Source organism: Pomacea canaliculata, linkage group LG1 (genome assembly GCF_003073045.1).
Source record: "Pomacea canaliculata isolate SZHN2017 linkage group LG1, ASM307304v1, whole genome shotgun sequence".
Lineage (NCBI taxonomy): Eukaryota > Metazoa > Mollusca > Gastropoda > Architaenioglossa > Ampullariidae > Pomacea > Pomacea canaliculata.
In genome coordinates, this window is record NC_037590.1 from 43,237,145 (window position 1) to 43,368,895 (window position 131,751).

At 41.3% G+C, this 131,751-nt stretch overlaps 11 protein-coding genes and 1 long non-coding RNA gene across 23 annotated transcripts; 4 read left to right on the forward strand and 8 right to left on the reverse strand.

Moving 5' to 3' along the window:
• The first annotated feature begins 266 nt into the window (after window positions 1-266).
• On the forward strand, window positions 267-42,907 carry LOC112560272. Of its 10 annotated transcripts, none has more exons than XM_025232047.1 (5): window positions 296-613; window positions 8,390-8,489; window positions 10,024-10,191; window positions 16,945-17,925; window positions 18,274-18,772. In XM_025232047.1, the coding sequence occupies exons 3-5, from the start codon at window positions 10,093-10,095 to the stop codon at window positions 18,328-18,330; spliced, it is 1,137 nt and encodes a 378-aa protein (XP_025087832.1). In that variant the 5' UTR covers window positions 296-613; window positions 8,390-8,489; window positions 10,024-10,092; the 3' UTR covers window positions 18,331-18,772. The 10 variants fall into 10 exon arrangements, with proteins under 10 accessions (XP_025087858.1, XP_025087797.1, XP_025087849.1 ...); XM_025232056.1 differs by having other exon boundaries at window positions 8,394-8,489; XM_025232012.1 differs by lacking the exon at window positions 10,024-10,191 and having other exon boundaries at window positions 289-613; window positions 8,394-8,489.
• Window positions 42,908-44,358: 1,451 nt separating this feature from the next.
• Window positions 44,359-49,447, forward strand: LOC112576158. Its single transcript, XM_025258440.1, has 6 exons — window positions 44,359-44,485; window positions 45,862-45,942; window positions 46,328-46,417; window positions 46,707-46,769; window positions 47,117-47,188; window positions 47,723-49,447. The coding sequence occupies exons 2-6, from the start codon at window positions 45,870-45,872 to the stop codon at window positions 48,124-48,126; spliced, it is 702 nt and encodes a 233-aa protein (XP_025114225.1). The 5' UTR covers window positions 44,359-44,485; window positions 45,862-45,869; the 3' UTR covers window positions 48,127-49,447.
• A 1,392-nt stretch (window positions 49,448-50,839) lies between these two features.
• LOC112567028 lies at window positions 50,840-58,206 on the forward strand. Its single transcript, XM_025243476.1, has 3 exons — window positions 50,840-51,144; window positions 52,773-52,916; window positions 54,129-58,206. The coding sequence occupies exons 1-3, from the start codon at window positions 50,964-50,966 to the stop codon at window positions 54,899-54,901; spliced, it is 1,098 nt and encodes a 365-aa protein (XP_025099261.1). The 5' UTR covers window positions 50,840-50,963; the 3' UTR covers window positions 54,902-58,206.
• A 132-nt stretch (window positions 58,207-58,338) lies between these two features.
• On the reverse strand, window positions 58,339-61,246 carry LOC112567032. The gene is made up of 2 exons (XM_025243490.1): window positions 60,977-61,246; window positions 58,339-59,234 (listed from the first exon to the last, which is right to left on the reverse strand). The coding sequence occupies exons 1-2, from the start codon at window positions 61,149-61,151 to the stop codon at window positions 58,837-58,839; spliced, it is 573 nt and encodes a 190-aa protein (XP_025099275.1). The 5' UTR covers window positions 61,152-61,246; the 3' UTR covers window positions 58,339-58,836.
• A 1,339-nt stretch (window positions 61,247-62,585) lies between these two features.
• LOC112572450 lies at window positions 62,586-65,237 on the reverse strand. Its single transcript, XM_025252144.1, has 3 exons — window positions 64,630-65,237; window positions 63,658-63,964; window positions 62,586-62,985 (listed from the first exon to the last, which is right to left on the reverse strand). Exons 1-3 carry the CDS (start codon window positions 64,677-64,679, stop codon window positions 62,743-62,745), a joined length of 600 nt encoding a protein of 199 aa, XP_025107929.1. The 5' UTR covers window positions 64,680-65,237; the 3' UTR covers window positions 62,586-62,742.
• Window positions 65,238-68,241: 3,004 nt separating this feature from the next.
• LOC112576965 lies at window positions 68,242-74,093 on the reverse strand. The gene is made up of 3 exons (XM_025259867.1): window positions 73,004-74,093; window positions 69,422-69,556; window positions 68,242-69,106 (listed from the first exon to the last, which is right to left on the reverse strand). The coding sequence occupies exons 1-3, from the start codon at window positions 73,209-73,211 to the stop codon at window positions 69,009-69,011; spliced, it is 441 nt and encodes a 146-aa protein (XP_025115652.1). The 5' UTR covers window positions 73,212-74,093; the 3' UTR covers window positions 68,242-69,008.
• An 837-nt stretch (window positions 74,094-74,930) lies between these two features.
• LOC112562607 lies at window positions 74,931-79,216 on the reverse strand. Its single transcript, XM_025235952.1, has 3 exons — window positions 77,665-79,216; window positions 76,669-76,809; window positions 74,931-76,159 (listed from the first exon to the last, which is right to left on the reverse strand). The coding sequence occupies exons 1-3, from the start codon at window positions 77,855-77,857 to the stop codon at window positions 75,801-75,803; spliced, it is 693 nt and encodes a 230-aa protein (XP_025091737.1). The 5' UTR covers window positions 77,858-79,216; the 3' UTR covers window positions 74,931-75,800.
• A 1,050-nt stretch (window positions 79,217-80,266) lies between these two features.
• LOC112562593 lies at window positions 80,267-89,468 on the reverse strand. 3 transcript variants are annotated; one of them, XM_025235940.1, is made up of 6 exons: window positions 88,240-89,468; window positions 87,085-87,360; window positions 85,656-85,759; window positions 83,485-83,800; window positions 83,213-83,353; window positions 80,267-82,913 (listed from the first exon to the last, which is right to left on the reverse strand). In XM_025235940.1, the coding sequence occupies exons 4-6, from the start codon at window positions 83,684-83,686 to the stop codon at window positions 82,333-82,335; spliced, it is 924 nt and encodes a 307-aa protein (XP_025091725.1). In that variant the 5' UTR covers window positions 83,687-83,800; window positions 85,656-85,759; window positions 87,085-87,360; window positions 88,240-89,468; the 3' UTR covers window positions 80,267-82,332. The 3 variants fall into 3 exon arrangements, with proteins under 3 accessions (XP_025091725.1, XP_025091706.1, XP_025091716.1); XM_025235921.1 differs by lacking the exon at window positions 85,656-85,759; XM_025235931.1 differs by lacking the exons at window positions 85,656-85,759; window positions 88,240-89,468 and having other exon boundaries at window positions 87,085-87,538.
• Window positions 89,469-94,363: 4,895 nt separating this feature from the next.
• On the forward strand, window positions 94,364-95,939 carry LOC112562587 (histone H1-delta-like). The gene has a single exon (XM_025235908.1). It carries the CDS (start codon window positions 94,497-94,499, stop codon window positions 95,520-95,522), a length of 1,026 nt encoding a protein of 341 aa, XP_025091693.1. The 5' UTR covers window positions 94,364-94,496; the 3' UTR covers window positions 95,523-95,939.
• A 4,964-nt stretch (window positions 95,940-100,903) lies between these two features.
• Window positions 100,904-104,591, reverse strand: LOC112569276. Its single transcript, XR_003100359.1, has 4 exons — window positions 104,428-104,591; window positions 103,906-103,965; window positions 103,539-103,621; window positions 100,904-102,381 (listed from the first exon to the last, which is right to left on the reverse strand). It is a non-coding gene; the product is annotated as an uncharacterized LOC112569276 (long non-coding RNA).
• Window positions 104,592-105,056: 465 nt separating this feature from the next.
• On the reverse strand, window positions 105,057-107,216 carry LOC112572474 (transcriptional regulatory protein AlgP-like). Its single transcript, XM_025252177.1, has 2 exons — window positions 106,346-107,216; window positions 105,057-105,913 (listed from the first exon to the last, which is right to left on the reverse strand). The coding sequence occupies exon 1, from the start codon at window positions 107,116-107,118 to the stop codon at window positions 106,372-106,374; it is 747 nt and encodes a 248-aa protein (XP_025107962.1). The 5' UTR covers window positions 107,119-107,216; the 3' UTR covers window positions 105,057-105,913; window positions 106,346-106,371.
• A 7,383-nt stretch (window positions 107,217-114,599) lies between these two features.
• On the reverse strand, window positions 114,600-120,527 carry LOC112574996. Its single transcript, XM_025256476.1, has 3 exons — window positions 119,943-120,527; window positions 118,166-118,309; window positions 114,600-116,461 (listed from the first exon to the last, which is right to left on the reverse strand). Exons 1-3 carry the CDS (start codon window positions 120,163-120,165, stop codon window positions 115,878-115,880), a joined length of 951 nt encoding a protein of 316 aa, XP_025112261.1. The 5' UTR covers window positions 120,166-120,527; the 3' UTR covers window positions 114,600-115,877.
• Window positions 120,528-131,751: the final 11,224 nt, after the last annotated feature.

Below are 131,751 nucleotides of genomic sequence, written 5' to 3' on the forward strand. Positions count from 1 at the left end.
CACTCACCAGAAATATGAATTTAACAAATAAATCAAATATCAGAAAATATTCAACAAACAAAACACTTTTATCTTAATTCACAAACATACATTCAGACACATTAAAATTGTAAGTCCCCCTTTTAAGATAAAAGTCTTTTGGTTACAGTCATTCCCTCCACCAGAGGAGGGGGGGCACGTCATGTGATCTCAACAACAGCCAATTATTTTAGACACGTGCACGTGATGCACAGTCACCTGTCACGACGTTTTTCGTTCTCTGCACGAGATCTGTGCTTCGTTCTCACTCAGCAGATTCATCGACATTCCGAGCTTTGACGAAGCCTGCCCACCACGTGGAGAAGGAGGTGGGAACGAACCGCCACCAATAATATAAAAGGATGTGTCCTTCTGGCTTGTCTTGAAAATAAAGGTGGTGTAGGGTGAGAGCGTCCTCTCGTGACACTTACTGAAACACTTTGTGAAAAGCTGTTAGTAAATGGTGGGAGGAAGATGGCCTCCCCTTTGGACAGCTACTGAAAGACTATGTGGGCGCTTAGTGAATGGTGGGATGAAGATGGACTGTACCAGTAACACTTTCTTCTGTCTGCTGCATTTTGCCTGTGATAGATGGGTGAGTATGCATCCTTCATCATTCTGCTCGCATGTCTCGCACATTCCATTGCTTTACTAGAGATAGTCTGCTCACGATGGGGATGAGGAGAGAGAAAAAGAAAGGAGAACACTTGAATATCATTGACGCGGCTTACAACGTGCTTGAAATTCTGTAATATTGTTATACCTTAGAAAGTATATGTGTTGTCATTATTTTTATTAAAATTTCCATACGTTGAAGTAAAGATGCTCGCACTATTTTAAAATGCACACTGTAGTGCACACAAACTTTCATCTGCTGTTTAGCATCTCGTAGAATCTCGCACGCATGCGCAGTGATTGATGACAAAAGCATCAGAAAAAGCATCAGCTCAGACCAATCACATCCATAGTCACGGTCGTCTGTCTCTTGCATCCGCCTTGAGCCGTTTGAGAAAAAAAAATTGCAACGAGAATGTGAATTTTGCGAGTGTGGCGACTTTGATGTCAAAGGTTCTCTTTATCTCTTGCACAAGATCCCAAGAAGTCAGAAACAATATGCAGAAGGCACTGAATATGAACAGAATAATGAAAAAGAAAATTATTTCGATTTAATATGTAAAAATATTTCACAGAAGAGTGCTGCACACTAATACACTTTCTATTTGCAAGATACATAGCAGTAGTAGTCGTCTGTCTACACCTCACAACCTAGTTAACATCCTCTCACTTGAATATCAAGACACAAGCTGTGGGAGGAGCTCACTGCTCTAAATAAGGAGAGGGGAGTGGAATGAAATTGCAGAGGAGGAGATGCACAGACAGCTTTATAAGGCGCACTCTCATAAAGCAGTCAGACCTGATGAAGTCGAGCTTAAGACAGAAGTATTATCATGTTTCTTTTTAATAGTTCTATCCACTTTGACAAACATATTGCATGACACCAGCAAGCACCCTGTGCTACAATTAAACTATTTAACGGCTGTTGCGAGGACAGTTTTTGAAAGGTCGTTCTCAGATGCTCACCTGCCCTGACAAGGACTCTTAAGATGACCTATAGTCTTATACTCTGTACACAAACACCAGCGCTCCACAAGGGACAGTACACTCTCCTTTTCTGTTTTCCTTGTATACATCTGAATGCGGACACAGATGATGACTGCTCCATAGTTAAATTTGCAAATGACTTATGTTTTTATGTTTATTTATGATTTTCGACAACGATGACGATTCCTTTCACAGACAGGAGCTTCCATCCCTTCGTTGCATGCTTTCAGGATACTTATTTATAGTTTAATGTACAAAAAAATAAAATACCCAGAAAGAAATACATTTATTATTTTTAATTTTACAAAGCATACAAACACCAGATGAGACATTTAACACAAACTAAATAACTAGTGTCTATATGTCATGCATTAACACATTAGTTGTTCAGTGATCTATTAAGCATGCATCTATTTCAGAAAAAATAATTTATTTTAATTAGATATTTTAATATATTTTAATTAGACAAGACTTGGTGAAACAGACCTCAAATCAGCTTTCAATGCAAGAATGTTTTTTTCAAAGCATGCAAATGTTGTTTCTGAATTTGTCAATATTTCCATGATATTTTATTTTCTTTTTCTTTAAAGACATTAAGGAACTTAAAGGCTAGTTGATTTTTTAAAAAGTCCAGAAGATGATGACCAGTCTGTGACTGTGGGATGGAGTGGGTGGGTGAGTATGGGTGCATGTATCAGAGAGAGCACCACTCAAAACACCAGCTTATATTGTGGATTGTCTTGGTACTTGGATATACATCATATTCTTTATTCTGATGTCTTAGTTATGCATTCTATGTTCACAATGTTACTCGCATGCTTTGAAGGATTTATTTCATGTCAAGTCTTCACATACTGGGGTCACCCTGACAGTGCTGTGAACTTGAATTTGTATGTGACAGTGTTGTAAGCATAGTGAGATCACATTTCTTGAAATGAGAGATTATTTAATGACCAGGTACTTCCTCAAAATTCATGTACAGCAAGAAAATTAAGATAATTTAATGCATGGGATCTGTACTATATTTTAGGTAGATGCTAAACAGGGTTATTTGCCATCTAAACATTTATGTGCATAATTATAGTTTAATTTATTTTGGAGACTAGTACAGGAAAACAATAATATGTGTATTTGTTCTGTAATCAATGCCATTAAAATAAGATTGTTGCAAGAGACAGATGCTGCTGATGTAATGAAAGAGTTTTGCTTTCTAATCTTAGTATTTTACTTAATGACACTAGTAGCATGGCAAATTAGCTAACACACTTGTGATATGCTGTCAGTTTTTCATTAATTTGTCTCTTGTTAATGGGTTGTTAAATTGATCTCAGATGAAAGCATACATAGTACATGCTATTTTAAAGATTTCATTTTGTAAGTAGCATTTTTTTTTTCTCACGAACAGCAGGATTATTTAAATTTGAAATTTTTGTAGTTGAAGATTTTTTCGTGCATCGAAATTTGTCTGAAAACAATCTCTAATAAATGCAAACTAACCTTCCAGACTGACAAAAGGGAGGGAAATAAGTACTTTCACGCCGTCAGTAACTAAGGCTATATCAGGAAAAGCTCTGTAAACAGATGCCATATACAGAGAAAAAAACAGCGTGCCAGACACGAGAGCTGAACTCAGGACAGTCAACCCTCATTGCATTGGTGACAGGCGCTGACCCTTGTCACCGGGTCACCCCCGGGGTGGTAGGGCGCAATAACCTCAAGCATTTTGGGGAAATGCCATGAAGAACACGACAGCAAGGTATGAACATCTGGAATTCAATGCGAGTTCGACAGCAGCCAGTGCAGATCGTGCAGACGTGTCACGTGATCAGCCCTACACATGGCGAAATACAATGCCATCGTCATTGTCCGCAGCTTCTTGAGCGTATCGTCGGGGAGATCAACTATCAAACCTGCTACGACAAACATGATTAATATGAGGCGATCACAAAACAAAGTTCCCCTGGAATCGTGTTACCACTAATACAAAGCTGTGCAAGCAATGGAAATATCCAGTAACCGTCTAGATGTTGTTTTTTTGGTTGTTTTGTGGAGTCGTTGAATTTCATTAATTACTGCGGGAACGCGGAGCGACTTTCAAATCCGGTATTTGCTATCAATAACAGAGCTCAAGTCTGATAAACAGTGCACGGAGAAACTGAAAAATAATCCTCACATCTATGAGAATTCTCTGCTTCATTTGTTTGGCACTTTAGAAAAAGCATGATTAATTTGAGCACATTATGAGGAAAAAAAAGAAGCCTAGCTTCTTACATGCCAAGTTCTAGACCTTGTGAACCACTTACGTTCACTCCCCATCCACCAAATACGAAGCTCTTTACCTTTAAAGTAGCATTGCAATTTGGACCTGGACCTAAACAAAAGGCTAAAAGCATAAGAGTTACGAAATCTTGTATTATGGAAGTAGGTGATCACAGGCGTTTGGTGTGTGTCACGGCTCTACAGCCATGCACGCCATATTAAAACAAACAAAAAACCTGAAATTAAGATTTGAATATAATAATTAGAGCAGGATAATAGCACAAAAAAATTATGAACTTAATGATCTGTATACCAAAACATAAAATACTAAATCGTCTCTTTACTCCGTAAAAGTCTTTGATAAAAAGTTCACATAACAAGTCAGCTTCTGTAGTCTCCGCCATCAACAGAGAAAGTTCCTCGTATGTGTTCATGTTTCTGTCAGAATTTCATGATCTGCTTGACCACTGCAACATGCTCAGTGGCATACCTGTGGTTGTAGAAGACTTCGATGTCCATATTGACAAAAACCCCATATGTGTACAAAAATGATCCGGGGTCTGCTCCATGTCTTCCAGTTCACCAGTCAGTCAAGGAGCCCACTCGCGTAAAATTCATTTCTGGACTGGGTGGTGCACAGACATGTTGATCATGTCATACCCATGGTTACTCTCAGACGTGTTCTCTTCATATTGTGTGTGGTTTGATGTGTCAGCCAGTCAGTAGTCAACACAATAAGATAACACATTTAGTAGAAGTATTACTTTACAAACCGTTTGTGGAGGGGACGGTGAAAACATACACACGCTGTCCATACACTGCCCCCCAAGCACATAAAGGTCACCATCACAAACATAGCTCTCCTCACTTGACCCCTCACCCCGGGCCTTCACTGAATGAACTTTTCTTGTCGAGAGAACAACTGATACAACTATGACCCTCCGTCCTCACCTGACACTCAGCCTCCATTGACAACAAATCGTTGTCCTCCTCACTTCCTCTCTTTCATCGGACAGCACACTCCCAATCTTATTGTTTTGTTATTGTCAGAGGAAAGTCGACCGAACCCCCACTCATCATGTCCCCCCCCATACCCCGCTCTTTGACGTCAAACATGTGCTGACGTCATTCATACGTATTCAGCCTTAATTTGACGTCACTCACACACCTTTGTTACAGTACAGTTGCTGCTATAAATAGTAGTTAATATTATCACCTGTACCACCAGGTGTCACTTCCGGGCTGTTCACTCAGCCGACAGCACGGTCGTCTGGTGCAACCCCCCGCTGTAGCAAAGCTTGACGTGGTGTACTCAGAATGTGGTAAGTCACGTGCATCACCTCCTCTGCTCTCTGCTTCCATCTGTGTATCTGTGTCACGGCAACCCACAAAATGTAGGGCGCAGTGACAAGAGTGAGGCTGGGTGTGAAGGTGATCCTCGGATCTTCATCCGACATTCACACAGTCCAGGACTTATTTACGGAGACAGAGGTCTCGAACACATTCTCATACATTACAGGGAAATGATGGTCATGCCGTGGGAACCTAACACACCCCTCTTCCTATGTTAACCACTCCCAGGCCTCTCTAGTATCTTCAGTTTTAGAGGTACTGCTGAGAGACAGATGAGTTAGTGGGTAGGGGTGAGAGAGGTGGGCGGACAATGAGGTTTGGGGCGCGCTAGTTGATCCAAAGGCCAAGTGACACCACTGCGCAATCTTTACTGTCTGACAGGGTTCGTATCTAATCCATAATTCCCATATTTTTTTTATTGTGGTGTCCCTATCCTCTGCTTGGTCTTGCATCGCTCCACCAGCCTGGAAGGTCACCTCTCTGCCTCGACTGGTGTTCTTATCGTCTCGGGTATCCGACTGTTGGAGGGGTTTCGCTCGTCACTCGTGCTCTTTCTCTGACCCCAGTATTTGCAATACATTGTCTCCGTACAATGGGGACACAACATGTTGTTGATTTTTGGGAGGTAAAGTGCTTGAACCTACAGGCGGTTTGGCGCTGGAGGGAGATGGGGTTCTTGGGGAACATGGGGAGTATGGAGCGCGGAGGGGAGAGGGGTTTTGGGTGGCCTGGGAGGAGGGTGGCTACTCCGTCACTCAGTAGGTGTTGTTTACTGTTGTTGGTGTCCTCTTTTCCTGTTGTAGTCTCTTGCTCTTGGTGTCCAGGAGGCCTGCAGAGGTTGTCAGATCCCTTTTGTTTCCCTATTCTAGACTTCTATTTATTGTTAGGAACTCTATTAGTTTGTAGAGTTAAAGGACCTTCAGTTTGTTTTAGTTTTCTGCAATATTGTATGGACAGAATCTCTGATATTCACTTTTAAACATGCGTAGCAATAATGGTCATCCACATCATCCACAATACAAGTTCAGCTTTGAATAGCGCTTTGGCTGACACACATACACATTACAGAGCCTTACATTATTCATGATTCACTGGCTTCCTCTAAGCGAAATTAACTAGCCTTCATCATACAAACATCAGCTGTTCTGATAAGTATAATGTAAGCATGACTGGTAAAGAAACATTCATAAACACTTGTACATTTGACCCCATCTTGGAAACACTAAACTACACAACAGGCTCTGTACTTTGATTGACAACCTATTCACCTCATGAAAATCAGAATTAATGGAAGTACATCAGGAATCGAAAAAATGATGACTATAATGATGGTAAATCTACAGTAAAATTACAATGTGGAGGCCATTTAGGCTCAACTGTAACCCTATCTATGGCCACGATTCCGATGTGAATATTCGCAGAACTGCGGCCAGATGCTCGTCTGTCATCCACAATCGCGGGTGGGACTCGCTCTGCCTCATGGTCGGAAAAGTTTGTTGGCAGAAATACGGCCATGCAAACATCACCATCATTCGTCTGGAAAATTCTTTTAAGTTCGGAAACGTGTCCTTAGTGATTTGAAGAACTGGACAACGTTTTTGGGACTAAAAGAATCGGTCAACACCATGTTGTACTGGAGCTCGACCACCTCATGTTGCAGACTATCGGACACACATTCCAACTCCACGGTCAACAGATTTGACAATATTTTGAGCTTACTTTCCAGGTTTCTGTTGTAGTGTCTTTTATAGACTTCATCGAAAGTAGTTTCTTGGTTATATCGAAGGATGAAAATAAGCAGATGGGCAGTATCAGTATCCGTTACATCTGCACCATCATCCAGCGCCAGAGAATACCAAACTGCTGATATCAAATCGCGCTCTATGTCTTCTATTCGCGTGGGTAAACTGATATTCTCTAACCTCTTTTTGTTCTCTGGATTTACGATTTCGACCATATCAAGCATTCATTTGTCGAGGAACTAGGTGTCCATGAACGGCCTGTTCTCTTTTGCAATTTTCTTTGCCACGACAAAACTCGATTTGGTTGCCACCCTCTACTTGGTTAAAATGTTTTGTTGCTCCTTCAACTTTTCACCAATTGGCCTGAAATTTTTGTCATTGCTTCTTCGGAAAGTTTACAGCAATATTCTGAACGAATTACCCTAAGATACTGCTTCATATTGTGCTATTGAAAGCTGCAATGCTGTCACGAAAGCACTTAGGTTCACCCAACATCAGTGAAAAAAATACGGTGTTGTCCACTCGCTGATTGTTTGATTCTCCCCATTTTTTTTCTTTTTCCATTCATCCATCATCTTGAACTGCTACGGTACTAACTTACTGCACCAAAACTGTAACCTGTTTGATAAGAAGAAACTGAACGACTGAACTTGTGAATAAAAATAAAATAAAAAAGACGTCCGTGGGCCGTACTTTGCTCACCTGTGGTATGGAGTGTATCACTCACCAGACTTGCAGGGCGCTTGCCCTCTGTTGTGGAACTCATCAAACATATTTTGCACTCAATTAAATCTTTTCAGTCGTATCCTGATTATAATCCTGTATTTATGCATGAGGTCAGAAAGGTCATACTCTCTGGTGATGTCTTGGCATGCCACCATATACTATATCGTTTGGCTATTTGGAGTCATCTTTGAATAATTCTTTTTTCCGTTATAAGGTGTGCAACATTTCTACCCGGTGATTACTTTTTTTAATCCCCATATTTCTGAACCGCATAGGCAAACTGGTGTTATCTATCAAAAACATGAAACAAAAGGTGTATTGTACAGTCTTCAACTTTCCAAAGAATTTGAACATTTTGGACAATTCTTAGTTTATCTTTCTGTGATCAGGATTCTAAAAGCAGATGAAAATGATAACCTTGCTGTAAAAAACAATTCTTGATATTTATATACATGTTAGTACTATTGTATACCCCTTCACTCTGCTTTGTCGGTGTCTTCTATTTGTAAACACATTTATATTTGACATTTCAAGATTTACCACTGTGAAACATAATACTTTTGTACTTATGGAAAAATATTGTTGGGGGATGTGTGTGGGTGATATATATATCTACACGCACACCAGAGTTATTTTGCTTTGTAAGTTTGTATTGGTACAACCGTTAAGAAAGGAATTTAATTGGCCAGGCAGAGTCTTCTACCCATTGGAGCTGAACCACTACTGAGGCAAAGCGGGTGGATGCACACAAGACATGGCGACAAGCAGTTACCTCGGCCATTCCTCCTGGTCAGTTGGACATTTTTAAAGGCACAATGTTCTGTTACAATGTTGTTACAACAAAGCTGTCAGCAGTCAGACTATCACACTGTAAAACTAGCGCTGTCATCTGTCACAAGAATACATTGTAATGCTTTAATTAATGCTAATGAAGTTTCTAATCTGGACTTTACTTGCAACCCTACCACCAGGGCCGTGCTTAGGGGCAGGCGGACGAGGCATCTGCTTAGGGCCCCGCGCTTCAAGGGGCCCCGCGCTTTTGATTGATATGTGACTTTAGATCCCAACTAAAACCGTGTGATCGTGGCGTGAGGGCCCCGCACATGCCCTTTGCCTCGGGCCCCGCGGGGGCTAAGAACTGGCCTGCCTACCACAGTCCACCCCAACTGTCAGTGAGCTTGCTAGAAGAGGCCAAGGTCTGGAGTAGTTAGTTATCTAATCACCGCGCCAAGCTCTGTTCATTCAAACAAAAATGACAGCAGGAACATCCTGTGACATGACTTTCGTATTTTATCTCATTTCCATAAACTCATTTTCTTCCGCCCTCACTTGCAGCCACCAGGTCACATCTTGACCAGTTTCGGTCAGCCTTGTATTAACTAGCCCGTGACTTGAGTACAGGAGGTAATACATGCTTCACACATGTCCGGGGTCTTGAAACCGAAACGTTGTGTGCTGTTAGTTGTTTTGGGAAATTGTGTTATATCATTGTCAACTATTTATTATATAATTAACTAATTTTGAGTAGAATCCAAACTGATAATGAAAGAAAAAATGCTGTTACACGGTAACATGAAACGGTCCTCCCCACCCCACCGCAGAAAAAAATCCTCTGTCCTAGTTATTCATCCCCTGAAGCTTAAAGCAGAAGTGACTGTCTTACCTGCCATGTAAACTGTGGTGTGTATAAGTACAGTTTAGCGCGCATGCAAATGAAGGGCTATTCCTAACTGGATTATAGTGTGTTACTAAATGAAGGAACGGATTACAAATCGGACTAATCCCATTGTTCTGCTCCGCTATATCACAGCCCATACTGCCATAGACTGTCTTATCTAATGCTAATGGTAACAACAAACAAAAGCCACAGTAATATGACTCACTAAACCCTCCCCCCGAAACATTTTTTTAAAAAAACCAGTCGCCCTTCCATGCCAAGTGGTCTTAGTAATTGGGCGAGGAGCCATGGCTGGCCGTTGGTGTATTTGCCAGGCGTCGACCGTCTGCTGGCATATTACCCGCTGCAATTTGCCGGAGAGCGCTCGACCCTACATCGGGGTCACACTAGGAAACTAAATCCTCACTAGCATCATCTATTTTTGGCACAAGTGCACGTGATGCACGGCCAGCCGTCGGGCTGCCCTCCTCCTGTGTGCGAGGTTTGTGGCAGGCTGTGCGGCCGGCCTCGCTGTGATGTCAGACAACAACATTGCCAGTCTCCGCCAGCAGCACGCACGATGGACCAAAGGCAACGAACCCTGCGATGCTGGCAACAAACCGTCGCTAGTAACACTCACTGTGTCCTTCTGTCTTGTCTCTGAAGTAACATGGCGTTGATGTGAGCCTCCCTGGTGCTGCCAGCGTCTGCAGACGACTGTCTCCAGGCCGAGGGATGGCGAAGGGAGCGTTTATTAGCAAACGGCGCATTTTCTTGTGTGTCTGCTGCATCTTGCCCGTCGTACTGTACTCACTGGCACAGCACACAGGATGGGTGAGTAGTATTATTATTACATCTTGCATCTGTCTGCTTGCATGTCTGTCACTGATTCTAACTTTACCAAAATGGTGTCGCTACTGATGGCAATGTTTCAATGAGAGAAAGTGCCCGTGAGGCAAGAGAAGGAAGAGGGAACCCTTAGTCTCCATGGATACAGAAAAGGAAGACTAAGTTTACAGCTTCGGCACATCGCTAAGTTGAATGTTGTGTTGCTGTCGTAACAACTTCCTGTCGTTGCTTTGAACTTTCTTGCTGAGTGTAGTACAGAGGCTAAGGAGCTGCAGCATGTAGGATGTGGTGATCCGGCACAACAGACACAAACTGGAGCACACCCACTTGCTCCTGCTTCCGGAGTCTCAACAGGATTTTGTACAATACACACCAATTCTCGTTAGTGGACGGAGTCACCACATTTCTTGGCAAACGCTTCACCAACACTTTCTTTTAAACAACAAACAGAAAGGAAATTATTAAAAGGCAAGAGTTGTTCCATTCGTAACTTATTTGACAAGTTTTGTGTTTTCGGAAAGGGTGGATTTTTTTATCAGTCTTTTGAAAAATATTGTTATAATTCTAGAATGAATTGTTTAGCTATAAAATGAAATATATAATTCTGAGGGGAATAGAACAGCTAGAGAGGGAAAATATAAATAAAATTCCTTGTGTAATCGCTGGCTGCCAGGCTGCTCCGCCTCAACCACCTTCCCACCTGTCCCGAGTCTCATCTCCACCCCGTGTACAGGTAGTCCTCGACTTACGACGGGGATCCGTTCTTAACGCGGCGTCGTAAACCGAATTTTGACGTAAGTCGGATCATACCTTCATACAGTACTGAACCATAATAACAGTACAGTACTGCAAACACTTAGCCTATCCAAACACCTATCCTAACACAGTACCCTACATAATTATCAATAAACATAAGTACAGTAAAATATTTTGCAGTACAGTACACTTTGTTATCACTGTCGCTTTCATAGGAGCAGATCCTGTCACGTGTTCAAGGATGCGATGTTTATCGTTGATAATCGTAGCGACAGTCGAACGACTAAGTCCTAATGACCTGCTAATTTCTGTTGCTGTTTCCCCCTTCTCAGATTGCCTCAGATATCCACTTTCACATCCATGGTGATGGCCTTCCTTTTCTTTGATGCACTGTTATCAGATGAGTCTACTTTCGCTAAACCTCGTAAGTCGGAATGAGCGTCGTAACCACGAAACGACGTAGCTCGAGACCGTCGTAACCCGAGGACTACCTGTACTGCTATACCTTTTAGCCAGACCATGTAAATACATGCATGGATGTACGAATTTGTGTGTGAGAGAGAAAGGGAGTATCTATGTTTGTATATTAGATGTACCTATTGTACGTAAATGCATCCATACACACATCTATACATAGAAGAAAGGAGGTAAGTTTACAGGTGTCTCTATTTGATTGTGTTTACCTCGATCACCTGTATATCAGCTTTTGTTAATGAGTCATTTGTCAAAGCATAGCAGCTAAGCTAGAGAATAGTTGTAGTCATTGGGCAATGGCAGGTGCGATATTCTCAATACGCTAGACTTACACAACAACAACCATGTCAGGGTCAGAGGTCAGCATTTCTCCTCCTGAGGTGTGTGGCAGGACTGTAGAGAAGTAGGGCAAAGACAGTCTTTAGGTAGTGTTACCTTTAATTGCTCATAGACAATCTCAGTAATTTACACGAACACCTTTTTGGATGAAGGAAAAATGAGACTGAGAAAATGTATGAGAAGAAACATAACTACAGATAAATAGCATTGGAGGTTTTACTTTTATTTTCGTTTTGTACGTTTAAATTAAAAAAAAATCCTTTCGCTTAAGTTTTTTTACAATTAATTTATTTAAGATGTAACTGTCAAATCATCAGTTGGTGTTCCAAACTAATTTAAGTTCTCGTGTTCATAGAAAATGTCCTTTACTAAATAAAAGAAAGTCACACGTCATAAGAATAAAGAGGGAGGTTGAAATGCCCTCAAACCCTCCAAAAAAATAAAAAGAAAATATCTGCCGGTCCAGTGTTTGAGGTGTGAAGACGAGAGAAGGAGAGAGAGAATGAGAGCAATAAATGGAATCAGTTGTGTTGTAGAGAATCTGGGGTGGTGGGTGAGGGCGGGCACAAGTCTTGCAGGCTTTGGGTGAGTTACCTGCCAGGGAGATGCTCATGATTCGTGGTCTGTCCCCGCTCGTTGCTGTCATCTCTGCCGCTCCGGTCATCCTGGAGACACGTGTACTATAAACATTAATTAAAACATTGCAGTAATCTCACTCGGTTCACAAGAAACAGGATGGCTACTACCACGCCAATAAATATCTCAGCCTAGTGTGCTACCCCTGCTACTAAATACCTCCATCTAGTATACTACTACCCTACTAAATACCTGAGTCTAGTCTACTAGTGCATATTAAATCGTGATTAACGGTCTTGAAATTAATAATAAGTTATTAGTATTTAAGAATATTTAGCAAAACCTCCAATACATTTAAAACATTTTATTTCACTTCTTTTCATGCATGTTAATCACGGACATTGGAAATGCCAAAATGACAGTTGTCGACACCTGTGTATGAGATGTCATGTCCAGGTCCGTGCGATCCATGATGTCAAAAATTGGGATCCAAGGATTGGATATTGTCTGTGTACTCAAGTGTTTTAAATACTCTACAAATAAACAAATCTCTTCATCATATCATTTACACTTTGGAGGGAAGGAGGAGGGACACGCAGCTCTAACAGAGAGTGTTGGTTAATAGTGGGAACAATGTAATATGTGCACATACTTTCTACGGGAACAACACCGACACAATTAAAATGAAAGATACAATTTTTCATGGCGGATGTTAAGTGTGATTATTTTGTATGTTTTAAATAGATAAAAAAAATTGTCAACAGCCGTGAATAGAAAACAGTGCTAAATGTTGATTAGAGTGTAATCGCTTGTTGCGTTTGGCATTTAACTAATTTTTATTTGAGCCGGCGAAAATATGATTGCTGTAAATCCAGCATTAGAATACAGTTTTAATTCAGAAACAGCTTCTTCGGATAAATAGGGAAGGTGTTGCTACATACACCCAGAATCATCTTTGTTTATGGTAATCGTCCACATCTTCTTGTCCTCTTAGTGACTCGGGGCCACCTATAGGATTACCCCACTTGGTGTCCCACCAAACATTGTTCATGGCGAATGAACCCAAGCCAAACATCTTCTTGATGGACTTGAATAGTGTATAGGACTCTGTGGTCTCAGTGCAGGAAGATTAGGCCTTGCCTTCAGATGAGAAAGGACGAGCAGGTGTGTTACATAGGATCTGTATTCAGGGTGGAAAAGGAATTCAACAATGGACATCTTGTGTGCCCACTAAAGTGCGCAAATGTTTGCACACCAAGAGAGACGAGGACAAATGTATCGTTCCTTTGGTTGACAAATGAAAAACTCTTTAGTGAAAGTGTGGCAGAATAAGTAGAAGTTTTACTTTTTCAATATCTCGCCCTCGATCTAAGTAAAACAAACTGAAATACTACAACATGACAAAACAAAGGCATTAAAATCGCAAAAGATAGAAAAAAATTAGGATATGTACACAGATGGGGGTGTAGGTGTAAATTAAGAGAGATTAAATGTTTTGACTAGTAGATAAATACATGCTATTTCTTTATTTTGTAAGAGGTGGTAGTTATAGGTTTCTGAGTTTGGTGGAAAGATTTTGAAATGGCTACTATGGTACTTCTGTTGTAAACTTGTACAGACTGGATTCTGTTTGTTTGGAGATGTCAGTCAAGGATATTCCAAAGAAGACTACCTGAAGATTTCAGGCTTGTTTCTGATGAGTCGATTCTCGATATGGGAGCATTGAGTTTGAGGAACCGTCTTATTATTTTGATAGTAAAAATGTAGAAAGTCTAGGTAACATTTTATCTGTCAGTATTTTTTATAGAACCAACTTAAGCTGAATTTTATTCTGCTTATTAGTGGCAGAACTCTTAGAGACAGAAAATCCTGTGTATGTATTTTTTGAGCAGCTCCGATTTAATAGTTATACATTGAACATTTACAGGAGAGAGAGAGAGAAGGGGCGAGTGTTTACGTTTACAAACAAGAGAGTTCACACCAACGACAAGCTTACACTTTCATAACTTTGTGGAGTCTATGTCTCTGGAAGCCCTACAATTTTTGTACAATAAATGTAGACTGATTCACACACACAAAAAAAGGTGGGAAGAGACATTTACAGAAACATATCCCACCAAACATGGTGGCTACTTAGGGGGTTAAAATTTTACTTTTCCTGGTAATGATGATCAGCTCTTCTTGCACGATTAGGCGACCTCACCATTACATATTATACATGAAGTTTTCCGTTAAGTATTAAACATAGTTTTACAATTACATACATGCATAGTTTTACCATTACATAGACATGAAGTTTTACCATTACCTAGTATACACTAAGTTTTTACAAGCTTGCCTTTATTTTGTACACAAAAATAATTATTTATAAGGACAGATGCAAAGAAGGAGGCTAGAATTTGATACACTTTTCTAATGGAGAGCTGCGTACGGATATTATAGATGTACTGGAAAGGTATTGCAGTTATCATCAGTGTGGGGGCATATAATGGTTGTCTCACTATTGCCCCCAGAAAACAAAAGTGTTTCACTCACTTTATGTCGCTGCTTTGACATGTTTTAGGCTTATTCACAGAACCTTAGTTTAATTACATACTTGAAAATTACCAGGAAAACATTTTACGTTAAAAGATTTTAGCAAACCGTGTATTATTCCTTTACAATCGATGTTAATAGCCCCTTACCTCGTCCGTAAAAACATCAACATGAATATCACCAATCACTCCTCCAAAATCAACGAAAAAATAATAACAAACCTGTTACTAATCCAAAGCCAATATCAACCGATCACTCATCATTCACCAGACTATAATTAATAATATAAAGCAAATAAAAGACATAACACAGGGCAACATAGAAACTTGTAGTTGTTTATTGTTTTAGTTTTGCCGGTGATGCCTTTGTGTTATGCCAGCTGCAGCAATAAAACGCTCAATTGTTTTTATTATTAAAATGGAAGAGGATAAATTTGTAACAAAGGAGCTTTGATTTTGTAGAAAGTAGTGCTTAATGAATGTTTAGGGCTAAGTGTAATGCACATAACTTTCATGGTAAGTCTCTGCTCACACGTCTGTTTATAGAACATCCCAATATCACCTGCTCGCGCATTCAGTTTCCTTTACAAACCATGCACATATCAGCACACCACCAAGTCACCCTGATAAAACATACATTAATTGATTTAGGTTTCCAAAGCTTACATCACCTTGTGGAGAAGTGGATACCGAGTGGTTGAGGTTCTAGTCAGTTCGACATCCCAGTGGCGAGCGTCCCCCAGTCGACACACCTGTCACAAGTGGGTACCTGACCCCCAGTGGGTTGAAAAGGGGTAAAGCAGCGAAGAAAAAATAGAAAAACTGGTCCCGAGAAAAGTGTGGTCTTCAAAACGACCTAACAATTAAAAAATAAAAACGTTCCGCGACGAAGCTTTGCATCTTGTGCACGGCATCAACTTCCAATCCTGCTACAAATAGTCGAGAAGTCGACACATTTCCAAACCCTTCATATTCCCCGAAAAATTCAAAAAAATAAAAAATAAAAATACCAAAGCAAAAACGAAAGCACCTTTGCAGGCAACAGTTAACCCAATTTAATTTTCAGTTATTGTGCATATCAAATGTTTTCAAAGCTTTCAAAGAAGAAATGCTTTTGCGATATATTACTGAGATTAAATAATAATACAGTGTACGCTGTGTGGTCAATATCTTATTAACAGAGTGTGACAATGTTTTTATCATTGCCGTTTTTTCGATTCTCACTCAGTTTTGACAGGAATATTCCTGTTGTGTTCTGAGGCGCTAACTAACATATGTTTGGCTTCGACACGTTTCTCTGAAGTATGTTTTTTCTTCAGTTCTTCATCTTTATTTTCTCCGTTCTTAGATCTTTTATTGGGTCCGAATAAAAGAAAAAAAATATCTCTATATCATGCAGAAATTGTGACATCCTTTTACTAGAAAACTAAAACAACATTATAATCTGAGACGGTACCGATGAGAGAAAGAGAAAAAGAGAGGAAGAGAGGGAACAACTCGCCTTGTGACTTGCAGTTACCAAACATTAGTTATCAACCTCTTAAGTTAGACAGGACAGAAACAATAAAAGTGTTACAATCACGATGACTTAGCTTGTCTGATAGACTGCAAGTTAACAACGAGAAAGCGAATGCTGAAATATTTTGAGAAATCAACTTGAAAAGGCCGAGTAGTCCGACTAATATTAAATCATCCCATGGAGAGGGCAAGATAAAAGATTAGGAGAGTAATGGGAAACATTTTGTGTCTGAATGTCATATGGTAAAAAAACATAAAACATAATGGCCAAGAGGGTTTTTGTCTCGAGGGCACAAATGAACGTTTAGTAGATAACCAATCATAGAGATCATAGAGAGCACTGGGCAGTAGATGGTCATCATTTTAATAACTTATCATAGTCTGCTTAGTGCTATTTAAATGATGCAATGTGTATGAATTGCTCGAATGAACCAACCTGTTAGTCTTTGGACATGTTAATATTATTTATGAGTTCAATACTTGTTGGATTCCACCAAATCACGCAAACATATTCGAGTCGTGAATTTTCTTCTTTGATCAGTTGCAGTTGCACAACAGGGTTACTGAGGTCGTCAATCAACCTTTGACCCTGTCACTCAACCCTAGCAGTACAGACAAATTGTCAACTACCCCGACTACCTCATCCACCCTGAAAATCATGAACTGGGAGGCTTCTGCTAACGACACAGTGTTTGCCAGAGGAGCAGACGACCATACAACTTACAACGTTACCATGGTTTCCGCATACTTCGACCTCGGCAGCTTTGCAAAGGGGACCAAGAAAAACTTACGAGGAAAATCTCACTACGAAGACTGGTTCACAAAATTTGGAGCTCTTCACAATCCTTTGGTCTTCTACACCGACTCGGACACCTTCGCTCAAATCGCCCTCCGTGTGCGGGGAGGAGAGTTAGCAGCATTGACGAGAGTGATCAAAGTGTCACGTGACCAGCTGTGGAGCTTCCAGCTGCGAGAGAAAGTGGCCAGGATATACGCACAAAGCTCTTACCCGAAACACCTCCCCAACACAGTGATACCCGAGTATTCCTGCGCCATGCACGCGAAGTTTGAAGTGATGAACGACACCATCCGTAATCGCTATTTTCCTAGCTCGCACTATGCCTGGATAGACATTGGATGTTTCCGAGACCTTTCTGTCACCATTAACGAAGTCTTGTCTCTTGTTCCACCTAAAGATCTTGATCCGAGTCGTATTATGTATTCCGAAGTGTTTTCACCTGCCCTAACTATGCTTCCCTCAAAAATCTTTCGTGAAAATATTGTGTGGGTGGGAGGTGCGTCATTTGTTGGAAGAGCGGAAGTAGTGTTGGAGTTCACCGAGCAGTACAGACGCGCCACGGTTCGATTCCTGGAAGAAAAGGGACTGAGCAATAGCGACCAGCAAGTGATCTACTCCATGTTTACCAGGGAAGGCAGAAATCTGGTGAAACCCACAGTCGAGCTGCAAATCATTCACAGAGGCTGGTTCGGGGTCGGCTACCACTGCCTGAACAGAAAGAGAGTGAGATGACATTGTGTCAGTGTTGTCGTAGTTGCCTGTATGTGTAAATGTGTACTAGTGTGTATATATGGAGAAAAACTTAAAGTCCCTTGTGGACGAGTAAAAGCTCAGGGGAACTCCCCTCCCAGCAAGTGTAATAATAAGATTATTTATGAGTAGACATCCGGGGATAGAGGCCGGTCCTTAAAGCAGTGCCTAAGAAGCAGCTGTAGTGAGGTTTGTTTTGTTGCCTAGCCAAGGTAATATGTAGATTGTAGAATGTTTATATTTTTTATTTATGAGGGATAAAGCTGTATTTTGTGCATTTTGAATTTCAAACGAAAATTTATATTATAATTCCCGTTGCAGGTTCATTATTTTATCGAAAACGATCCAGCCATGACGTGGTTTTGGACTTTTCGGTAATTAAGATTTCGGCTTTTAAATTAGTAGCTGACGATTTTAAAAAGACTGCTCCTGCTCCTAAATGGCAAGTTGCTGAATTTACCGACACTTGTCAGTATGTGAATGCTTGCAGACACATTGATGCGAGTCTCACAAAATAAGAAAAGTGTCAGCTAGGACCACTCTCCTTCGTTCAACACAAGTAATGTTTTCTTCTCTTTCAACAAAAGACCACCTGGCATTTTTTTTCTGGTCTCTCTTGACAACCACATTCCACATTGTAGGATCCACCCAACCCCGGTTATGATCACGATCGTACTAGAGTTTAAAACGCCCATTATTTTGTGTTAATTGACTAGTCCTGAGAACATTTTTAATTTTTAAAAGTTTTTTCGGTAAATGTAGATGAACATCACCATTCTCTTCTCACACCTACAGACTTGACTTTGCGCTAAAAAAAAAAGTAAACCACGTGACGAGACATTTGTACACAGAAACGTTTAACTAACATGAAGTCCCATCTCCCCCGCTGGCTGAGGAGCGAAACTAGGATCGACATTGATCGCTGAACCTTCTGAACTCAGCTGGCCCGGGAATTATGAAGATGCGGATAAAGGGCTGTAACCACGGTTTGCTGTTTATCCTCTCAGTCTCGCTTACGCCCCTTTGCCAGTGTTCACAGGTCACATGGATCCGAGGCCGCAGGCGACTTCTCGCTTTGTGATGCACAGTAACGATCATGTATCGAGTTTTAGCATTAAATCAAAAGTTTTCTTCCAGCATAAGTGTACAGAAACTTATTCAGGCAGAATGAAAGTATTGTATTTTTAGCTAGATTTTTATCAAAGTTTGGAAGATAAGTGCGTGCGTTAATGAAAACGGAAATAGTTATTTTGGTTATATTGGTCGTACTGATGTGAGTCACGTGATATGTGTAACTAGCCAATTAGAAAAGTCGATTACATTATCAACCTTACCAGATGCTGCTAGTCAGAATTCAGTGTTGTTTGTGTACACCTGTTCAACCTGTCACGTCCAAACTATGTCGCCTGTCACTTGTTGTCTCTTTTCACATGTCATCAAGTCGTCTAGAGTGCAGCTCGAGATATCATATATTTCAAGCTAGAAATGGTTACCATGATAGTGAGATCTCTCTGTCTCCCCCTGGATGTGATACCCGTGTACAAAGCTGAGCAACGGTACTATTCTCCGGGTACTCCGGAGTCTTCACCCTGTTCGAGTGAGAGAGAAAGAGACAGAAAGTTATGATTGAAATAATTGCCAGAGGAGTCAGGGTTAGAGAATGCATCATTCTAACACATGAAGGGGGACAGAGGAGTGAATTATACTCACGCCCTGGTCGTCTTGAATGCCGTGCAAATGATGATGGTACTCTCATTTTCATTGGTCTTTGTTTTGCTGACTTCCAAGTTTCTCATTATCTAAACTTCTTTAGCTCACAGCGCAGAAACTTCTTCTTCCGCGATTTCTTTCTGATAGTGAAATTATTATGAGTGGCCAAGGAGCATTTGTAGCACGTTGTTTAGAAACGCTCCTGTACTCCCGGAGAGTCATTTGGCCAGTGTTGTTTACTATCCATAATTTGTCACTTTAAGAGTTAACATATAGTCAGGGCAAATCTGTCGTATAAGTTTTCTCTTGTATTAGACGACGATGTTACAGATAAACATTACATAGTTTTATGTTCAGCGCTAGTGTGAGACACGTGGACAGGCTGCTATACTGCGAGGTCTAGTCACCTAGAGACACGTGGACAGGCTGCTATACTGCGAGGTCTAGTTACCTAGAGACACGTGACAGGCTGCTATACTGCGAGGTCTAGTCACCTAGAGACACGTGACAGGCTGCTATACTCAGTGGCGTAGGAAGATGTTCGGCGTTGGGGGGGCAAACTCCCTGCTGACAGTGAATGGCGTTCGCACTCGCACATTACGTAAAAAAGGATGGGGGGGGGGGTACTGCACGCACGCACGTACACAGTGGTAGCATCACAACACGCTGCTTTATTGTTAAAAGGCAAAGCAGCATTAAATAAGAAAAAACAAATTAAAGAATGACTCCCCGGCTAACGCATTCACAAGAAATGTGAAAAACGTTATAATCATATATGATATAAATCATATTAATCAAGGTTGGCAAGTCAGTGTGCCAAAAAAACTGCGTCTTCGGTGATTTCTATTAATTAACTCCATTGCAATCTCGTCCAGATTAAGCAGATCAACCCTCTCTTTAAATACATGCATAATGAGACAGTTATTCAAGCGCGTTTGTGTCATGGAACTTCTCAGGTATGTTTTTGTTTGTTTTAAGGCAGAAAAACTGCGTGGAAAAACAAAAGTAAAGATTAATTAAGCCTACTCACCCAACGGCTCGTGACATGCTTTGTTCTATCTCACAACAAACGCGGGGAAAATACGCTGGTTGCTGGAACCCTCTTCTAGACACCACGTACGCCAGTTCCAGCGACAGTCCACACAGCACGTGGCAAACCCCCGACTACTCCCAGAGACGGGCACAGGTCTCTCCACCACCGCAAAAACTCCTCTTCCGCCCCGCCGTCCTCCCAGTCCTGTGTGGCAGGTTTCTATAGGCTTCGAGAAACCTCCAGAACCTTTCCCTACCCACAGGGACCAGCGTCCGCGAGATAATCCACGTTACAAAGAGGCACAGCCCTATACCTGAACTCGGTGTCCACACACCCTGGGAAAATAGCCCCATCCACCCCAAAGAGAATCAAAGAGACCAGAGAGGAAGGGACGCAAGGCTACCCTATAATTAAGGGCCATAAACTGGCCAGGGGACGAAACTAGGGTGGGAATGGCCGCAGGGCCATCCCCTTCCTTGCTCCGCTACTCGACGGTGCTGAGCCAGCGATGCGACACGTTCTATGGCCATCTACCAAAACACGGACACATATATACAAACCAAACAGTATAACACAGATAACTTATGTTGAGTACCAGCCACAGTCGTTGATGATAAAAGAGTGCCCTTGTGTAGTTTTAGAAATGTTACTTATGCAGTTCCCCCTGAGTCGTAGATAGCAATGATACCAGTCTCTCTGTCTCTACAGAAAACTACCAATATAGGGACTCGGAGTCTTTGCCTTACTTAGGTGAAGTCAAAGCCGACAATTCGCACTAAACCGTTGGTGTCTAGTAAGATGGAAGTCCTCGTGCTTCGCTAGCTTTTCACAAAGTGTAAGGGTTCCTGTCTGATTGGCAATACTGAGGTATTGGTATGCAACTAATTCGTTACTGGCTTTCTGTGTTCCCGATGGCCAGTGCGGCCCCTTTGGTTGTAAGCGATAGCAGATAATTTTAGGGTGACAGCGAGTGGTGGGGGATGTTTTTATGTTGGTCAAACGAAAACCGACAAAGAAAAGGCGTCGCATTATGGGGGAGGGGGAGGGAGACCACACTCGATGTACCGATGTACTGTCCGGCTGCTTTCTTCGCTCAGGCTTCAACACAGCCTGCAATTAGCATGGCAAACAATAACGGAGTGTCCCAGATCTGATCGTCAGAGGTGCTAGAGCCTCCACTTGCCTCAGGGCCCGCTTTTGTGACGGTGATGACCGTCTCCTCTCTACGTTCCCCTACCTTTCTTCAGTTCCTTGCTCTTTGTGAGAATTACGTCTCAAATATTGGGGGGGCAAAAGGATATTCCTGCCCCCCCTGTATTTTCCTTGGGGGGTCGGCTGCCCCCGCTGCCCCCCTGGTTCCTACGCCACTGGCTATACTGCGAGGTCTAGTCACCTAGAGACACGTGGACAGGCTGCTATACTGCGAGGTCTAGTCACCTAGAGACACGTGGACAGGCTGCTATACTGCGAGGTCTAGTCACGAAAGACTTTGATTTTTCTGACTGAGATTCACATTAGCCTTCGTTGTCATAATAAAGCATTGGATATTTTTGGTTAAATACCAACACAAAAAAAAAATATTAATCATTTACAAAATTTAAATAAAATTATAAAAATGATATTAACCAACCTAAAATTTAGAGATATGTATCTGCCTATTCTTTGTTTATTTAGTTTACTTATTTTATACTTCATTTAAAATTTTAATTTTAATTTAACCATTTTATTTCTAACTTTATTTTTTAAATGAGTGTTAATGTTTAATCTTTTGAAGTTTTCAACTAAAATAAGGTCTTTATATTGTATTTATATTTTTTATGTCTTGTTTCTTTGGTTGCATATTTTGTTACACTTATTGAATTTTTTTATTAGATGTATTTACTATTTTCATTATATTTTCACTTTTTTAAGTTTATACAGTGTTTGGGTTTGGTAGACGTGCCTGTGCATTAAACAGTAAAAAGTAAATACAGAATGTCATGTTGATATTATTTAGGATAAAATAGTCACTACCTAAAACAACGCTTTAGCATGATTGTAGTCACATAATTTTTTTTAAGTTCAGTGCCTTTTATAGTCTGCAATATGGATGTTACACTTTTATGAGCGTGGTTGCTAGCTTCATCGGTAATATCATCATCATGATCATCATCATTATTATTAAACGAGCGTTTTCGTCATTTGTCATAACATTCCCTCCGACTGGTGCAGTCACTCCCTGTGTTTACTCGTTGCCGCTGATGTTGATCACTCGGTCACACGCAGCCACACACGTCCTTCACCTAAACCTTGTTATTGGTGGGAGGACAACTCATTGTGTGCTTGACTGTCTTGATAATTGCGATGTTCAGTGGTGTCGTGCGTAATTTTTGATATCATGACTATTTTAGTTTGTTTGTAATACGTATTTTACCCTTGACACCAGGAAGAGCAATATTAAATAAAGTACTTTATATGTACCTTCGTTCAGACGTGATATGTGTGAGACTCCGGTCTGGACGGGTTGCATGAAGGTATATGCCTCAATTCCATACAAATACGTGCCGACCTCAGCGTTTCCGAATTCAGTGTGGACACCCTACCTAACCGCAAGCCCTTGAACCAGAAGACTTTGAAGAGCTTCAGACTGTTGCCCGCCAGAGCTGCCCAGGCCCAGGACAGCAAACAACCATCTGAACCTGGCACTGAGGCGCAGTTCGAATCTTTCCCTGGGACGTCCTCTCAGTCGTCCTGACAAACCTTGAGCCAGTCGTCCGCCATCCCCAAGACTGGTTTGTTCTTAATGAGGCAGACTTTAACGCGCTACTTTCAGAAAAAAAGATTCGTGCAAATTACAGAAAATACACATGGTGAGATAACAAACAACCTATGTCAAATATAACGCAGGTATGTCTTTATGTTCAGTTTCTTTCTTCTTCCGTCTAATGTCTGCTCTTTGTGGTGTATCCTGGACGACTGAGGATTTACAGCTTCCTTTTATTTACAACCTTCAAAGACGCCGACTTTTTTTCAATCCGTTAAACGGATATAAATATTTTCTAGCAAGTGGGGTTGGGTGGTTTTTTAACACCTAGTAGATGCAGAGAACAAACAGCGTGTCAGAAATAATATGTGGGAAACGAGGAAGTTTAAATTTAAGCCAACCTGGTTATCAGCTACCATGAAAAAAAAAAAAAAAAAAGAAAGAAAGAAAAGTAAACAGCGGGACAAACCCAGCATGGAACAGGAATCAGTCATGGCTTCGTGCCTTATCTGCACCTTGTTGACTTGATCTGCAGTCCACCTGTTTGAGGATTATGGTTTTCTGCTCCACCTACCCACCCCACTCCAACCCACTAGCCGCAGTTACAAGGGAAAGAATAAGACATGAAGAGAGAAAATGACTGTAGTGTTGCTGAATGCAGATGGACAAAGTTTTAATTATTTTCATAATTCGAATATTTCGTTCGCTGCTTAGAAAGCAGTAGTTGTAGCTCATGTACCCGAACTCTGCCATTTACGACTGGCGTCTTCCAGCGGAGTGTTGTGTTTATGCATAAAATATGTACTTACAAGGAGATAATTGCAGGAAAATATATACTTAGAGAGAGAGAGATAATTTAATGGTTTATACTTAGAGACATTTAAATGAAAATATACTTAGAGATACTTTAATGAAAATATATGCGGCTTGGTGAACAATTCCTGAAGTCTCTTTGATGAAGAACTATATGGATTGAAATATGAGTTAAACACTTGCAAATAATAAACTCAAGCTACATCTGAATATTTCAATACATTGTAGTTGTAAGAAAATTAAAAAAGCAAAGAGTAAAACATGAACGGAAATAAATAAAAGAACGAAGACTTGATACTGGTTTACAGACATACATTACTGGTATGTAAAATTCTTGTACAGAAGATTGTTTAAAATAAATCACTGGAAACGGCAATTTTTAAATACAAAAACTGGTTATTTACATAAATACAAAAACTGAATATTAACGTACACACAGAAACTGAATATTGACGTAAATAAAGAAACTCATTGTTGCAATGTTCCTGCGGGTCCCAGGATCTTGTGCCCAAGGGGCAAGTGGGTGAGAATGAACGTTACCACCCGCGTGAACAATCGCTCGACTTTTAGAAGGCGAGTAATGGGCGGGTGCAGCATTTACCTTTCACCCAGGGTGGAAGAGTTTAGCAACGGCAGAGGACGTATGACGCAACAAGTAAGAATTTAGGTCAATCCCAGAGAACAAAAAACAAGGTGTACTTAGTAATGATAATAAAATTACTAATTATAAAGCGAAAATGTGGAAGAGGTCTGAGGTGAAGTGTTTTACCTTAAAATCACTCTGGGAGAATAATATACCCTGAATATTTAACTAAGCCCTCACTTCCTCAATCGCATCTGTTTCTTCTCCTCTCTCTGCTTCTTCGGGTAAAATGACTAAGGTAGCCGCAGCAGTTACCAAGGTATGTTTTTGACAGTCTTGTCTGCTATATTGCTGTATTACTTCCCATACTCCTCTTACAGATATGGTCGCTTTGCAAGCCATTTGGGAAAGCCTTGAGAGGAGAAGGGTGTTGCAAAGCTTCATTGCAAACAAATCTTGCACGTAAACCTTGAAAACATTGCAACTCGAGAACAGCCCTTAAAAACCTTCGTAAATGGCATATTACCTGAACTAACTTCTGCATCATATCGATAAAACTTCTTTTTTCCAATCCTACAAAGTATGTATAGGCTGTGCCTCTAAGAAACGACTTGAAAAATGAATAAGAGATACATGTATTCCGGAAGTACATGGCTGCTCAACAGTTCCTTTGTGAAAGGACGAAGAAAGCAGTGAAAACACGCGAAGAATAAATTGAAAGGTAACTAGAAAAGATTTTCATCAAGAGTAACTAACTCATGAAAGTGAGTCAAACAAAACAATCAGAGCCATACTGAGGTTTTCTATTCTAGAGGAAGGGCGAATCACCTAGCACTAACAAATATGAACCAATGACACACTACCTGTTTTCTAGTAACAAAAGTCGTGTAACAGCAAAACTGGGTGGTGGTCTATTTACTTACATGACAGTAACAATAGACTGGGTGGTGGTCTATTTACTTACATGACAGTAACGACAGACTGGGTGGTGCTCTAAACTTGACATCACACCATTATTCCACGGCACCACCCACCACTGGGCGCTGTGTATTCCTGCGCGCGGTCTGTGCACTGCGTCAAACTGCAGGCGCCCCCAGTCTGTCCCCGTGCGCACTACAGGCGGCAGCAACCTTCCAGTTCCCTGTTTATTATGCTAAAAAGGAACTTCAATTCTCCGATATTGAGAACGACGAAAAGGGGACTTACAATACGTGTCTTGGATTTAAATAAAAGGGTTACAGGGTCGAAACCCCTCTTGCTGCTCCAGAACAGTTGAAAGAAAAACTTGTCACCAAAGCGTGGAAAGGATCCCTTGTCATGATGCGGCGGCTTTTCGTGTGCGTCTGCTGCACTGTACCTGTTGTGCTGTGTGCACTGGCTTGGCACAGACAATGGGTGAGTAGCAACTAAATGCTTTGTGCTTTCTTCTCCTCACTTGTCTGCTTCGGCGATGATGATCGTGACGAAAATGGGCTGTCAATGTGTGTGAGTGTGTTTGAGAGAAAAGAAAGGAAAAAGAAAATTAATAATAATAATTTTCTTTAGCGCTATTCCCATGTAGGCTCAACTCGCTTTACAATAGTGATACCAGTCCTAAACGCAAGTAGTCCACACAAACATAACCAAATGAAAAAAAAAGTGTTGGTAGGTGGGACTGTGTCGCCACATGAGGCAACTGGCTACATCGGTTGTCTGACCACTTGAGTCTGTGTCATGGACTGGACTACCATGGAAACACCAATGTCCGGCGTGCGCGCGCACACATACACATTGCTCGCCATGACAACAGTTCACAAGACATCAGAAGGTTTCAGTCCTCGCTGCTGATACACGCTTGTTTCCTTTTAAGAGCACCAAATCAACAATACACAATAGTCGCAAAAGGTAAATGGAGTCCAGTTCACAAAGCCGCAGACAAACAGATTAATTAAACAGAAAAATGAAGGAGCATGTAACAAATAACAGGGACGAAGCTCATCCAGTCATCGCGGAGAACAGCTGATGTTTTATGGCCTTAGAAAAACTGTAAGATCACTGACTAGGGTTTTTTTTTAATTTGACAAGCGTACGTGTGTCTAAGTTAATAGTTGACATATTGCCCTCAATTTCCTTTTGAAAGAAATAAAGATTTCATGTTACAAAGTACCACTAGCAGTATACTTGAACAATATAAATAAAATTTGTGAAAGCTTTATGAAATTTATCTTCAGAAAGAGCCTATAGGTTGGAGCAAGACTTTTAACAATTATAAGGAAATCGATTCCATCCTTGTCACAAATTGTATTTTTTCTGCTAAATACATGTTTATTTAACTGCAGTGTATCACACACTATCTTTCTCTCTCACACACACAAGCACACACACACACCGATCTCCGGTAATGCATGCACACCACGCACAGGCGGACACAGAGATGAAGATAACATTTCAAGAGCCATTCTACACTAGAGAACGGATACAAAAATACATAAATAAGATAATATGGAATTTTTAATACTCAATGATTATCAGATGGTATTTTTTAAAAGGAGAATTGAAAGGGTTGTGCTGACCTAAAAATAACAGACATTCGCAAGCAAGAAATAAAATAGCAAATGTTAACATAGTAGTACTGAAAGTTCTATTTTTTGTGAAAACATTTAATTTTGAAAAAAAGAGCTGTAGATAACAAGACACACAAAGAGTGCTCGGATTTTGACAAAATGTACTTTTGGTCTCAAACCTTCAAAGAACAGGAACAAATCGCCAAGTAGACAAATTAATATGATTTTCTAGCAAAATATCATCTCTCTCGGTCTCTCGCCTTCACTCTCAACTCGCTCGTGATCTCAAGGTGCAAGCTGAGGAGTACTAACTCTTGTATGCTGTTTAATCAACGCCATCTACAAGATATTGTCATCCTCATCTTCATCATCATAAAGGCTAATGAAAGCTATGCTTCACACAGACAACATCAAACAGGAACGGACAACAAGGATCAGTGTTAGCATGACTTCTCAACAAAAAAAAACCCCAAAAAACCAAAACAAAATATTTTCTTATGATTTCAGCAAACTGCTGTCTTGTGATATGTGATAATAAAATCTTTTTAGGCCAGAAATTGTAAACGGCCAGCGAGACTTGCTTATCTTCACTTTCCTAAACAGCTTCGCCATGTTCTTGACATATTTCAATCCTCTGGACATGATTGAGACACGTGAGCACTTCTTCAGTCACAGCAAAGTTCCTCGAACAAAAGTATACAATGCATTGCATGATCGTCTACACTTGGAAGAGAGATGTTTGCCTTTGAGCCCCTAAGCCGATCTTCACCCATTTTATTCATTTTATTGAGGCTTGTAAGCTGCTCAAGTGTTTGAGAACAAAACTGGGGCTGCACTTTATTGTGTTTATTGTGGTTTTTTATTACATCTTGGCACGGAGCTCTGTCAGACGACTGATGTTGTAAACTATTGCTTATCTCACCATCGTGTTCAGAATGATGGAGTTGACAGGACTGTACAAAGACAGTGAAACAGATTGACTGAGGAAAGGGCAATGACTTGTTTTATTTACCTTCAGTAGCGGAAATTAACTCTCAAAATTTGACTTACTATTAATATTATCATAGTAACTAAGTCAATTTGTTTCTTTAGCGTGTTCAAATCATTTATTATTTAGCATTTTAGAAATTTGTCAATGATCTGCATTGTATATAGGCATAAATATTGAATATAATCACTGCATAACAAATTGTGAGTTCTACCAATGCCAAGAATGTTTTCTTTTTCGGTAATTTTTTTAGAACATAACCCCCTTATCTTATAAGCACCACAACACAAGGAAAGGGTACAATGACAATGACAATGACAATGACAATGACAATGACAATGACCAAGTTTTTTTGTCCCGGTGGGCAATATGAACATGCAAAGGTGCTCTAGTCACAAAAGTACAACTAAGAAATCAAACTAAGAAATAAAGTTCGTTGCAAGGTGCAGCGTCTAAAGATTTCAACATAAAAATATCAGCAAATGAAAAATAGCAAGTGACAATATATATAGAAAACAAACTTACATCAAGAATATTCATGTGCGCACCTACAACATCACATACACACCACTGACACCTGATCTGAGGTGGAGCAGCTGGACCACAGATGGCACAAATGATTTCAGGTGTCTATTAGTTTTACATATTGACATGAAATAGCGTTGACATCAGCTTAGTAATACAAAGTCTGTCGGTAGTACATGTTCAGGTATTGACAACATGCCTGAAACTTTCCTTCCTGTTTGTTGGTCACAGAAAGAAGCCAAATCTCTCTGTTTGATACTAATTATTTATTAGAAATAGTATTAAAGAAGCCAATTTAGTAAATTACTAAGCAGAAACATCAAGTATTTATTCTTTATAGTCAGGAGCGAACTACCAACTACCAAAGAAAGCGAGAACTGGCTTTGTATGTTGTGCTGACTGATGTTATTTTCAGATTTTGTTGGTTGGTAACTCAGGGAAGGATTTTGTGAAATTAAAAACTTGCTATTCCTCTGCTATATTTAATACTTCATCTAATTGAATTAATGTATGTTGTGATTTAGAAGACATAGCTTTAGTGAGATTGTTTTATGCTGTTTGTAATCTGATGATTAAATCAGTTCAAATTCTGAACAAGTTCTACCTGAATTTTCACAGCAGTAGTAGACTGGTGATTATTTATCTTTTGAATCAGTCCACCGTGAATGTTAAGCCGGAACAGTATCAAAATATTAAAAGTGCACTAAAGATAATGTTTTAATGAAGCTGTAATGCTGGAGCTGGTTAAAGACACAGCCAGGGACAATACAGAGCCAATACACACCCTCCACCTGTCTCCTGCTCTGCACTCGGGACTAAGAAAACTGCAAATTCTGATTGAATATTGCCACAGGACACCCACTTAAACCAAAGCACTTTTCGGTCCCCTCCACTCTGCCTCCCACAAACTCGCTGACACCCCCACCACCACACCTTTGTGTCTGAGCTCCGGATGTGGTATGGCGAGGGCATGTGCCTGGGTCACGTGAGTTTGAAAAATCCTATTGACACCAAGCTGAACAGAACTCCTCTGTGATGAATGCTGGACTTCAGTCCTTTACTGTTTTGTACTTCAAAGAGCCAGCGACATTAATATAATGTTGTATCCAGCGTCTAGGCAACCCTATTGTCCACATTAGCAAGATTTGTTATTAAGGGTACCTCGCTCCCTCCACCTGCACCTTCCCCTTGGCGGTGGCTGAGTCAAGACCTTTCTCTATTCGCGGCAGAACCACCCGGTCTCGGTCTGTCAATAAGGGTGTGGTGTTAATATTCAGCACATGCGCAGTACACGTTAGTCGGAAGCGATAATCAGTTTGTTAGCCAGTCAGTGTACCGAGACACAAACGTAAAGATAAACAGATCCTGAAGAGGACTTTGTCTGTATGTCATTTAAGTAGTAAAATATGTCGTACCAACAGATGGAAATAACTAATTTTTCTTGCTTTAAAATAGTTAATTTTTAACAACCGTTACAGTTACTAAGTTGTGCTTATGGTTGTGCTGATGAGTAAAATGTTTACACGTTAGTTACTGTGCATCTACTCTTCAAATGAGTAAAAATCGAGTTTATTTTTTAAAAACCGCTACACCCCTCCGTCCAATGCCCCTCACCGGGAAGAAAGGTGATGACAGGAATGACAGTGTGTTGTGTAATGTTCTCTCCTCCATTGCTGTACACAGTGGAAGAGCCAGACACAGGCAGACCGTGCCGCACTCTTCCATGCAGTCAGCAGGCTGTCACGCTTGGCTTCCACTGTTTTGCTGTATTTCAGTTGCCCGCCACCTGAAATTATTACTTCAGCAAGATCAGGTCATTGTGACCGGGACTTTGCTACACTTGAAACTTCTCTATCATTCATATTACTCTTAATATTAACGCAGAAGTCGTGAAGCTGGTAACAAACGCGGACAATGACAGAATGGCAGCCAGCCAACGCACAGACATCAACCTCCGCCTCCTCCTCCTGTTTCCACACAGCACTAAGAAAACTGCTAAATGCTGATTGGACGCTGCCATAGGACACTGATTTCAACAGAAGACTTGTGGATAGGAAGGGTCATAGACTATGGAAGGGTGTAGGATGTCCAACCGCCAGTGTTTACTGTTGCTGGCGCCTCTGTTCCTGTTGTTGTCTCTTGCTCTTGGTGTCCAGTCGGCTGTGGTGGTGAACTGGACTGGTTGCCATGTCCCTCATGTTGCCATAGAAGTGTAGAATATAGGAATATGACAACAATTTGATTTTAGATACTGTATTTCTCTCTATTGTGCTGTACCTTCATATTTTTTATTTTGTCTGTTTTAATATATTTCGGTTTTTGTCTTTATAAATCGGACAAAGTATGGTTTGCCACCATCTTTACAGTGTGTGTACAGCTTTTATTTTTATAAAGGTGTTTAGATTTTTACTTTATTAGCTTTATTAAGCTACTCTATCTTATATAGTTCTTATACATTTATACATTATGTGGTTATAGTTCTGGTTATGGAGGAGGAAGGTACCCCTATTTCATATGCTTTAATTTAGTTTACAAATATTTTAAATATAATCACAAGGCAAGAAGTCTTATTAATTTATTTATTGTAAAGTTTATGTTTTGGGTTTGGTTTTTTTATTAGTATTCAGGACAATGTTATCCAGTTTGTACTCGTTGCTGTTTATCTGACTCCAGAATTTGGATGCCTTGCCACCATTGCTACCACTAAAGGCAGTATAGTATATCATAGTTCTGTGGGTGGTTCAATGCCACTCTATATTTACCTAAGCTTGATTCTTTTTGCACTCGCTGAAACAACAGAAGCATTTTTTATCCGTCCACGTCAACCAAACCTACACACTTTTATAACAAACCAATAACAGTATTATGTTTAACTTACCTGACAGAAAATTTTACCTTACTTTCACCTTTGAGATTTAATTTAAGGTTTAGAAGCGACCGATCTGTGTTTCTTTCTGCTTCTACGTGTATTTGAATGACAATGGGGCGAAAAGAAATTGAGAGTTGATTCAGGTGCGCTAGTCGGTGAATTGTGCGAGTCTTCAATATCACAGTCAGCATTTCACTTTGACTCGGTGAAAGGAAAGAAAGGCACCCAGCTTTGTCCCTCTAACCCTGGAATTTAATAAGCGAGTTTTCAATGGCAACCAGCAATATCTGCGGGTGTTACCGCCAACTGCCCTCATGAGGGTAGGTCCACCCGACATTCGAAGTGGTGTGGACCTCGTGTATGGCATTTGTGCATGTGCCACCCTCTACCCGTCTTGCCGAGACAAAGTTAGAAAAGATGTCGAACCGCTCAACACACCTTTACAAGACCAACCACCTTTTCGCGTTTAGAAATTGAACGGTTAACCAGTAATAATTTAAATTAAATGTAACCTTACAGTTAATTAATTAACAAAACAGAGCACTATCACTAGTCAGTTAGAAAAATGTGTAAAAAATTTTTCCTTATCATTATTTTTATTATTAGTAGTACTATATGGTGATATGCCTGCATTCTGACTGTTTTGAGAATTGTGAACAGTTACTACTGAATGGTGTCCAGTGACACTCAGCAGAGCGACTGGAAACTTGAGGAAGCTTTATTTTGTTAGTTTGCACCTGGACTTGTTTACTTGCACCTCGTCAGTCTGTCTGCTGCTGGCCACACCTTGGTACTTCTACTGTCTCTCATGTTGATGGACTCAAACTGTATTCATTTCTTGTAAGCTGACAGGGACACCCTGACTTGCGTGTCATGGAAAAAGGGTTGTTTGTTTAAATTAATACCTGCTACAGTTAATGACATTTAGAAGTGATACTTCACTTACCCTTTAGGATTTTTGTTGAGTAGTAATATAGGAGCAGGGACAATCTTTGTTAACCAAGTCTTATTTTTCAGAACTAACAGTCGGTAAGGGAGGGTGGGTAAAGGCTTGCACCTGCCATTCAGATGGTCTCATGTATTCCTGGTAAAATAAGGGCATTGGGCAACATCTGGAACTGTGGTACTTGTAACAACATGATGAAAATACTGTCTTTAGTAGAGGGCACTAAGGCAACCTTGTATAACATCTATAGTGGCTTTTGATCTTCATGCTCAGACATTAAGATGTTGATACTAATTTTTGTCCAGACTCGGACGGACGCCATAATTCTGGCAAAAATGCTTTTAGCTGAACATTACATGTAACAAAACTGTGTTTTAGTTTTCCAGAACAATTATCTTGCACCACAAACAAACGATCTCACTGTAAAGTTGATCGCTGACTTATTTACTTGTTGATGATGAACGCAGAAGGCATGGCCATTTGTTGACATCTGCCTGAATGCTAACAGCATCTGCTTTCTATAGGAGTGTATACTATCAGTCATTATGAGCCGAAACTTACCTGTTTATCAAGGATTCTTCTGAATTTGATTTCTTGAGATTTGTTTTCTCAGTATGCAGCGAATGCTGACTGAAATGATGATAAGCTCAAGGATGATTAGAATTTTGTCTGATTTAAAAAAAAAACATTTACACTTTTGACAGTAAAATGTCTTCAGTTTGTGAATGAGAAATGAGTCTGTACTAGTCGTTGACATTTTGCCCCATTACCATATCGGTCCTTTGTTAACACATTGTCTACATGTCTACTCACTCGTTTTATATTACCACGGGATGATACTAGGTTGTATGGCAAACAGAACTGTGTACAGACAAATGACAGTCACTCTTCACAGACAACATTCAACAGGACAGGAGGTAGGAGACAATAGAGAAGTGTGGCTGCTGACTGGTGGCTGAGGACATGTGATATCTCAAGGGCTTGATATGAGTGAGAAGAACAAAACAGTTTTGCGTCTACTGCGTCTGTTGGTTTGTTATTTGAGATGCTGTCAGTCGACACATTTTACTGGCATTTTAAAGTCAACAAACTACTCCAGGATTTTCATGACCGATATTCTAAGGTTGGGAAATGTTACAATGACAAATGATCTCCACGATAGAGGAGCTAAGCATTAATTAAGAGCACTCTGGAAACAGGCATTGAAAAATGTATTCAGAGTAACCTGTACAAACCATGATATTCTGTCAGAGATAGCAAACGGTCATCGACATTTGTTTTTATAGCATGTCCACCTTCTGGACATGATTTAGAGACCTGAGTATTCCTTCAGTCACCACAATAAATTCACGTTTCTCGAAACCAGCAAACAATGCATTGAAGGTACTTGTTAAAGTCATAAGGTCTACACTTGGAAGGGAGATTTTTGCCTTTGAGCCCCTGTGTCGACCTCAACACCATTTTATGGGGGCTAAGAAGCTGCTCAAGTGTTTGGTTGCACACAATGGAAACTACATTTTATTGCAGAAAGGTGGAAATTTTATAGTTGTTTTTTTATTTCTTTATTGCTCTTGGCCCGACGATGAATATCACGAGCTGTGTCAGACGACTGATGGGTTGTAAAGTATCGCTTATCTCACCATCGTGTTTAAATGACGGAATTACCTGGACTGTACAAAGGATGAGTTCCAGAAGACGTATGGCTAAGGCATGGATTACGTGAGTTAAAAAATGTTATTGGCACAAATCTGAGCAGCACTCATGTGTGATGAAGGCTTAGGTCGTTTATTTTTGTGATTCAAAGAGCCAGTGACAGTGACATAATGTTGTAGCCATTAAAGGACAACACGAGCGCTCAGCAAAAATCGCTGAAAATACAGCATGAAGTGTCCCATACACATATTCCGGTGGTGTTTTAAGACGAAGAGGTACCAAAATTATTGAATTAACTTTTGTTTTCTTTAGCACAACTAATTTGTCGAGATGACAGTAAGTGACGAAAGGGAAATGTTTCTAAAAATAGCGTCGCGTTCATGAGCTGAATTCGAAGAGATAAGATGCCATCCTCTGCAAAAGAAAACAGATCAGGGCACAAGGTGCTATTGCTGAAGGTTCTCTTCGACACTCAGATGGACTTAGTTTGCCCTCATTAGGAAATCCTAATGTGCGAGCTCGAAAAAAATAAATTAGAATTAATGAGGACAAACGTATGAGAAGCTTAAACAGGAACTCGTGCAAGTATCAGTAAGTAAATAGTAATTTTTGCATGCAGTTAAATGAGGAATAATAAATGTTTAAATCGATAAATATGCATCAAATTACTGCTATATTTTTAGTGGTAAAAAGTCAATATCAGCAATCGGTTGTAAATATAAAATAAAAATGCAATGGCAGAGGTCTGTATTCCAAAATCAGCGGCTTCATTTTCTGGGGAAAAAATCGCTTTTCGAACACGACAACCTGAGCGATGTTTCTTTATCTGACTCAAGACAAACAGATTTTTGCACTGTTACATGTTCTACTGGCGAGTATGAGAACTCTCCAGTATACGAGAGTAATTTTCTCCTGCTTTCCTAGAGGCAGGGGGAAATGCCTATATTTGAAGTCTTATATCTTGATGAATTGAGCATAACTATGTACTCAAAGTTTGAGAATTATTCTTTTCAAATGAAATTAACCCCATCATAAAGAAAGCATGTTGCGCTCGGCTTGTCCTTTAAGGGGTCCTGTCGCTCCTCACACTTTCTCTTTCCCTTGGCGGCCGCTGACCTCCATCTTTTCGCTCGTGGACCAACCAGCTTCAGTTCATATACTCCTGTGATGTCTAGACTGAACATTTCCCACAGCTCGGGGGCAAAAGGTCGGGGACCTTACACTCCAGGCAAAATGAGCTTGGAGCGTGCTGTGTGTTTTATAACTAATACCTCGTGGGACATCCTTGTCGTCTGTGGATCACTTGAACACACCTGCAAGTTACATTTGAACGGTTTTTTAAAATATATTATAAAAAAATAAACCTTTAGAAATGGAGTTATTCTGATAATTAATCGAAAGCGTGAACTAATTTGCTCAGATCATTTCAAACTTGAAAATTCCTATCCTCCCTTAATGGCACACCTAAGCTGCTAAAGTCGTCTGCAGTGCCATCAACTTTGTTCGTGGAGGATGCCGCTAAAGCAGATGCCACTGACTGACTGTATTTAAAGATGAAAGTACGGTGGGTTTATTTTTAGGTTGCAGCAATATTGTGAAGACTTTTGCATGGCCAACTTTATGCAGTTATGTGGTTTTATTTCCCGACAAGTTAGTGGTTAAAATACTCATTTTTAACCCCTGCAGTGAGAAACTCAGGGTTCGCTTCTCGGGACACGCTGTGTGACAACTGTTTGCAGGGCTGGGTAGTGAGGGTTTACTCCGGGTACTCCGGTTTTTTCCTCACTTTGTTTTTTTCTACCGTAGTGCGAGATCATCTCAAGGTAGAAACATTTTTTCGACTAAATAAACCAAGCAAACATTTTATCACAGCCCAGAAACATTCATAAACCTATACTTGGCAACATTTGGTATACAGGATCATGACCTGGTACAGTTCATAGCTGTGGCCAACTCAGTTTGTTGTCCTTCACTCGAACCGCTGTTTCTGTTAGGCTCAGGTATTTGTGTGAACACTGACATGCACACTGACACACTAGAACAAAGGCAAAGTTAGTTTAAAAAAAAATGTGCTCAATTCCTTAAATATAAATTTCCCACCTCTAGGGGACATACCTGTTTCGTTCACCCGATACAAGACATTGCACACCGCAGCTTCACGTGAACAGAGTTCATGACCTCCTTCGGTGACGGCTTTGATGTCTGCTGTGTCGCTTCAGGTGCATTATTCGTGTTCAGTGAATGGTGCAGATCGTAATAACACCCTGAAATGTATCAAGAAAGTATTCAACAGCAACTTGAATATCTGCTGACACGACGGCTGATATTGCAGTAAACAGCTGTCATGGGTTAGACCACCCAGTGTATGAAGTGGTGTGCACCCTGTACCCCTGTGAATAAATATTGTCAGACCGTTAGAAATGATGTCGCACCACTTAACGCACCTCAAAGTACAAACCAAAGTCTGTTTTGCAATTAGAAATGTAAATGACCACGACCACGACCACGGCCACGATAGGCAACGACCATGACCACGACCACGACCACGACCACAACCTGCTCACGGAGCACCTAAAACTGAACCTAAAGACGAAACGCAACAATTAAGCATCCCACTAATTGGCTTTGCTCTGAAGAAGCTCAGAGAAGTAGCCTGCGATATCCACATTATTTGAGAGTTTTGTGTTTACTAGTCCACATATTGGTGGCGCTGCGGTTAGTGGGTCTTGACTGTTTTAAGGTTCAGATGTCGACTCGGACACATTCTCTGTTTTCAGGGTTGGATGCACTGCTGCTATCGAGCCTTACTTGCTGGCTCGGCTTTCTACATGTGTATTTAATGTACTTTTGTACTTGAAGGTTTTAGTTTTGGTTTGACAAGTCGGTAATCATCAGCTGGTACACATGCCAAAGTTAATAATCAACATATCAAAGTAAAGTTTTGGAAAAAATTAAAAGCAGCAAATTCATACGTAAGAGTAGAGGAGGACATTTTGATAAAAGAGTTTTAGAGTATTTGCAGTTTCATTTATTCCAGAAAAGCTTTTGAAAGTTACTTGTACGAACTCGTGTGCCCCCCACACACATCCTGCACGCACACAACTACCAAGAAAAGAGTGAGATATAAAACATGACGATGCCATTATGTCCCTACAGACATTTAGCGAACATACCAGTGTCCTCCCCTCTCGACTGCACCTTGTAATTTGTTGAGTAACCACAAGCAGTTAGTGGGCGAGAGATGTCCTCCCCTTACATTCACAGCGAGTACACAAGTGAGTCGCTTGCAAAAGCTGCCAGGACACGTTACATAAGACAGAGAGACAGACAGACAGACAGACAGACCAACGGACGGACAAACGGACCGACAGACATAGTAAATCAGAAAGTAACCGAGCATCACCAGGACCAAGGGCCATCCCACCCGAGTGTATTTTGACAGAGGCTCCTGGTAGTCGAGAACAACTATGGCGATGGCGAGCGTGGCGAAGAAGATGCGCGTTTATTTTTCTTTAGCATCCTACAACTAACCTTAGTTAGCTCCTTAGCATCCTACAGCTAACCTTAGTTAGCTCCCTAGCAAGAGAGAATAGCACACTCCTGTCATCTGGGGTTTTCTTTTCATGTATGTTCCCACCAACACACTCCATCTTTCACATTTATTTGCATGTTCTATATCACTCATACAGTTATAAACATAAAAATTCATCCTCTAAGTATGATTGGTTAAATTGCATATTAAAAATAATTGTGTATTTCAAATTAAATAATGGTAATATTAATTGATATCTTTCAACATTGCTTCAGTAGTAATATATGAATACTAGATGCTCCTGATCTACACTTGCATATGGTAAATTTTGTCATAACTATTAGTAGTAGTCAAAGGAAATGATGTTTTAACTAAATCAATATCTCTGTTTTAGCTTTTGATATTAGTTTTCCAAATCTCTTACAATGGGTGGAGTTTCTGGAATGACACATGTATCCCAGCGATTTTTCTTTTACTAGTGTGTTCTATTTAAATGTCTGAAGAAAGCACAGTCACAACTACTTACATATAATACAAATGTTCCAATTTAAGGTTTGAGGAAAAATTATATTTAAGAGCATTTAAACCTATGAGCATAAGAAACATGAATGTACTATAAATATGAATGTAATATATTCACACGAGGAGCAGAAAATTATACAGGTTGGTGATATAAATGCCGGAGTTATGTACACGTAATAGTTACATACTACACAAAGCTAATTATACAGGTTACAGATAAATGTAAAAGATATGTACACCACATGAATATGGGACAAATTATACAGGCTGGGGACACAGAGATGTATGACTTATATACAGGCGTGAAGCAAATTATCAACAAACAAATTTAAGAGATGTGCACACAATGTGATAACAAGTAACATGAGATACAACAAACATAATAGAAGTAATTTTAATATGAATGTACCTACTGAATAATAAATACACAAGTGTTCAGAGCGAGGTACATGATTTATGTCAGTGACAGAATATCAGTTCCATGTCCTACAAGTGAATGACAAACATGACAACTACACTAACACATGTTCTCATTGCTAAGAAAAGCTTGATTAGTATTACATTACAAACACTGCGCCATCGCCATCATGCTACCAATTACCTGTCTAGTAATTTCTTTTCAAGTATTCACTGTTTGCCAATTGTAAATGTGAGAGTAGGGAGTGGATTCCCAATCTACCACCAAGGACCACGTGACCACGTGGATTACTTACGGTAGCCACTACACCAGCCCATGAAGCCTCATTCTGGTTGGGATCACCTTCAATTGCCAGAAACCATTGTTTGGTGGATTATTTTTCCAGCAGTGCTGATTTATTTTTAACTTGCAGTCTTCATATTTCATGTTTCAAGATGTTATCACCACCTACACCATCTGTAATTGTATCGCTGTAGTTGAGATTCATTCAACATGAGTTTGTGCCATTTTATTTGGACATTTTCTCTAGTGGTAATCGTGATATTCATTACTCGAACTTTTTTCATGTAGGAGAAAAGTACAACGAAAGATTCGTGTTGCAGCTTTAGACATTCATTTCAAAATAATAGTTGGAGAAGATTCAGAAGAGAGTCTTATGTGTAAAAAGAGCTATACACTAATGAATATTTACAAATAAATGTTATTACAGAACCGAATATGTATAGAAACATAACAACATAAATGTTGATGTTTTGCTTACAACTCTGAAATTTCATTGTGACATTCTTGCAAAATGATCAACATATAGATGTAAAGCAATAGAGAAATAGTACTTTAATTACAGTATTCATGACCACTAAAACACACATTTAGCATCTTTTACTCAGTCCACAACTAGCCAGTGCCGACAAGACGAAGACCACACCCTTGACCCCTTGACCCCATACCCCATGTACAGGAGGCAAGTGTAGACAACAAGTCTCTGCCTGTGTCCTGATGGGGTGGCCGTCTACCCCACATTGTACTTGTCTAAAAGCCAGTACTAAGACATCATTGTGGACGTGTTGACGATTCCAGTCTCCACCTTGTGGGAGATGGTATGTCCCACTCAAAGTTACCATGGTATAATTAATGGGGGTTTCAAACCCTGAGTACCCTCAACGTTTAGGATTACAATTCACAGTTCTCTGTTCTTTCTTCAATACTTCGCTTTATTCGATGTTTTAATTTAAATTCAAAGTTCCACAGAACTGCACCTGGCTCTCCATGATTTTTGGACGAAATGACACTAAGCCTTCTTTTTACCAGTTCGGATTAGGCGTATATAAAACAAAACACATTCAGTCGCCGTATTGGTTGTATATTTTAAAACTTGCACCAAATCCAACTACAGAGATTTTAATATTTCTATAATATTTCATGGTGTGATGTCAGTCTAGTCAGACTAGCAGTTCATGATGTTGCGTGTGTTTGACTATTTGCAGATCCACAATACCTTGTATGAGACTTCAACCCAAAAAGTGATAATAAACTGGGAGCCTTCTACTGAAAACACACTGGTTACCAAAAGAGCAGACGACCAAGCCATTTACAACCTTACCATGGTGTCCGCATACTTCGACCTCGGCAGCTTTGCAAAGGGGTCTCACAGCAACGTGCGAGGAAAATCTCACTACGAAGACTGGTTCACAAAATTTGGAGCTCTTCACAATCCTTTGGTCTTCTACACCGACTCGGACACCTTCGCTCAACTCGCCCTCCGTGTGCGGGGAGGAGAGTTAGCATCATTGACGAGAGTGATCAAAGTGTCACGTGACCAGCTGTGGAGCTTCCAGCTGCGAGAGAAAGTGGCCAGGATATACGCACAAAGCTCTTACCCGAAACACCTCCCCAACACAGTGATACCCGAGTATTCCTGCGCCATGCACGCGAAGTTTGAAGTGATGAACGACACCATCTGTAATCGCTATTTTCCTAGCTCGCACTATGCCTGGATAGACATCGGATGCTTCCGAGACCTTGACATCAAAGGCAACCAAACATATTCTCTTGTTCCACCTCAAGATCTTAATCCGCGGCTTGTGATGTATTCCGAAGTGTTTTCACCTGCCCTAACTATGCTTCCCTCAAAAATCTTTCGTGAAAATATTGTGTGGGTGGGAGGTGCGTCATTTGTTGGAAGAGCGGAAGCAGTGTTGGAGTTCACCGAGCAGTACAGACGCGCCACGGTTCGATTCCTGGAGGAGTGTGAACTGAGCAACAGCGACCAGCAAGTGATCTACTCCATGTTTACCAACGAAGGCAGAAATCTGGTGAAACCCACAGTCGAGCTGCAGGTCATTCACAGAGGCTGGTTCGGGGTCGGCTATCAATGCCTCAAAAAGAAAAACGATAACTTTTTGTAAAATCATGTATTTTGTTGATCATTTCTGTCCAAACATCTTGATGTTATACGATAAATGATTATTAACCACAAAATGATTTTGTTTTCATCGGTGATTGCAGTTTTGGTTTTAAATTCTGCACAAACTATTTTTTGTCTCAAAAATTATACGTGGGCGATGAAGCTAACCTCACAAGTAGTGCAATAACCCAACTTACTGTTGCAACTACTAACTGTACTACTAGCTCTTTCTCGGCACTGACTTTCTTCTGTTTCTTGTTCCTATTCGTCCCCAGTAGAGAAGGGCCTCAATATACCTGCGGTTTCTGTAGCATTTTAGTTTTTACAGGGTGGAGTTGCTAGCCTCACACCCAACCCTCCTCATTCATCCGGGCTTGGGACGACAGGTTACCCGAGTGGTTTCCAGGCGGAGTTCTGACTTTCTTAGCTGTTTAGAATACTACTTCCCTTCATTGTCTATTTGTCAACCTTGTATAATATGCGGACATTGCACATACCGATGGAAGTTCTTTATCTAGCTTGACTGCAGCACGATTATTGTTGATTCTGTCCTTGACTGATACAACATGATGTTGTAAATTGTTCAGCCAGTGTTGTTTATCTACTTGTACACTTGGTAGTGCCCATCTTTTCTCCAAGCAAGACCACGAGCAATACCCTTCGACCGATCGTAAGTCTGGGTAGGTGGACACTGTGCCTAGTCTGTACTAAGGGGTTGACTCCCTTTACCTTTATCTTTCCCGATATTGCACATGACAGTTGGACCACTTACCCTTGGTTGTGTGTGTGTAGGGGGGAGAAGGGGGTAAGGGGCTTTCGCCCCGGATGAATAACACGGGGCACTAGTGCTTCTCTGTTGGGGTGGTAGTAGGAATGGAATGGACCTGGTCGCCGTAGTCTCCTACCTCTCTAAAAAGGTACAACATACATCTATACTTGCATACAAAAACATACATACAAACAAACAAACTACGTATGTTCTCCAGTATTTTAAGACAGTGAAAATATCTTCCATACCACATTCTCTAATCAGATTCAAAAGCGGTATTTAAACACTCACATATCTATTTCAAAATGTGATTAAAATATTTTTTATCACAATTTACTTTTTTATTTCTTTGTTTTTATTTGTATTTAACTTTTACTGACTTAATGACAGTCATGTTACCAGTGTATTTTGTCAGCTGTGGCTCAGTGACTGGCAGCATGGTATTGTTTTCAGTGTCATTTCATTATCTCGTGTGAGCACAGAGAGGCGACCTGCTTTGGTTGTAATAGTGCAAGATATTATTATTATTATATTAAAGTGGTCACTGTTAGCAGGGTTAGCCTATTTTTAAGTGGTAAAGGAGCATGATAACATTGTTAGAATGTTCATAAGTTTGTCGTAAAGAAGTTTATATCCAGCAGTACATACTGTTACTATTCTCCTAATAATTTATCCATCAAAAATTAACATATACTTAATAACTGTGTAACAAGAAATGCTGAATTAAAGAATGAGTCAGTCCATGCTTTACTGTATAAATATTCGGGATACATTAGATCAAGGGCTTTCACGCTAGATAAAATATACTTTTGTAAATTTTTTTATCAGTTTATTTTCCCAGCTTTTAACATGCACAAATTATGAATGTTCACGTGGGACGCAATAAAGTATTTATATTCGTATTCATGCTCTGGTTTGTGTGGATGTTTGTGTGGATGAGAGACGACTTCTTCATGCAACCACATGTAAGCTCAGATGCCAGCACAACATGGACAACAATCCCTGATTCGACCTGGTTGTCGCCGACTGACAGACATTCTATGGTTTGCTGGTGCAGAGTTAATTATTCATTTAGGATGTTTATGGAGAAAGCAGGTGGCTGATGTCTGTCTGTGCAGCGATGGGATACCTGGGAGCCAACATGCGTTTCGCTTGTAAAGTTGTGTGAGTTGCTAAAGGACATTTTTTTTCACTAAGGTTCCCACAATAGAGATGTTATATATTTCACACATTAATTTTATTCATTTACCCTTGAATGGGACAATTTCCTCTCAAAGAGCTTAAATAAATGTACATAGAGCTTGACTAAAAGTAAATGTTAAGTGCTTTCTGATAAAATAAATCAGATTCAGAACATATCACAGTGTTATCAACACAGAAGTAGAAACATCTGAAACAGGCTTTGTACATCATCATTAACTGTTTAGATAGAAGTAGCTTTGCACAATACAGCTTCATACCATGGATGTTTTAAATAAGACATTGGATCATTTAAAAACAAAGAAAAGAGAAACGGTAAAGATTTTCCCTTGTTATCTATTGTAAAGTACCCTGAACTACATTTGCTTACTCTGGCACAAGACTTTGCATATTTTTCACTGGTTAAAAAAATATCCATTAACATCTACTTGAAACATTATTTCCCAAATAAAAGATCTTTCAATTTTATCAAAGGCTGTTTCGTATTCACTAAATTGACATTTTTGTGCTCCTGACAAAGTTTATTGTAGCTGTCTAGACACAATGATAACTCTATATTTAGACAAGATGTAAGCAGTTTACCAAAGCAACTAAGAATAGTTTTTTGTTATTTAGTTAGCTGAGTCACTGGTAGAGCTTAAGTTTAGGAAGTGTTTCACTACTGCACCATTCTGGAACCTCTCTAGTTCGTCTACTCGTCCTTTCAGCGCTATAAACTCTGTGTTTTGATTGAAAGGATTAAATCTTCTCTGTGTGTGTGTTATTATTTAGTTGAATTCCTGTGTGTGTATCACTCAGTGGTGTCGAGACAGTGCCAAGCATGCAGTATGTGAGGAATGTCTTGTCACTCTGCCCAGTGCGTGATGTTCTCGGTCTGTTCGTCTGTTGACACCTCAAAGACCTGTTGACACATGCACGGCAAGCACTAGGTCCTCTTGTGCTTGGTGTGTTTGTGTATGTGTGTGTTTGTGTGTGTGTGTGCTTGTGTATGTGTGTGTGTGTGTGTGTGTGTGTGTTTGTGTGTGTGTGTGTGTGCTTGTGTATGTGTGTGTGTGTGTGCTTGTGTATGTGTGTTTGTGTATGTGTGTGTGTGCGTGGAAAGTGTGTGTCTACAATACATTGAAGCCGTTATTTCATCACTCTTCCCATTGCCAGATGTGAAGTCTACTAAGTAGTTTCAAATATCTTCTTTCCACGGCTGCTTTGGGCTGAATATCTTGTAACAGAGTTGTTTCAAAGACCAAGGTTTGGCTATTGTTCTCTCTGTGTGTTTGATGCAAAGGTGAGTTCTTGCATGGGACATTCGTATGCTCTATACTGGATGAAGGGGGTATTCAATGTTGTTTGTGAATGTGATGGCCGCTTACAGTGCTTTATACTTAATTTCTATTCAGAATGTTTTAGTATTACAGGACTTCTCCTGTTTACATTGATTTAGTACATGGTAAAGCGACTTGGCAGGTCGTCTGTTATCTAAAAGAATAGAAATAGCAATTAAGAGAATTCGGCAAGATGAGTTATCTACACCTAAGACAACGCAGCACACCTTACCTGAACCCTTTCCATCCTAGATCCTTTTATCTCCCTCTGTAAATTCCCAAGTCCCCATCCCCTCACTAGGTAAAATCATAATTAAGTGAAAGAATTTTTTTCTTTTTAAACACAACAACAAAAACGACAACAATAACAACAACAAAAAAGATGCAAGTGCATTGCTTGTAACACAGAAAAGTATGTGGATGTGCATAAAATACCAATCACTTCAGAAAGTTCATTGTGATTTGTTAATAGTGAAGACTGTTTCTTTGTCGACTAGTTTATTGAGAGTGAAGCTGGTACTATAGCCCAATTCTGTGTGATACAACCTTAACTGACTCAGACACGAGGGGGAGACAACATGTCGCCATGTTTGATGAAGAGTGAGACGACTAATGTCCTTGTCCTGAAATCGCTCACATACATTACTAGCTTATATTAAGAAGGGCTACCAAACCAAAATTATACCATCATGATTTCCTGTTTCTAGGCGTCCTACCACTACCAACCAGATTAAAATTTAACAAAAGTATATTTATCTTTAAAATACTAACAAGTAAAATGCTTTTTACTATATTTTCTATCAACAAAAGAAGAGGGTCTCTTAAGCTCAATATTCCCTTACCGAGAATTGAGATGTTCAAGACAAGCCTGAAATATTCTGGCAGTGTTCTTTGGAACAACCTTCCCACAGATCTCCAAAAAAATGGCATCCAGTCTCTACAGTTTCACAGGGGGACTCCTACAATACCTACAATACCTACAACACTTATAATACCTACAAACGCCTACAACACTTACAATACCTACAATACTAACATCACTTACAATACCTACAACACCTACAACACCTTTTTAAAACCCTTTGATTCCCTACAGAGGCTTTCTACCCAGCTGAATGTCTGTTACTCTCACAGACAAAGCTGACATTTACCCCATGTGGCAAGTTCTCTAGCCAAAAAAAAAAAAGTAACCCTATCAACCACCATGTTTGTACACACAATAATTTCTGTTTTTATTGCTTGTCTACGGGAGGTCAATAGGTCATTGATACAGCTCACTCAGTTCAATATCAGAATAAAAATGTGGTAATTTCTGATGCCTGTCAATGTTATGTTCCAGGCTCCACAATGGATATCACAGAGCTGATCGTGTTGGTGACATTGACTTTAGCTTCACCAGCTGATAGTAAACACCATTCAGGTCGGCAAACAAACAACAACAACGAAAACAAAATCAAATTTAATGAGACCAGAATGAAGATAATGTTATTAGCCGCTCAACAGAACCTTTTTCACATGAATGTCGATACAAAATGTGTAATTTAGGAACTAGACATTCTAGAAAATCAAAAGACAGCTACATATTTGATTTGATTGAAAGACCTTTGCCATGGCCTGACCATGGTATTGTCTACGTGTCTTGCTTCTAAGTGTTTGACATGTGCATTTGTCCAAATTAAGGAACATTTTATTTTCTTGCATAGCCTTTCTTAGCAAAGCCATCTGTGTGTGTGTTTGAGAAAGAGAAACCTATGTATGTAAGTAGTAAGTATTCTAAACAAGATTATGTAGCATTTATCTTACAGGCTCAAGAGAACCGCTTCCTACCCTGTCGACTTTACAAGATGCTTTACATGCCCTCAAGATGAAGACTGAGGCCTTGGAAGAAAAGCTTGGTAAGAGGAGTGAAACAAGATGTGTTTACACTTCACTTCATGTCCGCTCTTGCTTGATATTCTTCACTTAATGCACCACAAAGATGAGAGACTTTTGTAAGGCTGGTCAAAGTGCACCTTGTATTGAAGAGCATAGAAAAAAGCGTCCGCACAGCTCGTGAACACACTTCATCCCCTCCTTCCCTTGACAACATTAGAAACATTCTGTAAGGTAGCAAAACTCATTCAGTCAAAGAGAAATACAAATAGATAAATTTTGTAAATTAGAAGAATTATATGTATATTTCAGGTGACATAGAATCGGTTGTTCGTACACTTCAGGCATTCATCAAGACCATGGAATCAAATACTGGTAAGAAAAGGGAAACATGCTTATTTTACGACTGATTGGTTGTATGCAAGTAAATAAAGTCTTTAAATATACATGTATCTACTCAAGTATGGCTGCTACTTTTATTTACCTTCAATGTAAGCAATATTAAAAATATTGCTTTCTTATTAGTGTTTGTTTTTAGCGACAACAAAATAAGATGACAAGTATAGACCTTTGAGGTAAACGTGCTTGGGAGAAATATTCTTTATGGACACGTTTGTATATTTGAAATATTGTGTGTGTGTGTGTCCATGAAAGTCTCTCACACATAGTAAGACACTTTTGTGTAAACATAGACGACTACTAATGACCTTCATCTATTTCAGGTGACATGGTTCCCCACGAGACTTTTGATGCTCTAGAGATGATTATTCAGTATTACAAGGAAAATTTGAAGGGTAAGTCAAATAAAACTGTTTGTTGGAAGGTTCTGTGTCTGTATGTATTTTAATATTTTTACGTGTTCATCTTCAGATATATGTGCATGTGTGCTATATAAATATAAGTGTGTGTGTGTGTGCGTGTTGATGTGTTTCACTTGCTGTACAGTGTCTGTATAAAAGTTTGATAAGTAATAACTATGAGACGAATAAGTATTCACAACACGTAGAGGAAATCTTGCATAGAATGTTCTTTCTGACTAGTAAACTGTAAAGAAATGCTAATGCATGCGAGCGCGCGCGCACACACACACACACAGTCGCTTGTTTAAAATTCCCGAAACCTTGAAAATTTCCATGGTTTGATTTTGTGAAGTGCATATTGCAAATGCATGTGTATAATTGTTATCGTATATACATGGTGTACAACTGTTTTCGTTTAGACATAATGTACAATAAAGATTGGTGTCGAGTGTTGTCATGTATACAGTAATGATTAACGCGATTATGGAAAAAATATTCAGTTTTTAACCAGCTTTTTTCCTTTTGCAGGTAAAGACGTTTCTTTTCGTGCTACATTTAAAAAAGAAGTAACTTTGATCGAAGAAGGGATAATAAAGTTTGACCATGTAGTAACAAACGAAGGCGATGCCTACAATGCTTCCTCCGGTATCTTCACGGCGCCTGTCGCGGCCGACTACATCTTCGGGGCTCAGATCATCACGCCCTTTCCGTCATCCCCACTACACTTAGAATTGAATGTTCTGGGTAAAAATTGGCATAGAATATTTAAACCAGGAACAGACCATGAAGTTAAATTTTTATTTTTCCAAAACATACCTCTAGCGGCCGGAGACACGTCGTTTGTTATGAACAAAGGCCCACAGAACATTTCTGCAACGCCAGAAAGCTTTTTCATCGGCGGGATTGCAACACAAATTCAACATTCCAAATGAAAAAAAAGATGCTAGATATTTCTATGTTCTCGCCCTAAACATTTGACTTTTTTCTTCTTTCTTTCTTTCTAAAACTAAGGGGCCTGAGATTGTATAGCTCTAGTGAAACTCAAGGGGGTTGTCTCTTCTTGTTGGCTCGAAGGGAGCGCACTCTGTCTTCTTCTCGCCCAGTGATGTTCGTCCTCCTTCGTGTGTCCCATGGCTGTGTGTTTGTTGTTGGGCCGCAGCCAACCTTCTGACCTGGTCTTTGCTTACCTGCGCCATGTCGTGTCCACTGACACACCATCTTGCCCTCTAACGGTCTCTGGAAGCTTGGTCACCGTGCCTCCACCTCTCCAGACTATTTCTCCGGAACATGCACTTCCTTCATATCGAGCTGTTTCACACTGATATGCAAATGAAGGTCGTATCTCTCCTGGCGAACAAACAAAACTCGTCTTATGATGGTCACTGTTTACAGCAAAGGTACATAACCGACAATTTAAAAACATTAATTAACTTGAAGGAGTTGTCGTTTTGCAAAGGCAGTGCAAAATTTAACTTAAAGTTTACAGATTACACTTTCCCTTACTTTTACATGTAAAAACTAATAAGACATGTAGGAATGAAAAGACGATGTTGAGATATAGTAAGATGGCATAGCAATCAACTAAAAATTAGTCCTGAGTAGATTTATAAATATTTTAAGACCTATCATCAATGTGAAGGTGACGAATACTCGTTTTTTTAAAAAAAAATACTTATTGAGTGCCAGAACATTCATTGATCTTAGCCCTTGTAGTACGATTTTAACCTTTGCTGCAACTGATTGAATGGCTGGTTGGTTGTATTTCCCTCTGGAGCAGTGGAGTAAGCTTCGGTTTTCCACCACAAGAATCCAACAAGAGTAATTATTATAATGATGCCGGTAGCACCCAAGTGCTCTTTCAGTAACAGGGACTAAGCATCGGAGGCGAGCTGTCCCATATGATTTTGTGTTGTCACATGACACAGCTCAATAGTGTTTGTCGAGTGTATTTCGGATCTTTAGCGAGTGCACAAGTGATTTGTTGTCCTAGTCTGCCATGTTTTAAGATGGCTAAGACCAGAATGTGTTTCAAATAATGTCCAAGCACCGTATCCTGTGTTCAGCTATAATGTGTAAACAAATACTACGACAGTTCTTCTTTCCTCCCTTTTTGAAATTTAAAAAGTATATTTTGACAGCTCTTATTTTTTTATTGAGATGTAAACAATCTTTGTCCTGTTTGTCAATTCCTTCTCTGTAATGAATGTATACTTATTTTATTTTCTTTAAAAATAAAGGCGAACAGGTAATATCTTTTGGACTTGTTTTACCTATATTATTGTGAAGATGATATTCTATCAACTGTTATTTATTACTGCACCGTAAAATTGAAACTATTTAAATATTTTTAAAATACAAAACGTTATAAAGTTGCCCTACTTCTTAAATTGTCAACAGTTTTAATGTCTTTGGCCAGCAAACTAGAATCTTTAATTTCGTATTCAATAGACTACATACAGGCTCACAATACACATACTGCTGGTCTCAATTTTAACATTTCTGTCAGACATCATTGCTCGCGAGGATATCACTTTCCAATCCTCCTTCTCCATGTTGACACAGCCTTCCGACACTGGCGACACCAACCGTTACTATGGTGACTACAGACACCGACAGCAGCCTCCAACACTGACAGCAACACAGTCTACTTGCACCGACTGACCTCATATCTCACAATAACACACAGGCATCTGTACATGTCGGTCCTTAATTCAAATACCTGGCCGCATTCATAGCAACATTCTAACAGGGCGTCACTGCTTGGCCGATTAGGTAGTCACTCGTTCAGGCGCCATTTGGAGGCCGTGGGTTCAAACAAGTACAGTATGCCTGGCAACTTTCCGCAGGATGTTGAATGAAAGACACGTGTGTGTGTGTGGACCCGGTCAATATAAATCGCAGTTCCTTGACCGATAAGTCCAGTTATATTTTACATGGCCGGCCTGCTGACACACCGATACATGTCAAGCTCGGCGATATTTCGGAGGGACATTCTGTCAGCTATAGTTTCCACTCATTGGTTGCTTTTGTGAAGACGATAGTTTATGAAGACTAAGGTGACCAGACGTTTCGGGGGCGAAAGCGGGACACGTGCCGATGATGGTGTCGTCACCGTCAAAGATCGCCGAAAAAAGTGATTTTTAAAGACAACCGGGCCATTTGATGGACTTGCCAGAAAGCCAGAAAGCGGGACATTGGGCTTCCCGCCCGATGAGCAGGCGGGACACGAGGTCAAAAGCGGGACTGTCCCGCCTAAAGCGGAAGTCTGGTCACCTTAGTGAAGACAATAGTTTGTCGAACGGCTGGACTGCGCCCTGGAAGTAAAAACAAATGACTACCACGGTGTTAAACAAAATGAAATGGTGCTGTAGACTAAAGAATATAAATATAACATATATATAAAACCCTGTGGTCACCATTTTCCCACCGAACCAAAGAGAAATGTGTCCTTGGGCACAAAACGTTAATCAAATTAAAAGAAGGCCAAGAGAAATACACAACCACGGGACTGCAAAGCTGCTTAATTAAACTGCACGCATTTTTAAATATTTGAGTCTATTCTCCAGGAACCCCTTGTATTGAAATTATTCATGTAAATAAATAAAGGACGATAAGCAGGACTCCGCTGACAAGGGAGACCACTCAAGGGAGATCACTCGCGCCCTTGTCTCGAAGCTGAGAAGAAATGGAAATGCGGAAGCAGTGACAGGAACTTTTCGGAACATCTGTTGTTTCAAGTGACAAAAGAAGAGAGTATCACGGCATCATCATGGTCCACCGATGGGATCTGCGACATCGAATTTTTAAGTTAGGATGCAAAGGAATATTGGTGTCTGCTGTGGTTTTTATCGCTGGCTTCGCAGCCCCAGCGTGGCGAAATGACAGGGGCTTATGGATGATATGCGAAAGCAAGTGCATATCTTTGTCTGAAGCAGGGATAGGATACATAGGTGAGTTTGCAGAGATTGTCATTGCAGCATCTTGGTCATACCTGTGCGTTACCTATTTATTTTCTTCACTACACCATTTTATTTTCACTTTTGCGATATTGGCAGTAATGGCCAGATTTCAATAAAGAGTTAGAGTTTATTTTCACTTTAACATTGTTTGGTTTTGATTTTATATGTAGTATTCACGCCATCTCTTCATAAAACGTGTGTACAATATTTGGGTCATCTTCAGATTGTTGGTACACAAATTATACAGTTAGTGATGTCTGTGAAAAGACACAGAATGCATTGATAAAACAATAACATGTCAAATGCTTGAGTAAATCACCATGAAAAACATAGGATAGCCAAATAAAATAAAGATAAAGCAAACTCATTTCATTATTGCATTTCCTGGCATTTGATCAGCGTTAATGGCTTACATAACTTCTAGTTGGACATTTGTTTTGTAATGTTTCCTTTGGCTAGTTTTAATTACACAAGTTTGAATTATAAATATTTCATGTGTTGTCTTGTAAATAACTTAAAGATAAAGGAATTCCAGCAGATTTTCTATGCTTTTCAAAATTTTGTTTGTTTACTACAGCAAAATCTTAAATGTAACACCATTTGAGTAACAGATTCCTCAAATCTTGAGATACATTTTATTACTGTTTACAGATAATTTTCAGAATAAAATGATCATTTACTGGTGAACATCTGCTAAAGTTGAACATGAACTGACATTTTTGAGATAAAATTTTGTGTTCTTTGGATTACTTTTGCAATGATTTCATGCATTTGTACTCTTTTTGTTCAATATATGAATATACATAGTCGAAAAACAATATGTAATTGGTGTTTGAGCAAGAATCTCTGAACTGCAAATAATTAAATATTGAAATATTAGATTATGTCATTTTGTTTCACAAAGTCACAAACATTTGTTTGTAGCAATTTTCTTCTTCCACAAGTTAAAAAAAAGTGTTTATGATGACATTTCAGGAAGGGGGAAAATATTAACTCTTGGAAAGTTTAAGTTATTAAATCTAAATAATGATATAGGGTGGTCATTGCACTATGTAGCAATGAATTGTTTAAAATAGGCATATTTTCTGTAGATCAGAGGCCTTAGGTTTGTGTTTTCTTTTTTCTCTTTCTCCCCCTTTTTCATATGTTGAAACTATACCTTTTGTTATTTAAGTAATGTGGGAAATTGGACATTTGTGATGTAGGGGCAGTTAAACACACAAAAGGTGCCCTGTATTACATGCCTCATTTTACTAATAAGGAATGTTGCCTATAAGAGCATTAATTAGGATAATGTCTCTGTTTTAGGTGCGCACTATCATTCCAGTACTATTAAAAGTTGTGATTAAAATTAAGATATGTGAATGAATATAGTGTGAAAATGCTTAAATGTGTAAAAACACTTTCCACTTCAACCTACTCTTAAAGCAGACTTTATGTGTAAGATATATTGTGTACACAAAAATGTAGGATCTGGTTATAACAAAATTGTTATAATAACTCAAAGAGTGAACAAGGAAGTGGAAGGTGTGAGGGAAGTGTGTATGCATATGCAGACAAAAGAGAGATAGTGAGAGATGAGTATGACTCATTGAAAACTTGTCCTTTTGTTGTTCCAGCTTGGTTCGATGCTATGCGGGCCTTGGAATGTTTAGCACTGTGTGCCTACATTTTCTGCATAGCTTTTGAGGTGTATGAAGACTTCATCTCAAAGAATGCTCGTATTGAAAGTAGGAAAGTTGAGCTTCTTGCTGCCAGTGCTGGTAATGTTAAAGATTTCCTTTTGTTTGAACAATCATTATATCACTTTTGCATTGACAGTTTTCTTCTTGTCTGAGCTACCTTTGTGCTTTTGAATTTCTGTATGTAAACTAATTGACACTTATTAGTTAATTTAGTTTAGTCCTTGTTACTCCTCAAGGACCATCGGGCCGCAACAGCACCTTGCCAGCGGACCCGGTTTTGGGCAGCCCCCTTTATTTGTTGCCATGACGTCCTTTGCGTTGCTTTTTACTATTCTTTTCCAAGTCGCTTTGGTCACCAACTCTCCTCTTCCCCTGAAGATTCCAGTCAAGTGCCTGCTTAGAGATGGGGTTAGCTGGTTTGTGCAGGGTGTGTCCTATCCAGCCCCATTTGCGCTTTTTGGTGTCTTGGCTACTGGGCTAGTGGCATTCTGGTTGGTTCCACAGCCTTCTGTTGGAGATCTTTTCAGGCCATCATACTACCAGAATAGGTGTAGGCATGGGTTGGTATAGGTCTGCAGCCTGTTGTTGATGGTATTTGTCACTCTCCAGGTTTCAGAACCATTCAGTAGAACAGCTTTCACATTGGTGTTGAAGATGCGGATCTTACTGCAGAAGGATAATGCTTGGGAGTTCCAGATGGTGCCTTGAATTTGTTAATTAGTTGCTGGGAATGTTAGGTGTGTGAGAGGGAAATTGTTTCAACATGTAAATGTATATTCATTATCTAGTACAAGCACTATCTTGAATTGCCCTTGTGGACAAATAAAGCTGCATTGTGTAATTAACATTAATTATACCATGAAAATGCTTTTTTATCCTGCATTATGATATTTAGCTTATATTTCTTTAATAGGAAACCTGAAGGATAACTTAGTGCATTGTATCTGTTTTTGTAATGCAGAGATTTCCAGTCATGATCATTTATTTTGTCAAGCATAAATGACTGTTTTGGTGGCTCTGTAGCTTGGTGGTTAGTAAACTTGACTGAAAAAGAAGGCTGGTGGTTCAAGATCCATTTGGATCAGTGACTTCAGAATACCCCCTCGTGTCCCCCAATCCAGTTCTGCCCACACATCAGTAGCCTGGCTTAAACGGATATCTTATTATCAGGGGAAGTAAATTAGCACTTTTTCCTTTAAATTAACCATCGACCAGTTAAAGATGTGGGTTAATATTTTGTCTTGTGCGCCTTGTTTACAGTTACAGCATGCAATGATATATTTTTGACAGGTATTCTTGGACTCGTGGGAATCATTGTCTATTCAGCATTTACTCCTGTAACTTCTGGATCAAGTAGCAACTTGCTATTTCCCCCAGTGTACCTCAACTGGGGCTTTGGATTGGTCACTGCTGCCTCAGTGCTGGCCATCTTGTTTTCGATGGCGATTGCATATGGACGTACCAAAGCACTCCAGGATTTGGCCTCTGCAGCCGCTGCTGTCAATGTTTCTGCAGCTGCTCTCGATCCGGATATTATTGCTGTGATGTGCAGTGGAATGGCTGGGAGACCTACAGGTGAAGGCCTTCCTCCAACAATGCACTTCACAACCATGCTGCAGCCTCCACCATACAGTCTGTGCACTCAAGGACCTGGCAGCATTGAACAGCCACCTGCTTACTCTGAGCTGGAGCAGGCATTCAAAGGTCAAAGTTCAACTCCTGTAGATGTCAAGCCTCCCCCCTACGTACCCCCACAGCCTGCCCTTTCCTTACCACCATTACAGGAGGGTACTGTAGTGCCAGTAACAGAAGCCCCAGGACTGGCACCCAGACCCAGTCCACCTCCATATCACAGTTCAGAAAATCGGCCAGCCGAGACCAGCTGTTCCATGCAGATGCGTCCTGCAGGATTTGCCTCGGACTCCACCAGGTCAGCCTCCTCTGAAGGTCAGAGGTCAACAACACAACGTGGGCCAGTGTATTACATCATGAAACAGGGTCAGTTGATCCCAGTATTCATGGACAGTGAGTCAGCTGATCCTGGGAACCAGGCACCCCATTAGGACATTTGACTTGCTGAAATCAAAAGGCAAACATAATTTTTGAAAAATCAAGAAATATATTCAGACCTTTAATCTTGACCTTTGTAATTTTCTATAAAATGTGTGCTAATTATCTTTGAAGAGTAGAATTTTATTTTAGGTGGCTAATTTTATAACACTGTGTGTGTGAGAGAGAGAGAGAAAGAGCATGATGACTTGGCAGCCATGAGGGGGCGTGGGCAATCGGTGGCACGGTGGCTAATTTTACTAATTCAGGGGTCATGGTTTCTATCTCAGTTCAACACACATCTCTCTCGATGTGAGTTTTATTTACAGGCTTACTGTTGGAGCTTTTCTTCTTCTCTGTGTGTGTGTGTGCATACATGCATGTGAGAGACTGGAGTGAAAGAGTTATTTGAATGAATTTGTACAATTTGTACGTACTGATGCGTTACTTATGCAACATCATGTGTGTGAGCACCTAGAGCCTGCCTTTGCAGGTGAGGAAGACACTTTATAAATCAACATCATCATTTTGATTTGTAAATCTCAATGTTGTAAAGAGTCTATAGCAGTGATGATACAAAACAAAACTTAGTTCTGATTTGACTGTGCATTCTTAGTGATACGTTCTTTGATTTCTTAATCATTGATTATTAATCTAAATTTGTTCTCTGTGTCCTTTTGATCATAATGCATATCTTAAATTTCAAGTGAATATTTTCAGTTTACTTGTGACTCTGACATTTCAGTTATGGCCATTTAAAACACTGCTTGTTATTTTTTTTGAAAATTATGGCCACTGCTTGCCATGGCAAGGAACATTAATGACAGCTCATTGTAATTCAATGGCACGATGGAAGAAGTTGTGTCTTAGCTTAATTGCACCTGCTTATATAGCATCATTGATTTGTTTTTAGCAACTTTTGTGGGCTTTTTCCTTTACATTCCTTACTAGATAATTATACATTTTGAGAGTATGTGTGGCCCGCCTCCACAAAATGAGTCTAAAGTCGCACAAAATAATCTTGTAGTAGAGGCCCAGAAAGGTGATTAGGGTCTACTTTGTGCGATCAGATTTACACGCTTCAAACCTTTATAACTCGCTCAATTTTATGACTAGAAGAACAACTTTAGTAATAAAAGATAGATTAAAACCTATACTATATGTATATATACATTTTTAAAATATACAATTTGCAAAATCTCATATTATTGACTTAGGAATAATTGTGTGGTGGCGGGTCACATTGTTACCTATAAAATTAATAATCTTTCTAGCCTAATGGATATTCTAATAATGTGTAATACCGGTATCGTATGTACATTAAATAGGATATCCTGTACAGTAGATGATGAAGCCAATTTTAGTCCTGTAATGAAACCTAAAAAACAGGAAAATTTCATGGTCATAAAATATGTAGTGATAGGTGATAGCATACTGACTCTCGCTGGTCATTGCGGATGAGTGAGGTCCAAATTATGCAGTAAATAGCCTGGATGCTGTGCGAGTAACCTTCAATTAGTTAAAATGTAATTAATGAATCCTGTTGATTATAGTGTAGCGTATACTACATGCAGTCCCATATGGTTTAGGTAAGCAAGCTATATTTCAGTGTATGTTCTTGGAGCTAAAGTGTGCTATGACAAATAAAAAAATATGCATTCACTTCTTATTTATTGTCGTCTGTAATCTATAAACAGAACAACAGTTCTCATAGTAGTTACGGCAATGTATTTGAGTTGGTGCTTACTTACATAGATGTGAGGAAATGTGAGTGGGGTTCACATAATGCAGTCATGTAAACAGCAATGCAGGCTTGTAATGCATCTTTAGTGTTCTGTTCTGTGTCTCTCACAGTGCTATGATCAATTGATTCAGCCTCATGACTGCCATGTGAACTGTATGTCCTGTGGAAATCATATTTAATTTTACATCCTTTGTTATTGTTTTTATAATTTTTGAAGTTTTTAAATATTTCATGTCTGGTAATTGGGAAACTATTTTTTTCTTTCTTATACCATTTGAGGCTGAAGTTACACTTCCAGTTGCATGAGTACATATCACTATATCATATTAAGTGATCTTGTTTACATGATGTGCTACCACATATCACATAGCATACGAACAAATGGCATAGGGTACCAGACTGTTTTGCTCTCGATTGTTGAACTGTGATTATATATTAGTTGTGACTTGGGAAAACAATAAAGAAGAATTTGTAGGAGTTTTTTTTTTTTTGACAGCTGTATAAAAAAAGCCATGTTTTTAGAGACACAGCTTTTTCACAATTCTTATAACTTCACACTCTCCCAGTTTTATGGGACAGGAAGTTTTTAAATGCAGTTGTCTTCTATGCTTTGAAAAGTATAGTTATTTTTTTTTTGATGATATTCAGTGGTTGTGATCTTTCATGTGAACGCATGTATGCGTGTTTGTGTGTGTATAAGAGAAAGGAAATTCTGTGGAAAATGTTACTGTGCATATTTTTAACTGTTATCTTCTTGAGCAACTTGGTGTTATTGTTATATGGCTGAGTGTGAGGGTTCTTAATTTTAACGTGGCAGTTTGATTTCTTAATTAAAGAGAAAACCACTTAAAAAAAAGTAGTTAATTGCCAATCTGTTACAGGGTTTTCTGGAAAATAATAGCTTTTATTTTCAATGTTCTTTTAAGAATGAATGTATTCCTAGACATCCCAGAATGAAGGAAATCGTAGTGCTTGAAATATATATTTTGATGTCTCCAGATATTATTTTCTCTCTTTTGTTTTTGTACCGCAATGTTTGTTAGCAGCTCAAAACAGTGGTCTTTTGCAGTGCACACAGGTTAAACATCTCAGTTTTTCTTATAAATGACCTGTCCTCACAAAAATGATTGTAACAGGCGATTAGTCTCTCTTCACAAGTGACTTAGGTATGGACCCTTTCAACTGATTATACCCTCAATTGTTTCTAAGATAAGCCATTCGGCAGGAATCTTTTGTCTGAAGAAAGAATTCAGACCTAGGGCCTAAGGCATGCATTAAGAGAGTCTATATCGATTTAATTCGAGAGATAAGAGATGATATTGTGACAGTTGGGAAAGAGGAATATGTCTTGTATATAGTTTCTTTGCGTTGCTGCTTGTATAACTCAACATTGTTATGCTGATGTTGATACTGTGGAGAAGCTGTGCATGAAGGTGCAGCCAGACTCAGCACAAAAACATTTAGGACCTGGTGAACTACAGCCAGTGATCGGGTAAGATTTGTGCATTTTTGTTTTTTAGTTTCATTTTGAACTGTATTCATGCTTGCAACTAAATAAAAAATACATATCATTAATAATTCGTTTTTGTATTTTTTTTTTCTCTGTCTCTTTTTCCTGTCTTCTCCCCATGCACACCTTAATTTTTCAAATGCTTAGTATTTTATCATCCACCTTTCATGCATACACAGAATGAAGGAGAAAGGAATATCCAGACCAAGTATACTTTTCATCTGATTTATTTAGGAATGTACTTTATACACACAAGCAACAGCGAAACAGGCTGCGGACTGTGGTTCATAAATGGCAAAAACTAGGAAATATACCTCGCTATATTTTAATTCTGTGCTGTTCTATATATGACGGTATGTGTGCATAAGATGCAATGCTCAGTGTTTTATCCTAGTTACATATGGTGCATACAAATCTTTTTTCCTCCTCCTCTTTAATACTTAATGAATAATGGAAAATACTGAGAGAAAAGAAGTTAAGATGTTTGGAAAAAATTCCAAGATTGATGAAACATTCAAAATACAATCTTTTTATCTCGAAGCAAAAATGTAATCATATTTTGGATCACAAGCTAAATATGGTGTACATGAAATAAACACACGCTGATACTATTTTTAAGAAAATAAGGATGTCCCTTGTCCTGCCAGAAGATGCTCCGATCGGTCGCTGTCCTTCCAGTCTGCCGTAGTTAGGTGTCAGCATTGATGAGAAAGCCCGAGAACACCGCCCACACGGTACCCCGCATCTGAGTGTCTGCAGTGCCTTGGCGCACCCATACTCTCTTCCCCGTTAACAGGTGCACTGTAACCGTTGTGCTGCCCAGCTCCGAAGTTGTGGAGCTTGTGGACCAGCAGGTGGCTACGGCATTGTTGTCGACGATGATGTCGAGGGAGACTGGTGCCGACGACCGCCATGCAGGTGATGGTGAAGCTGTAAGTGCCAGCGACGGGGGCCGTAAACATGCCGGTGCGGTCATCGTACGCGTTGCCGATGTTGGTGAGGACGGTGTTGTAGATGATCGTGGCAGTGGGAAGGATGCTGATGGTGTCGTCCCTTAGATGAGTGTGGAAGGCCACATTCCAAACAGCAGTTCCTAGTTTAAAGGAGATAACAACTTGCGATTCAGCAGTGAACGTTTCAGGTCAAAAGAACATAAACTCGTGTTTAATAAGTAATAAGAACAGCGAATCTTTGTACCCTCGCTCACCTATATCCTCCCGACCTCCCCGCAGGGGGCTATAGGCTGGTGGCGGCCCTGGGCAGAGAAAAGATCGGCGGCCCTTTCGCCCGCCATTGTCAATAAAACCAAGTGGCGGCCCGTGATATTCTCGTTACGGCAGACTGTTATAATACTACACAGAGCTCATTGCTTACTCTAGCAATATTAGTAAACACAGTGAACTAATTAACAACAAACACAATGCCAGCCAGGTTGTTATCAGCTGTGTCGTTAGTTTCTTTCTGTTTTATAATCAGTATATATATATATTCGAGTGGCGGCCCCTGGGGTTTGGCGGCCCTGTGCAGGTGCACGGTTTGCACATGCCTAAGGCCGCCCCTGCTCCCTGAGAGTTTGAATGTCACGCCTGAATTCCTATTTGAGAAAATAGAATCTCACTTGTTGCGTAAAGGGAGAGAATATCACTTTTTCACTTTGGTAGCATTACGCGGTATAGTCCCTTGTCCTTTGTTCACAGCCCGGCAATGAGGCAAAAAAAAAAAAAATGCTAGTTTCGGATGAAAGCCGGCCATGTTGGAATTAATCAACACCTTTTGTTTAGTATACAATAACCACAGTTTATGTGTCACATAATAACTAGCTTTTGCTTGGTGTGCAAAACGTTCGTGTTTCAGTGAGTGGCTAAAATGGTTGATATGTCTGGAGATATGTTATGTCTGACACGTTCTCACATATTCACTAACGCACACGGGTATAATAGCACACACTTTTGCATAGGAAATGTTCGGCCTCTGGGGACAAACTCCACTGTGACAGCAAAAGTCGTTGGCTCTCGCACGTTACGAAAAGATAGGAGAGGGAGGTGCAGGAGTGGAGACACACACACACGTGATACAGGGGGGCACCATCACTACACGTGTTGGTGTCGGTGTTAAACGACAAAGCAACACTTAACGAGAAATAAAAACTCACTGAAAAAGGAATCATCCGGTTATGTCAATCTCAAGAATTATATGATATTCAGAATAAGATAAAAGTTATAGTCATAATAATAACATTCAAGGTTTGCAAGTCAGTGTGCTTCCCAAAAACAAACAAACAAGCAAACAAACAAGCAAACGAACGAACAAACCTGTCTTCTTTGAATAATGCCTTTATTTTGTAATAAAGTAGTGTTTCTTTTTCCTTTCGAAGAGTTAGATGTAAAAAAAAAAAAACCCATAACTTTTGCTTATTGTGTTACCATCGTAAATAAAGATTTGTCAATAGTCTCAAACTCTCTCTCTCTCTCTGTTTCTTCACCTTTTCTGTACTTTGTGAAGAATCACATCACTGGCTCAGGCTGGATGAGGAGGGCAATGTTCTTGCCCCCTCAGAAGTTTTTTATTAAGTAGGCGGATGAACCCCCCTCCCCTCTGGTTTCTACGAGAGAGTTATTTCAATGTAAGTCTGTCACACATTTTCACAAACCTGTGGGTTACAACAACCTAGTTCAAAGATTGCTCAGGCTTTTGGCTGGAAAGGGTACTAATGAAAACATAAACATGCACACGCACGCATACATACGCACCCACACTTACACTCACACACACACACACACGCATTTATACACGCAGCTAAGAGAGGAATGAAGGTCAAAGGTAAAGACGACTTACTGCATGTTCTCTCTACAGCCGTCAGACGCGCCTGATGGTCGGACACCTGGCGGGACAGATCCTCCACCACAGACTGCAGTGGCGAAGGGTCGTCTGATCGCCGAGCCCGAACCTCATCGCGGGTGTCAACTACCACCACAAGAACTGCGGCCGCCAGCAACCACAACCACGACATTCTTTTAAGGTTTACCTCCTTGTGAGAGAATTCAAACCTGCCTGTATTCGCCGCCCTAACCGCCTTTTATATCCCTGTGAACTCCTCTGACATTAATATTATAAATGTATGACAATATTACACTCTGACATTAATATTACAAACGTATGACAATATTACACTCTGACATTAATATTACCAATGTCTGATACACCAGCAGGGGGCAGGGGGCAGGGGCCAGGGGACGTGGCACAACTCGTGAGCACAGATCAATTTTGTCAGCCCGAGCTTCTTTGTCGAAATTATTTGCTGGACTTTTGTCCAGATGTCTCAGACATGTCCCTATAGTTTCTTCCATGATAAAAATTCCCCTTTATTAAATCCTCGTCAGACTCTCGGAAAGTTTAATTCCACTTTATGTCACTAAGGTCATCGCAAAAGGTGACACGGGGGAAGATATTGCTATCAGGCTATATTTGACATTCCTCTCTCTCTCTCTTGTCTGGCTGCCTCTCAGTGGCTACTGTTTCTATACTGGACTTGTCAAGAAATTAATGTTTGAGCGATGTTCAGTAATCCTGTGGCGATTTGTCACTGCAGACGCTTGTCTCCTAATCTTCCCAGTGAAGGTGTCGAAATTGGGTGAGAATATTAAAATAACGGGAAAAAAATCTTTAATACAAAGGGAAATCTCACAAATTAAGAGTAAAAAAAAAAAAGTAAGAACCTTGCACTTAAACTGATCCGTGCTCGAAACTTTGGTCCTCGACTAACATTTTTGAAAGAATTCATTTCGAGCTCGTTCTGTGCGTGGTAATATTTGTGGGCGAGTATCCCAAGAACAACAGGCATAATCACCTTGATTTCGGAAAACACCTCCCAGATTTACGCAGTGATTAGAAAAAATCCATCCCTCATCCCATCCATCACAAAACGTTTGAGAAACAAAACTACAAGAACTGAATTATATATATACATATGATATCGGGCCATGGTCAGTCACCGTCATTGACAGGCTGAAATAAAAGATTCATGCACTGTCGAGACACTTTCACTCTGTATCTCAGTTTGTTTTTAGCCTTACTATTCACTATTACAGTCTGAGAGAATGTATCTCAGGCGTTTAGTTTAGTTTTGTTTATTTAAAAAATAGAAGTCACAAGTTTACTCCAATCTTCTTGTCAAGTGCCTTTAGAGGACTTTTTGACCACGCGCGTACACACAGGACTAATAATTAAGATTTCAAAACCCTCGATGGCATCATCGTAGGATGAAATTACATCTGAACATCTATGTGTGACTACAAACAAAGCAAAAGTCTGTCTAATCAAAGCATTGTCAAAATATTTTATAGCCGGAGCAGTGTATTTGCTTGATACTAAGACACGTGATTGAATCCACACTTCTTCAATCAAATGACATTTTTTACACAACAATCACGTTTCTCGTCACTAATCACTTCATCAAATATTAGCATATGACCTTTGACATGTGTATGTTTATTTGATACAAATCGTTGGTGGTGACAGGAGTTACACACCAGGTATTGACCTTTGAACTACATGGTCGGTATGTTTGTGATGAAGGAAGGTGACCACCAAGTTTTGACTGTTCACGTTTGTTGAAGATGACTTCTGCCACTTGTCTCCAGGACGTAGCGGCCAATCTCAGCAAAGACATCTTGTCCTGTGAAGACGGCCCGGGGCGTGGCCCAGGATGTCGGGGGCTTGGGTTGAGTCACGTGGATGGCGTGGACGTCTCGCCATTGGAAAGGCAGAGTGGGTCGTTTGTCTTGAATGGCTCGGCGGAAATCCTGCTGCCACGTAGGATGACAGATGTCTCGGAAACAAATCACCTGAAAATCCCATCATGTTTGTTAGAAAAAGGGCCTAATAGCAACAAGTGCATGGTATTTTCTTATTAAGCATCGTTATACTCTTCTTCTTCTAAACACGATCATGGCTGCCAATGGCTGCTGCTAACCATCAGGTATCTTATATCTGGATCGTGACTACGGCTACTGGTGGTTAATACATTTGGCATCGGACGAGCTGCCAGCTGGAGGCTTGCTGATGCCTGTGACTGAGAGTTTCCCAGCACAGGGAAATGTGTTCTATTAGGAGAGAAAATGTCAGCAAATGAAGAGGGTTAGGCTTGACATTCTACCTAGACCCGTAACCCTATGACCTTATAACCCCATGCCTTTGATAGTCTTTATATTTGTAGCCTACTCTCCTGCTCCTTCTCTTGAAGGCTTGTAATCAACATCATCATCGCCACTTACAACTTTCAGCTCCACGTCTACAACACAGTTTGACTTGAACTGGTCCTGACTGGTCAGGTCTGGTTATTTCTGGTCATGTCTAGCACCATCAGCTCCACAGCTCTACAAATGGCAGGCAGAGCTAGTCTAAATTAACCGAAATCCGAAAGGTTACTAAACCTGTAGCTATCTTTGTTTACCCACTTTCCCTCTCACTCTAACTTCTCCAAATGTAAAAGGTGTGAAATGAATTCCCTCGATCACCTGCAGGCGGTCGTAGACAAGGAGTTCGCGGGGATGGTGCTCGAGGATTTTGTACGGCATGTACGTGGCCGTGAAGGAGGACCACTCTCTCTTGTAGAAGCGAAGGGCGTCCTGCCAGTGACGTAGCCACGGCGCCTGCGCACGGGCCATGAGGACGCCAAGGTTGAAGCAGTCGGGCCACGTGCCCCACGTTGGCCAATCAAAACTCGCCACGGCAGGGTAGTGAAATAACCAGTCAGGAATCCTGCTAGTCCACACTACGTCACGGTCCATGTAGACTCCACCGAACTGAGTCAGAATGTTGGCCCTGAAAGCATTGATTGATTGATTGATTGATTGATTGGCGGTCTACGCCTCTGGTAGACGATTGACTACTCCTAAACCATCACCTTTAATTTTTACAAACAACGAACGTATATTTCTGGACTGCTTGCAAACAAATTTTCTGCTTTAACTTCTAGAAAGATGCTAAAGGACTAATTCGCTTCCGGTTGAACTTATCACGAAAAAGAGCAGACGATGCAAGCTCTCGTGTTGACGGAAGTTCAACAGCTCGAGCTTTACGGTTTGCTGTGTTTTAATTTATTGGCTCTAAGTAGAGAGCAGTGGAGGCCGAGGACTTTTGACCGAACAAGAAAGAAATAATAAGTAACAAAGTAACAAATTACAAGTCTGTCTTTGAATTTAAGAATTTTATCACGGTCCAGACACGAAACTGTTAAATGGTTCGTCGAGACCTGACAGCTGCATCTTCGCGAGAAACTGTTAGTCCCGGCACACAGCAAGCAACCCAGAGACTATACTCCCGTGGTACAAGCATTAGATAATCGAAAACATTTGCTGTTATTTCGCTGCCCTCCGAATGTTTGACATTGCGGTTAAGTCAGAATCGCTTTTAGAGGCCGCATTGTCCTGAAAGTCCGGTTCCTGCATTAAATCATCGGCAAACAATGTCTCTAGCTCCTGGTTTACCTGAGAAAGTCGCTGCTAGCTTGGAGGTTAGACATGTCTTGTTGGAACATCGTCTGCGGTCTGTCGATCTTGACAAAAGTGACATTCTCACCCCCCAGCGCGCGCCACCACTCGCCCTCGGGCTGCACGTTCCCGTGCACGTAGACTTGTTTCAGGCCCCCACGTGCAGGGCGCTGAGGATGCTCAGAAAGTGCTGGAAGCTGAGCTGCGGGACGTCAGACAGGTTGAGGGTCAGCCAGATGACATGAGCCACACGCGGGATGGGGCTTCCCATGTGAGGGATGGGAGTCAGCGACTCTCTCTGCCCGTAGTAGACCCAGCGAGCGAGCTCCACAAAAGACGAGTTGTCGCGCCATAGGTCACGTGGGTAGATGTCCCCACTGAGGACTATGCAGTGATGGAAACCGTGTACGGATTCGTTGTATCTGTTTACCGTCACGCAACCTGCCTGGTTGGCTGGCTGTCCGGCTTCCAGGTCCTGGAGCAACCGCTCGGCTTCAGACGATCCTAAAGCTCGTGGTGCGGCTATCATGCCGCGTGAAAGGTCAGAGGTAATCTCGGAGAATGCAAACCAGAAAGGCTCACTTTTGAGTTCTTTTGGATATCCCGCTAAAACAACGTCTTGTCCCATGACAAACCCGCCATTACCCACCAACAGCTTCAACGCCGACGTCAGCAGCTGTCCGGTGCCGCAAGAATCCGTCACGTGTGAGCGAAGCAGCTGTAGATGCGGCAAAGAGTTTTTCATCTCTTGAAACCAGATGTTGTACAAAGTCAGGTCGACTTCCGGCAGGTGCGAGTAGTGGAAGAAGATCGTGGTGGGACTGAGCATGCGCACTGCACTAAGCAGCGCCAGGTAGTGCCGGAAGAGGAACTGTTTCCGCCCGCACCACAAGTAGTGCACACTACGCGGCAGCGTTCGCAGGATCGTGCTGTCGCCGACCTCGAGGTCAGGCCACTCCTCGTGGGTGTACACATCATGGTACAGCGGCATCCGCACTTCCTGGGCCGCGGGCAGCTCGCGATCTACTTTGAGCAGGTCCACGACTCCTTCCTCATCTTCCGGTTGAAAATTTTCATTGAGTTCTGGAGGAGACTGTCCTCCCGTTGTACTGAGGAGGACGGAGTGGTGCTCTCAGCCTCCTCCCGCCTCATTGGCGGAACTCTTGCCCTGTTGAATTCTCTCTCTTCCTCCGAGCGTGCTTTGCTAATCTTAAAAACTGGGATTCAGTTTTCCACAGCAGGAAGATGACAACACCAGCTATCACCAGTGTTGCAGGTGTTCTTTTCTTAATTGTCATCGCGAGAAAACGTTTAAGGTTCCTCGTCGATCTTCTTGAACTTGGCATCGACGACTTCCTGCAACGAGAGGCGCTTGATTTTGATGATCATAAAAAAGGATAAAATCGTCTATTAGAGAAAAAAAAACTTACGAATATTACTTTTTCATGATGTAGACTTCCTTAGGAAGCCATTATATGAAAAGATATAGGATTTACTACATTTACTACTTTTATTGTAAAAGTTTACTCTTAAAGGTTACATTTAAAAATAGTTTTGATCATTACCTGAACAATTGTATGGTTACCTTTCACGATTAATAGTAAAAGATAGTCATCATAAACTATGTAATGTGAATTATAAAGAAATATTCAATATGAGCCTGTCCAGCTAACATTTGTCTGACATGAATATAAGGCTATAGTATTGCTCGGTTAATGCGCCTTTTCACACTCACATCTGCCGATTCCTTTCGTTGTTCTGTCTGTACAATGGTGACGCAGGCAGTTGACTGTCTTCAATATATATCTTACACGTTGAGATGAATGTTTACCACTCACATCTCAGAATGAAGTGAAAATTGTGAAACATCATACAATCTACATGTTTACCATTAGTAAAAGTTGATTACTTGCCTGGTACGAAGCAGCTCGGACGTGAAAAGACAGATCCTGACAGACGTGTTGACCGCAAGATATGGGGTAGATGGAGGTTTGGTCTTATGAAGATTTCCTATTTCACCGATACACCCAGCAATAGAAAATCAGTTCACAGACCTCGCTACACTCGCCTCAACTTTGTTCACTTTCCTGACGGCCCCACAACACCCCAGTGATCCTCACCGCTCCCCACCTTTACTCATCTAATATCACGCAACCGCCCCATGATCCTCCACCTTGCCCTTTGACTCCAGTGTACCCAGATATACACACTTCCCCTAACCATCGGAGAAGGAGGACTAAAGCACAAAGTAAATCGGGATTAGAAATGGAAATTTATTTGACAGGTTCAGTGGAATACCTCACTACACGATGCTGTAGAAACTAGTTTTCTGGCGTGTCCGGCAGTTAGTTCGACACCCTAGGCCTTGTGTACACGTGCACAACTCAAGAGACTGAAACACATAGGTATCGGCTAAACCAAGTACGAGCTTTGCTTCCACACACGTCATAATCTTATGAAGTTCTCAAACAAAGTGTATAGTTTATACTATATCCCATATATCTTCAATGCTTTGTGCTCTGCTTTTCGCCGGTTTTTCTATATGTTGCGTGTTTTATGACCAATCGTTGCAAGGCAGGTATCGCAGGGGATGGGGGTATGCGGAGGGTGGGGAAGTGGACAGGTAATGTAGGTCACCGGATCGATCTCGTCAACCTCCCCTCCCCGCACCCCTCCCCACCCTCTCGACACCGAGGTCAGGAACGGATACTTGACTGCCCTGAGGGTTTGGTAAACTAGGGAGGGGCGAGGACATAGCCATCGTCCTCAGAAAAAAGCTGGACTGTGTGTGTATCGATGTATTCTCAAAACACACACAACACACACATTTTTCTCTCACAGACATAAAACAATGGCTAGGACTAACCTCTACTTCGTGAAGAGAATTAAAATGTCTCATACATGAACTGCCAGTGATTAGGGAGGTCATCAAGAAATATTACGAGGTCTTAAAGACGCGCCTACACCCGAGGTCAGCTGTTCCGAGGGTAGGCACTCATCCCTTCTCCATCACTGCGTTGCCTCCCCAAGTCTGATGCCATTACACAGGGTCAACTAGGGTTGAATACGCTACCTCACGGGTATGCAACAGCCCAGTGTGTGTGCCTCCGAGGTTGGACAATTCTACTATCCACTGTTTTCTGTATTGCATCTTATGTTGTATTGTCTTGGTTGCCGAGTATTTTATAGAGAAGATAAGTTTATGATGGTTGACAGCGTTTTGGGGGTAAGTAATCCTTTTCCTTCTGTACTCCAGTGAGTTTGAACTATGAATGGGTCTCCGAATAATGTGTGTGGCAAAGTGACTAGACTATAAATGGGTGTGAAATGGTGGAGCCCCCATGAAAAGCCGTGCCAGTGTAACCGCCATCAAACTTCTGATTCTTCCTCATCCATACAAAAGTTTCGATCTTAGTTTAGCTCAAACTGTCTCGCAAACCATTCAGTGGGACCAAATCAGGTATGTCTCAAGTTGTCTTTTGTTAAAAAACAGTTGGGTGTGACAAAGTTAGCATCGAAAAACATTTTATTAGTCTTGCTAAGTGCACAAGTCTACAGGGTTTTTTCCTTACAAGCTGACACTGAGTAAACATGAAGGTAAATAAAAGTAAAAAAGAAACAACCTGGAGTGCGAAATCATCTGTTGTGAGTTTGTTTACACTTGTTGGAGGTTTGAACGAAAACAGACTTTGTAGGGGAGAGAAGTAGGATTGTGGGCGATAGGTGGTGCTGTGAGTTTCTCCAGCCAGTGACGTCCCCTGATTTCTTTGCATCGCCGTGTGACGTAGTTGATGACCATGGCGAAGCTTTGGTGACAACGTTGACTCTTGGGCCTTTGGTTGCCAGGCGTCGTGGTGTAGGTGACGTGTGTGGGAGAAGGACAGCTGAAGTTCGGTTGAGTCTGGCTGAGATCTGTGGAGGAGGCCATCACTGAATGCGTCACAGCAGTGGCGTCATCAACACGCGCAAAACGTCACACGCTCGTCTGCTGAGCATTTTGGAGGGTTGAGGTCCTGTACGTTCCGATCTGAGGAGTGACGTCACATCTTTGCCAGGATTGTAACGCCGCACCTGAGTATCATTTGCCCTAGCTAATAGGGCCTGTCGCCGAGGGGTCTGGTCCCGATGCGACAGGGAGGAAGCTGGCCTGTAGACTGTCTTCGGGAAAAGCCTGGACACCTGGATCCTCCATCAATGCTGGTGACGCACTTGACGGTGAGGATGTACCAGGAGGGAAAGAGAGGGAACATGCACTTGAGTGTCTTTGATGGCGACCAGGGAAACGCTGCGGCCTACTGTGACTTTGTGGGTGGCCAAGCTTGCCGTGAGTTTTGAACTCCGCAGGCTCCACAGGACAACGACAGCAGCCAACAGTGTCAGGAGACTACCCCGATGTCCAAGGCCAGACCCCAGGAGTAGGAGCGCATGCCGTGCACGACGACAAACAGGATCACACAACTCAGGCCGAAGGCTCCTGGGACAGAAAACACAGGTAAAGCGCTGCGGCAACCTTCCGTCGTTCTGTTCATAAATGAATATAAAAGGGAGACAACTACTAGATCCTTTAGGAGCTGTTCCACTATAGATTGCTTCCCCTTCCCCGCTGATATACTATATATTTATTTAAAACTAATCGGATAGTTCGTTATGTTTGAAACTAGGCGAAGGTTTAGTTGATCACGCGCCATGTTAAAGTCAGTTACTGATAACTCAATTCATCTTTTATACTAACATTGAGTCCAATAGACGGATCGTTGAGACTACGGTAGAGTGATGAATACCAGCTCACCACCAGAGATGGCGCCCACGACAGTGACGATTTCGCGGCTGCGTCTGGGTCTCCTCAAGCAGGTCAGCAGCGTCCACACGCACACCGACACCTGCAGCACGGAACCCACACAGCCCAGCATCACCACCACGCTGTCTGCAACCACACGATGTCGACACATCAGCTCTCTCTCGGCTGTTCCCTCGCATTGTGAAGTGGTGTGTGTAGATAGTGGTGTGTGTGTGTAGATCGAAAGCATTATCGAAAAATGAGCATTTTCATCAGGTGTCATTTCACCCATGCCAGTGTCATGTAACATTAACAGAAATATGTCCCTATCGACGGCTACAAATTTTCTCTCGGAAACCCAAAATTTTGTACATTTTTTCCTTTAAGATAGGAACACTCAGCCACAACTCACCGATATTCCTTTTGAAAATACTACATGACCTTTGCCCTGTGTGGACCGTGCACTCTTCCCAGACGCCAGTGTGGACAAAGTCCGGAATGGTCATCATGTTGCTGCTTGCGTTATCATGAGACTGACGACCATCCTCCTCAATCCAGTAAGGACTGACAAAACCGACGATGTAGGCGGTGGAGGAAATGACGAACATCCCGACAGCAGCCTTGAGACCCCAACTCGCCCGGCTGACGTTTTGCTTGGCCAGCCATCCGACCCGCCGCACTGTCTCTAAGAACTCAGAACATCTATTGCCTTCGTCTTCACCCATGCCGACGACTGACAAGCTGTAGCTGGGTTGACGGGTCAGTGGATGGTGCAGACAACATTCTAACAGTTTTCATACCTTTTCTATGTACTCTTTTCACGTTCACACAACTCCATTCCGTGCGCATGCGCTATACGAGCGCCACCTACCGTCTACTGGTGGGCATGTGAGCACGGCTCAGTGACTGTTAACCGTAAAACACACGTGAGTCGTGCGACAGTCACAATTGCATCAAGTGTGTGAAATGTCAATGATGAGGTGTAAGTGTGTACTTAGTTGTCATCTTTAATGTCGACAGTTAGCTTCTGCTTACATTTTTTTTTAATCACGCATCACAGATACTTGTGAAGTAAAATAAATCAAGTAAAGTACAAGCAAACACACACACACGAGCACTCTATGACCTAACCTGTTGCTATGTACTCGTTTGTATTTTTTCATGTAGGTTGCTTCTTGAACTCAGCAGAAATCACATAAAGAAATCGTTGTGTGATGCGAATGTCATTTCATCAGAATGTTGTATTCTCATAATGGATATGAAATATTTAGCAGGACACATCACAGGCCTGTCAGTAAAGTATTTGTCACTGTGCAACTGTCAGTTTATAGCCTCCATAGGAAGACAATGTCACACAGTACCTAAACTTTGTAAACGTAGAAGGTTTTTCTGATTAAGTGTTTCTGTGGAGAATAGCCGAGAGAAAAAAAGGTAGTATGGTTAGTTGCTTGTGTCGGCCCCCTACAGAGAGAAACTAGAACACACACACAAACCATGAACCACAAGCGACCTGGAGAATGTTTTATATATTTAGCACGCATTTACATAATCAACAGCACATTGTGTAAGTATACACTGTCGACTTATTCCTTTACAAGAGCAAAGTAACAGATAGTTGTAACATGTAGCACGTGTTGGCTATCACTAGGTGAGGCAGGAGGAATGGAGATTCCAACTGAGAAGCTCAAAACGTTTGTTTTGGGCGACAGTGAGGCTGCAGACAAAACAAGAGGAAGAGGACTTGTGGACAAAGAAATAAAATGTTCTTTAACAGACATGCATTGACAGTAAAAGATTGTAGAGATCGTTGTCCATGATTGACAAGGTAAGTTTGATCGTCCCATCCCATCCTTACAACACCAAGTGGCGGTTGGCTGTCCTCGTGGCCGTCCTGTCCAGCCTGCGGTTCTCACGCGGTGTGACACTGCGGGACAGCCTCCTACCTGAGCTCAGTCGGCTCTGTAGCAACCGGCTTTGATCATTCTCCATCGCACAGGGTCCAGCGACTCTCTCGTCCATGGTGTCTTCACGGAAACGGACGTAAGGGCCAGAAACGGAAGTTTGCAGAGCAGCATGCTGGTTACTGTCGTTAGGTGACAGCCCCTGACTGTTGTTCTCCCTTTGCCCAGGGACCCTGACCCCTCGTTTTGCTGATTTCCGTTGGCTGCGAAAATCGTTGGCATCGTTCTGGTTTGTTGGCGAGGCAACGGCTGCTGGACATCCTTCGCCAGGCGCTGCTGACGATCTTGAGCTTCCTGAGCAAGGAAAGACAATTGTCTTGGGTCGTGAACTCTAGGATACTGAAGGTTGCAGCCCAAGTAATGTATCGGCTCGCAAGCTATGTGCTGGGGCGGAGGATGAGGTGAGTGAACCGAGGGAAGCACGACAGTCGCCGGTGAAGTCTCGGCCTTCTTCGTGATGCAGCCATGTTGTTGGTGACACGACCTCGGGTTGGTCTTGACTGGCAGGTGGGACATCACAGGACTGAGGTAAGGTCGAGGGGGCGTGTTTCTGGCCAGGTGATGCAGGTAGGTTCGCAGTACTTAGACGCGAGAAGGAGAAGTGCGGCGAAGACAGAGAGGATGTATCCTAGCCAGGTAAGTGCGAAGGACCAGCCATAGGGAAAACTGTTGTCGACGTGTCTGATGTACAGCTCCGCGAAACCCACGTAAGCACTGTTACCTGCCATCCCCACAACACCTGCACAGGGAACACATCATACATTGCCACAAGCTGTGACAAAAGCTGTTTGCATGTCGTACATAGTACATGTATACAAATATTAAACCTTCAGTTATCATTTATGTCAAGTAATATATAGCAAATATATATAATGTATAGCAAATACATAATATCACGATTGCTACTTTATTAGTAAAAGGTTGGGGTGTGAGTGACTCACCTCCAGTGATGCTGGCGACGGCTGTTGAGGTGCGCGCCCCATCGTGACGAGTTCGCATCCACACGCAGACCGCCAGCACCGCGCTGACACCGGCAGAAAACAACAAGACGACAGCCGCAACCTGCAAACACTGGATCACCCTCCACACACCTGCAACTTGATGATCTTATTAGTGATGCGTGTCCCGAAGTGGACCACCTGCTAACTGGTTGAGTGCTTTCCTCGTAAAGGAAGATGATTTCACAACGCGGAGGAAAAGAGTTTGTGGGTGGGAGTGAGTTCACGGTGATAAACATTCGGAGAAAACATCGTAGAGGGAGGTCCGATCTAAAGACTTTTGATAAGGTCCTCATTACAACTAACCTTAAAAGCATTTTTCTAAGAGCAAATACTAGTTTTTTTTAAGTAATTTATTTCATTTTAAATTATCGTCGTAATCATCCTCATACACCTTAGTTGATATGAACCGGTGTGAGAATCCATTAGTCGACGATAGAATTGATTCAATACCCCGAAAAAGTCCAAGAAGTACCAGTCAGGACTCAATAAGATGTTCTACATTTTAATGTTTTCGATCGATCAGTTCGTCTACAGTCCAGCATTTCTCGATCCTTCCATTCATCCATGTGTTGGAGTGTACATTACCTGTCCCTACCTATCGTCCTGTGCCACCCAGAAGTAAGTCCACTTACCGCCGTTGCCTCCAGTGAAGGAGTCACACTTAGTCTTGGCGTCGGACGGCGCGCACTGCCACAGCCCCCACCGCAGTCTCACCCGGGGTGTCGGCCACGACTCCCACCACAGGGGACTCGCCACCCCCGCCAGCGCCAGAGCGAAGCTGGCCATCAGCATCACCATGGCAACGACGTAGGCTGTCGGCACGGAGCTGCAGCGGCCCATCGTCTCCCTGTTCTGTAGCCGAGGGTTTGGTTCTGCTCGCGAAGCTTGGAGCGGAATGTTGTGGTGTCGCCTGCTGTCCCAATAAACTCTCTCACGATGGCTGATGGCATCAACTTCACAAGTAGCGGGACCACAGGGTACTTCTCACTGACTTTGTCCCCGAGCTGTCAACCTTCCGAGACCTCGAGAAGCGCAAAGTCTGCACGTGCCTGTGAGGTGAGTTGTACTTAGGGTCACGTGCAGGCAGTTTTCTCACCTGTTGAGGTTAGCAAGCCACGTGTCTTAAATTCATGAAACGAAATTGGACAAAATTGAAAGGAACCACACAAACTGTTATGTAATTACATGAAGAGTAACTAATTCACGATCCAGATTAAAGTTTTATACTATTTGTTATGTGTGAGCGAAGTAGACGAGATTAAAACAAAGCCATCGTTACCTGCACACAATCATCAACTTTGTCCTCATGTGTTTTCTCTGCTCGCGAGCACACACACACACTTGTATACAGAGATTGATTGAGGAAGACGGTTACGGACCATATTAACCCACCTGTTCCTGTCTTTCTTTCAAGTCTTCTTCGTGTGTCCTATCATTAACTTGCAGACATTTTCTCCCATTCAGACATTATGATCTTCTAATGTTTATTGTACTTGTCTTAGGAGACGGACATTGTAGTAATGTTTCCTGGTAAAATAATCTGTGAACTGTACTTTCAAAGACGACCCGCCCTTGTTTGTCCCGATAACTTTCCATTAACCTTGTGACCCCAAACACAAGGAGGCAGTGAGGTCCCCGGGGCTGACTGTTTACTAACCGCGACTTTCACGGCCCTTGAGTGTGTAGAATGGAAAAAAAAGTGTTTGTGTGCGCCTCTGTGTCAAAGATGTGAACATGGTCGTGGATTCTGAGAAATTCGCCGATTGCAATGATCTTAACAGAGGCAGACAAACGGATGGATTGGCGAGCATAATAATATTGTATTATACAGCACGAGAAATGAATAAAAACAAGGAAAAGTGCTATGACTTGTTGTTTAATAAACTCAAATTTAGAAAGAGATGCGTTTATCGATTCGTGTGTATGTGTGTGTGCGCGTGCCTATGTGTTTATAAATATAGATATGTGCGTGAATTGTGCTGAGGGTAGATGTGTGTATTTATATTTGAATATTTATGTGTGTGTGTGCGCACACACACTGTATGTATGAAGGTGTAAATCAGGTGCTAGGGAGTGCACGTGTCGTTGACTTGTGAGTATGGAGGACACGAACACCAAGTAGTGTAACCCTGGGAATGCGGAGAACAAAGACAAAGCCCCAAACAGTTCAAGCTTTTCGCACCTGCAGCGTGAGGTCAGGTAAGCACTTCAATTACCGGTATCGCTGTTCTCGATCTCACAAAGAGATTTCTTCCAGACAAACAACCAATCTTATAAATTCGTCCCATTAATGGAATGCTGGCTTGGTGAAGACATTTACATACAAGCAAACCCACTCTCTCTTCCCCCTCCCTTCCCTTAGCCAGTGCACACAAAGAAAACCATTCAGCTAGCTAATTATAGTAGCAGAGTCGGTGTTCACATGCCAGTAGTCCTCACTTTCTGAAGTAGGTTATTCACAAAGATTTCAGTATCATTGCAGGGAGGGCTTCTACATCCATTAGGTGCACTCAGTCTGTCCCCCCACCATTGTCACATCATTCCATTCAAGCACAAAAATCAACATCTCCATGTTTATTCTCATTAACATTACACACGTTTCATCTATGAAATGTTCAGGGGGGGGGAAAATTTGGATTTTGTTAAGTTCTTAAGTTGAAGAAAAAACAAAATTAAATGGTAATCTAATCTTTAAGGGCAAAACAATGGTAAACTGAAACATACTTGACGATTGAAAATACCACAAAAAAAGAAAAAACAAATGAATGAAAGGAAGGCAGGAAAGAAGAAGCGAAAGAAAATGTATCTGAGTAAATGTTTCTAAGATCCACGTGTGTGAAATCCGTTACTTTTGTAGTTTGCAGTATGCCACTCACTGCTGATGTTGAAATGTTCTGCTAGTGTCTAGAATGCATCGAGTTTCGGATTTAGTTTTTCCAGTGGACAATATTTTCATGATATTGTGTCGTCAACAAGTTGTAAAGCTGATATCATAGTCAGGACTACATAGAGCTCAATATTACTTAGTATGTGGTATAACGCTTTATACTACTCCACATTATACAGCATCATTACACAACCCTCGTTCACAACCCATCGTCCTCTAGATTAGAGTTGCGGTATCCATGGTAACCAGAGCGGAGCACAGCCCTGGGGATGGTGTACGCTGGAGCGTAGGCGCTGTACGGGGATCCCATGACGTCACCATAGTCCCTAGCAGGTGAGTAAGGCATCGTGTGTCCCAGGTATCCTCTGGACATCGACGGACTGTCCCACGTGGCGAAGTCGTCGCGGCCAAGGTGGTATCCGTCCTGCAGGAGATGGCTGGGGCTGAGGCGAGCGTAGTTCACATCCTCCCACGTGTCGGGTATCGTGAGGTGCTGGCTGGAGTCTGCACGCACGTCGTGCAGGGGGTAGCCACCGAAGTGATTACCTCTGGCACCTGGCGAGGGAGAAAACACACCGGAGTTTTGATAATCTGCTATCGATGGTCTCATCCCCGGCGGCTGGTGACCCGAAAAGTAGGGAAGTCCGCCCACGGGTATACTCTCCGGGTAGGGCTTTGGGACGAGGGCAGCATCGTTCCAGGGCAGGTAGCTCTCGTTCGCATGAGCAACGAGGGCTGTTGGTGAGGGCGTTGGTGATGAACATTACGACGGCGGTGACAATGGCCAGGCAAGCGGCGGCCACGTTGAGGCTGAGGGCCCATCCGTACCTGAAGTCGGAGGACTCCACCCCATGGCGAGTATGTCCGATGTACACCATGGGTCCGCTGAGACTAACCAGACCTGCACAGAACAGTCATCGCGTCAACGATGTAAATGTGGATGATAATTAAACCTGTGACTTCGACGACGATGATGATCGTGATTATAAACCTGCATCTGAGGATGAATTTTACGATTAATTTAATGATGATGAGGACAAGAAGGAGAAAGAGATAGAAAAAGAAGGAAAAATCAGGAATGGTAATTAAAAAGTTATAGAAAAGTGTTTTGCGATATGCGAATTGAAGAAATTGAATGCTTTATAGAAAATGAAAGGCTACTACACAAAACAAAGATGAATAGGAAAATGAAAATATAGAGAACAAAGAGAGTTACTGCAAAAACACAAAAATAGACCAAAGAAATAAATATCAAAGCCAAAACCAAAAACAAAACAGAGATCGAGAGGAACTACACAAGCACTAACTCCCCAAGTGGGTCTCACACCTGCAAGACATGATTGTTAGTTTTTGTGCCAATCTTCGCTCTTCCATCCACGAATTATTTTTCCCTCCCTCTCTCCCACTTACCTCCAATGAGAACCACGGATTCCAGGAAATAACTCGGAGGTCTGGGCTTGAACCTGCACTCGGTGAAGACGGCGGTGCAGCAAGAGAACACGAGGAACAGCATGCCGATGACTTGCAGGATTTTCACCGTCTTCACCCACTCTGCGAATGGAGGTCAGTGAGGTCAGAGAGGTCAGAGACGTCAGTGAGGTCAGTGAGGTCAGAGAGGGACAGGAGCAGGTCAGGCGACGTGGAGAAAACAGTCGAGTCAGTGATGTGTGTCGTACTATAGTTAAGAAATAATCGCCAAGGATAGATGATGCGATGTTGTATACCCAGTTGTATGCCCAGACTTGATTTGTGAAGTCCTCATCACATTGTGTTGACGTAGTTGTGACCAGACTTAATTAGTAAGGTGACATAAATGCTTGAGGCAAAGTAAATTGACCAATGAAAGAAAGTTTCTTTTGTTTTACTTAAACTGGAGAAATGCCAGACATGTGGACGATATTGCTCTAAGTAAGAAAATACAATGCATCTTAATGATCATGCGCTGTTCATACCGTCCATTACTTTGATATATATTTTACAATTGTTATCTCACTCATGTACCTAAGACTAAGGAGTATATTATAAATGTTGTTTGTTTAGATTACAATGTCATTCATTTCTATCGTACCAAATGTATTTATGTACACTTATTATGTTTTTTTCCAGTTTCTCAACATAAGCATCTATAAAATGATAATAAGTGAGAGTTTTTCTTCATGCACAGAAAATATAGTTTCCCCACGTATAGTTGAAGTGAAAGAGTATCTACGAAACCTTGACAGCATTTGTAATTTGAATGGTTACATGGTTTGATCAACATTGATTACCACCGGGAAGGACTGATCGCCGGTGCAAAAGAGAGAATTCTGGGTAAAAAAACCAAACAAACAACAACAGCAACACACCATAAAAGCAGGGTGCTACAGAGAAACACTCCCAACAGGTCTAAAGGTTGGCAGTACTAACCTTCATCGTTCTTGATGTTGTAGGACCAGATGTGTCCGCTGTCGTTGCGGGCAAACCACAGTCCCACACCAACATCGCCGCTCACGATCCACGCAGGCACAATGGAACCGATGAAAAAAAGAATAGTGGCGATGAAGACAGAAAAGACGCCTGCGATGTACACGGGGTGTCTTGTCATGAGGACGACGCCCATGGCTGCATGCAAGATTTCACAATAAAACCACAACACAACACACTTTTGTTGACGAGCCTATTGTTTTTCTCACCGGTCACCTCTCCTGATGTCGATAAGACAACGTGGAAAGATGATGTGTTGGGGAGGCAGAGAAACTATGCGACACTGTAGCCTGGTAGCACCGTGGTGATGGCTTCAATCGGTTGATCCATCATCTAAGTATCCTCGGCAGAATGTCGGCCTGACTAGTGGCGGGCAGACAAACAAGCGATCAAGTCTGACGAGAACAGTTTGTCAAAGTCGAGTTGGTCTGTGGACAGTCGTTTGCACACTGAACACGCGAGCACTAAACATCGACAATGGAGTGAGCTCTGCCAATGTCGAGGGCGTTACCACGTCAATTAAATCAGAAACTCCAATTCTGGGTCGAGGAATTCGTGAAAGCATCAAACAGTTGGGAGGTGGGCGCGCATCCCTTCCACTGCAAAGCATCTGCAGTCAGCACACGTGCTCGTGCAGCGTGACACGATCGCAGCAACCATCGCAGCATCAGTCACTTTCCCTCCCAGCTCAGTCGAGCGTAGAGCGATTATGGATGCGAGAGACGAGCGACCTGACTCACCCGCCGGCGACACGCTTGACCGAGTGTTCGCAGCGCCACCTATTGTCTTACGAGCGGTGACCACGCCCAGCATCCCATCGTCCACTGAGTCGCCCCTTGTCTCTCTATCCTTTCCCTACTGCAGCACCATGGGGTGTGACGATAGGTCACGATATTCACTCGGACATACCTTTGAATGTCACAGTGTGTAGATATATCTCTGTTCCTTTTGTGCCATGCTTTTACTCACCAATTAAGTATGTGGATTAAATTTAAAGATAAGTGTCATCTAGTTTTTGTCATGAAATGTGTACATGTTTCCCTCAGTCTCTTCTGCCAGGTCCTACAGGCTATCCACTCTACTCTATATGCAGCAATGATCCAGTAGGTTTCATGCAAATCGTGTAGGACAGACATACTGTCAATCACTTCTCTGACCTTTGAGCTATGCCAACCATTTCCCTGCCATGCGTGCGCAAACAGGAAGTGACCGGAGAACAGAGATCTTGCAAGGTGTGTAATTTATTGATGCACCGATAAAGCATTGTGAACTAGTGCGCTAGTCGTCAGTGCAGATGAATGTTTAAATGTTCAATGAACATAAGTATGCTGTGACGCACACACAGCCCCCGCCGGCTGCTGGAGTTCATTTTATAGCTGTGGGGGAGAGGGGGGGGGAGTCTGGGTGTGCCACGTCGACATGACCTACAGGGGTTATAGGGGCCCACGACACTGTTGATTCCATAGAACCGTAGTGAAAATAAAAATCGCTGCCCCGGGCTCATCCGATTTCCAGGTCACTTTGCGGTTTTGTACGCGATGGACAAAAGGGAGGACTGCTGCTCGAATGTACAGAAGCGATAAATAAACAAACGAGGGTATAGGTCAAGGAGGAACAATGATCTGGTGGCGTTCTGTTGCCACTCGTCGTGTGAACCATTCATTTAGCAATAATTCTTCAATAAGTATGAATAGATAATGAATAGCTTAACGCCGGATAGAACAAGAAGTTAATTCTAAGAGAAAGCGACGACTGAAGAGACACAAATCTGAAAGTTTATAACTGACATTCATCATCATCACAGTGCACAGAAAAAGAAAGGAAAACTAATAAAACAATCAAAGGATGGCATCTCCATCGGCCATTCAGCGAAGCCGCCATCTTGATAAGAAAATCCTTTGGCTGCTCACCAACGGCGCTGTGGTTACGGTTCAGTGATAACGGATCTGTCAGCCGGACAGAAGGGTGTGTACACTCCTACTGTCTTTTCAAAAGGGAGCTGTGTCAATGACAATGCAGGGTAATGGAAGAGATGTTGGGGTAATGATATGTGTCATGTTAGTGACATTATAGGGTAATGCAAGGGATGTAGGGATGTTGGGGGCTGTGTCATGTCAATAGGGTTGTAGTGGAGACTGTGACTGTCAAGAGGATGTAGGGATGACACAGTGTCCTGTGAAGGATATTGAGAAGACGGTGGATGTATGTTAGTGAGGATTTAGGGGCAATACTGTTCAGTTCTGTTAACAAGCATGTAAGACTGATGTATGTAGACAAATGTCTGACCATTATCACCTCGTATTTTCTGCCCAAGATATTCTCAAAGTTGTATTCAGGATTATCATTTAACCTGAACTACTAGGTCATGTGTTTTATTTAAGGTCAGATGTGTTCAGCTCCTTTATTCGAGGTCTCAAACAGCTGGCATTAGGGTTTCTTTCTTTTTACATTCTCTCTCTCTCACACACACAGGCAGTAAGGCGATAAGGTAGACAGGCAGTGGGTTTAGACACGTGGACATACAGACAGCCACTAAACCATCTCAACTTAATAATCCTTTATGCAATCAGAGATTAGACTTTGGCACAGCTTAGTAAACATCAGCTCTTATATACATGTATATAAACTGCAGCATATCTAGAGTCAACGGTAAAGACTGGTAAACAGTGTTGACAGTGGCATGCTTGCCTTCTCCGTGCATACATAACAACCATGGAAAGTTGTCCATGGCCGACTGCCGGACTACCCACTCATTGCCGACCTCTCAGCCAGCGAGTTGTCTGCCCACAGCTACCCTCTTCTCACTTTAAACAGAGAATTAGCAACATTCCACCCCGCCCTCCAGCTTGAATACAAGCCTCCAATCGTAGACTGACGTGTTTGTCTCTTGTCAACAGACACCCTCGCGGGGCAAAGTCGGGGTGAATAGCGATGAGACTGCCAGCCCTGGCCACTGATGACCGAATGCAAGCTCGAGCTCGTCCACAGTCTGAGCTTTGTGAAGTCCTCTTAACACTGGAAGTGGGCGTGATTAACAGTATCGAGAGGCGCACCGTTTGGTGGTTAGTGTCTTCCACTTTTGAATGAATGGTTGGCGGTTCGAAGCCTCACCGGTCCGCTCAAGGAGACTCCCACACTTGTATCGGTTTGATTCCCGCATGTGCAAATTATTCTTTCAGTTGACCCAGATTTTGATTGGGTACCTGACCCGTGGCGGGTGAGGAAGGCAATTTCAAGGGAGTCTCCAGCCTCTCCTCGACAGGCCAAAGCTACGGGACTAACTGTAGTTCTATCCGTTTGCTGATATTCCTAACATGAGATTTGTAGCTGTAAATACTTATATTTTCCTAAACATGATTTAACTAGTTTTGCGCTTTTTTCTCACCTCGCTCACGGTTGGTTTATTAGATAGGAAAGTGCTTACACCTCCTGATTATTTCGCACTATTGGGGGGAAGGGTGTACAATGGGAAGATCACTGACGTATCCGTAGAAAACTCCCGACAGCCAGTCACATAAAGACCTGAAGATCAAGTAAGTCTGTGTGTCCCGAGACGAAATGTGAACTGACGACCTTACGATTCTTGCAAGCTTACCGCCACCCCACACCTCACTTGTCTGCGGTTAACCAACATTTACAGGGAGGCAAGTCCTGCTGTTCTCTCGGCTATCGTTTTGACTATTGAGGCTAGAACTTTCTCTGCACCGTACACATCGCGGAAAGAAATGAAGCATTATGCTAACGATGACACCATGTCTTTTGTTACCTATATCTTACCAGAGTTCCCTAATCTTGGGATTGCCTGTATGGCTTTATTGCACCAATAGCTCACGGAGAAAAATATTCTCTATAGATGCAGGTATGTACGACTAGTTCTAAATGGTTACATAATTCTCTTTTTTTTGACCCCAGGGAACTGGCACGGGACTTCTAGCACCCAATGTCATCTAACTGCACTTTACATGCCACAAAGACCTACAACATTTCACACTAGATAATGGAGCGTAACTGTGTAAAAAATATTTATTTGTAAAGAATCGCGAAATGCTCTTTGGCTCTTCTTACTGTGAACAGTTGGGTCGACAATTAGTTTATCAATCGGCCAACCGTTGTTTTAAATTTGTGTTTTATTGGTTCATACATGTATTATGTTTCGGCGCTCGACTGTCATATTTTTAGCACTTGAAACAGAGGTGTCTGACATTCTGCATCGTGAACCATGCTTGCCTCTCATGTTGGTAGGTAGCATCACTGGGCTATGGCCACCGAATCTGGGACACGCGCACAGCATTCCTCGGGTGGAGGAGCACTGGCGTGGACATCGTGCAGAGGTTGGCCCCTCCCCAAGTCCTGGAAATGCTGCTCCAAGTGCAGGTGGGCACACGGCTGACGGTTTACGTGGTTCACCACCGGTCGAAGAGACCGGTATCTTGTAAAGCCTCACCGTTCTGATGGTGCAGTTGGTCTCCAGACGGTTCACGTCCTGGGAAGTCACGTGGTTCTGGACATGATTTCCAGCACTGCGCTGTCGCAGAGTGTCCACATTCGGAGCTTCTCCACCCCACGTGCGGCCGTGACACCGACACGGGTGCGCGCTGCGTGGAGAGCTCTCTAGAGGCGGAGTATATGGAGGAGGAGGAGTAGCCGCCGCTGGGCAACTAGCTTCCTGCAGCGCATGCGCATAACTGGGAAGTGCGATCCCGCTTGCATCGTGTGCCTCCTCGTGTTGGGGTCAGGACTCGCACGCTGCGTCGGAGAAGAGCAGGCGTTTCGCCGGGTTCGGCCACTTGTGGGGGATCGGGTAGATACCACATGGGAGGGGCAGTTGGTTTGCACAACGTAGACCTCGGTGGTAGACTCTGGTGGTTCTGCCCCTCTTCTGTTCCTAGATGAGAGACCGTTGTGTCCACGAGCAGAATCATCAACCCCATCATCACCGTACCCATCAGCGTCCAGGTCCGTCAGACGCCCACGGCTTCGGTGGTGGTCGTAGTAGTAGTAGAAGCGGCGGTCACTGTCTTCGGTGGTTTTTCTGGAGTTAGAGACGGCGATGATAAGGGCCACGAGAACCACCAAAATGCTTCCCGCGAGGTCAAGGCCAAAGCCCCAGGAGTAACCGAGCTCTGGGCTGCGTTTTAAGATGGGCGAAGTATTAACGATGTAGATAAGGCAGCTGATGAGGCCAAGGACACCTGTCACAGCCACACACATCGTGTGAAAGAAAAAAGAAAAATCACTTTTCACCCTTCATTTAGCAACGTTCATCACCAACCGTTTTAGTGTTCTGCGGTAGTGAATGGCACTTTCAACGAAAATTTTTTTGAGATCGTAAGCGTCGATACAAACAGTTAAAAATCGGTTTTAAGAATGAATAGAAATATGACATTTAACGCATAATCTCTCTCTCTCTCTCTCTCTCTCACACCCTCAACAGACACAGACGGTTATATGTAAGCTCAGAGATTGTCACACACAAACACACTAAACTCACCGCCGACACCCGACGTGACTTCAATAACACGCGTGTGTGTGTACTTTGTCCTACACAGTGCGATGTAAGCTGTGTAGACACACGACAATAACATCCCCGCCAGTCCCAGACTCTGCAGAGCTTGTACGGCCTTGAACCAATCTGCAAAAGGTCACCACATCCATCTCACAAGTCAATCTCATGACTTAGTCGGTGTCACAGGTCCATCTCATCACTTCATGTCAGTCTCACATGACACTATCATCACTTTAGTATCACCTCCCCACTCTTACCTGGCTGCCCGGAAATGGCTGAACAACCGTCTTGCGTGCAGCCCAGCCAGAGCCCGCTGTGGCTGTTGATGATGCCATCGTCGTGGCTGTAGTTCTGGGCCCACCAAGGCACGGCGAAACCCGTGATGAACAAAGCGATGGATTTGAACAGCATAAAGACAGCGACTTTGTAGCATGCTGGTCTCTCTGACAGACCCGACATGCCCTGCGGTGGTCGTACTGTTGTGTGCAGACCGTCGTTATGGATGACAGCAGCGATAGCCCTCAACTATGTCCTCGCTACGGGACACCCGCAGAACTCACACCTGAAAACAGACTGGAAAGACAAACGCAGGTAAAGATGAGTGTAGAGTGTGGCAAAAAAAAAAAAATCACTGGAAACGAAGATTGAATTATTTTGATTGTCATCAATATTTCTTTTTAGTGTTTCATATGTTTATTGCCTGATTTACCAGAAGACAACCGTGTATTCTGCACCAAGCTTTTTAATTTTGAAAAAAACTTTTTGGCATCGTAAATAATAGAAATGTCTTCTCGTTAGTAAAAAAAAAAGCGCTTCCAAATACTTTCTTTAATACCTGATTATTTATTCGTATGTGCAGCCGTGTAGGCATAAACAGTAATTGACCACAATCCCTTCTAACTTCACAAGTGCCGATCACCCGCCACCTAAGGATGATGATGATAAAATGAATATATATATACAGTTCCAAAATGACGATATTTACCTTGTGCTATTCACAGTGTTTTGTAGTCTGGCATATGTAAACAGATCAGTTGATTTCTGGACAGTAAATAGTAAACTGTAAAGAAATATATAATTTCTTCATATTTTCCTTTATTTTAGATCTTTGCTTTGTTACCACTTCTACTCCTTTCGCTGCATCAACTGTTTCAGTGGCCTCTTTGTGTTTCAGCATCGTCGATATCGTCGACTTGATCGTGCCCTACTCTTACCGAGGAGATAATTCCATCATCCCACGTTTTCTGCTCTCATAAGTTTCTTAAATTGAGTTTTTGTTCTTACTGTTTTCATCTTTCCTTCCTACTGTTTTCATCTTGTGTGAGTGTTTCCCCTCAAGCGTGGCGGATACACGTGGTGTCTCAAACAGGTTATAGCGCGATAGTCGAGCACCGAGCAAAGTGGTTGAGCACCGAAATAAAATTCTTTCGAAGATATTGGTGAAGGACCGAACCGTTGGAGCACGGTGCAGCTCGAGTATCAAGGTACCACTACATCTACAGGTGCGTGCAAATGTGTGTATCTGAACTATGTCCTGGGTTGTTTTCCTTTCGTAATGTCATCTTAATCTTCAAACTGGTTAACTCTGTGCCTCAGCTGCAGCTGGCCGCTTTGACTGTCCATTAGAAAGTAAGGGGTTAACACTGTGTGACGTCACAAGCATCTCCTGGACCCTCTCCTGTGGCTGTACCCCAGACTCCGCCTACACCTCGACACTTCTCCTGTTGCTTTTGACATGAACTCGACAAATTTAGCTCCAGCGTCGCCCACGCCTTGTGGGTAGAATGGGCTGTTCTTAGATGGCAATCACGAATAAATAGAAACGGACTGGATAGAGTAAAGGCAAGGAAGCCAGAGAGTGAGAGGAAGGGACCGAATGCAAAGAAAGTGTCAACCATGCCTTGTAGATAAAATGGGCTTTTCTGGCAAGCCCTAACCTAGAGAATGAGTGGTGGAGTAAGTTGCGGAAGGAAGAATATAAAACAAGCAATCAAATCTATTAAGTACCTAGCGAATTCTCTCACTTTGCGATGAAATATTGACCAGCCATATTTTACTTCTTTTCAAAAAGCTCGAATATCAGAAGGATATAAAGGATCCATAAATCAAATCTGTAGAAGTCAGTTGGTATATACATGGGTAAAGGTCCCATAGATGGATGAGTAGTTGTAAACACCTGTAAGTTGTCTACTGTTTGTAAAAATTGGCAAATGCTATGACGAATGGAGTCTGTTTCTCCTTCCACTGATTTTCACAATTTCCTTTAAAAAATATCAGTTACACGTCACTGCTAAAAAGAGAGTGGATGATTTTTCCCATTACTAGCCTGAGTGAGCCCCGAAACAGGGACCCACTGCTCTGAAGTTTAGCTCACACACCTGTAGGGGAAGGAGAATGATTCTGAATGTATGGATCATACAGAACTTACCTGTACAGGCTCATTCACAGAGCAATCTTCTAAAAACTTGAACTCGTCCTGCACATGGTGGGTTTGCTGCTCTAGCACCTTAGTGTGGACCCTCGTCTACGACTCTACGTTGCAAACACGTTGATTACCATGTCGCAAGATTTGCTACATTTACTTTACCCTGTAGTCAATGTATGCAAGACAACAATACTCACCGAAATACTTCATAAGCGATGCTTTACTGAACTTCCTTGTCGCCACAACTAATTTATGAACCCCACAAACAAGTCCAGAGTACATTCAGTTCAAAGATTCTCAAGATAAAGCTTTTTGTCAGATAACTGGTTTTCTCTGCATAACTACTGCACAACATTTAAAGAATAACACATGCACATACTCTTTATGCACGGTATGCACGCAGACCTACAGACATCACCGCGTATTTACCATCTTGGGGAAATTCAATCTTGTACTGAGCTCAGTAAAGTCATTACACAAATGTTGTCTTCTCTGTAGACCTTTGAATAAATAATTATATTATTTCCTCTACTTGTGAAAGATAGGAAGCGTCTTACGACCAGCTGATGGCGTGGACACAAAATATCTTACAGTCATTTCAATCACCGGCCTGATTAACCGGACTAAATAATATGGAACAACACTAACGGAAAATATATCCGTGTCACGTGATACCACGCGATCGACAGCAGCGAAAGTCGCTTAAAATAGCATCCGTCATTGTCGTCGTCCTCCATCATGAAGTTATAAGAAGTGATACTTTTACAGTCCTGGTCAGATTAACCCAACTGACGGAAAACCTACTGACAAGGAAAACGCGGTCGTCGTGGTCGCTTTGTAGGGGTGTATATCACGGGTACAGGTTCATGGGTCATATCAAAATGTCACACCTGTTAATAAAAAATACGATTGTCTGTTTGATTGTTTGGTGCTAACACTTAGCCACGTGTAGTGCATTCGGTCCCTGGTCAGCAGCTTTACTTACTTGGAAATTATAGATGAGTGAGTTGAAGAGTGCGCAAAGAAGCGAAAAGAGAGAGATTGAAAGACAGGATGACTGTAGAAAAAAAAGAGGAAAATAACTGACTGCGGCCTTTCTGAATAATTACCATCTGCACTCCTGCTAAATACATCCTAAAAAATGAGACATTTTCTGCGAATTTTTTTATATAGAGAGAGTAAATAGAGCTAAATGTTTTACAGTATGAAAAATACAGAAGGAAAAGTCTTTTGAAAGCAACAACAGCGAAATATTAAACAAACGAAAAAGTTCGCTTTTGTTCCTATAAACCTACTTATATTGAAGGGCTGAGTTTTAAAAGAAAACTATAAACACGTTAATAAAGTAAATAAACAAACTTAATAATTAGTATCAAAAACATAATTATCCTAAACTCAATAAATTATGAAGTATTTCTAAAGGTAAACTGACCTTATAACATTGTCTTCAACCTCAAGTGCTTCGCCTAATCCTCGACCTCAAGCGAAATTGTTGCGATCTTGTATATTGGCCGGTAGGGGATGTACATGCTTAGCAACCCACGTGAGGTCACGTGACGCTAAACGTCAGCCATCTGGCGCACACTTCGGACCTCGCCAACATCCTGAGCGCAGATCTCGTTAACCCCTTCCTTCCTGATGCGCCTCACATGACTTCATCGGGGGACGTGAGACAGAACTCCAGTCGTCTCGCGGATTGTTAAGTTCACTATTTTATGAAATCAGCAAAATGTCTTTATATCAGCATCATGATCATAGTCGTCGTCGTCGTCGTCATCATCATTAGATAATTTAAATAGCGCATTTCCCCAGTGGGAAGCGAGCAAATGAGTACAACATAAAGGCATTCAGCAGATTTTTTTTATTCCCAGCAGAAAGAAAAGCGTTTACATATAAATAATAACTTGTAGTGCCCGCACAAAAACAAACAGCCACCCAACCTGTATCAGTCTCCTATGATGTGTGTACCGAAGACCCTACAACTAATGGTTTATTCAAAAAACCAGCATATATATATATGTTTTGCTTAAAAGCGGAACTTCTTGTGGGCGTTATATAGGAAGCGCTGTGTGTTGTGCTTCTTGATGGAAAATAAAGAGTTAATGGTATAGAGGCTAGGAGGAGTGCGGGACACACTGCGGGCCTTGTTTTGTATCAGTAAGATGTCAACATTACTCAGTTTCCGCAGCCTCACATCGCTAGTCTTGGGTGAAGTTAACAATGAATCTGCTATCCACAAGTCATTTGCGTGCTGTGTGTCAACTGTCCACATTGTTTCGTGAAAATAACTTGTAAACAATCCTCCAGTTATAACAGTGAAATACTGTGGTCAAGTATTTCCTGTTTATGAAACTAATGGATTTTGCCTCAATTTTACAAGATTTGGGAAACTATTTTCTTCTACGTTTCCCTACAACAGGAAAGGTTTTGTGTATTTTCTGTAAATTTTTAAATTGTATAAATTTATTTGAAAGACTTAAAGGAAAATGACGAAGAAAGAATTTAAGTACAAAAGACAAACGAATGAAATAATAATTAACACATAAGTTAATAGTATCAACAGAAACATCACAGCAGCATTAATGACCTGTGGTGGCTTTAACAGCGGTAAAGGATGAACACACAGATGAACATTGCGATCGTCTTCATGCTCATCTCCTTCAGTGTTCGTCACTCTTTACTCACCACCATGGACGTGGGACTGGACTGGACGCAAGAGTCAGGCGCTCCTTGAGGTCAGGCTCTGTGAAGGAACTGGTCACATGTACACAGACTTACGGGTCATGGCGGGCGTCCAGGGAAAAGAGTGCAGGTCCCCTGTACTTCCCGAGTGCTTTTCCTTTTCGGAAGTTTCTTTCCCATGGACGTGCCCAGGAACAGCAGATGTGATACGCGTACTGTAAGTGTATGTGTGTGTGTGTTCGTGCGCTTGTCTGTGTGTCATGTCAACATCACAGAGCTGCGACGAGGGAAGAAATCTCCTCTGGCAATCACAAGACACACAGGGGATAGAATTTCCTCCGGCACTTTTGAACACGAACAAACATACACACAAATAGTAACATTTTTTATTATTAAAGGTCTAGTGGGTTGCAGACTACGGCAAAAGCTCAATTCAAAGATTTTGTTTACAAAAATGTGACTACCTCTACTTCATTCTGAGATGTACTCCTTCAAACATCAATACAGATACTCATATTAACAGCTTCCCATTGATTAAGCCCTTTACAACCAAACCATATAGCTGTATGATCTTGATATCTGCTGTTGGCCACTTTCTGAGCTTTATACAATCCTTAAAAATAAAATATCACCCCACTAGACCTTTAATAAGGACGCAATAGTAGGATGGGGCATCAGAGGAAAGTCCCAAGATCTCTGAGAAAAAGGCGGATACATAGCTGTTTGGCTTCCACTGAAGGTAGGAAGTAGAGATCGGCACAGAAGCCGCTCCTAAAGAGCCACCCCACTATGGCGAGCATCAGTGTAAGATACATTGAAGCCTCACAGGCTGAAAGGCAGTCTTTTAAAGAAGCTACCTGCGCTGTATATTCAGCTCTCATAGAAAGTTTTTTAAACAACAAAATAAATCAATAATAATTTGAATGAACTAAGAAAAGAAACACTAAAATAAATTGTACAGGTTGGTAACTATAATTGTGGTTTAAGTGTATTCAATTAGATGCAACTTAAGTCCCAATGAAATCACAAATTTACTCACAGTATATGTCTCTGTCAATGAATGAGAGAAAAAGTGAGGGCGCCCGGTAGTGGTGAAAACACTCGCTTGTCACCACTGCAGTGAGCTGCTCCTGGTTCAGATCTCATCTCAGGACACTCTCTGTATGTGACATCTGTTAGCAGGGCTGGGCGTTAGGGGCGGAGGTTTCTCCGGTTTCCTCCCCCTCCCTCTCCCCCATAGTGCAAAATAACCACAAGGTGGAAGCACTTTCCAAACAAACCAACAACCAACCAAACCACCACCACCACCACCACCACCACCACAACAACAACAACAACAACAACAACAACAACAACAACAACAACAACAGAGAAAGAGAGTATTAATTTTGTGTAGGTGCTTTAAAATGGCAAAGGCACAAAGATAACAATGCAAATCATAAAATTAATTTTTTAAAACTCAATAATGTAGGTGGAGACAACAAAATTAAAAAAATCATGCAACCAAGAGAAGAATGTATTATAAAAATTAAAAGTGAAGTCTTTTGATGCCTAGAAATGTTTACCTACTACAGTCAACAAAAAGCTTAAAAATTGACCCAAACGTTTATACCTCAGTGAAATTTTATGGAAGGCACTCACCACCACTGTGAGATAAACCTTTTGAACAGAAAACGGCAAATGCTATGATGCGATTTCTGCAACAATACAATAGTGCAATACCTGTGTTCACTATATGACACCATGCAACCCATAAATTTCTCTTCAAACCCTAGTTCTGCTTTTTGGGTGTGAAGCTGTAGTTATATCTGTAAAGGCTACAATAAATAAACACATGAATATTTCTCTTGCTAATCTTGAAAGCAGGAGATGATGTGAGTTTCTTGTGACTATCAAATATTTAACAGAGGAACTATTCTCTATACTCCCCTAGTTTCGTCTTCTGGGATAAGGTTTCTAAATGATTATCTCCCTTAGATCGTTCAGCCCTTTCTGGTGTGGCTGGAGTCGCTTTGTCTTGGTTAGATTGTGTGTTCCACTGTTCTAAACTATTAATGCTTTAAATAAGTCTTTTCACCATAAATAATGCGCCTTGTCATATTATTCTACACTTCATTTTCTCTCAAATGCACACTTCAGGACAGATGTAACAGTTCTTATACAGGAGATTATTTCATACAGTAAATGTAGTAGTGTTTGTTAGACAGGGAATTATTAATACTATTATTTCATACAGTAGATGCCATTCATGCCAAGAGAAAGAGGGCTTTAGTTCTACTTGTTTTTAGGTGTTAAGAGCTCCAATATTTACAATGTTTATCTTTTAAAATGATGAATGAATGTAAGGGGAATGTCAGGGGAATATAGCAGTGATAACAGCTATGTTCATTATTCAACCAAGAAGCTAAATCAACATAACAGCCACTTCTAGAATAAAGGGATATGCAGCAAGAAGGAGAGAGATTAACAAAATTGGGAACACAAATTTTCAAATAGTTAACTAGACTTCATACTGATAGGGGAGCATATATAAACATAAAATTATTTAGGTTTAAAAGTGTAGAAAGTGTTTAAGAGCATATGGTGTGTTTATAAAAGTGTGGGAAAGGTTGATAAGAGAGTGGGAAAAGTTTATAGGAGTGTGGAATAGTATACAAATCCTTAAATATTTATAATAAAATAAATATAACACCTCTACTTAGCAGATTTTTACCTATTCCAGGGGTCTCCGGAATGTATCCCCTGCGATAGGTGAGGAATTACTGTATTGCTCTTTACAATACTAAACAGAAACACAAAAAAGAAGTTGCATTATGGCTTGCTAGGCAAGTGAGCACTACTTTCTCTCTCTCCACACACACACAGTGTGGAAGAAACCAGAGCTCCTGGTTAAAACAACCAGTGGTCAGCCCTGTAAAAACAAATCTCACACCCAGATCGAGAGAGATGTGCCAGAGCCATGAGATCCTCTCTTCCATGGTGACAAGTGCTTTGGCCACTGTACCATCAACTGCTGAGTGTGGCTAGGGTCACTTTTTTTTTGCAAAGCAGTTCCAATGTGCAGAGTAATTGAAACATGTTGGTAGACTACACTAACTGAAAATTACTATTGAGAAGAATAATCTCTCACCCCTCCACAAAAAAAATCCAGTTGTGATGATGCTAAGAAATGCCAAAGCTGAACATTAAAAGACATATCCACCTCACGTTTACAAGACAAAACAATGTTGTATTTTATAAAGAGTGAAGAACAAAGGAGTCAAGCTTTTTCCATATCAAGCAAAATAGTGCTTTCACAAACTTATCCTTCAGTGATGACACTTCAGTCCATTTTTCCTTCCAGGCCATCTCCCTGAATAAAGACACAAGCATGTGTTAGTGCTGACAGTAGTATGTTTAAGGATTTGTACTGAAAATTTCTGTGGATGATAACTGATAATCACAATGTTGTATCACTTATTAAGTATTCTTGGTCATGAACAAGACTGATAAAAAGAGAATATTTAGGGGTTTTATTTAATTTTCAAAAAGTGATCAAAATCCTGTTGTGATGTTTCAAAATTCATCAGCACTTCATGTATATATGTAAAAGAATAGACTGGTCATACAATGCATGAGTTGCACATTGCCACTATGGTCAGGCTAAACTGGTGAGCCTTGTCAGTTTACATATTTATCAAGTTCATACACAACAACCAGAATTGGTGGACCAACAAAGCTAGAACAGGTCAAGGGATGAAAGGTAATTGAAACGCTAATACTTTACCTCCAATTGAAGGTCTGAGCTTTGGGTAAAACACTTAAAGGGTTGTGATAGTTGTGACAATATAGGTTGTGTTATTTGCTATTTTCCAGTCAAGAGCCACAGGTTTTTCTCTCATGGTAGGTACACTACTAAGAGATGCAGGCTATGACTCACAATTAAGCTGTACATGGTTCAAGAACAAAAAATCCTTGACAAAGCCAGCATTAAAAATAATAAATTTCATCCCTCCTCAGTCTACACATTTGTAAAGCAATGACAGGAAAAAGCCTGGAACACAAAGTTCGACTAACCTGCGATGTATATTATTTAATGTGTACATTTAACATAACTCAAAGATTTCATAAAATAAGTTTTCATTGTTGGTCTTCAACAATTTAAGGTACCATTCTACAGCAAAATGTCTTGTGGTCATCTATTCACATTGATCTACAGTGCCTCTACCTGTATTTTATTTGTACAGATTTAATCTTCACAAAGTCATAGTCTCAGATATGGAATCTGGCAATCATCAATCATCAATTTACCTAAGCTCCAAGTTCTGACATTTTTAACTTTCTCCAAACAGTATAAATATACATAAATTTGAAGTAATGTTTGGTTATAGTTATGTCACGACACTGTACGTGTATTACTGCACACCTCCATCCATAGACTTTTTTGTTTTTTGAGTAGATTCAATTTAAACAGTTTCTAAAAATTGTTTTGCTGCTAGCTACTCAAAAGGTTATTAAGGGCAGAATGACTTGACTGGTGGATCATTAACTGTAACTGGGATATATGATCAGATCTTATTGTAAACGATAACTTTATTTCCAGAAGACTAAGCTGTACCACTCAAATGTTTTAAATTTCATAAGTCAAACATTATCACAGTAACCATGAGAAATACAACACCAAACAACTGTTCATGTTTATGCTGGAAATTCAAATAATTAAGTGTTTCTAGAAGATCTGTGAGGGAAAAAGCACTGTAAATATAATCGAAAATTCCAATTACACACTGCTATATATAGAAGCTTCCTGTCTTTTTCACGACCATACACACACACAAGCATATATGACACCACAAACACACAAAGATGACCCACATGGCGACACACACACAAATGACACACACGCAAGGTGACTACACACACGCTACACACACGACTACACATAATAACCGAATGGCTGTAATGGAAGAAACCAGTTTCAGCCAGTTCTACATGACAACGTCAATGAAATTTTTTTTTGTTCAGCAAATTATTCTATCTCTGGTATGAACACTTAATATTCACAAAACTAAACTAATAATTGCATTCTTTGACTGTCAAAACATGTAGTTATTAAATGAATCTACCCTCTTTTCGCTTCTTCGTCCTTGTCTAACGATTAACGAAAAAAAAGTGGGTTTACCGTTGCTATTTCGGGCAAAAAGTACCTCATGTTAATATGTCAAGAGAACCGTAGAAAATATTCGAAGCAAACAGGAAAAAACATCAAAAATCTTATTTATCTTTATGGTTTAGTACAAATGTATTTACAGTGGCGCAACATCCTGCAAAAAAGATAAAAGCACTGTTTACAAGTAGCTGGTCTAACAGCGCAGAAAATGTCGTCTGCTACCACAAGTGTTAAGAGGCGCCTGTAGAAATGAGTGAATTAAAGAATGCATTCAAAAACAGCCTCTTCTTTTATAAACCTTAATAAGAAATTTCACAGATAAGTTAATATATGTACTTTGGATAAGTGTTTTGTTACAAATGAGCAATATTTTCTATTAAATTCATCCACAAACACAGCAAAATGGCGGATACCACAGCCCATACTGTGTGTTTGTTGTTGTTCATTTTAACGCTAAATCCATCTCTGAAACACTATGCATTTCTACGTTTGATGTGATACAGTTCTAGCTTGGACATTAATATTCAACTTTCTGACACTCTGGTGGCAAAAAGTACAATATTTACCAACCTAATCTTATCTTTTATGTCGATGATTGGATTTAAAGGTTCTTTTACAACGAGAAAAAAGTTTGAATTTCTAGGTTATCCGAGCTTATTATTGTCCGTCATTATGCAGGCATTAACTTTAATGTCTCTTCTTTACCTTTCTTCCAAAAACATGGTGAGAAATGGATGAAATGGTGCACATGGAAGAGTAAAACACACGAAGGAAAGCACAGATCAAGTCTAGTGACGGCCTGCGGACCCTCCGCGAGACTTGCTCGAGCCCTGCTCTCGTTGTGGCCCGCGCTCTCTCTATAAAGTCGGCTGCTGGCACCGCGGCCTCAGTTCTCTCCCTTCGTGTGGTGGCCAGCAGGTGTGATAACAGTGGTAGCGACTTTCGTTTTGTTATCAGTACTAGTAACTGTTCATATTTTGGATACCTCACGTCTTGCTGATAAATTTGTCACCATGTCAGATCCTAAACAAGAGGAACCTATGGACCAGGCACCGTCCGCGTCGAAAAATCGAAAGAAGGCAGCTCCACCCGCCTCCAAGTCCAAAAAGGCAAAAGCTTCTGACAAGAAACCTGCAAATCATCCCAAGTACAGCGACATGATTCGCCAGGCTGCGGCAGCTCTGCACGACCGAGGGGGTTCGTCTCGACAGGCCTTACTTAAATACATCGTGGCCAACTTTGATGTGGGGAATGACACTAAAACCATAAATAACCACCTGAAGATGGCTCTGCGTGCTGGCGTCAAGAATGGTACCTTGCAGCAGTCAAAAGGTACCGGTGCATCGGGCTCCTTCAAGGTGGGAGTGAAAGTGAAAGCGAGTGGTGCTGACGGTAGAGTAAAGAAGCCAAAAGCTATTAAGACTGTCAAATCTCCTGTAAAAGCCAAGGCAAAAGCACCAAAGACACCATCCAGTCCTGCCGCGAAAAAGACAAAAGCCCCTAAGACAGCAGCCAAGAAACCCAAAGCTGAGAAACCAGCCACTGCTACAAAGAAGGCCAAACCTTCATCAAAGGCAACAAAGGTGCGAGAATCTAAACCTTCCAAATCACAGAAAGTAGCACCTGCAAAATCTGCGGAGACAGTCAAGCCTGCTAAACCAGAACCAGTCAAACCAGCACCTAAACCAAAGGCAACGAAGGCTGCAGCTAAGAAACCTGCCAAGGGCAAGAAAGCAGCAGCTGAGGCTTCCAGTTCCAAAGATCAGCAGGCCCCTGAGGCACCAGAAGCAGAGTTGGCATCAGCTGAGGCATCGTCAACCAAGGAAGCAACTGCAAGTGATGAGATAACTCCAAAGAGTTTGGAGTCTACTCCTTCAGGCGAAACCTCTGGAGCAGAATCTGCTGCTCCCACAGACAGTCAGTCATCTGCACCATCTGTTGAGCCAGCATCTGATGACACAACTACAGGGAAAGGTGCAGGCAAGCCAAAGATGTCAAGAAGGGGTCGAAAAGGTGCTAAGAATGCAGCCCAGAGGTGAGAAAGTACAGACATTATGTGCATGTGGACAGAAACTGGCTATGCATTTGACAAGTGCATTCAATTTGTGTCACAGGCAAATGTTAAATTTTTGTCTTTCATAACAAGGGACTTAATCCTTTAATACTTTCAAGTTATGTGCAAGTGACATGCTTTTCATGCATTGAAACATGGACAATCACTGCAAGTCTTGAAAAAGCTCTTGTGGATGTGATATTTTGCTAGTGTTGGCAGCTTGGAAATCCATGGGATTTATGTCCTAAAAGTGATTGTGGGTGACCCAACATGTGTTTGCTTTATCCCTGATGACATGTTACTAAAACTGGAAATTTCGACAAGTATTACTGCCTCCAAAAAAGTATTTCTTGATGCATGAACGCATGAGTCAGTCCATAATAAAATGTTTGAAGTTGTTTAATGTTTTGGTTCTTCATAAGTTGTAATAATTTCTGATTAAGATGTCTGTTTTTCAAGGATCAATTCTAAAACATTCTATGCTAAAAGTAAACATTTACAATTTATTGACAGTGGGGCATGAAAACCAAGCCTTATGGCCAATGTGGGTACACATTTTAGACTGTACAAGAAAACATACAATGGAAAGATGTATATGGTCAGAAAGTACTGAAGATACACATGCGCATACCATACCATAATTTATTGTCAAACATGCAAGTCACTGCTGTCTTCTTATTCAAAGTATTTCTTCAGGTATTTTGTCTACCAGATGTTGCAACAAGGGGTTGGTCATGACATATGTTTGTGGCAGGTGATTAAGGAAAGGATTTATCTTAAGAGTGATTATCCTGTTTTCAACTGATAGAGGAAAAAAATTAAGCCAAAGCTGGTTTACTTATTTCCTGAGACCAACATGTAGAACTTGTCATGTAAATTTATTGGAAATAGGAAAATCACGCTGGTTTTTTTTTTTTTTTTTTTTTTTTTTTTTTTTTTGAAATGTTACATCTTTTCTTTCAACACTTCTGTCTGTGCCATATAAGATGTCTTAGTATGTTCCTTCATTTTCTGCAAAAATTATGGAAAACGTAGAGGTGTAGAGATCTAGATGTTCAGTTGTTAATCTTATTAGTGACTACACTATATTACATATTTAGATTTGTGCATGTTCATTTTAACTAGCTGCATTGCTCTTTCTATGCCCTAATCCATGATATAATAAATAATTCCACAGTGGAGCAAGAGCAAATCTGAAATGCATATGCAACTTTATGAGAAAGTCAATAACCTGCAAATTAGGGGAAAAAGAAGAGTAAAATGTATGCCACTTCAACATCAATTTGACTAATAACCAATGGCATAAAGAAATTTGTATGCTTGTCATGTGAGGCTACTTAGGGGCTTTGGCATTCTAACAAGTAACTAAACTTGACTAGTTAAATAAAAGTGAGACTACTGCAAAATGTTTAAGCTGTTTTGAAAATGCATAAAGATTTTTTGTATAGTTCTCTCCCTTACTATGTTCAAGCCCAGGAGCATCTAAGGACGCTAATAACATGGCCAGAATTATTCAAGAGATTACAAAAACTGCTGATGCAAACAACACTCAAATCCCCAGTTGAACAAAATATTGTTAAATACACTATGCATATTGATTGACAGCTTTTTAAATGCATATATTGTGTACACCAACATGGTATTTCTGGAAAAGAATTTTTATCATGTAGGGAATGGTGGAAGTGTGGTGACCTGTTTATACTCTGCATTTATACACCATCAGCCATGCTTACAACTTTATTCATTAAGTTAGCCTTGAATTTGACAAGTAAACAATCTTTTTGATAGTTCTGTTTCCACTTGGTATGAAAAGTTTTTTCCAGGGAAGCTGTAATTGGCCCATCAGCATTTGCATAAGGAGTGGAAATCTAGCATTAACAGTTTTATCTTAATGAAAATTTAAAATTGTTAGGTGCCACATAAAATGACTTAATTTCATATATTTTAAGGCCTAAATAGTATGGACACTTATACATGATTAAAAAGACTACCATCCAGTTGATTTCTGTTCGATAAACCATGTCAGTAGATCTGATAGCAACACTTCAAAAACTATCAATATATCTTAATAACAGTCTCATCCAGAAGATGGTTCTCAAGGGAACTTGGTTTTCTGCACTGAAAGAATTTTACCTGTAATACGTAGTCATGTCCATGTGACAAGCTAGCAATTGAACACAGTAGTTTTAAATTTTAAATTTCAGATCCTCATCTATCAACAATTCTTATTCCTCACTCCCACCACCATCTATAGGCTATATTTTCTTACTAGCAACACCTTTTTTTGTGTACAAACTATAGAAGGTAAAGCTTTCATGCCAAGTGTTTAGCAGAAATAATTCAAAGGGTGCAGAAGAATAAGTACAATTTATGTCTTAGAATGTGGTTGTGCCTTTTAAACTGAACTTCTTGCATGCATTGCACAACCATTTTCCTCATTTCAACATCAGTTGATTAATCAGGTAAAGCCACAACTATCATTGTCACAGTATGGAGTATAGTTACACTTTACCCTGCACTTATCTTCAGAGGCAGGTTTTATTTAGTTGTTTTTTTTTTTTAAATTTATTTACACTGTCACTCTTAATCTACATTTTCTCTTGTGGTGATCCCACCATGTTGATTTGGAATTAAATATCCTTACTACCACTATTCAACCAAATGTTTTCCATTTCAATTCACTCAGCTAGATTGACAGGCAGTAAACATTTCCTTTTCCTTCCTGTTTTTTTTTTTTTTCTGTCAGTGGGATAATATAACTGACAGACAGATGTGTGCTGTGAATACAGCAGTTCTCTGCTTTGTGTCATGTCTGTCAACTCTTGTCATGACTCCAGGCTGTAGGTGGTACTACAACAACACAACTGCCAGTGACAATATCTGACACTTGAGTCGCTGGTGTGGATCAATGCCACATATCACCATTTCTCTATAATCTACTTGTTTACAGCACCATTTAAACAACTAGCATACCAACTAGATTGTGTTTTCTGGTGTTGCTCCATGTTATTGGACTAACAATAATAGAACACCTGTTGTAGTTATTTGTTATAAATCCATTGGAGCCGGGTCTCTGCTAGAGTATTCCCCTCAAGTGAACACCCTCCCTGTATATGAAGCTGCACCTTGAATGTTCTGTAAAACCAAGAATACGTGTATGAACTCATAATGCATAACTTTTTAAACCCTCTAAAGTTCCATACTGTAGTGTTCACGCATTATTACAAAATTTTCCCCCCACACAAGAGTTTTTAAAAAGGTTTTTGCCGCTTCATTCGGTGGGTGTGTTGTTTATTGTTTATGCCACCGTAAAGGAAAAGTAGCTCTGGAGGAGCGATAGGCAACACGTGTACGTCTGTGGTCTGACGAGGGGCCGCGAGCACAACTTTTATTTCATGTGTAAGCGACTGTGCACCTGGGCTTATATTTTATGCCTTCCTTTCACAATGTACAGGTGCATTACCATATCACAAACTATATACAAGCGATCCCGCCCACACCCCTGACCCTTGACCTTTGGGTCGCAATGCAGCGCATTTGTATTGTGTACGTGTAACCTAGTCCTAAGCGATTGTTGTCTAAGAATAGAAACAATTTAACCGCAATGGTCCTTAATGGCAGTTTACTCTTGCTTCCAAGCTGCCAGTCACTTCATCGCACGTACAGCGCCACCGTCTCAACAAGTCCATCTTTGTGTCTATAATGTTTTGTATTTTGTTAAAGTGACCGCAGGACCTGGTCACTCCCTGAAACTGGGCATTTTTTGTGTGAAAACAAACACTCATACCATTCACCTCATGGAGCAACTTCAGGTAGGGTAAAGCCTGTATTTATTCCCACATAAAAGTGAGTGTAAGGCACATAAAAGGGACATAAAAGTAAAGAAATGCAATGAACAGCCTGGAGTTGATTGCACGAGTGGTTACAGCCATTGCACAACTCGGTGAGCCCGTGGTGTCAACGAACGCTTCTGATTTATGTCGTCTGGAAATAAGAGACTGCGAAATATCAAAAGGCTTCTCCTTACATAGTAACCTGAGATGGTAACGTTTATGTCTGTAGATATTTACATAGAGTGGTGCACACATATCTGCTGATTAAATATCTGCGACTTCATTTATCCCCGGCTTACAGCAGCTCGTAAGAAAGTAGAAAATTAAAGGTAAAAATGGCTTAGAAGTTTCAAAAGTCGTGTAATCTGGTAAAAGCCACCAACTCATAGGTGCTCAGGCCTTGACTCATTTTCCTCTGTCCCCCTACCCACGCTGTCCCAGAGCTCTAACCCCTTCTACTTCTGGCATTCACATTATTTAGCGTTCCTTCGTCTTACCATCTTGAGAAAGAGGTGGGCGAACCTCTCTGCTTTTGTTTTTATCTCTCCATCGATATGTTTTGATTACAATGCTCTTTTCTCTGACCTTCACTGTTTGTCGGTCCTTGCGCGGGACTATTTTGTTGCCTGCGAACTTGGCTTTTCTCGTCTACAACTTTCACCTTTATTGACTGTCAGTCTTTTCTGACTGTCGCCATAACGGTCAAGCTACTTGACTACGAAAAGGCGAAGCAGACGATGCTGCATCATCGCATGAAAGCTAGTCTGGTCATAGGGTCATAGGTTACACCAATTACCATCCTGCAAGAGTGAGTCACTGTGTGGTCAAAACACAGAAAAGTTCAGCATCGTGACCTTTGTCATATTTTCACAGGAGTTTAAAGTATTGTATGTCTACACAAGTTTGCCATGATATTACGAGAATATTGACAAACAATAATTGTGCGATCTGTATGAGAGAAGGAAGCCTGGACTTTTCCAGGAAACTTTTAAGAGTCTGAAGCTCTTTTTTTTTTGCCGTTTAGTTGATTCATGTGTAGTCATCGTGTAGTCACTGTCACACCAGGTGTTACTGGAATGTTTGCATCTCCTGTTTGTGTGAAGTTAGGTGCGTGTGTGCGTGTCACCCGCGTGCATCGTTTCTGCGTGTTCGGACTCACGAGGTATTTTACATCTCTGCTTCCTTATTAACGGAAATAAACACTGCGATAAAAAGGTGATAAATAGAAAGAAATTCTACCTTGAAATCAGTTTCTGGCATCCCACTTTTTGTTTTAGCCGATTTATTCTTGCTGCGAACATATTCACCAAAGCAGAAATTATTAAGGGTATTAAATCACACTCATCATTCATCTCTGCAAACATGCACACAGACTAAAAAGAAAGATGTTCACATTTTAAGGAGGTGGTCAGGTGACTATCATGCAAACAAAGACATACACGTACTTTAGATACAAATACAGATACATGTACTAAGAATCAAGCAAAGACGCAGACATAGGCAAAGACAATAAAATGTCAGATGAAAATCCACCAAGATTTAACAAAATCAAGTTTTATTTCTGCCTGGACAGAATGGGACTGCACTCACATGATACAAGTAAGGTCATCGACCTGTGCACATCTTCGCTTGGTCATCAGACAATTATACTCCTCACAGCCACAGAAAGACTCGTCTTCTCGCTTCAGTCGACAGGTTCCAGAAGATGTTTAGTATCAACGAACAAAATGAAACCAATACAACACATCAACCACCACTTGCACTTTCGTGATCTTGAAAACACCATTGCGGGCTAAAGAACCCTATTTAACAGTTCTTAATTAACTGCTATAATTCTTGTCAGACCAAAAACATGGGTTAGCATGACATCCACATTAATGGGCAACTGATTTGTACATTGCCGCAGTATAATTTTTATAGATGCTGGGGATCTTAGCCACATCGTAACCATTTATTTTCAGGCAATTTACATCGCAAAGTAACAGCATACTCGTAAAGACACCGAGATGAGAGTAGGTATCTGGCAAATACAGATTTCCACTTTCCATTATAACATCTGTATTGTAATGCACTCGATATTAATGTTAACATCATCAACTGGATGTACATCTTTGCATCATCAAACAAAGCATTGTTGTTATCTAAGGCAGCGTTGATAGTCGCGGTAATCATGACCAAAAATAATCATACCTTTCTTGTTTATATCTGCTCGGAATGTTTGTTTCAACGGCACTTCCGATTATGTACAGACAAAACATCATCCACAAACAAGCTTTAACTCAGTCGTACTGTTTGTTGTCTGGCCACGGTCTTTCACAGGCTGCTTGTTAGTTTTGTAAACAGTCAGCGCCCTGAGACAAGAAGTTCAAGAAAAAACAAAAGGCGATCGGCGAACCACTGAACATTGGTTCAATGAGTTTTCTTCTGTTAACCACGTGATATCATCCAAACCAGAATAAGACAAAACTCGCCGAGGTGCACACGCAAGTCTCTTGCTTCCCATCACAGTTGGTCCTTCCAGTAGCATTTTCTGTCGCAGGCCGTATACTCGATAAGCAGGAAAATGAAAGGGATGGGGCGAAGAAGAAGGGAAGAAAAGATCCTTTGTGATTTTACAGTCTGTCATCATTTTTTACCACCTTTCTGCTGGCCGGGTTTCCCACCTGCTGGCTCCTTCCCCTTGGGTGGGGCTTGCTCGCCTCCCTGCTTGGGGTTCTGTTGAGGAGGGGCCCCTGTGTCCTTCTTCTGTCCGCCGGCGGGAGCTCTGTCGGCCATTTTCGATGCGGTGGCTCGCTGGAAGACAAGTGGACACTGGGACGGCAACAGGCGTGCGTCTGGGACTCGAACCGTGTGGCTTGCAGCAGGGAAGTAGCTGCGCACCAGCACCACGCAGGCTTTATACCCACGCGCCACGCATCTGGCCATCATGTGTGTGGACGACAAGGTTCGAACCAATGACTGCAAGTCTCAGGCAGTTGTTCCAGCCGGCTGCACCTTGGGACCAAGGTCTTTCTGCGCAGATGAAGTGAAGACATACAACCGGACAAAAAAACCAACCTGAGCCGGTTTCATGAATGCGTATTGTTTAGAGTTTATGCAAGTTCATACAGGAACTACTTCTTAACCCACAGGTAGCAGCCACAGCAAAGTCAAGTGTGACTAAAGTTAGTGCCATTAAGGGTGAGTTTCAGCCACGACCTCTCAACACACCTCACTGCTTAATTTGAGAACTCCGCTACTCAGTGCAGATATCTACCCTGACAAGTGTTTTATAAAAGCCGTAGTGAACAAAGCTGCATCGTCGTTCTATCATCAAAAGATATTTTATAGATAAAAGCTTGCTTTGAACAGGCGTCCAATTCTAGACCAACATTTAAAAGCTGTTTAAAACATTAAAACTTTTGCCATATTTCTTTAAGAAAGTGGAGGAAATGACACCCATTCTCTCAGAGGTGCTTTGTAATGCCCGTAGCTTGTTTGTGAGTTAACAATGGGATTGTAATGTGCTGAACACATTTGCTACAATGAAAAACAATTCCAGGTCCTTATCTGACCCTAAAAGGCCTCGCCATCTCAAGGTGAACGCTGAAGGTTGACATGCAAGTAACGGAAAAAAGGAAAATGAAACCTCTCATATCGCTTACACAACCATACTGAAAGTCAAAATAAAAAGAGAATAATCCATGAGACAAAGAAACAGAGAGAGAGTTGATACCTTGACTTGTAGTGTGAAAAAAGTTTCGCACAACTGACTAATGATACCTGCATGCACACAAACACAAACACACACACTCTCCTGTTTGTGTACATATTCGCGGACAGAAAAAGCAAAAGAGAAAGACGAAGATTACTTTATATCCTTATTTATGTACGACTCGACTTGTCCTGCAGACGAACTACAAAACTCTCGGCTTACAATCTGTGGAGTTCGCAATTCTTACTTTCACTCGATATCTTCACCTTGCAAACAAGTAACAAAACAAATAACAAGAAACTTAATTCCGATTAAAAGATAGCTGACCTTGTTGACCTCGTGATAAGTTAATCTACATTAGATTTATTAATTTCCTGTTTATGTATTAATATTTACAAAACAAAACAGTATTATTGTCGAGTTAAGATTTGAAGACTCAGCACTTGGGAAGAATTGTGTAAACAAAAATGCTCACCAGGCAAATTGCGATGTTGATGGTGAGAGGGAGAAAAAACAGCTGCAGCTTCAGGCTGGATATTTTTAATTTGAGAAGGTTAGCTGTAAAAAATAACAAACAGCCTGAGTAAAGCAAATACTTCTGACAAAATGCCTTTTGATACCGAACGGCAGAAGGCATTTAGTCTTACAAGATGTTTTTCTTTAATTAAATTTCTGATGCTATTTCCCCAAATCTGAGCGTTTACCCCTTTTCATGATGGAGATATACCCCTAACAGAACATTGTGATCATAGAAAGAGGTCAAATACTGACATTGTTTTTAAAAGAACTCGGGTAAGTGTACATCAAGGTGAGCGGCAGTCAGGAGACTGAGATGATGTTACCTGTGTGTATCGGGGTCACCTGAGGTCACGACTGTACACACGTGTACCGTTGACAGGTTTCTATTACAAGAAAAAGAAGGGTGGTGGTATATCACAAAGTTTCAAAATGTGTGAGCTGAGTCTAGTAGAAAATAAAGCTCTTTATCAGACTTTGTGCTCGTGGCTATGCATTGTAAGTACGTAGTATACAGCAGTTGCATTCACTGACTGCGAAGAAAAAAAAAAATTTTTTTTTTTTTTTTGGGGGGGGGGGGGGGGCGGGGGCGTATGCATACCTCTGTACGAAGTGTCCTCAGGTAATCATAAAAAAATGTGTAGAACCTGTGTGTAAAAATAGACTGCAAGAAAGAAAATGCGTCCTTGTAAGGGAACTACCGAAATATGCTAATTTCCTTACTCTGTCAAAACAGTTGATAGTATGACAGTGTTTGCTATTATAACGATTTATCAGTCTCGCAAAATACAATCAATCCCCTCTGTTACGGTCGACTCTCTCAATGACCGCAGCTGACATTCACTTACCTGGCAAGCCCTTCACCTGCTCGACTGCGCGCGCATCTCAGCAACCGGAAGTGTTTTTAGTGCAGTTATTAGGCGCGAGCACGCAACCTCCGTGCTTTGTCATCTCCCAGCTGTCTGCACATCTACTTTACATTTTATGTAGGTCATCCTCTTTGTTTTTCTTTAGTTTGTTTTGTTGTGTTGTTGTTGTCTCTTACATACGTCGTGACTTTGACGTCGACACAGGTTTCGATGTCGTTGAGCGAGCAGACGACACAGAGGGAGCATTCATTAATACACAGAGCGGGGTGGATGACAGCGGGTGTCCTTTCTCCACTGACAGACACTTTCAAGAAAGATATGTTTCATGTCTAAGTGTTGTAGATACAAATATATTTGAATGTGTGCTGTGTATTTACTATACTGCAGTCCAGCGTATACTTCTACACTTGTAACTTGTATAAATACAAACACACGCACTAACACATGTGCAGAGGTTCAAACGCGCGCAAACGCACTCACGGAATAGGAAAAAGAGACCGAAAAAAGAAGAGAGAGAGCAGTAGATAAAGTTAATTAAAATGACTAATTTCATTTGCTAATGCGATTAACAAGACACAAATGCAATAGCCAATCAGACTGAGCCAAGGTGAATTTTGTTTTCTTTAATTGCTGTTCATCTCCTCTAAGTTGTCACATGTAAATCACATGAGTGGATGGATGTTACATCTCAGGATTTTACAAAACTGAATATCGCTCATCGCCCCAACGATGTTTCCAAGAAATGAGTTTTAACAGCAGCAAAAATTTCTTCCGAAAAGTCAGGAATCAGCGAATTTCCTCAATTATCATTCACATGTTGACTGTGCTTAAAACTGAAAAATCAAAATCAATTATAAAATGTGAAAATAATACTTATAAATATCAACGTGTATTTATTTTAGACAAGTTTTGTGTCGCCTTCCCAATATTACACAATGCCAGAAGGCTACTGGCTTTTCCAAAGAAAACCTAAACATAAAGACATTATATATATATAGGTTGGCATGCAGATTTGACCAGTGGATCACTCACTACAGGTCTTATTCCTTCACCTAGCTATTCATTTTCTGTCTGCAATTTGAGGCGGCATCTCAGTGCCTTTGTTCTGAACAAAGATGGCGGAGAAAATGTTTTGTTTTCAGAAAATGTTTTGATGCCTTTGTTAGGTTCGGAACACAGGCAGGATTCTCCCAGGTCTGCTCGGACTGATTGATGGCAGAATGTGAGAACTGGTTCGCCACTTCCGGTCACAAGATGAGACAGAAAATAACCGAAATAAGCAGCAACCATTGCGTCGGTAGTCCTCAAGATGTATACCCCATAAGCTGCACTGCGGTTGAAGGTGTAGTTTAACCCGGAGCTCTTTAAAGTTTTAGTGAATCCTTGATCCGCCTCACTGGATGGTATTACCTCTGACCTCATGTAACGACCCCACGTGACTGTCCAGCTCCCGGGCTATCCTCATCTGTTACATAGAGAATGATTTATAAACTTAATGATGGAACATTATTTTGGCTATTGTATTCTTTACAAATTCGTGCTCTGCAGGTTCAAGCTAACACTCTTGGCTGTTATGTCCAGTCATACGGCAGTCTACAAGTCATCTTTTGTCTCTTCCTTCCTTCTTCTCTCTACCTTTCTGTGATTGCTGTCATGTCATGTAAACATTCCTTGATCATTTCATGACTATAAATTGAATTCGTTGCTAACTTAAAAGCTTAGGATTAATTCAAAACAAAAAAGTACTTGGTAGACTTGTTGAATTCTAAATACAGATGTATAACTTTGTTTCAGTAGTAAATAAAACACAAAGATAAGATTGAAGTTCCAGCTGTCCATTTAGTAGGTTACTGACATCAATCTTTGTGTTCGAAATATCAATATTTTAACTCCCCACCTGCATGCCACTAGCCTGATGAAGACTTATGCTGTGGGTTTGTTGAGCCTCGATCCCGTCGTTCCCTTCCCTGCAGCACTTCCGGACTCGGGAGCGAAGGTGGTCCTGCCCATGGCCGTGGTGTAGCCGTAGGGCTCAGGCGCCGTCGCCGTCGTTTTGCTGGGAATGGTGGTCGGTCCGTAAGGCTCGGAAGCTGTAGTCGTTTTGCCGAACACCGGGGAAGTGGACTGGGCTGAGGAAGCTTTGGGAGGGGCGGCGGTGGTGGGCTGGACGCGGGTAGTGGACACCACCGGCTCCTTGCTGGGTACGTTCGCCTCCGTCACAGCTGGCTGCTTGATGGGTTCTGCTGGTTTAGGCACAGCAGTGGTGGGCGTCGCCTTTGAAACGGTGACGGTGACGGGGGCTGGGGCTGGGGCGACTGGCTCAGGTACCGGTTTGGAGGTTGGGGCGACTGGCTCGGGAACCGGCTTGGATGCTGGAGCGACTGGCTTGGAGGCTGGGGCGACTGGCTCAGGCACCGGTTTGGAGGCTGGGGCGACTGGCTCGGGAACCGGCTTGGAGACTGGGGCGGCAGCGGTAGGTTTCGCTGCTGGAGGTTCCGTCACCGTCGGCTTCTTCTCCGGTGCCGTGCTGGAAACCGGTGCGGGCTGCGTTTTGGCCGTGAAGCTGGGCTGCGGGGTAGTCTCCACCTTCTTGGTGGTGTTGGTGGCCTGAGACGTGGGTGATGTCATTTCCGTCTTGGCCGCGGTTTTGGCGGACGGTTTGCTAGACATGGTCCCTATGGCAGACGGCTATACCCTTTGTAGACGGGAAATGAGTTCGCTACACCCGGAGAGCTGCTGGTGTGTCTTGCAAGCTGCTATGACTGTGACAGCAGCCAGTAGTGGACTTTATAGTCACCGACACACATCTGGTGCGCACATGGGTGGCTGGGAAGATGGCAATGAACTGTAAATACAGTCATGTACGCCAAGGCCTTCTTCCAGATCCTTGACATGTTGGCTGTCCAAGGTGAAGGCCCTTTTTTTTCTTACGACATGTGCTGTGAAAATAAACAAAAACTGCGCGAATATTTTGAGTGTGTGTGTGTGTGTGCGCGCGCACAAAAGTCCATTATTTGGGATTATTTTGAGATTGTCTAATTTACTTAGCAATACTGCGTTTTTCACAGTTCTTTTCTCGTTGTTATTTGCTGTCGTTGCCTTTAGTGTTATAGGTAGTTTAATCAGGCAGTAGAAAAGCCGTTTGATATAAACAGACAGACAAAAAACCAATCAGAGAAAGAATAAAATAAAGTGATACAAGTCTAGAACTTTAAAGACTAATGCAAACAACCATTGATCGCATCCAACCATTGTGGAAAAGACCTTGGGAAATTTCAGAGGACTAGAAAACTGTGGAATACAAAGGTACATGCATGCGCGCGTACATTTGTGAACATAATTGTGCAGTTGAGCCGATCAAAAAATGTTTTTGAGTGTACATGCAAGTGAAATTGTAAACAATAAAGTATAAGTGCGCCTTCATGACAAAATCTATTGATACATCTTTTCTGTCACATAGGACAAACAACAGCAACGAACAACGTGAAACCATTGTTTTTGTATTCTGATGAAATCCACTCCTGCAAAGGCACGTGTGTTTGCCATATTGTTACAAACAATATAAAGACATCAGTTTTTCTCCATCACGCAGTCTACGACTGTTGGGGGACACCTTAGGTTCAAGGTTCAAGACCAGAGGAGGACAGTGAAGACTTCCTCCATCACGCAGGTTCCAGATGCTAGGGAGGCTGGTTCAAGGCTCTGTCATCTCAACGGAATTTACATTCTCAGATTTGCTGTCTCACTCATGCGCAGTGGAAAAAGACTGAATGTACATATAGGCTATCAAATTCAAGATGTCCCACATTTGTACTCTCAACGAAATTATTGTTATTTATTTTATGTTAAAAGAAAGTTTTTTTTTTTGGCTAGCAATTTATGCCCTGCTCATATTTCTACTCTCAGGTCTACTTCTAATTGTGAAAGCATCTCTTCAAAGTATGGTAGTAATGGTAGCAGAGACACACATGAATCATCCGAGGTTTTAGTTTTACATCTGGACAGTGGGTGTAGCACTTAAATAAATAAACTGACTTATGTTTCCACTTAATATCGCTCGTGTTCCCAACCTACTTTAAACCTACACTTCTCTTTGCATCAGAAATGGCTGTCTTAATAGCTTTCATTAGCTGGACTTGATTTTTTAAGTGTTTGTTAAAAACATTAAATATAATTAAGATTTGCTGTTGCACAAAGGTCAAAGTTGTCCAAATTAGCGACAAGTTGCAGACAGCTCATCATCATCATCATCTGAAGGAAAGGCACTTCATTTCAGAGATAATTAAATGAGGCCAGGAAATTAATAACCAAAGTCGTGTTTATGGATGATTTAACAAATATTTTACAGAGAATCTGATGAACTGTTGGTTCTCGGTAATGGCTTCAGACAGCCGGTGTAAAGTAGATGGTGAGCTTAGAAATGAGGGAAACATTGCACTAGAAAGTAAAACCGTTTAATTACTGTTTCCATGAAAATGTCTGTCTGTGAGCTAGAGGTGGGTTTTCCATACAAGTGAATGCTGCATATATTAGAAATTCATGGAGCATTAATTCAAAATTAGCTATAGTACTAACAATAATTTAATTTGAATGCGTGAGAAAAAAAATTCAGCATGTGATTTTAATTTGAATGTGTACAATATTAACTCAAGAAGCTGTTGATTCGTTTGACATCAGAGAGAATGGAGTGCGAAGTCTTTGGTCACCAAACATAAACAGGTGCAACCAGTCACACCTCTCTGTCTTACCCTTCCTATAGCAAAGGAAGGAAATATTTGAGTTTGGTGTCAGGTTCATCCAGTTGATGAATTGTTACAACAGGCAGTGTCAAAGTTGAGCGAGTTAGCCTGCGGTGGCTGTGGATGTAAGGTCAACAAAACAACCAACCTGTGTGCGTGCGTGTGTATTTATATATACGTGTGTGCGTGTCTTGTTTGCAACTGACGACGACGACGACTTTAACATGTCTGCACAAGACTGCGACTACACATCAGACATCACTGTCCCCGTTCTTGGACGGCTCTAGCAGACGGCGGGTCCATTGATATTACAAACCTCCCCCCCCCCAGCCCAAAACCCTCCCAGACATCGAAATCACAGCAGTAAGGAGTTTTCCCCCCTGACTGCAGTCTGTTTTCTATTTCGAACTCGTTCTCGATCATCGTAGCTTGCAGTGTGTCATCGTGTTACCTCAGCTTTCTTGAGTGAAATTTTATCTCGGGTGGGAGTAGAATATGACAAGTAACGGCACTGTCTCCATACGTACACACACAATGCACTCAATCATAAACGTGTTAAGAACTTACACAGGTAGCCTCTCGGTCACCAACACATTCACACACAGAAGCACAACACGCGCTAAATAAAATACAGTAAAATAAAAAGGCAAAGTCCCCAAGCGCTGTAGTGGAGTGAACTACAAGTGGTTCATCGTGTAAAACTCTGCAAGTAGTAGAGAGCAGAGCGCAGTATTCTCCTCCCACTGCCTTTCATATTACCGGATTGAATAAAAGAATAAATTCACTCAGTGTCAAGAAGAGAGAGAGAAAAAAAAAAAAGAAGAAGGAGAAAAAGACAGCGAAACATAGTTCTACTTCAAGCTTGTCCCAACTACCACGAGGCACTCACGCTCGTCTGCTGCCTTTTCTCAGCTGTTGTAAGCTTGTCCTCCACCTCCCAACTCACCCCTCCCACTCCAGTATAGCTTTGTGAGATTTTGTGAGCTGAGTAAGCACAACCATGAGTAAGCAGACCATTGTTTAGCTCGCCCCACAGCTGCCTGCAGTAGCCCATGAATATTAATTAAATACAACACAAACAATCGAGACAGATAAGCCACGCAAGCTACAGTAACCAGGAAATGAAGCTGAACATAGAACAACATCTGTGACCACGAGGACTGTGCCCCTCACCCTGTCTCACCACTGGCTTCATGTGTCTCTTGTAATGAAGCACACTTAGACATGAGCGGCTTATAGCATCACTGACAGCACTGGCTTTTGGACCTGAGATGTTTGCAGCACTAATCACACCTAGGGTGACAGGCTAATCGGGCCACACTCAGTTCCTTTTTCTGTCAAGCTGCTCCATTTTTAAGGAAATCGTGTTTAATGTCATTGAAATTTATTACCGAATGGTAGCATGGCACGGATGATTTACAAAATTATTTATAAAAGATGATTTACATTAATTTTATTAAAAATATCATTGTCAGTACATTGCTATTATTATAAATATAGTTCACCTTGAGGATTATATAAAAATATAACGTTTCATATACACGTTCTTACACTTTGGGGTACTCTCAATGGAGAGGGGAAAAAACTTTCAGGGGAGATAATAAATTTAAGAAAAAATATTTGTACCAGCGTAGTTAGTTCCCATGTAAAGGTGCTTGATTCAGTTACTTGGAATAAAGGATTGTGTGTGATGGGGAAGATAGGTGTACTCTAGTTCAGAGCAAGGTAAAGGTCAATTAAAGTTTCATAAAACTGTGATCTCGGGACATATCGGCTGGAAACGCTTGGAGACGACTCCTCACTCCTGGCTCTCGGAGCCAGCTTAGTTCCTCTGAGGTTCCCTTCTCATTACCCACCCAGCCTCTCCTGTTCTAACCGTCTACGGTTCACAGGGGTAAAGGTCACACGACTGTCGAACCGCCAAGCGTGTGTGCTTCTCTAATTGAATTCCCGAGTTTAACAAAGTTCAAGGATTGGAGAGCCAGCTAAAGGGTCCCTCCATTTAGTAGGAAAAGTAAAAGTTGTGGTTACGCCTTCATATGTCGAAATCTAGACACAATTAACCACTTATAGTTCCTGCTCAGATGGAAATGAGATACGGAACTATTTCTGTCCTTACATCTACTCTTTCTTTCTATCCTAGAAGTTGTTTTGACAAGCATTTCGATAAAAATTTCCCGCTTTGTTTTCATACCAGACATAACAACTGGTGTGTCAACTAAATGTTATCATTTGTGTGGTACTCACCAGGTGCGAAACGTCTGTTAACGGGAGGTCAGGGTGACATGGTGTGCGCAATAGAGTTGTACTTTATACATGTCGAGCCAAGTGTTGCTTGCTGACGACCTCAGACTATCCTGCCGAGGTTTTCTCGTGCATTTCCCTGACTGTAAGAAAGACCCACCATGAGCTTGCCGTCTACGAGAACTGCAAACTGATGGGAGACAATTGTTTGACATTTAGAGACAGTTGTTGTAATGTTCAGTACAGAAAGTGTACAGTGTGTGGCGCACTTCCTGGCGAGGACGCGCATATCTTTCTCCTTCTTTCTTTTGTTTGTTTGGTTTCTGGTGTCTCTGTTTTCATTTAAACATCTTCAACATTCATGCAGCCTCTTGCTACACACATGGAAGCACACATGGCCACACCAAATATTCCTGCAGAGGGATTTTGTTTAGACCTTGCCTTGTGTAGCACTTGTTCCTACATCTGTCACACACACACGCACGCACAGTGAGATAAAAATAGCCGTCACACGTGCACACAGAGGGCCTCTGTAGAGTGGGGTTAGGGGAGCGCCCCCTACATAGTTACTTTTGTGAGCGAAAGTCGTTGCTTCTGGTAGCATGGTGACGTCACGGCTTTGTACGCAGTTCACACGTCGGAGGTCAGGGGTCATGAACTCGCCGGCCTGCGCTGGGCAAGAAATGATTTAATTGTATCTGACGAACACTGCTTTACACACTTTGCTTGTTGATAAATTAACGCTGGAAATGACCGCTGCGACGATATGATGGCCGCCTTCTACCAGGTATGTACTGGCAGTCCGCCGGGATCGTGCAGTTGCAGATGGAGAGGGGAGGACAGCAACGAGGGGGAAAAGATGAGGGAAGGTGAGAGGAAGCATAACTGCAGTCCGGTTATTACTCTGGTTAAGCTGTCAGTTGCAGGAATAAACAAAGATCTACACACCCAGTTCTCACCTGGAGAAGACGAGGAAATGAAGTTTCAAAAGGTTGCAGGGAATGGTTCGCCTTCAGAAAGAAACTCTGATCAGCAGACGTTCTAATTTCTTAATCAATTAATTTAATCTGCCAATTATTACCTGCTCGCGCATGTAGTTCAGAACACACAAGAGAACATCAGCACACTATCTCTAACACTTTGATGATAAAAATATGCCTCGTCTCGTGTTGGTGGGTGGAGTTTGGACTCAGCGATGGCTGCAGCGACTACAGAGGGTTAATAGACAGCTGGCATACTTATAGGTTGTAGGTATACTACATGTCCTGACTAACCCAAACTGACTGAGAACAAAAGCCATAAAACCAGACTAGAGGGATGTAACCTACGTTAGACGCTTGAGGTTAGTGGATGTGCACGAGGCAGAGGTGAAGACGACAGGTGTCACAGACAGACAGGCGGTGTTAGTGCGCCAGGGGGATAGAGGGATTAAAACAAACAACTTAGTCACGCATATCGTGAGGTAGGTAAGCTTTTACCAAAGGTATTCATATCTATAGGTCAGCACGTGACCACCACGGTTTGGCAGCGGAACTCGCTGTTATAACCCGGGGATAAGTCGTTGTCGGTAGCAAATCAAGAGAAGCCTCTCTGTAATTGGCGATGTTGTTTCATGAGACACTATATGAGGTCATCTTTGCCACTTTAATCACTGTCCCAGAAGTAGAACAACATCCGCGGTGGATGCAAAGCTGGTCACCGCCTCATAACAGACTATAGTGGCTCGCCCTTGATTTCCCCACGTGAGCCCGGACTAACGTCTCATCCTCCCACACTACCGCCCTAGGTGTGTCTGAGTCCTGACACTCTGCTGTAGCCAGGATAGCCACAAGAAGGACCAGATAGTAGGTCACTAAGTATGAAAAGTGCGAGCTTTTCACTTTATCACAGTAGTCATTGCTCTCTTTCTAAGAGCGTATTCTAAGTCGTGTTGGTGGATTCATGAGATTTGAAAGTTCGACCAGCGGACTTCTTTGTGCACTTTAAATGACTCCCTGTCGTATCGTCAATTTATTGGAGACTTACTTTCTGGCATTTCAAAGAGTTACGGAGATAGGAGAATATTTTCATGCAATACTGTAAGGTCAAAACCCATCTTTGTTTCCAGGGGAGCTAAGCGATCAAACTACAACATGAGTGAAGAACTCAAGGACTGCTGCCCTTGAATGATCAGCAAATCCAATGCTGACATTGTTAGTGTGCCGGTGTGCGTATGAAATTCCAGATAAAGAGTGGATCCCTACACGATTAAAACTGAGCACAAGCAAGATGAAAGAGTGGACAGCAGCAGGTCTGGTGAGTCGACCCTCACCCATCAGACTTGAAAACGACCTCATCGTCTGAAGGATCATCGTCTGCGGGAACTTGCCGAATTTCTCGTTCCCTGACACTTTGAAGAAACGACTAAAGAAACAGTAACTTCAACCGCTCCCGATGAACTTAGTGTTGTTTTGTGGAGACCAAGGAAACAGACGCAGTATCTCACCATCATCCCAACATCTCAGGACACACTGTGAGCTCGGAGAACCACAGGTTGACAAAGCACGGGACGTAGGCCGACAGATATACAACCATCCTGTCATCATTCATTATGGCCACGGCGGGTTTACACACCAAAGAAGTGCAGATGGAAATGAATATTTAAATTATAGCTCAAGGCAGGGCGTTGAATCCTGACATACAATCCGTTTCTCTTTTCCTGCTGAGGGCAAAAGAGAATAAAATAAAACAAAAAAAAAGTGACTAACTGTATTTCAGGTGTCCGTACAACAAGGCTCTAACAAAAGTCACTCACCACCCGGCTCCCCACACATTCTCTCTCACACAGTCATTAACACAAGAATAAACTGATTTTCTGAAATAAACTCTTGAATCCTATTAGTGTGCGTGTGTAGGTACGAGCGAGGTACATTCAAATTGTACTTTGAACATTTATTGACAATCTACACATTGGATTTGCTTCAGTATATTTTTGCTGTTTTTGCAGATGTAGCTTTCCTCCTCATTTTTCTCTCTTCGATCTTGTTTTCCCTCCTCAGTCCCCAGTAAATGGCCGCTTACCAGTGCTTGTATACAAACTAGAAACTATCGAATGGCTTACTGAATTATCACTCCAGGAGAAAAATACTTTGCTTACCAGACTCCAGAAAGAGCTTATTACTCAAAAGATGTTGTTGAATACAACTTTTATTTATAAATGATAATATCTTGAAAGTACGACATCACATAGTAATATTTTCAATGGGAAATACTGAGTTTCTGTAAGATATTATAGATACGCTTCATGAATGAATTCCATCAAGACTGAACAGACTTACAAAAATACAAAATGCACCGAGGTGTCGCACAACCGGAAAGTTTGTTCTGATGGTCTTCTGTCACAGGGAAAAAAGTAAAATGAAAGTCGTAGATAACATCTTGATGTGATTGTGTCGCGGCTATTCATTCAGTTGTCAATGGCACACACACACACTAACACACACACACATACCAAACATGAAATATTCGCACGTCGTGAATAATGGACTTGAAATATCTTGTAATTGTTAGAAACTGTGTAATGGAATGGTGATGTTCTATACACCGAATAACAAATGCCAAAATTAACCCAAAAAACATTCGATTCATGATGAAAAATGTCCAAACACTAAGCAAACTCTCACGATCGTTTTGTGTGTCCATTGCCTGATTCCAAGTTTAAGGTGCTGAAGGCGGATTAAGGATTTAAAATTTAATAAACAATGGCAGATATCTTTGCGAAAGACTTTTCATTAAGTCGGTTCAAATGAAAATTGACTGAAAGAAACATTCTAATGCTTAAACTGGTTTCAAACATTGTAACATCAAATAACGCAGAATATAAAATAGCAACCCTAAAGACACGAATTACAGTGTTATAAGTTTAAATTTTAAAATATCAAATTAATTTTTATCAGTTATAAAATAATATAAAAAACATGATTACATCTACCTATATATTTTAAAATCAAGCTTCGTTTCACTTCGATCAAGAACAAACATTCAGAAAAGGAAATTTATATAATCATAAAAGAAAAGCTAGAGAATGCTGGAATGGTTTCACATGATAATCCCACAATTTTTATATAAAATTCAGTAATGATCATTACGACTAACCAAAAGATATCTGCAGTCATGGTAAATATCGTGAACATAACGATCATATTCAGCGGGGAAAATTCACAAACATTACAAAACGACTGGAATACCAGCAAACAACAAATCAATAAGAAAACACTTCTTTAAAAAGAACAAATAAAGCAACCGGCTAAAGGTTCTTTGGTTTTCAAAGTCGAATCTGTATTTGAAAGTTGCTCTTATCTTGACATGACCTGCCATTAGTAGTACAGCAAACACTTTTGTGCTGTCAGAATAACTGTCGCCTCCATATTGCCCTCCATTCATCAAACACGTTTTCAGGTCATTAAACTAGACCACTGTACTCACAGACGATGAAGAATTATATTTTTCTAGACCAGGCACCCGAGGAGGTGAAACCTTGTGTATCGAAGATTTTTGACTTAATTTCAAGGACGGTACACTCTCTTTTTCCAGGCTGCGATTGGACGTTGATTTAATCACGTGATCTTTTGAAATGACAGAGATGGTGGAGCCACCAGACGAACTGCGCGTGGAGCGGTCTCTGTCGTAGCGTGGATTGGCTGTCGACGTCACGTGGTCTCTGTCGTAGGTCGACGATATCACGTGGTTTCTGTAGAACGCTGGATTGGCTATTCCACTCCTCTCTCCATCGCTCGCCCTTCTTCGCGAGCTGCTGTGCACGACCCTCAAGTCGCTTGCGGTGTCGGTGGTGGAGGAGCTAGCGTCGGGGCGGTTGGACATGCAGATGATGATGGTGGCGAGGATGCAGAGGATGCTGCCGGTGACGTTAAGGGCAAATCCCCAGTCGTAGGAGACAGACGGCTTCTCTCCAGGGGCCCGGAACAGGAGATCCCTCTTGATCTGCTCGATTTCCTTCACGAAGATCATCGCCCCAGAGAATCCGGTTAAAGCTGGATAGCAACATAAAAGATATTCAAGGATAGTTCATCATCATCATCATCATCATCATCATCATCATCATCGCTTGGCAGTGAGCTCAGTGTGTTCAAATAAAAGGAAAAGGCGAAAGGGGAGACAGATACAGCAAACACAGTTGTAAACTAGCAAAATAAAGATGGGAGGAAGAAAGAAGGAAAGAGAGTGGGAAAATGAGGAGACCACCGGTTGGTGAATTTATTTAGGAAAGAAGATCCTACAGATGAAGTAAGATATTGTGACACTCAAACGACTTGCAGCACATTCCAAGTCTGTACTGGCAGCCAGAACAGCTCGTAGGAAAGCAACATTATTAGTAAGGACAGACATCTTGTAGGTTTTAGAGTAGAACAAATATTTTTCGAGTCAGTTGAGCATTTTGGAATAACAAACTATTGAGTTAGTTAAGTATAATTTTTTTTTTCAAATTAGTATTTAATGAGTAGTCTTTAAAGATGTTCAGGTAGTCTCGGCAAACTGAGGGTCTATAGACATGTGCTTGTCTGTAATACTACCTCCATACTACTGTGAAGAGCAAAAAAGTAGTCCACAAGAACGAAAGAAATAACCGCCTTATTCTCCCTCCTTCCTCCCCCGCAAAAGAGCGTTCATGGTCTACAGGTGCCAATGCAATGAAGAGATGAACATAAATCATTTCAATATTTATGATCCTTGCATACAGTAAACATAAAGTGTCACAGAAATATGTTGAAGCATCCCCACGCGCTTCATGGACTATGTGAAAATGTCATTGACTGTGAATACGACAGTATTGTGAACCAAACACTGTGTGAATCATATTTTTCATTCTTCATTCAAGATTAGGGTTTTATTTCATCTTTCTTTTTTCTGTCTTTTCATTCATTCTTATGAGTGCCTAAGAACTCAGAGACAGCACCATCAAGCGCCTATGAGCCCCAAAACAAACACAAGGCAGGGTTAGGTCAGGTGGTTATAAACCGTAACTTGAACAGTCAGATAAAGGAACGAAGTGAACATAACAGAAAAAACATGTAGTAGAGATGACAAGACAATGCATCAACAGTCTCCGGCACTCGCACCGCCATTTGTGGGTGAGAGAGAGCTTGTGTGTGGGTGAGAGACAGAGAGCTTCTGTGTCTGTGTGTGTGTGTGGGTGAGAGAGAGATAGAGAGCTTGTGTGTCTGTGTGTGTGTATGAGGGAAGCTTAGTGGTTAAAGCAGTCAGTAAAAATTCAAATCCTTGCATTAAGACAAGGTAAGGTACCCGTCAGGTAGCTCGCCACACGTTGCTGTCAGTACCTCCGTATCATGTATCAGTATCATGGTGACTGAGAGAGAGTCACACTTCTTTGAAGACTGAGTCACACTTCTCTCGAGACAGACACTGAGTCAAAGCCAAAGATAGTCATTGAGTCATACTTCTTTAGAGAGGAATATTGAGTCAATGTCTAAAGATAAAGAAATGAGTCACATTTTTTGGAAGACAGACATTGAAATCCATTCAGAAATGTCACGATTAGCAAAATTAGAGCTGAGATGAGAGGATGATGTAGGTTTACTTACAGTGCCTAGGGATGTATTCACAAAGCCACTGACTGATGGGATGCTCGCAGTCTGTAAAGCAGGAGTTTTAGTAGGTTTAATTAGCCACTCTCACTGTGTTAATGACAAGGAAAGAATGCAAACAGTTGTACTCACAGCCAACACCTGATGATATCTCCTGCAGGCGGGACAGAAGGAATATCCTGGGTACACTGAAGTTCAACAACAAACCCAGTGCCAGCGACAAGGACATCACAGCCAGCCCCACACACTGTAAAGCTTGGGCGGCTCGGTGATAATCTGCATTATAATCATCATCATCATCATTTTCATATCGCCGTCTTCCTCATTTTATTGACCTAGTCATTATTCATTGACATAAATGTCACTTTTTCCTTCTCCTTTAGCTATTTCCTTCTAAAAGTAAATAAACAGAAACAATGCCTTCATTCAGCACTGACAAACACTTGTCTAACTCTCAGACAGCACATTCCCATCATTCCTGGCGATCGCGTGCTTTCATCATGTCGGCTGAGGTCACAAGCCCCTGCAGTGCACTGAGACATTGTCAACTCTTTGGCTGCTCAAGGCTTCAACTAGGTCACATTACCCTGTGCGCATGGAAATCCACCGCTTTCAAAAAAGTCATTAAAAAATAACTATAAGAGATAGAAATTTTTAAAAAAATGATAATAAGAGATTGAACTTAGTAAAACTAAAATATTCCTACCTGAATCCTGCATGAATAGTCACTATTTTTGGTAATCCAAAGCAAATAAGTTAGGTGTAATTGAATTTTCAAAAAATGTTCACACAGGGATGCACAGGATATATCATACTAGCACAAGTTACACCTCCAGGAATCACACTTTGATAACCGTATATAAACTTGAAATGAATAAACATTGTTCTTGTCCAAAAAAAAAAAAATCAGATTGATGCATTTAATAATATTATTATCGGTACACTAAGAAGGTACAGAGCGGCGCGAAAAAAAAATAAATCACTACGGAGCACCGAGTACCTAATTTTCACCCGTGTTAAAAAATTATATCTGTTAAACTACAAAAAAGACAAACAAATGTGATACGCCGTTTAAAAGAGCATTTTAAACACATTTGCATGGTGTTAATTTCAAGAATTATAGGCTCTGATTTCTTGTAGTAAGCTCACATGAAAGATAGTAAATGTTTAGATTTCACAACCCGATCGGAATGTCACACGTCAGAAATTAAAGAAAATTTTTTACATGATATATACAAGCATAAAGTACCATTTTATTAGAATATACATTAGAATTTAATATTACTCACTGTTTTCTTCTCATTTTCTGTTGTTTGAGTACAAATCCACGTCAAATCGAGCTACCCCCAACGCTTTAGTTTAACTTCAAATCCAATTGAGTCCATGGTGTGTAGGTGGACTGTGTCTTACTATTGTATTACGAGTTTGACATGCGTGTATATTCCTCAATGCAGGGTCTTTAAAGTCGACATTTACAAGAACTAGATAACTACTTCAGAGAACTGTTTCTTTTGTCCAAACATCTAGTTCTTAGTAAAAGCACTGATCAGATAACACATTACCATCACAGTAACACACACACAGATCTTTACTCTTTTCGGTAATTTGAGCTGACAATAAATAAACTACACAAAACTTTCAAATATGACACAACTTTTCAAAACAAAGACTTCACTGTGACCCTGTCCCCACCACAAGCCTGTATAATGTGTGTGTAATTTACTTTGTGTGAGTGAGTGAATGTTGTAGAAGTGTCTGTTATATGTCAACATGGATGCCTGGCTGTTGTTGATTCAGTCTGTCATTTCTGTAAAGTGCTCTGAGCAAATCATTGTAAAAGCGCTAAATAAATATTTATTATTTTTATATGAAGGGGAAAATGAAAGAAAGTGTGAGTGTGATTACTTACTGATGGAGCCATTGACTGTTGTACACACGTACAAGGTGGAGTGCGATGACGAAGGCAGGGTCCTGCAGACGTCCCACAAGCCAAAGCGGTACATGTTGGTCTGGTTGACGGTGACGAAGGCCCAGAAGGACACGCTGAAGCCTGTGATGTAGAGGGCGAGGCCGGCCATCACCAGCAACACGCCGAATCGGTAACAACCTCTCTTTTCAGCCAGGAACGCCATCTTGTCCGAGGAGACAAGTCTGTTAGGTTTGTCGCACAGTTGTCGAGCTTGGAGTAACGTCACAAGTGGTGATGGGATCCCAGCTGAAAACGCGTCACTCGAAAAAAAGTCCCCGTGAATGCGTCACCTCAGCCCTGCCACTGTCCTCTCCTGTCTCACTGCGCCATGACTCTGCCTCAGGTACATCCACACCCCGGACTACAGTCTGCAGCGAGCCTACACCTCAAATATTTTCTGTTTTATTTCAAAGTACAATGGAGTCCGCACAACGAAAAAGAAGGGCAGACAACATGTCGACAATGGCTCTACCTGTCTCTCTGCAGGCCTCCGACACTGGGCTAATCAGGGGTTGTCTTTCTTGTCTGTCGCCATGTGGCGATGTCACAATATAATATACTGCCCAGCGACAACGCTCGAGAGAAGGATAAAGTTTCCCGCCAGCAGTTGAGCCTGTCTCACTGCTCACTTCACAAGAAAGCCCCAGGTAGAAAACCCTAACCCCACTACTCCACAAGGACAGGTAATGAAAAAGGGGAGGAGTGGTGAAGGGTCAGCCGTACATTCTCTACCTGAGCCTCCTTCTCGGCTTGGGTGTGTACAGTGTACCTGTACGCATGGCTGAGCAGGTGGCTGTCCGCGGGGCCAGTGGACTCATGCTAGTCCAGGGTCAAGAGGAGTTGAATAAGTATATAGGTCAGTTTTCTCAGTCTACCTGAGGAGATTAGTCACCAGTTACCCGAACAAGACCTACTGGCATCGCGAAAATATTCTAGTGACAGCCTGACAGGTGTGTCATGTCCCGAGTCACAGAGTCAGCTTCACGACAGGAAACAAATGTTATTCGTGTTAATGGGTTTGCATTTTTGTGTATGTAGATGTACACGGTAGATTGCGTGTGACTTACTTCACTAGTGTGTATAAGGTGTATGGACTGTCGTATGTGTTTTACCTGTGTACCTGTGAATGCCTACCACGGATATTTGTGCTTTAATTAGAGGTAAGCGTGTGCAGGACAGGTGCAGCTGCTGACCACGTGACTTCAGTTGTCTGACTGTAGAGGTCACCGTCAATACTTATATTGTGTGGGTGAGGGGGAGAGAATTTTGACAGACTAAAGCTTCCAGACGGACCTACAGGAGGCCACGTGAGCGAGGACAAAATGCAGACGGAATTCCTCGAGTCTTATTCTCAGGAATGTGAGGTGAAAGACGTTGAGCTTAAGTGCACACAGGGACTCGCTTGCTTCCCCTTGCAGAGCGACAATGAGAGAGAGAGAGCGCTGTAGGTCATTAATGTGGGTTAGGTAAAGAGATAGAATTTCACGGACCATCCAAAACACATAACCTGCTAAAGCAAACAACACCAATCCTAGTCTTCCCATAAAATTTTTACTGATTCGATAAATGTTTAGTCACGAACTTAAAGACTAACCTGAATGGTTTGCGTTTTTTTGCCGATGTCAGTAGATACAGGCGATACAAACCTAACCTGCAAATTTCAGCCTCCTAAACCCATCCGTTAATTAATTATTCGCTAGAAAAGTAAGCGATTCGTACCTGAGATCAACGAGCGCCGCTAACAGTGTCCTACGTCACGTTAACAGTATACTACGTCAAACTAACAGTGTATACGTCACGTTGGTACACCATTCCCAACATTGCCAGCTGTCAACACCAATCACAGCGACAACTAAAGTAACGAGTCACGAGAAATGCAGTCAGCGTCTGACTAATCCGAACTGTCGCTCATTCTTTCTCTCTGATTGGTGTCGATTGCAGACAACGTTGTGAATGGTGTACTAACGTGACGTAGTACACTATTAGTGTGACGTAGTACACTGTTATCAGCGCTCGTTGATTGCAGGTACGAATCGTAGCGGATAATTAATTAACGGATGGGTTTAGGAGGCTGAAATTTACAGGTTAGTTTATATCGCTTATATCTACCGATATCAAGACCGCAAACCATTCAGGTTGGTCTTTAAACTTACTAACACCTTGGCGCACCTGTACAAGCTATATATAGTCAGATATGTAACAGAGACCTGACCTCTGTGCACTAAACCAAAGGTCAGATTTCTCAGACCCAAGGAGCTGTTGCGTCAGCACTAATTAAGGTCATAGACTGTATACTTACTTGTACTAACTTGTGAGTCCCTTTTCTCCAACAGCTGTCACAGCTGTCCCCAGCTGTCGTCTCATCTTCATTGAAGTTGTTACAGGAGTCCGATGATAAGCATCGACTGATGACTAAAGACTCGTGATGGCGACGTTAATGTCGTCTAGAACACATTCTCCACCGACAGCGAGCATAAGGTAAACATCTTGAGCACGAACGATTCAAGACTGAAGATTCTATATTAATCTGTCACCCTCTAAAGGTATTGAGAAATATATAAATACATATTCACTCACATTCCTATCTATCTTTCTAGACAGTTATCTCTTTCTCTCTCTCTATCTCAGGCACACACTGGTCGGTTATGACAGCTTTAATATATTCAAAAAAACTAATTTTGTATCACTCATTCTTGGACAATGCACTAAAGTTTGAAAGCTGACATTTATAAGCTTTTTAACACAAGGTGAAGCGGGTAGTAACATTTCAAACTTAATTTCACCTTTGACCTGGCCGTATCAGGTGCAGCTGTCGCCTCGTTTTTCTAAAAGATTACTCAAGGTGTTGTAAGTAGTAAGATTACAGCATTTCACTTTGTAGAAGTTGGTACAGGGCTACTGAGAAGGTCTGACCTCAGCAACCCAAGCTCTGGAATATTTCCCATGATTTTTCCCAGTGTTCTCAAGCACAATGGGAAGCGAACCCCTCCGTTGAAAGAAGATTCCTGTGTTCACAGATTAGTGTTAATCTCTGTATGTCCTTCTCATAATATGTATACATCGTGTATTGTGTGTGTGTGTAAATAAGTCATACTCTGGGTCAGAAAACTGTAACGGTTTGAAAATGTGAGTCAACTTTCAACACTAGAATCTGTGAATGACCTGGTGTGACGAGAGTCAGTGCTCCACAGAGACAACGTGTGTCACGTGACAGGTGTCTGAATTACTCCACAAAACCTCGATCTGACATTTTAAAACAACCTCGCTAAGTAATAGTAAGATAGTAACAGAATAAAACATTCATGGATCTGAGACTTTTTGTGTGGATTGGTGAGGTCGGAGGAGATTTTTTTCACAAGGTGGTATCCTTTATTTAAAAAAACAATCTGATGCTTTGTCAAGGGGCATCTACAGGTCAGCGGTGTTAGATTATAGCACGTGATGACCCTCCCCAAGACGTACCCATATCTCCACGACCCACACCGTAGTGACGGGTAGAGGTCGTCTTCCAGTAAGTCAGTATGACCTTTTGACATCGATCTAAAAATAACCACAGCAAGAACTATAAAAGAAAAAAAAAAACCACACACACACAATTCACACACAAGTCACGCACACGCATCCTGACAATGACTTTCATGTCATTCACCCTGATTCATTTTTTTTTATTTTATTGTGTTTTTTTCTTCACGTGTGGTTTACGCCTATAAAATGAAGACAGGCAGCAAACTATAGGTCGCGTGTAGGTCCGTGTGCGTGTGTGAGAGAGAGAGAGTGTGTGTGCACGCGCATGCACAGGAATCTCGTCGTGAGTTGCTTCGTTTAGTAAGATTTCGCGCAGCGGGGAAGAGAGGGGGATAGAGATATGAACCAAGAACCTTTTGGCTGCAACGGTGCGAGTACTTCAGCCAAAGATGATATAAACTTACAATAAGTCTGTGTTTTAGTCACTTCACTGCCAGACGGCCCTCGCGGTCAGCGGACTGTTACTGGTAAGAACGGTTACAGGGAAGTGACTGCAGCTCTACACCTAAACTAAAGTCTGTTTGTAGTTGTCTCCCTTGACAATGATGCCGTATCAAGCATTTGTGATATCATTTGTGATATAACGGTGCTCACGAAGTTTACTGTAGTTGTAGTTAAACATTGTCACGGTGGTCTTGGGCCCTAATTTATTTTACCTTTACCTGTCATCAGTTTTAGGCCTTGAGATATTTTGACAGTCGCCATTAACTTTATGCAGCCCTTCATAGTGTTTAACAATTGTTGAATTAGCGCAGGAACAAGTTTCATAGCTTCCAAAGCTTGAAGCGGAGGGTTTCTCTTAGCGCGGTCTGCCAAGGTCGCTGACGTCACACTTCCGAAGTTTTTCCCTTCACTGAGAATTTTACAAAAAAAAAACAAAAAAAAAAACAAACAAACAAACAAACAAACAAACAAACAAAAAAACAAAAACAAAAAACATCAGCATCCTGCTCGTCCGAAAGGGTAAATCTGTCAATGGATGGAATGATTGTCAGACGAGCAGATCCTCAACACAGGTACCGCTTAGGAAGTAGGCTTTCCGCCATCCTATTGTCTGTATACACAAATGAGATCACTATGAACAGTGCTGTTCTCAAACTCTTCAAGTATTCACATGACTGCTGTGGCCTGCCTCACAGACGAGCAGTCCCTGTCACAGTACCTGGTCTGCGTGGGGGGAACTCGAGGACTGGTTTGACCGCAGCTTTCTGGAGCTGAACGTTGAGAAAAGGGAGGGGACGGCCTTTGGGAGAGCACATGATGGAGAGATGTCAATACCCCTCTCTGCCCAAAAATCCAAGACAGCAGGTACAGAGGGCTGCCAGTCTTAAGTACCTTGGTATAGTGGTATAGTTCTCCTTTAGTGATCACGTGACCAAGTGTACAGACAGACCCAGAAAAGTCTGTACCTTCTGAGAAACTCCACCCCACGTTTCGTAAGCAAACTCTCATAAACCTTTTTTTTTTTGCGCCCTGTGATTGGCCAGGTGATGCACGTGACTGGCTATCATACTGCACATGATGGGGTGAGGTAGGCGTCATTTTACACTTTTATTTAGCTCTTTTATTTATTAAGTTTGTCTGTCTGGTTGGGATTTGGTAATTGAATGTTTGCTCACTTTCCATGGTCATAGAGGTGTGAAATTATCACTAGCTATTCATTTCCGGTGACAGTGCAATATGAAATCTATTGCAGCACTTCGCAAATAGTAAATATATTTCAAACAGTATAAGAGCTCACAGGTCGAATTAATGTAAATAACTACAGTTTAGAGCAACAGTTACGGCCCGAAGGACAAAAAAGAGGAGGAAAAGAAACAGAAGACAAAGAAATGTGTTTTCTCCAAGTTAATCTTTAGATTTAATGATCATAATTTTCATTTAGCTCATATTGAATGAGAGAATGAACAAATTCACAAAGTAAAACGAAAAAACTCTAAAACAAAATGTACAAAGGCTGACAGGTTTAAAATAAGTGACTTTTTTATTTATAAAAACACGCCTTTATGTGAAATTGAAATAGTAATTGCTTTCCTTAGGTTTGGGCATATTTTTAAATAACTTAAAATATAAAAAGTGGGATTGGCATTTGAAGAAATATTGATATAATGCATTACTATATAATAAATATTTACAAGAACGTCTCTCACATTTTATATTTAGGAAAATCCCGAGACCTAATGAAACAATATTCTACACTTTTAGTACATTTCAAATTAAACTGTTTTTAAATATCTTTTGTGTGTGAATTGTAAACTAAACCTAAATATCTCACATGCCTAGGCAATTAGAAAAAAGAATATATCTAAATAATCGAAGTAAAAAAAGCAAGAGCAGAAGAAATATTTAAAATGAAGCTTGTAAATACGTGAACATGTTTATTACGTTGTAAAATTACTATTTAAAAGCAAAACAAAACTTGTTTATATTAGGCAAGGCCTGCATACCCAGAGCATATAAACTGTCATAAACTATTACATTGGTGAGCAGTAGATAACCCCAAAGATCATATATACAACTACGGTAGAATAAATTGAATATCGCAGAAGCATTTCAATGGATTTGAAAAAGAAGAAAAATTTCTGTAATCATAATACTCACCTTATACCAGGGCTTCTGCTAAGGCTAAATTCTTTGGGGTCCCAGGGACCCCTTCTTCAGATTTTTAAGGGGTCCCTGTTCTTTGCCCAAATTTGAAGGGGACCCCATTGACGAAAATTGAAGGGGTCCTCCTAACTTTTAATGCGTACTGTACGCAATTTTTTGCATAAGCAGAAGCCCTGCCTTATACTCAGTTCTGTCTTTGTTAGAAAAATCCACAGAAATAAGTACATAATGTTTATAAGCGCACTCACTCATTTACACACAAAAACAGACAAATGGTCAGTATTAGACCTTTCAAAATATTTAGCTAGCCTGTAGTAGTAGTAATAATGATAACAATAATAATAAGCACATGTATGTAGCACCTTTCTACAAATGAGCATCATAACATTAACAAGAGGACACTTACAGTGGGTTCCTCATCACACGTGAGCTCAACTCACTGCACGGGGAGATGAAGTCACAGTCCGATGAAGAAATCATTAGACCATGTGACAAGAGCCTGTTTCTCTGTGGAATATGGTAGTAAAAAAATATAGCTAAGTGGATATCAGCGTGAAGAATACGGTGTAGAAACATGTTATCGCTAACCAGTTAGCACACACACACACAAACATACACACAAACACACACACAGACAAACAAACACAGACACACTCAAACACACACGCGCCTCTCTCTCTCTAGCAGTTTGTCTGTTAGAAGATAAATATTCAGAAGCTATATTCCACATTTTTTAAAATTGCTGCATCCGCCTTAGCCAACGTACTGAATTGTTTGTAAAAGTTATTATGTATGTAATCACACTTACCTGTATGTCTGTAGACTGAATACTGTCACACGCACATTGTGATGGAAACGAGTTTTACAATCTGAGGCAGGTTGTCAGGGGACAGAAGACAGTCAGACGGCGAAGAGTTCGAAATCACGATTTTCCCTTGACCTCTGTGTGGTGTGTGTGTGTGAAAGAGAGTCTGATGTGTGTCTGTGTGTTGGTGTGTGTGTGTGCGCGCAGACAATATGATCTCACCTGTATCGCCGTTTCGCTTGAACCTAAAGGTGAGAAAAGTACCCAGGGCGCATGACACGGTTCCGGGTATGTTTACAAACAGACACCAGGAGTACGTGAGATTAGCTCTCAGGGATACGGGTAGCACAATTTCCATTCCACATACAAACAGCAGTGCTCCAGTAAGGCCTGCGAGACCTGAAAGAAAGATTGCATTATCTGCATGATGAGTATCCTGCTCCTCCCTTCAGCCGGACTATGATTGTAGAATATCCTGATAACATCACTAATCACTGCAGTAGTAGTGAACGTTTAGCAACTGTTTGTACGCACTAGTTGTACTAGTGGTGGTAACTTATTTTAAACCACGTGTTATTGTTATAATAATACTAATAATGATGATGATGATAATGATAATAATAGGGTTTGTATACTCATTTCCCTACACGAATCCAAGCTCAATGTGCCTGATAAGAGACAAGGGGCAGTTGGTAAAGATGCCGCATGACAGACAAACATCACACACATAAAGGCACTCACACTTACACTCACAAGAATATGAAGGAATAGGGAGACAATAGTAAGGTAAAGAAAGGAACTGTCAGGGTAGACTGATGCCGCATGAGAAATTGGGATGGTTTTAGAGGGCCGGAGTAATATAGTTAACTCAGTTTTACCCAATACTGTATATATAGTAAATATACTGGCGGGCGGGCCAGCGGGCGGGCCGGTCAGAGACAGGAGGCGGGCCGGCCTTTGCCCAGATCTGTACTAGACAGACAGCACACGATCACACACACAGACACTGCAGTGCTTACAACATTTCAGTAGGATATAAACAGTTAAAATACACAAATTTATGTTTCTTGGCAGCCTGGCGATCATGAACATGTAGAGGACACTCACTACCCAGACCTCCAGTGACCTCAGTGAAGTAGCGACACGGAAGCCCGCCATCAAAGAAGTTGGTCTGCACTTCATTCCATGTTGCCAGGATGAGTCCTACCAGCCCCACACACTGGAAGGCCTGAATAGCTATAATGATATTGCCTGAAACAACAGCAACACAACAGCGACAACAACAACTACAACTACAATAATAGTAATCTCAAACATCAACGAAGACAAATACAAACTTCTTACAAATATGTAACAAGTTTTTCTTTGGTGTTTGTATGGGATTCTACGCCAAAAGACACACACACAAACAAATGCTCTTATAGACGCACATCTAGCCCCTCAATATATACACAGATATGTGTACTCGTACTTATACATGTACACAGGAGAACAAGTGAGGGAGGTGCAGTATGTGGGGGCCTTCCTCATGGAAAGAAAGTAAAGATTTAGCATGTGTAAACAACTACACTTTGCAGAACAGAAATCACTTGGTAAATACTCAGCTTAGACGATGAATAGGGGAAAGATAAAATGTCGTGAACAGTATTGTTTAAAGATGTGTCAATACTAGGATGTAAAAGGTAAGCCAAACTGAGGGCAACTTACTTAAATGCACTGAAGACCCGATAACACCCGAGGCTGGGCTGAATAGCAAATCGTTGGGTGTTTTGGAGCGTAGCCACAGAACTGCCAGAGACCAATGTGTGCTCCATGTGAGTCTTCTGGCCAACTCTTCGCCCAGAAAGGAGCGCTAAAGGTTATGATGTAGAGGAGAGTCCCGATGATAAGAAGAATAACACAACATTTATATTTCCACGGCTTGCTTCTGAAGACTGACACGTTGAAAGGCATGGCTTGTGAGGGCGATGTATTTTGAGATCCTTCAAAACATCAAACACCTGGTTAGATGTTTGAATAGAAGCAAGTGATGAAATTTTTTCTTAAGATTTATTTTTGAATTAAATCAGATGTAAACAAACAATGAAGCGAGAAAAAAAAAAAATCGCAATACTCTCCAAACAGCTTCGTAATTGAACGCAGAATGTTCTCGAGCCTCAGATGCAATCACTGTCGGGATGTACAATAAGACATCAGTGAGACTGGACCAACACCACGAGGGAGGATGAAAAATATTAAGAGGCTGAGCTTTTATTGATGTACAACAGTTAATGAGATTAATGAGCTGCGGAACTTGCCCTTAGAAGGAAAAAAAAAACTAGTCGACAATGAGACCAAGGGAAGTAAGTCTTGTGGGGCAGTCAGAGTTATCTTTGCCAACTGTTCATACGGTAGGAGCGAAATATTTACAGGTGGATGACCCATGAGTCCTATTCAATAGCTGATACTTTGTAAATGCAGGCTTCTACATTCTTATTTTTGTTACTGTTACTACTGACAGAATTTTGTAGACCCACTAGACGGGAGAATCGCCAGAATTATTTATAACGCGGACAAGCTAGGGAAATCTTTAACTAGAAAACAAAGGCTTTAAAGAGGAAAAATAAAAATAAGTACAAGGTTCAGGGATTTTTGACCAGACAATAAGTAACACGGTTCATGTACAGTTTTTTCATTGTTTGCAATGGGTGTGTGCGTTGCATGGAAGCCTCCTGCAGGTGGTTAAAGGTTTTGATATACAGTGGTACCTCGACATACGAGTTTAATTCGTTCCGTAACCTTGCTCGTATGTCAAATTGCTCGTATCTCAAAGCAATTTTCCCCAATGAAATTAATTGAAATGCCATTAATCCGTTCCAGCTCCCAAAACACCACCTCAGTTGTTTTTGTTATGTGTTTTTGAATAAGAAAAAGTGTATTTACAAGAAGAAACATTTATTTATAAATAACAAATACATATTCTATAAAAACATAATAAAAGAAAAAGTGAAATGCTTACGGAAGCGCTTAATTTTCGTCACTGCATGGTCTTCGCTTTGTTCATCACGCTTTGCTCATTTTCACCTGCAGATCGTTTAAAAAAATCTGTCTAAGGAGGTTTGTTTCTTCCTCCTTTTCAGGATATTGCTGAAATGAGTTACGCAAGTTTCGTTGAACAACTCCGATGCACGACCAGTTCCAACTTTTTCGGGTGATTTTTATCCACGAAATCTATAACTTTCTCCCAAATTCCCAAGATCTCCTTTATATCTCTTGTAGAGATAACCTCCTCCATCTCTATAATGTTTAATGTTTAGTGATAATGTTTTATAAATGTACAAAAAGCAAAAAACGCGAACTCATCAAAAATGCTTCGAACACGAGGGAAACAAGCACACAGACTGAGGTCTAGTCTGAGGTGGGAGAAACTGTTGGCCGCTGCACACGACACCAACATCCGCCCCGCATGTTGAGGCCGTGTGCAGCGGTGTAGTGTGCGATTCCTCATATCTCAAATCTTGCTCTCATCTCGAAGCAAAATATCGCTCGCTGGGCGGCTCGTATCTCAAAACACTCGTATGTTAGGGCACTCGTATGTCGAGGTACCAGTGTAGATGTAAATATAACCTAGGTCATGGATGGAGGTTAGGTAAGGAGACAATTTCATGAAACGCCTAACATGACATGGTAAAGCAAAGAACATGAACACTATTCTTCACTTAAAACTGTAATACTACTTCGATAAATGTTTAGTCACGAACATGAGTGAATGTCCATCAGTTAGTGTTACAGCAAAACAAGTTACTTATTTTTGTGCTGTAACTGATACAGTCAGATTTTTTACATCCAAAGATATTTTTTGCGTGAGCACGAAGGTCAGAGAAAGGGACAGGACTGTAATAACTACTGAAACTCTTTTCCTACAGCTACCCACACTTCTCGTGGTTCATCTTCAAATGAAGCCCAGTGACAGGAGACATGTGATCAACATACGTTGATGACGGGACTGATGGCAATTACCCACCCTAATTTTCTCTAGAAAACGTGTAAGAGGTAGGATTACAGGATTTTCCGTGCGCCAATCCATGGTCCCTACCAGATGTAGTCTAGGTTTAGTGTTACAGTCGGGTACGATGTGGAAATAGTTTTAAAACAGCGTTCATCCTGTCAGACAATTCCACTTTGTAGAAGTGACTGGCAGGATGTGACCTCAGCAACCTAAGCTCTGGAATATTTTCGCAGGTTATTCTTAGTGTTTTCAAACATAAGAGAAAAAAACTATGTGTTCCATGATTAATATGTCTCATTGTATATGTTCTCATCTATAAATAGACAATTTGTGTATTACGTTTTTAATGTAAATAAAGTAATATTCCGAGTCAGTCAATTTTTAGAATGTTTAGAAAAATAAAATGAACACGAGATTACTTGGCGTGAGGTCAGTGAATTCACACTCAGCAGAGATCAACAAACATTGTGCTGTATGACAGGTGTCTCAACCTCTCCACAAAATCTCCTTCCGCGATAAAACAAAGTACTCGTAAGGATAAAACATGTTTGGGTCTGACGTCAGTGGTGTGCGTTTGGGAAGTCAGTGAAACAGAGGTTTGTGGAGATGTTTTCACAAGCGGGTATCGGGAATGAACAAGAAAGTCTTCCGTTACACGAGGCTTTGGCGAGGACACCTGCATGTTAGCAGGGTTAGACTGGCACGTGAGGAGCATCCCCATCACCTACATCCTGTCTCCACGACACACCCCGTAGTCAGGGGTAGAGGTCGGCTTGCAGTAGGTCATGACAGTTTAACATTTGACATAGATCTACAATAATTCC

Excerpts from the sequence above, each read along its gene's own strand:
- LOC112560272 (XM_025232012.1), top strand. The coding sequence starts at position 479 with ATGGTGGGAGGAAGATGGCCTCCCCTTTGGACAGCTACTGAAAGACTA. Across the intron at positions 8,490-16,944 it reads TACCTCGGCCATTCCTCCTG|TTGCAGTTGCACAACAGGGT; the intron begins GTCAGTTGGACA and ends TTCTTTGATCAG. Across the intron at positions 17,926-18,273 it reads ACTGCCTGAACAGAAAGAGA|GTTCATTATTTTATCGAAAA; the intron begins GTGAGATGACAT and ends TTCCCGTTGCAG.
- LOC112576158 (XM_025258440.1), top strand. The coding sequence starts at position 45,870 with ATGGATATCACAGAGCTGATCGTGTTGGTGACATTGACTTTAGCTTCA. Across the intron at positions 46,418-46,706 it reads GGCCTTGGAAGAAAAGCTTG|GTGACATAGAATCGGTTGTT; the intron begins GTAAGAGGAGTG and ends TGTATATTTCAG. Across the intron at positions 47,189-47,722 it reads TTACAAGGAAAATTTGAAGG|GTAAAGACGTTTCTTTTCGT; the intron begins GTAAGTCAAATA and ends TTCCTTTTGCAG.
- LOC112567028 (XM_025243476.1), top strand. The coding sequence starts at position 50,964 with ATGGTCCACCGATGGGATCTGCGACATCGAATTTTTAAGTTAGGATGC. Across the intron at positions 51,145-52,772 it reads AGCAGGGATAGGATACATAG|CTTGGTTCGATGCTATGCGG; the intron begins GTGAGTTTGCAG and ends TTGTTGTTCCAG. Across the intron at positions 52,917-54,128 it reads GCTTCTTGCTGCCAGTGCTG|GTATTCTTGGACTCGTGGGA; the intron begins GTAATGTTAAAG and ends TATTTTTGACAG.
- LOC112567032 (XM_025243490.1), bottom strand. The coding sequence starts at position 61,151 with ATGTCGTGGTTGTGGTTGCTGGCGGCCGCAGTTCTTGTGGTGGTAGTT. Across the intron at positions 59,235-60,976 it reads GGCTGTAGAGAGAACATGCA|GAACTGCTGTTTGGAATGTG; the intron begins GTAAGTCGTCTT and ends CCTTTAAACTAG.
- LOC112572450 (XM_025252144.1), bottom strand. The coding sequence starts at position 64,679 with ATGTTCCAACAAGACATGTCTAACCTCCAAGCTAGCAGCGACTTTCTC. Across the intron at positions 63,965-64,629 it reads GCTAGCAGCGACTTTCTCAG|GGCCAACATTCTGACTCAGT; the intron begins GTAAACCAGGAG and ends CAATGCTTTCAG. Across the intron at positions 62,986-63,657 it reads TTGTCTACGACCGCCTGCAG|GTGATTTGTTTCCGAGACAT; the intron begins GTGATCGAGGGA and ends TGGGATTTTCAG.
- LOC112576965 (XM_025259867.1), bottom strand. The coding sequence starts at position 73,211 with ATGGGCCGCTGCAGCTCCGTGCCGACAGCCTACGTCGTTGCCATGGTG. Across the intron at positions 69,557-73,003 it reads CTTCACTGGAGGCAACGGCG|ACAGCGTGGTGGTGATGCTG; the intron begins GTAAGTGGACTT and ends GTGTGGTTGCAG. Across the intron at positions 69,107-69,421 it reads CGTGGGCGCCATCTCTGGTG|GAGCCTTCGGCCTGAGTTGT; the intron begins GTGAGCTGGTAT and ends TTTCTGTCCCAG.
- LOC112562607 (XM_025235952.1), bottom strand. The coding sequence starts at position 77,857 with ATGGGCGTCGTCCTCATGACAAGACACCCCGTGTACATCGCAGGCGTC. Across the intron at positions 76,810-77,664 it reads CAACATCAAGAACGATGAAG|AGTGGGTGAAGACGGTGAAA; the intron begins GTTAGTACTGCC and ends CTCCATTCGCAG. Across the intron at positions 76,160-76,668 it reads ATCCGTGGTTCTCATTGGAG|GTCTGGTTAGTCTCAGCGGA; the intron begins GTAAGTGGGAGA and ends TGTTCTGTGCAG.
- LOC112562593 (XM_025235921.1), bottom strand. The coding sequence starts at position 83,686 with ATGTCGGGTCTGTCAGAGAGACCAGCATGCTACAAAGTCGCTGTCTTT. Across the intron at positions 83,354-83,484 it reads AGCCATTTCCGGGCAGCCAG|ATTGGTTCAAGGCCGTACAA; the intron begins GTAAGAGTGGGG and ends GACCTTTTGCAG. Across the intron at positions 82,914-83,212 it reads AGTCACGTCGGGTGTCGGCG|GTGTCCTTGGCCTCATCAGC; the intron begins GTGAGTTTAGTG and ends TGGCTGTGACAG.
- LOC112562587 (XM_025235908.1), top strand. The coding sequence starts at position 94,497 with ATGTCAGATCCTAAACAAGAGGAACCTATGGACCAGGCACCGTCCGCG.
- LOC112572474 (XM_025252177.1), bottom strand. The coding sequence starts at position 107,118 with ATGTCTAGCAAACCGTCCGCCAAAACCGCGGCCAAGACGGAAATGACA.
- LOC112574996 (XM_025256476.1), bottom strand. The coding sequence starts at position 120,165 with ATGGCGTTCCTGGCTGAAAAGAGAGGTTGTTACCGATTCGGCGTGTTG. Across the intron at positions 118,310-119,942 it reads AACAGTCAATGGCTCCATCA|ATTATCACCGAGCCGCCCAA; the intron begins GTAAGTAATCAC and ends ATTATAATGCAG. Across the intron at positions 116,462-118,165 it reads GATATCATCAGGTGTTGGCT|CTTTAACCGGATTCTCTGGG; the intron begins GTGAGTACAACT and ends GTTGCTATCCAG.